The sequence below is a fragment of the Zosterops lateralis genome (assembly GCF_965231275.1).
Source record: "Zosterops lateralis genome assembly, chromosome: 4".
Classification (NCBI taxonomy): domain Eukaryota; kingdom Metazoa; phylum Chordata; class Aves; order Passeriformes; family Zosteropidae; genus Zosterops; species Zosterops lateralis.
In genome coordinates, this window is record NC_139765.1 from 29687477 (window position 1) to 29806445 (window position 118969).

At 40.7% G+C, this 118969-nt stretch overlaps 3 protein-coding genes and 1 long non-coding RNA gene across 11 annotated transcripts; 1 reads left to right on the plus strand and 3 right to left on the minus strand.

The window, feature by feature from the left end:
• Positions 1-362: 362 nt before the first annotated feature.
• Positions 363-79343, minus strand: CRADD (CARD and death domain containing adaptor protein). Of its 8 annotated transcripts, none has more exons than XM_083858888.1 (4): positions 79212-79316; positions 76529-76583; positions 75668-75973; positions 363-875 (listed from the first exon to the last, which is right to left on the minus strand). In XM_083858888.1, exons 3-4 carry the CDS (start codon positions 75963-75965, stop codon positions 580-582), a joined length of 594 nt encoding a protein of 197 aa, XP_083715014.1. In that variant the 5' UTR covers positions 75966-75973; positions 76529-76583; positions 79212-79316; the 3' UTR covers positions 363-579. The 8 variants fall into 8 exon arrangements, with proteins under 8 accessions (XP_083715014.1, XP_083715011.1, XP_083715013.1 ...); XM_083858885.1 differs by having other exon boundaries at positions 76520-76583; XM_083858887.1 differs by having other exon boundaries at positions 76520-76578; positions 79212-79292.
• A 10217-nt stretch (positions 79344-89560) lies between these two features.
• SOCS2 (suppressor of cytokine signaling 2) lies at positions 89561-92258 on the minus strand (the record flags this gene model as incomplete). Its single annotated transcript, XM_083860669.1, has 2 exons — positions 89561-91251; positions 92114-92258. 2 exons carry the CDS (start codon positions 92256-92258, stop codon positions 90803-90805), a joined length of 594 nt encoding a protein of 197 aa, XP_083716795.1. The 3' UTR covers positions 89561-90802.
• A 2073-nt stretch (positions 92259-94331) lies between these two features.
• LOC310908292 lies at positions 94332-106489 on the plus strand. The gene is made up of 4 exons (XR_014589828.1): positions 94332-94547; positions 97610-97728; positions 101933-102025; positions 103585-106489. It is a non-coding gene; the product is annotated as an uncharacterized lncRNA (long non-coding RNA).
• Positions 106490-110561: 4072 nt separating this feature from the next.
• On the minus strand, positions 110562-117983 carry MRPL42 (mitochondrial ribosomal protein L42). The gene is made up of 6 exons (XM_083859149.1): positions 117881-117983; positions 116554-116706; positions 114712-114775; positions 113397-113481; positions 111915-112078; positions 110562-110677 (listed from the first exon to the last, which is right to left on the minus strand). Exons 2-6 carry the CDS (start codon positions 116633-116635, stop codon positions 110632-110634), a joined length of 441 nt encoding a protein of 146 aa, XP_083715275.1. The 5' UTR covers positions 116636-116706; positions 117881-117983; the 3' UTR covers positions 110562-110631.
• Between the last annotated feature and the right edge of the window lie 986 nt (positions 117984-118969).

The window sequence follows — 118969 nt, forward strand, 5'->3', positions numbered from 1 at the left end:
ACTACATTCCTGCCACTTCCACTTAGGGCTTTTTTTAAAGGCAGACCAAAGTTGCAGCCATCTATTCTAGCAAAAAACTGTATGTGCTGAAACTTTTATAAATGTGAAATTAGCCACCTGCAATAACTGTTGTAAAATTGTTAAAATTAGTAATGGTGATTAGTCTCATTTCTGGCTGTAATATCAGGGAACTAGTATGAAACAGCAGTAAAAAGGCTTCTATATAGTCCAGAAAAAAAGTTAAACCAAGTCTTGCTCCCTCAGTGAAATCGAAAACCTTGCTGAACTTACTGCAGGCCCACCCGCTTGCAAGAACTTTGTCACCCTATATCCCCACTGAAATAACACAAAAGAGAACAGGAAAGAACAATAGATTTTTTAATGCCTGCTAAAAATTAATCAGGCATGAAAAGAATTACAAGTCACAAGATGCCACAGAAAACTGGAATGTTTAAGCTTAATCAAATCAGAGTTCCAATTCCTACTATTTTTACAGTTTGAGGTGTCTGATCTTCAACATACATTTCCATCCAGTTTACTTAATTTAATGAAGCATGTGGAAGCATAAATAGCATGGCTTCACTCAAGCATGTACTGTATCACAGAAGGATCCACTTCCTCTGCCATCAGACTGGCATGCAGACTTTGTATTGTTGCTTTTTTCCCCAAACGCTGTTTCCACAGGACAAACGCAGCTACGATCTGTGACTGCAGGTTGTGAGGGTGATTGACTTTACATCGATAGATGTCAGTATGGGACAAACCCAAGCACAGAACTACATGCTCCCATTCAGGTCCCAGACTCCTTGCCAGCTTGTTCAACTGCTGATCTGTTGGTGACATCTTCAAAATGCATGGTGCAACTTCAGCTAAGTCTGTAAAAGAAAAAAAAAAAAAAAAAAAAAAAGAGAGAAAGAAAAAACGTGTGTCACTAGGCACTGCTGCAAAAGTTAATGGGAGACCTTGACAAAGGAGGGAATCAGCATGAGCAAAACTGAGGTTTTTAAATTAATTTTAATTAATTTAAAGAATTAATTAATTAAAGAAACAGAATACATATTTACCTAGAAAAATTAATTACATAATCAACCAGAAGATTAATCAGATGAAAACTAATGCTCAGTGGACCATACTAGGGAGCCTTGTGGTTTTGGATGGCAGCAATCCAGACATCAGAACTGCACACCAAAGCAAAGACTCCCAAAAGTAATTACAGATTTCAGGGTAGTGAAACATATAAATGCCCCCCACCCACCTCCAGGGGCTTTAGCTTGCTCAGTTCTTAGGAGGCTTTGGAGGGAATTATACCAGGAACGAGATAAAAGATACCAGAAGAGGCCCTTCCCCCAGGACCTTTGTCCCAGGTGCTTATGCTTCGAAATTCCACGGGGAAAGAGAGAGAACAAGGAAGGGTGAGGCATTATATAGCCCCCTGCTCAGGAAAAAGATAGCTGGACCACAGTCAGTGAGGTCAGGGAAGGAAGGAAGGGTCACTCTATGTAGTAAGGGACTCCAGGGGGTCAGAAAGGAGAAACCATTCCCCCAGAGAATTACAACAGTGAAAAAGAAAGGTTTTCAGGGAACCTGTTTCCAGCAGCCATCATTCTCAATGCGCTTGCACCAGTATGATATAGTGACAAGTGAGAAACATGGGACAATAATACTTTACTACTCCTATTCTGTAACTCCATTTATACACTGCAGAAATAACTTTGATTCCTTACTTAATAGGTACTACTCTATTTTTTTTCTGAGGGCTGTTCACAGGAAATTTTGTCCTGAGACGCTACTTACCCTTTGTGCCCTGTCATATATGGCAAACTCATCTTGAGGAGACTAGCCTTGAGGGCTTTTCCTCTATTTGAATGACTCCATAAGCATGGCTCAGGTGAGCCCAAGCAAACAGGTAATCAACGCTGTTCACAAACACAAATTATGCTTCCTTATCCCTCAGCCCAGTTCTTGTAATATTCCTGAAAGCAGGTATATATGTGCCACAGCTCCATTAATCTGAGCTCCTTGAAGATGTTTTCAGGAGAATGCAAGGGGGTCCCATTTTTTCTCAGAGATTTTTGCCTGATGTTAAGTCCCTTAGGATTGTCCACATACCCAAGAGAATGCATTCTTCATCCAAAAAGATGTTTCACATTGAACTGGTACCTGAGGAGGACAGAATCAATACAACTACCAAAACAGCTTTCATAGGAAGCATTAAGATAGCGGAAATTATCAGCAGCAAAAATCTTGTAGGAACTGAACCAAGCATTTCTTACATACACAAGCAATCTCTTTATGTGTTCCCTAGGACAATCTGCTAATTAAAATAAAACCCCAGAAGTATTCATACAGTGTTAGTACCCAAGTGAGAATACACTGCTATTCAGAAATGCTGTGTGGGATCCAGCTCACCTAACTACAGATACCTCATGAACAAAATATGCTAGGATTAATTATTGCTGAGAAGAGAAATAGACTCTTCTAAAATACAAACCCTCTCACTGGAAAGAAGATGTCTAAAATAATCAGATTCATTAACTAAACTCCTCTAAATGTGCACATTTCTCTTCACTGATTTTTAAAGGAGCACTGGGTATAAGCTCAAATGTTGACATTGATGCTGTGTACAGCCACTGCCAGTGAAATGATTCTCTGTCTGTAAGTTCAAACCACATGTCAGCCTTTAAAAAGGTACATTTAGAAAGGCAGCATAAAATACCTGCAAATCATACTTGGTTTTCAGTAGCCTTTGTGATCAAATCTGAAATGAAGAGTCAATGCAGTCTACAATTGCTGCTCTACTTCTCTTGCTGAAGATACTGCCACAAAACACAGGCAAAATATCCCCTTGAAAAATTCTGATTATAGCCTGTTGGTCTGAAGCAGCTGACTCCCTACAGAAATGCCGCTTTGCAAAATCTAATTTGTAGCTCCAATATCATGCTCACAGTCTCCACTACAGCAGAACAGCAACACCAGAAAGCACCATTCCTTCATTTTATCAAAAGTAATTGTTTTTGCATAGAACACCCAGAGCCTGCAAATGTTTGTACAATTTCAGCCAAGCAATACACAAGAACTGTACAAAGCTGCTTTGAGTAAAGAGAAAATTGCTTTCTGAAGACTATTTAGATCTCTTTGATCTTTCTGTCTCCAGACTGCTAAAGGAATCTGGGGCAAGTGCTGGTTTGTGGATAGGGCAGAGGATGCACTTCTGAAGAAGGCTGATCAATACCAGGAGGGCTGCCCTATGCTGTCACATGTGGTATCAGTTCCACAGGTAAGTCAAGACAAGGCAGTGTCTTTCATGAACTCAAATAGTTGAGAATAAAATAAATATAGCTACGCTGTGCTGTCACCAACAATACTTTTTGATATTAAACCCTTTTCTTGGCTGATGGTCAGCTACTAAGTGTGTACCCACAGCAGTAATACCTGCCAGCCTGGGCTTTTTGCTCTCACACAGAAGTTTTTATATGTCATGTCCACTAGCTGAATGATTTTGTGATACTGAAATGTGATCAAGCAGGATGCCCCAACAATAATATATATCAGCTTGTCCCATCCAGCCTTTGATATTAGGCAGGCTTTTTTACTACTACAAGTATCTTGCCTTCAGTCTGTTATCAGCCATTTAATAAGGATCAGAATAAAACCCATGCAAGGAGATCTTTTCATCTTACGCTACCATCTGATTCTAATATGGATGTGGAAAATTCTGGGATGGAAGCCAAATGTTAAATTTAATACAAAGGACTGGTATTTCAGTCCCATTTTATTTTGTGTGATAGCTCATTTTCAGCTCTGATACAAAAGCACTGAGGAAAATCTGAGACAAATATTACATGACAGGCAACGTTATTTAGAGGTATAGAGAAATATTTAATGAGATCTTTCAATTGTGACAAATGCAAAATCACAAAAAGATGATCTGGGTATGTTCTAGGATTAATGCCACTCCTAATTTAATAAACATAATGGCATTTGAGGTGAAATAGAAATGAGTTCTCAGTGCTCATGCCCAAACTGCTTTGAATATATCGCAAAAGTATTAAAGATACCTTTTCTTTAGCTATGTTTACTACAAACTCTCATTTATAATCTCCACCTGTCAGGAACTGCCTGAGGGAGGTAATGAGATTAGAGAAAAAGTTTCAATTATGCAGATCCTGCAGTTGCATTTGAAAGGTATTTTTAGGATACTGAGACCTCATTTATGAAAAAAAAAGGTCAAGTTTTTCTTGCGCTAGGTGGGTCTGATGTGTAGGTGTACGTGCTTTTGTCAGGCATGTGTTTCCGCTTAGCAAAATGAGAACTGCACTGTTAAAATGGGAAGAAGTGGAGGAAGTAGGGCTTGGGGCACCACCAGAGGGTGTGGAGGGATGCTTTGGAGAAGGCAATTAGTGCTGCTGTCACCTCCAGCAAAAGCACCAAGTGAAACACTGTGTTCAGCTGTGGGCATGGTCTAGTCTGCAAGGTGCCAGGGCCACACACACTGCAGAGATTTAGAGGCTGAAGTCTTGCTGCTCATGCTGAAGCCTTCAGTAAGGTCCTGAAGAATGAGGAGCCAACAGCTCTGTGCTGGGGAGAGAGCCAGCCTGATGCAGAGTGTCTCTCCTGGGACCACCTGCCAGCTGGCTGGCATGGTTCTTGGGACCATGAATATCCCCTTCCATAGGGCTGGAGATGGGAAGGACAGTCTCCACTTTGGTTGTGAAGCTGAAACTGACCCAGAGAAAGACCTGTGCCTCCCTCTATTGAAAGCTGTAGCACGAGGAAATGTGCTTCTCCCCATCGCTGGTGAAGGAAGCTCATCCACACTAAACTTTATCCTAGTGGTTCCAGTTAAAAACCAGGAGATGTTGACAACTTCTGGCCTGTGTGTGTATATCTGTACTACTTCCAGACCACTGCACAAACCAGGAGTTACAATGGTGCTGGTGAGTGGGGACAGGAAACAAAGCTGGATATAAATAGTATCACAGATACAGACCAGACAAAACAGAGTCACCCAGATAACAAAGATACAAAAACCACATGGGGCAAAGGCAGACAGTCACTGCTTTTGCATTTCTTTTTCTTTGGAACCTCTGTAGCTTTAAGTAGGAGACTCCAAGATGATACTGGAAAAATCAGGGGGACAGAAAGCAATCTCACCTCAGCTGTGTCCCACTTGGCACAAATGGCAAGATGTAAGAAAGCCCACACAGGAGACAGCAGCAAAAAGGGCTGAGGCATTTCTGGGTGACCTGCAAAGCACCAGCTGATTGCTCAGAACTGCTAAGGCCCAAAGTGCTCTATGGTTTTGTCTAAAGGACCCTTCTCCATGTACATGGGACTTCTTTGTGCATGACCAGAAGCATTTGTTGGAGTTTCAGAGAGACTTCTCCCCTGTGAACTCAAAACATTTTAATACAAACCCAACTTTCTGGCTTTTGCTCCCTGTTGTGTAAAAGGGACTTGGATGGAAATTGCACCTGAATACAAAGTGCTGAAAAAGTCTTAATCAGTTGCTGCCTAACCCTACAAGAACAATGTCACAGGCAGTTCAGGAGACAGGGATATATTATGGCCCATCTTTCATCTAATAACTAATAAATGTCTGTTGGGAAAAGTGTTTCTGCAGACCGGTAGCTGCTTCCAGCACTGCCTCTGTATCTTATCCATTTAAAGGACCATGTACATACTTGTTGGGTAAGACAGAAGGAGCCCTGGAAGAAGAAATGGGAATCCAGCTATCTCTGAGCTGCACATTCTAATGCCGAGGTGCACAGACATACTCCATTTCTCCTGGTAAATCATTAGAGAAAAAATATAAATATTTCCCTGGGAAGGATCAAGAATGCTTCCTAGTCTCCAGAACAGCACCTGCTTAAGAAAAAACTGTCCTGAGAATCAAGCAGTATGCTGAAATCAAGCATGCAAGAGCCCTTGGCAGGAACAATGCTAGGAAAATGCTCTAATTTTTATATAATCACATCAGAAACATGTCGGCAAGTCTGGTCTTCAGACCCTGCATAACTGGAATGGGACCGTAAAGAGGAGTAACTGCTTGAGCATGCATCTGGCCTCTGCATCTCCTCCTGCTAGGTGTATGGAGTCCTTCGGCGATCTGGACTCAAGACACTAATATTGTTCACTTAACCCACATCATATCCTAGTCATGATTTCTGAAGAGTTCAAAGCAAACACTTCAGAGTCCTCTTTAATCATCTTCTCTGGCATCTGGAGAACAGTTCTTCTCTGAGAAGTGGTAAAGTTAGATTAAGAGGTTCTGCAAGCAGCAAACCAAAGAAGCCTCACTTCCCCCCCAGGATGTGAATCCTACAGCTGACTTCAGGTCTTCTCCAGCCGCTTACCTGTTCTCAAGACACTCATGAAACTGCTCCTTTCCTCAACAGCAAACAGACAGGCTTCTTGATGCTTGGCAAGAGGTTCAGAAGCTACTAGGGGTACATGCATACACACAACACCCCACAGCAGAGGAGTGCATGGCCTTGGTTCCTAGAGGAAATTAAACTAAAAGTGACTCTGAAGCTACTCAGAACCCTCATGGCTAACATGCCATCAGTGGCATGTGGGGCACTTCAGCTAAAGAAAAACATACATAATAATGAATCTAGTGCAAGGCTCTGCTTTCCTCCAGCCCATTCATTTAACTAGCCTGAGCCACAGACCCAACACTGGGTACAGAAGGGATACAACCATTCTATGCTGGGTACAACCCAGCACAGCATGGTTGCCAAGGCTGTGTGTTTTGGCATCTGTGCTATGTTACAGAAATTATCTACTGACTGAATGTCACAACAGTAAATAACTTGCACATGAACAGGTTTAGAGTAAAATCCCCTGGTGTGAGCACAATAGTGAGAGCGCGTCATGAAGAAAGACACTTGGCAGATCAGGTTGGGACAGGCTTTCATGAGCAGCGAGTAGGGCTTGCAGAACCTGAACTGAAGGGCACTATGTAACACTCCAACTAATGGAGAATTGGAGATTTCTAGGAGCTGAAAACCCCCTGAGCTGCCAGAGATACTGAATGAAAGGGATAGCAAAGAAGCATTTTGAGGGTTCCCAGTAAACGCTACGGATCATTGAAGTAAAACACAAGTTTACAGTGGAGATCCTGGTGAGAAGGATGGAAAAAAGAGAAGTTGTTGGGTAACTGCAGGGGATGGCTTGATTTGTTACAAAAGAAGATAAGAGGTTACAGCAAATCTCCATTTGTACAGCTGCTCTGCTGTTTTCTTGTTCAGCTGTTCTCTCCCAACACTATATTAGCAGGTGAAACTGCAGGAAAATTCCTGTCCTCTTCCTATATCACATTCAAATTCATAAGCCAACCTGCAGACATGAATGACTGGAGTGCCAGACAGGAAATTATCACACTGGATATACAGTACTCGGCAGGTCTTCATGGAGGTTCCAGCACTTAGTCCCTCCTATGCAAGTCAAATATTATCATGAGGCATTAGAAGGTTATTTCATTTCAGTGAACTTTAGGATCCAACTTGAATTTGATCCAAGAAACAAGTTCAAATTGCTAATCAGTGAAAAAGAGTAAAACAGATTTTCCAGAAACCAACTCCTACTACATAATTTGGGTGTTATTTTTTAATCTTGTTGTCATTGTTGCTAATTAAACACCAGAATGATTCAAAGGCTGAGAAGGGAACATTAGAACTTTGCAATAGTTCCAACTAATCATGTTCCAGAGAACATGGAAAAAAATGTTTCTCTTCTTGGTATCAACACATACATATCTTCTTTGCATCTGTAAACAGCATGGATCACTCAGCCCATCCAAAGTCTAGTCTGACCCACCAGGTCTGCCTCCTGGTTTCAGTGGGTTTTGAAGAATGTTTGACCAAGGAGTGAGAAAAATTGAACTGTACTGTTTGCAGACAGATACCAGATCCCATTAGAGATATCTTTCTATATATAAAGTTAATACACTCAGCTTGAATTCTCTTAGAGAAGAGTAAAATAACTTTGAGAAGTGGTATAGCCTTTTCCTGCTTTTAGCACGCGCATAACTGTTTGTGTCTCTCCTGCCAGACGTGAGCAGTGAGTTACATAGGCAGCTGTTCCACTTGTTTGTGCTGTTTGCCTCCTCGGAAGGCTCCTGCTGACTACCAAAGAGATGCTGACCTCCTTCATCCCATTTCAGGCTACTGGAAAACATCATCTGATGATGACTACCCAGCAAGAGCTGATCACTGTTCTCTGCTTGGGAAATCCAGATTCTTCCTCCCACAGAGTTGACTCAGCATGGGGAAATCCTGGTGATGGAAAACCTGCACCTCTGTAGAAACAATAGGTCCAATATATACAATCTTCCCTAATGCAATCCATTTAAATCTTGGGCAGTTAAATACCCAGAGCAACCTACAGAATGGAATCTGTACAGTAAACACATTGAAAGAAAAACACCCAAAATAAAGCTTTAAAAAGCCGTATTTTTTTTTCAGCTGCTGTTTTACATTACAGTAAAACAAATCTAATGGAAAATTTTGTTTGTTTGAGTAGTCACACTTCACAGTTTCTGTAACTTGCTAACTTCTGATCTGATGAATGCAAACATTATATACAGAACTTGCATGAATAAAACCTTCTGTCAATTAGTGATCATAAAACACTTACTTGCAAGCATACTTCCGTCACGGTAATTTACATTTCCAAGTATCTTAATTAAATTATGAAAGGCACTAACCAAAATGAAAGCAAATATGAAATACATTTTTAAGATTGGTTGCATTCTTCCTCATTGTGCTGGTTTTTATGACTTGCATTAGAAGATACTAAGTTCTCTATATTATTTTTAACAAATTGGAATCTATCATACATGTATATGACAGCCAATATGCAGAATAAATTGTGATCATGATCCTTTGGTAATCAAATCTATGGCATTACTCTGAAGTGAAGCACAATCCAACCAAGGTACCAAAGTCAGCTCCTTCCTGCTGAAAGCTTGCTGAGATTCTGCATTAGTGGTGTAATTAAGAAGTACATATATCTTCATTTGTTGGCAGCTCTTCTCCTCTGTGAGCTCTAAAACACCACACTTTGTGACATTAAGTACATTTTGGGTATTAGGGTAAGAAAAACAGCATAAAATTTTGTAAATCTACAGGCAATTCAAGAACAGAAATGTTTCTATTTTGGCTCAAACCAGCAGCTAATTCATATATTCTTTATCACTTGCTAAGGACTGCCTAGTAGTATCTGCTGCAGATATGGAAGCAGACTGCTAAAATCTGAAACATGAACATTCAGATTTCATGACAAAACTTTTCAGTTGCATTCCCACTATTCAGTTTCAGTTTTCCTGAACATTTTTTTATCTCTCCTACAGGTTTTGTACCCCTACAGATCTCTGCTATGCTCATGGTCTTCAGTACTAAACGATATTAAACTGTCAGAGAAGTCTATAAATGAATTAATTCTCTCTTCAGTTTCCATCCTTTTCAAGCCATAAAGAGAAATCCCTGTGTTTAAGGAACTGAATGAGATTAGGTTTTCACATCTTTGTTCACAGTGTACTGGAAAGAGCAAGGAGGAAGCTTCAGCAGTTAATAGCATGGATGTTATTTTGTCTTCCATGCAAAATTTTAATTACAAACCCACACAGTATTTCTCTGCTGCTACATACCATGAGATCAAACAATTAATTTCATAAATAAATGGCAGCTGCAGATGCATGCAACATACATTATAGTATGCTGTGTTCCTGTTTACTTTGCATAGGTTTACTTTGCACCTATGTAAAGTAAACAGAAACACAATATACTATAATGTCTACTGCCTTTCTAGGCAGGATGACTCTACCTACAGGCATGACTGGATTTAGTCATACTGTGGCTTTATACCTTGCATTTTGTGTTGCTTTAGACACTGAAGTAGAAGTAAAATTTGCCCGATATTTCCTATTTCTATATTGTTATACATAAGTGAGCAATATGCATGAGCACTGAAACCACAGCCAATGATGGCCTCCTCGCAGTGTACTTTTGATATAAATGCATGAACAGGTTCAGCATGCAGCAATACACTAAGGGGAAAAAGAAATATCTACTCAGTTGTTAGGTTCTGCCTTCAGGAACTACTAGACAGCACAAAGACACCTGCTAATCTGAAAGAGTAGAGATGAGGTTTTGTTTTACAGGCCAGCAGTCACACCAATAGTCAACCTTACAAATAACGCTGAAAAAAATCAAATTCTTAAGCATGTCACTGCATTTCTATATAGTTTTCAATGCTGTGCAGTTCCTGATGAATTAAATGGTGCTTGGTAATACAGAACTTTCAACCATTAATGATAGTTCTGAAGCCCACAGAGCCACAATTTCTCTTTTTCAAGTTTCTTCTCCACACTATCACAAATAAAAATAAATGTTCAGCAGGTGATTGTATGGAGTTGTGATGATCATAAAATACATTCATATTTGTTGTAGACTTCTCATGGTATCAAAGGAGGCAAATGTTTACCCATGTGGGTTGGGCAGCTCTGACAGATTAATTCACCCACTCTAAGTGAAAAACAAAGCTAACTGGAGCAATTAATGATTGTTTTGTCAGTGAGGTGACAAAATCATCACGCAACTTTTGTCAGGGGATTGGAAGCTAACTTCTTTTGACAGACATTACTTGAATGTTTATTTCAAAAAGCCTGAGCTGTCTTTCAAAGAGCTGAGGCAATTGTTAATCCTGCTGCTCCTTTCCATGCAAGAATCAAAGACGCCTTAGGCTTTTAATCTGCTGAGTACAGTAAGTGAGTAAACTTTTTTTACTAGTAACTTTCCTATCAAGAAATCTTTCTAAAGGCTACAGCATTTCAGCAATAAAATCATGTGCTTGAACTTTAGCTATCAATATTCTTTCCATGCAACAACAACAACAATGGCACTTGCCAGTAGAAAGGACTGTTTTCTTCTAAAACAAAACTAATCACACATGTTTCCCTTGCAGGATTTAAATGAAATGTGACAATAAACCATTATATTTAGCTTTGATAGAACTATTCATTCCTCCTCAAGACTTTTTTTTTCAAGTTGGCTCTTCTTTTCACATTGGCTTGAATCATTAGAAATATCAGAATCAAAGATCTGCACAACAGATGGAGCTCAGTTATGAAGAATGCCTTTGGCTGGTGAGGATCTTTGCCTGGCAGGTGTCAAACCAAAATTAATACTGCACATATTACAGCAAAGTGAGACTGCATTCCTTCCTGACCACAAACATATATTAATAGAACAAGCCACGCAGAACAAGCTAAAACAATACTATCGTTCTGCTGAATCCTCCACTGCTTGGCTTTTATTTAAGCACTTACATCCATGCAAAACAAGTAAACAAAGTGCAACAGGTTACTTTAGTGTCTCTTTAAAGACATTTTGCATAGGTGTAAAAGACTTCACAAAATACCATAAGCAACATGGATGTAGACCCCTCCTGGTTTCTTTTTTCTTCCATTTTTTATATCAGTGTTCTAAATGCTTATGAACTTTAGTAGACTTTTTGACATTTCAAAATCCACAGGAAAAAAAGGTAGTGGTACTAAAATACACTGCTCAGCTACCATCACTTGCTATGCCTCGCTTGCCAAATGTGATTCAACAGCCTGAGTCAGAAGACTCAGAGCTTTCCATAGGAGTCAGGAAGGAGAGCTCCAGGTGTCATCACCTGCTTCTCTCCATTTCCAGATGAATGGGAGGCTTAGCATCACAACCAGCCCTCTCAAGTGCCAAGTAGGGCAAAGATACGCAAGAAACCAATTTGGAATCTCATGGCCGGTTTCACAGATCTATACTGTCCAACACCAATTTTAGCTGTCCAATAGGGCTGCAGTTTTAGAAAGTCACAGTCACAAGACTGTAAAGAAAATGTGAGAATGTATTTGGGTGTATGCGCATGCATACACACACACATATATATATATATACACACATATACACAAACCCCCTAATTTTTCAAAATATTATTTAAAATTTATGAAAGTCTTTGACATATGCAAGTCAAATCAATTCCCTTTTAAAAATTTCATTTCCTCAAATTCAGGCTGATCCTGGTACGAAAAGGGTGAAAATGGGAGTGTGGGTGAAGTAATTTCCGAAAGTGAGGTCCTAACTCAGGGAGCACTTTACATCAGCAAGGATCGGGTGAGCACTCCTTTCCCCGGCTTGAGTCAGCACTGACATAACAGCCCGCAGCATGTGCTCGGCGGCGGGGCTCGTGGCTGCCCTGTGACATGGCTGGTGCCGGGTGACACAACACGCTGATCCTCTGCAGTCAGCAAGAGATCCCAAGACAGCACGGAAAGTAAGGAGATGACTCACAGCTGCAACCATGCGCTCATGCACTCGAGGGCTGAGGACCCAATTAGTGTTCTACTCATACAGAATAGCGTTTTGCCAAAGGAACTGAAGTCAGTTCAGAATGAAAAAAGGTATTAGCAAATATTTGCATTACTTCTGCTATTTGTAGAAGATTTGTGCTAGTATTAGTGGGATGATTCGTATGTAAAACCTAAACATCTGAAAAAATATTTTGCTTAAACAATTAATTTTCATGTCTCGTGCACAGAGAACATTTTCCCTCATAGTTTTTTATTCTACCAGTTGCCAGACTTTGATCCAGAATTGAATTTTCAATCATTTTTGGCTTTTGTAAATAAAAAATCAGAAATAAAAATGTTTTAACACCACAATGAAAAGGCTGGAAGATCAACAAACCATAAAAGATTTGTTTTACTTGGTTTGGGATTTTTGCACAGCAATGTCTAATCTAAGACTGAAACAAAACCAAAAGGCAAAACTAAAAACTAGACTAATCTCTTCTGTCCCACAGATGCAGAAATACAAGTGATGTTTGTGTTCCTGAAGGAACCAAACCTGAAATCCTGCTACAAACAAGAGCGAAGGCCTGCTATTTCCTTGACAACTGTTCCTGACATCTCAGGAACCTCTTAGAGGTAACAATGGAAATCGAATCTTAAAAAAGGATTTTTTTCTTTGCTTAAGCAAACATCTTTTAGGTTTTATAAACTCAGAAACAAAGAAACCAAGAGGCTTTTTTCATAATGCTGAATATTTTAGCACCAGAACTGTAAAACGGTAAACATCAACATCTTTTCCTTCCTTCCTTCCTTCCTTCCTTCCTTCCTTCCTTCCTTCCTTCCTTCCTTCCTTCCTTCCTTCCTTCCTTCCTTCCTTCCTTCCTTCCTTCCTTCCTTCCTTCCTTCCTTCCTTCCTTCCTTCCTTCCTTCCTTCCTTCCTTCCTTCCTTCCTTCCTTCCTTCCTTCCTTCCTTCCTTCCTTCCTTCCTTCCTTCCTTCCTTCCTTCCTTCCTTCCTTCCTTCCTTCCTTCCTTCCTTCCTTCCTTTCCCTTCCCTTCCCTTCCTTTCCCTTCCCTTCCCTTCCCTTCCCTCCCCTCCCCTCCCCTCCCCTCCCCTCCCCTCCCCTCCCCTCCCCTCCCCTCCCCTCCCCTCCCCTCCCCTCCCCTCCCCTCCCCTTCCCTTCCCTTCCCTTCCCTTCCCTTCCCTTCCCTTCCCTTCCCTTCCCTTCCCTTCCCTTCCCTTCCCTTCCCTTCCCTTCCCTTCCCTTCCCTTCCCTTCCCTTCCCTTCCCTTCCCTTCCCTTCCCTTCCCTTCCCTTCCCTTCCCTTCCCTTCCCTTCCCTTCCCTTCCCTTCCCTTCCCTTCCCTTCCCTTCCCTTCCCTTCCCTTCCCTTCCCTTCCTCAGATATACCTATTATGCATTCGTCTGACTTCATTAAAGAAATCAACCACACCTTGAAATGAGCCTTCTAATTGATTTGAGGGTTAGATAGAGTGAAGTGTTTTGACCTTCACATTCAACACCTAGCCTAATTTTGTGTGTGTGCCCCTCAGAGAAGAGGTGAATGACCTGGTGATGCGAGGTTAACACATTCTGCAGAAGCGGCCTCAGGTTCCCCTTTGCGGAAATGCACCACACCACATCAGCACATGAAAACCCAGCCATGCTGTGTACAAACCATACAGTGCCCACCCACATAACCAGGCCTTCCACTTGCACTTCAGTGTGGGGAAATATCCTAATGACAGAGGGTTCAAGTCTACAAGTACCAAGTGCAGAATACAGATGAAAATTTGGCTGCAATTCTTTCATGCTCTCTGATCTTGGGAGATTCGAGCTTTCTAAGTCTTACAGAGCCTCAGAGTTGTATGCCAAAGGCACAAGACTGATCCATTTAAATATCTTTATTCAGTTTTGTTGATTGAAAGTGGAGGCTTCTTATCTACTCAAGAGGTTGACAAGAACATGAAGTTACTGCTATAACTCAGGCTTTTCAAGACATGCTATTTACTAGGCATTACATAGTGATATTTATACTGTATTTGAGAACTTCAGGCACCCCTTGAAAAATCCTTGCTTGAGGCAGCTTGGCATTCATACATGTATAAAGGTTTTCATGTCCAAAATTGCCAAGTAAATGGGAATAGTCAAGCTGAAAACTGTCAAGAGCCTTACTGTTTTCAGGAAGCTCTGTGCAGGCAGATTGCGAGACTTGGGACAAGAATCCTTGGATCGCCTCAAGAAGTCACATCTCCTTTTTAAACCATTCAGGTCTAAAGCATTTGACAAAGAGACTCAACATACCCCCTCTGTAAACCAAGCAAGTAAAGTAGAAGACATTTTTAATACAGTTCTTTGTGTCATGCAAGTATTTCCACATGAAAGTAAAGAAACTCAGTCAACCAAAGATGCCTGTGTCTGTAAGTAAGGCAGAAGCACAGCTTTTATAGGGAACAAGTTTGTTTGGAACAGCTGAACAAAAGCTTGATGAAGGAATTTCAAACAACACAGAAAACTGTCTCAAATACACAACTGAAAAAAAATTGTAGCTCTGTAAATCTACAGAATGCTCTTTTAAAGATCCTAAGGCATATAGCTTGAGAATATCTATCAAATAATATCAGAGCTACATGCAGGGACAGCAGGAGGCAACTGAAGCAATCTGCAGCACAGCTCTAGTGCTCATCAGTCTCTGGCCCTGAGAGAAAAGATAATTACTGCACGAATGTGCACATTAGACCAAACCAGAAAGCGCAGGAAAATACATATGTCTGCTAGAAAGAGAAGGTGAGAACTCCTCAGGTTTTACACAGTGGTATACAGCTCTGTATGTCCCAATCCAACATACTTTCTTCAACTGACAACACAGCTGTGTCTTGAATTTTGAAGTTTTAATTTTTCTATGGGAATCATTAAATATAACATCTTTGTCCTGTTCAATAGAAAAACAAATCCATCTCTATTTTTTTATTCCGCTGCAGCTTCAATTTAATTGTGCAACATTTGCTTTAGAAACATATTTGAAGATGTTTTAGATATGACCTCATTTATACACCATCCCAGGCTTTCCAGGAACTCTGAACCATCAGCCTCCTAGCCTTTCTCATATCTGAACTACTGTATTTTATGGCTTCCATGCTACACTGTCCCATGTGACTGGGAGGGGAGATGTCTGCTGAATACAAACACTTAGGGAGGGGAGTTTGCAGTCTCAGCTGTGGGTTGGGAAAAAGCATTTGTATGTATTAGGCTATGTACAGAGTTTGCTATGATTATGTTCAAATAACTCCAAAGAGCTGGACTTACATAGGTGAAAAAGGAAGAGTACCAGAGGAGCCAACAGCCCAGAAGCTCTTTTATCCTGGATTTCCTATTCATGACCACAGCTGTGAAAGGTGCCCATCTTCAGATGCTGATGGAGCCCTGCTTTGCCTCTGCAGTTTTAATCAAATAAGCTAATTGATCAGGTTCCAGAAAGGTAAATAATACATTGTCCAAAATAATCTTGAGCATATTGGAATATGGAAAATCCACTAAGGTACTGATAACAAAAAGGAGCAGACAACCAAAGGGGTCAGTTGCTATTTGAGCTAGAAAGGCTGAAATGTTTTATGGAAACAAATAGGTACATAGCTGCACCTCACCTCTACTCTGCTGGCTGCTTCTCATGGAATTTTAAGGCATTGGGTTTAATATGGAAAAACATACCTTTGATTCAAATTCTGATGTCTGCATTTACACAAAGTAATAGTTTTTCCAGGACAGGTTACAATGTAGATTGCTTTTGGTCTCTTACTCTTAGCACTGACTTAGTTTATTCCCATCTTCTGCCACCTTCTCAATCTCTCTTCTCTTCCCTGCCTCATGTTGCAATTGCTGGAGGATTCTGGAGCTGGGACAATGTGCTACCACCATGTCTACCCACCACAGAAAGGCAGCTGGTCTGTTCCACAACCCATGCTGGGCAGGAATGCAGCCCTCCAACTTGTCTGTCAAAGGTATGTTGCAAGTTTTTCCGTGACAAAAAATCTCCTCCTACTTTTAAAAAACGCATTTGTTTTTTTCTTTTTCTCTTCCTTCTCTAACTTTTTCTCTTCTTACCGTGCTTTTTGAGCAGGAAGGAGAGTGACAGGGAGAATAATGATTTCCTCAGCTTCTGTTGGAAAAAACGCACAAAAATTTTCCACCAGGAGTGAATTTTTTCTGGTTTGGTTTGTTTTGGTTTTTTTGCCCAGTGAGGTTCAGAAGCCATATTTTAAATTCAAGATTTCCTAAATAAGGGTCCAGTTAATACTGTCATTTTTTGTGGAAGGCAGCAAAGACCTGATACCTCTTTCAGTTAGCACAGATTCCAGCTGTAAGTGTGGCAAGAGGTCAGCTTGAATTTTTCTCTTGAGCTCTATCTTTCCAAACCTCTTTTCAGGGTTTCAGTTGGATAAATCAAACCCCATATCCCAGTGTCGATGCACAGCTTGTCAGGGTTTCCTTCTGCCAGTTGGCTCTGCACTTCCCAGTATTAATTCCCACTGCCTCTACATGTTTGAGAAGGAGAGAGGAAAGCACTGGTGAGCAAGGAGAGGACCAGAGCAGCCAAAAGCTGCAGTGGTCTTCCCATGCATGTAGAGAGCATCACAGATGGGGGTAGCTGGTAAAGGAGAATAAAAGGGTGCTGAAGCCACTGATTTTCCAATGGCATTGATGGGCAGGGCTCTGAGCAGGTTTGGGGCCCTTCATTCACTGACAAGAACAGAGTGCATGTATGTACTGCACACTGTCTTGGTGTGAACTCAGGAGTCAGCCTTGTTCCATGTGCACTTTTTCTGAGCAGATGGCAAAGCATGATGGCTGCTGGGTTAAGATTTTGCTGCCAAACCAGCCCCCAGCTGTTTTCAGACTGCTGCTCTCTTTACCAATGCAAAAATAGCCATCTCCCTAATTCCCTCCTTAAAAGTATTATTTTTGGTATTACAGGAGAATATACCTAGCCAGACTATATAATTAACATTACACAATTTTTAATTATCTATGTACAACAATCTTCCTGCTCTAACTGGTGGTGGTGGTGTTGAAGGGTTGTTGTTTTACTGGGGTTTTTTAAATTCTACCATGAAAATTTGAATTCCCAGGTAGAAACTCACTCAGTACAGAGCCTACACTACCAGGTGTAAAAGGTGACCCATCACTCCAGCTGTACCACATCTCCTATGAAAACAAAAAGCTTGTGACACAGAAACAAGCCCAAACCTCATTTGCAATAGCAAGTACATAAGGCAGGACTGTTCCAGAAAAGACAGTCACAGAAACACATACTTATTTAGTTTATTCCTTCATCAGGTGTGGTTTCTTCATTCCTTTTTATCCAGGGATGTCCTATAAGGCTAGGCTGTTAACTGACTGGGACCCTTCTAGCAATCTCCAAGTTTGTGCTGCGACTAAAGAGCAGCTTCCTTTGGATATCCCTCCTCCTCACAGTGCAGCAGGGCTCACTAGCACAGCAAGATGTAGCTCCATGCCACCTTGACCCGGCAGCAGGGTGTTGGCCTCAACAACCATCTACAAAATGTGAAACCAGTGAAAATCCAACCTCATGAATTCGTTGGCCTGAGTAAGTTCCAGACAAACCAACACAAATACAGCTCTTGGAAACATGATGAGTTCTGGGGATAAACAACCATCATCCTCTTTCCTCCACACCTCTGAGTTTGCTTGCTCCTGGAAATAGTGGACGGAACACCCCAACAGCGTGTACACAGACGCACTTCTCAGCAGACTAACAGCAAATGCTGATCCAGCAACTGTAGCTGGAACACAGCAACCCTACACCAGCAATAAAGCACCACTGGGTCAGATGTTACGGTGTCAGCCCAAATTAAGCATCACGAAGCATGCATCAGCCAAGCCAGCAGTCCTCCTTAGCTTCAGTGAGCCTTGAGCTGTGCTATGTGGAACTGCTGCTTTCCACATGGAATATCTTGTTCAAAGCAGGGACTGTCACAGCAACTGCAACAGCACCACTGATTTTTGGTGTGATAAGCTCTATTTAGAGCAGGAAAGTATTGTTCTGTGAGCTGAAAAACAAACCAAACAATGAGCGATAAAGTCATGAGCTTCAGGTTTTAATATCTGGTGTCAGTACCATTTCCTAAAGCAAAGGGTAGTTTATGTACACTGTAGACATTTTCTCTCTGAAGCAATACTATCACATAATCCCTTTATTTATACAGCACATGAAGTGTCCTGCACCCCCACCCACACAATGGTCTGATTCTAGACCCACCCTACTGTTGTTTGTGGGTGGAAATCTAGGTGTGTTGCAGAACCAATGGGTCATGATATTCTGCAACATTAGACAACCTGAGTCTTTCCTCACAAGGCTCCAAGGTCCTCCTAGACCAAATTTTAAAAAGGAGAGGGCAGGGAGGGAATGGTAGACAGATCTGTGGTGGAACTAAAAACTCAGGATTTCTGGAATCTTTGTCATATGCTGTAATTGCAAAATCATGCCTCCTGTCTTCCACATATACAGCAAACCTTTTTTCTTAGGGTATGAGATGATTAGGAAATCCCCTAAGCTCACCTTACTTTGGTTTCTTCCCTCACTTGGAAATGTGATTTCAAAAAATGATCTGGCCGTTAAATGTAGTCTAGACTATTGTTTCCAAATACTTATTTCAGCATGGAAAGGACCAACCATGGAATAACCAAGCAAGTCATTCTATTATGCAACAGGCAAGAAAACTATTTGTGCTGCTACATTATGTTTTTAATTCCTCTGAAGGCTGCTTTCCCCCAGGGAATTCCAGTAATCTGACTGATTGAAGTATGTTTTGACAAGTTGTAACAGTCCAGAAAACCCACCTACGAAATTACATCCTGGTAGCATCTTCCAAAGTAAACTGAAATCTTGGTATCACAGCTCATTTTGGAAAGTACTGTGCCATAGCTTGCATTTGTTATGAGAACATAACTTGAGTTTTAGGTGTAGACAACAGGTGGTGTTACACCTATTCATGTACAGCAAGATGTAATCTTCCCCTGTACCAGGTTTTTGTACCAGCAGGGGCCCCATGGATCATCTCCTGAAACTGACCGGAATAAAACCATACAGTCTTAATATATTCTTATTTCATCTATTTTCTCTCACTTTAGGTGAACACACTGCAAAGTCATCAGCCCACCCTGAAGGCTGTTTGTCCATCCCCAACAAAGTATATCAGAACAAGCTGCCAGTATAGATGTCAGCCTGTTGGAAAGACAGGAATACTAGCAGAGTCTCAGGCAATGTTATGCTGAGAAAGTTTTTTTACTACTCCCACCAGCAGTGCCTGCAGGCCCTAGCCATGTGCCACATGCCAGGCACAGCACATGGTTCCCATCACACAGGTTTTCTCTGGTTACACCACTACTCCATAAGCCTACCAGTCTCACACTCTGCTTGCCACGGCCATGGAGAGAAAATATTTGTCTGGGTATGAAGCTCTTATATATAAAGAATTTAGGATTCAGGGGGCAGAAGTTTTAAAATGCTAGAAAGTGAAAACATGTTGGAAAGTGAGTCCCAGTAAATATGGACAGACCAACTCCATTCCATCTTTGGCTCAGCTCCAACCCAGATGAGTTAGAACATCCTGGACATATCTACTAGGAAGACAAAGGAGACATAGGCACTGAAAAGCTAGGAAGTCCTAGGCTAACATTTAATTTTTCCATATTTTTCTTCCTGAATAGCCCAAAACAGAAAGCAGACAGAGTTTTTGCAGAAGTTACTAGGATTTATTAAAGACAGGATATTGATATGAAACATTAATGACCCTCAACTTAGCAGTATTTCTCTTGGATGGGGTAATGAAGTAAATTTATTACACATCAGTGCCAAGAAGCTCATAATAAAAATACAGATTATAGTCCTCAGATTCATCAACTCAAACCAGATATTGTTAAAAAAACAGTCCAGCAGGGAGAATGTCTCATAAGATACTTGCACTACCAAAGCAACATATGAAATACATATTTTATCCAACAATAGGATACAAAGCAAACAATTTGATTTAAAGACCCTGACACAAAGGCAGCCTGTGAAGACATGAGAAGGAGACCCCCTGTCATGTTATCCCAGGTGTGGAGTGTGCAGAGGAAAATGATAGATATGTTAGACATGGGCAAAGCAAGGAGAGATTTTACAGCATCCTGAGTTGATGATTTTATGAGACATGAAATAAATTAATAAAGCATGGATAAAGCAAGATTGAGAAATACTGCAACTTCCTGGGAAGCCAGGCTTCAGCAAAGGTTCAGGCAGATCACAGCCACAGCAAATCTTCACATCAATTCTACCCATATCATTTAGTCCACTCTCCTCTTTCGTTCCTGACCTTCATTGCTTTCTTTACTGGAACATATCTAGTGAAGAATCAGTAACTGAGGACCAATTTACTAAATTCCTGATAGTGAAATCTAAATATTTCATTCTGCTTCTGCTGCACTCCCTACGAAAGTAAAGACATCTCTTCAAAATGGTCTCAGAGCTTGCCTGTGTTGCATCTGCATGGTCTGCATGGCTCCAGGAACACCTAACACATCAGCCTGCTGTGAAAGGACAAACTAATATATCCTTAGGTTTTGAAGGCATTGTCACTGCTGAGAGTTTCCATAAATCAGAGTATAACAAACCAATCCTTTAACAACTCATGTCTTCTCATTTCCAGACATACTACCAAGGGGAAAAATTTATTCTGCCAAGGATTTCCAGTGTTTCCAATTCCTCACTTCTTCCATCTCATCCTCAGGAAAAACAAAGCAAAGCCAAAAAAACACAATCCTCCCCCAAATTCCCAAAACAAAGAAAAATTGAATAAACAAAACAAGTAAGCACCACAGTGTTTCTAACTGCCTTCCAAAATACAACAAACAAAAAAGCATATAAAATTGCTTTAGTTTGGGAAAGTTACTAACCATGAGATCTCTAGTGCGTGTCTGTGTTTAATAGAGAATGTAATGGAAAAAAAAATTAGAACTTTAGTGAACATCCAAGAAAGATTTCATGAAAAACAGTGTGGAAAGGAGTTTGTTTGGATTTAATGTTTCCCCAGAAGCATCTCTAGTCCAAAGATTACACCAGGGGTCAAATGGAGGGGAGCCAGAAAGTGAAACCCTCTAAAAATAACCCCTAAAAAGGAAAGTGAAAGTGGCCAGTCTAATTAGAATCACAGAATGGTTTGAGTTGGAAGGGACCTTAAAGACTACATACTACTACTCCTTAAAGACTACTACTACCGTCCTGCTATGGATACCTTTGGGTACACCAGGTTGCTCAAAGCCTCATCCAATCTGGCCTTGAACACTTCCAGGAATGAGGAATCCACAACACCTCTGGGCAACCTGTTCCATTGCTTCATTTCTTTCACTAAGAATTTCTCCCTAATATTGAATCTAAACCTACTCTCTTTCAATTTGAAACCACTCTTCCATGTCCTGTCACAACATCTCCTAGTAAAAATTCTCTCTCCAAGTTCCACCTTTTGTGACCATGAAATCAAAATTCTGTGATAAAAACCAAATTTGAGCTTTGGTACCATCACCAAACATCAGCAAATACTGCGTCCTACACATGGGAAGTCCAACAGAAAAATGTATATTCAGCTTGTAAAATTCTTCCTGACTGGTACTGCTGTTTTTAAGTAAGCTTGCATTAAAGTACTTTGGTTTGGAACTGACAGTTTAAAATACTACAAACTGTCCTCAACCTTCTATTGTAGCCTTTTCAAGATGCCTCCTTGCAGACAGAGAAGCTCAACAAAGCTCTCACACAAGACCACCTGCCAGCACATCAGGAAAACTGTATGGTCAAGTGTCTTGGTAATGTTTTATAGCAATAAAGTTCTTCTTGCCAGTCTGTTTCACACATATTAATACTCACTTTACTTAAGATTTCCTTCCAAATGAAGGAAAGTAACTGGTTCAATGTCTGATGATGCTCAGACACCACATTGTGATGTTCCTGAAAGTTCACTTCTCCTTTATAGCATTTCCCTGGATCTCAAGGTTGAAGATGCGGAGGGAAGAGAGAAGGATGGTGTTGAGCACCATGGCAATGGAAAGCAGTTATATATTGTCCCAGTAGATTCTCACAGCCACCCCTTGCAATTCCCTTGATGCCTGCCAAATTGTCAAGATCACAAAATGCTTGTAAGGAATTTCTTCTCTCTTCTCCAGCTGCTCTTTGAGACAGAGATGTGCACCATTTAAGGGGGAAGCAGAGGATTCAGCATTAATTTGCCTGACAGAGCACTTGAGGCCCACGCAAACTAAATATCTTAATCAAAGAGAAGACAATTTCAAACATCTTGTCAAGCATGACTGAGAAAGAAGTGATCTTACTAGAGGAAGAAATGATGAGCAGCTTGAAGCACTCAAGCAAGAAATACAAGCTGCAGAGGAAAATTCTGATACAGCCTCAGAGGATGCTGAGAAGAGCTTTGAAAAGCTAATTTCTCCTGAGGCTCAGGAAGCTGAAGGGAAACCCCCAGAGAAGTCAGGGAAGCTGTCACCTATCTACTCTGATATGTCATCTTGAAGGAAGTGCTGTAACCTGACAAGGTAGCAAAGAAAAAAAAGAGAAAAGACAAGTTCTGTATCTTGGAATTGATGCAGAATGGGAGACTTGCTCCAGTACTGCAAGCTGAGCACTTCAGGCTTCAGAAGTGAGCAAGCAAGCAAGCAAGCTCTGGAAAGAAACAGGCAAAAGCAAATAAGACTCCAGAGGAAAGATGCTGGTAAAAGGTATTGTGCTGTGTTCTAAAAAAGAAAAAAAAAAAAAAAAGAACAGTGCTTCAAACAGCCAAAGGTTCCATAAGGTCTGAACAAGTGAAAAGTGGTAAGTACAACTCGGAAGACTTCAAAGACTGGATTTTTGTGGGACCTTCAGATGCTTTTGTGAAGGCTGAAGCTCCCTCTCTGCTGTGCACAGGGTGAATGAGACTTTAGCAGCTGGCAGACTGAGCAAGAAACAAAGCAATGAGAAATGCTGAGCCCCTCAGTAACATCAAAGCCTAACAGAGGGCCACAAGGAGGTATGGTTTGCAGCCTAGAATTCTCTTCCAGAGCTGGATAAATACTTCATTTCAAAAGCAAGCAATGTCATAGCCCTTGCAATGAGATATGACAACTAGTGCTGCCACTGACACCCTTCACACAACATCCCTACAGACAATTCATTTACAAGGAGGTTTAAAACCATAGCCCTCAGTTCTCAGAAGACTGCACTGACCTCTCTGTCCCTCCCACTGAAGTAGTTCCTCTGGCTGCTCTCAGAAACCAAAGGCACGTAGGGCTTTCTGGCCTCCTGCACCTGTTCACAGCCAGTGGTTGATCAAGGGTCTGCAAATGACTAGTGAAACTCTCAATGTGAGCTGCTAAAGGAGATGAGTCTTGAGCAGGCTGCAGCAGAACTTTCTGTCCCAGCAGGGCCAGTGGAAGCAAGGGAGGAAATGGGAAAATTGAGTCAATTGAGAAAACTGTCCTGGCCAGGAATGTCTTTGGTTTCTTAACTGCCTGATTTAAAAAGAAAAAGGAAAAAACCAAACAAACAAACAAGCAAAAAGAAGATGAAGATGGAAAAAAAAGGCCGTGGTAGAAAAGGCACAGTCAATCAATTAGTTAGTCATTTCCAGAAGTGCTTGGCAGTGTTTTCTATGTAAGGGATGTCTACTGCTGGTGAAAGATTTCTTAGATGTCAGAGAATTTCCCTTGATGACAAACTCTCCTCAGACGAGCTCCAGTCTGGGCAATTTCCCTTTGGAAGCTTTCACAACTTGTTTGTTCAAGTATTCTGAATCTTCTTAAAAGAAAAGCCAGTTGGCTATCAGTCACATTTCCAAACCTGACTCACTGAGAGAGGCAGTGCTGAAGTGTAGGAAAATTCCTAAATTTAAGACACAAGGAGCATACTACATACTTGACCTGAATACTTTACCTTTACAGAAAACATTTAACAAGTCCTTGGTGTTTCTCAAAAGCATGTACACACAAGATGTGTTTAAGAATCATCTGTTACTAAAATTCATTCTAATCTGGATTATAACTTGGCAACTGAAAACTGGGAATTCTTAAAAAGGGAAGTGTATAGGTGGTAAATAAAGAGAAATACTGCAATCTTATATGTTCTGATAAACTCCCCCTGAAGTTCTAAAATCTAAATAATTTTATACTGCCCATTGCTTTGAATTTAGACATCTTTTCTTACAGAAAATATTGTGGAGTTTTAGTCAGCCCCAGGAGCTGAAGGGGCTGGAGCTTACTAAGCTTCCCAGTCTCAGCAGATATTTACAAGATAGGGAATTCATGACCTGGCTCTGCAGGCAGGCAACAGTTTGTTCTACTTATTAAAACCATTAAAGCATATATGAACATCACAGCAGTTCTGTCCTCTTCTGTTCTGCTTTTGAATGGTTATGTCCTTGAGATCACCTTCTGGAGTTTGCATGTTAACCAAATTAGCCTTGCACGTTTGTTGGAAATCTAGAAGGCTTTGCCAAGAAGCTAGAAGCTGTTCTTCCCAGTGCACATCTCCCCTCTAAGACAGCTGTCTTACAAGTCGAGCAATGCACATATTAACACAACACACCTTAGTCCAAACTGAAGAGGAAAATACAGCCAAACTTTAATTATTTATCCAAGAGCAGAGCATACTCCCACTAAGGGACATACAGGCCAGCCAGCACACAAGTAGGATTGTGAACAGTAATGACAAAAAAGAAAATATTAATTATGGTACATGTCTCCATTACGAAAAAAGTCTAAAAATTACTGCTCATTTATTCCCAAACTTCAGAAACTGGTTACTATGCCAGTAACATAGGATCTTCAATCAGAGCATTTGGTGGCTTTGTCTTATTTTGCTTTGTTGCTTATGCCGGCAAATCACATACAAGGACAGCTAATAAATATTCCTCATACTGGAGAATGCTCTAATCCTTTTTGAAAAAAAATCTAAATTATGCAGTTTCTCTTTCTTTATGTGTGTCTGTGTGTGTGTGTGTGTGTGTGTTAAGGGTTTTTTAGCTTTGAAATGGGAAGTGCTCATCAGCTGCAAAGTGTTCCTTTAATATCAGCCATGCAACAATTACCTCTGCAATAACCATCATTATATTAAATTACATGCTACCCTTCCTCAGCTCAGTGTGAAGACTAGCTGTAGAATAAAACAAGGACAAAACCCCAAAGCACTGAAAAGCCATTGTAGAGTACTGCACCCACACCACCAAGGTAAGTATACTTCCTGCAGGGAAACTAAGTATCAGTTAAGAACTGCCTGTCTTTGTTGGATCTCCTAAGTGAAACCTAAGTGAAGGCCTCTCACCTGTTCCAATACTCATTTCCCTGTAATGACGCAGTGCTATTGCTGAAAAGGCATATATATTGCTGTGTAATTCAAGAGTACACAGCTATGAGGAGTCAAATAGTGAAGACAATTTTGCTTTCAGAATTTTCTTAATTTTTAATAATTTTCTTAGCAACTCAAACATTTTCATGACGTCTCTTTCAGTACAGAGCAGGAATTTATATATTCTGCTGCTTTTTCTGAATAACCAGAAGTAGTTTGGTTTTTCCCAGTTAAAGATATATTTGTACTTGCTGGCTTTTAACAAACATGTACCATTCTGAGGCTGAAAATTAAATTTGTTTTTAAAAGTGGCTTATTGAAACCACATTTAAATTTTGCATCTTTTATGTCTTAGTGACTTCTAGATAGAATTAATTCCACTTACAAGGTATAGGTTTGGGGGTATTTCTTCTTTTTTTGGTGGTGTCTTTTCTTAACTCTTAGCTGGATTGACTGCCCAGGAGCTGAAAAATGCACTCTGATTCAGTTATTAACCCTGGTAGTTACAACTATGCAGGACAAGACACGCATTCAAAGAGAACAGGGCAGTGTAAGTCAGGCTTAGTGTAGGTAACAACTCAGCAAAGAGTGACACTGAATAGAAAAAAGTTCATGGCTATGCATGAATTTCAGCATTCTGAAAAAAAACAGAAACAAAAAAACTCCAAAGAGTTTTTGGATTTTGTGGGCAAGGCATGCTCCTTGCTGATGGATAACTCTGTAGCAAGGCCATGAGCAACCACAGTATCATGAGCACAGGTATAGAGAGGGTGAGCAAAGGAGGTGGACAGTGATGGAACTGAAGGGAAAGATGAAGAGTCCTGCTCCAGGATTTGCAGTCTCAGACCACAGCTTGAATAGCAAATGGCAAATCTCCTCCATGTCCTCAGACAGAAGGTTGGATGGAGGACAGATACCTCCCTGTCCATAGCAGCATTCTGCCCAGCACTGGGCTATGTGTTGCAGGAATGTTTGGATCATCCATTAGATTATAACTTTGTGTAGTTCTGGCTAAGCTGGACCAGTAATAATGATCAATGACCAATGTTTCCTGTAAAGAATGTGGAACTACTTTTGCTGGTTGACATATAAATAGGAGGTGAAGCAAGCACCAGCTGCTGAAGTTTCAGTGGATAGAGGGTATTGCCAACTCTATCACAGCCAATTTGCATCTCTGAAAGCAGTCATGCCTTTCTCTTCAGCTTTAAGAAATCTTGTTGGAGATTTGCAAACTGGTTGAGAAAAGAGAGGACCACAAGCAACAAAACAATGATGAATGTCCCTGAACTCATTCCCCTGGAATTAAAATGCTGCTATTGTTGGCACCTTTGGCAGCAATGAGATGCATCACGGGAATCTCATTGATGTTTATTATCTCTCTATCAGTTTCTCCTGAATTTTCCTTGTACTCTGCAAGGTTACAAGTTTTTTAATTTCTGACAGTGAAGAGCTAACAGAGGTAGTCCATACTGAGAGCATAATTTTGGGGGTTTAAAAGTTCTTATGTTTCCAGAGAAACAACAAATAGGCATCTAATTGATTTTCATGTCAAGCATGACAGAGACAATGTCCATCAAGGTCTCTACTGTGCATTTTTTATAAAACTAAGAATACAGTACCATATTTATGGTTCAGAGTTCCAAAGTATATGGTTCCATCATTGAATAGGCTGAGATGTTTTCAAAATTCATGTCAGAAACTATGTGCTCTATTAAGTTTCCCAAATTATTCTGGAAATATCAATGATCAAATCCTTGACTGGGGAGCCAGTGAGCTAAGAAGGAAAACTTTCCCTGGGAGTTTAACTCATCTGTCAACTGACAGAACATGAACCAACATGAAACCTTTCCTATAAATCTGCTGTTAAAATAAGAAGCAGGTGCACTGAAGTCAGAGCTCTAAGGAATAAAGATAACATCTAGTGAACAGGAGCACATTCATGAAAGTCAAGGTATCTTACAGCACATCAAACCACATATAGATAATCCTTAACTGGACTTTATTTCAGGCCATGCAGCACAAATGGGCACAATCCTTAACAAAAACACTTTTTAATCATCATGTTTATCATAGCTCCTGGACAATTCATCATCATTGGTTGCATCAGAGATGACATTACTGCATATTTTGAGGACAGAGCACAAACCTCAAGAAGATAACATAGGCTATTTCCCTTTTCTTTCTCTTGGGCAGAACTTCCAACTCCTACACTGCAAGACAGTAGGAATTTAATCATATTACATTTCAAACCATGTGGAGGAATCATACACAAAATTTGATTAGTAGTAGAAGTTGATTAGTACTTTCATTTATTTATTTTGCAACATCCAAAAATAAGATGAAAGGAGAAAAGAAGATAATCTTTATTCACAAATGAATCTAGAAAAGGTAAAGTTGAAGTCTAATAAAAATATATGGTTGGATACATAATTGGGTTCATCTCACCACCACAGAAAGAAAAAGGGAGTTGCAGTAGGACCACATTTGCTTTATTCTGTCATATACTCATTGGAAGGACTCACAGGAAGCAGATATAAAGAACATGGAATGATATGGACAAACAATACCATTAAACAAACTTTTCTCAAGCTGCTGCACACCTACTGCAGGATGGGACAGTAACACATAAGTAAATAAAAAACAATCTGACCTCTGCCCTCCAAAGGAGCACACACGAGGAATTGACCTGTCTGTAGTACACATCAAGTTTGCGATTGCCTGGCATATACAAGTGCACCCTGAGTGAAATCTTGGCGTAATCGAAGGATCCTATGATCTCTGAATAATTTAGGCTGGAAGGGACCTCAGAAAATCTCCAGTCCAACCTTCTGCTCAGAATAGAATTGGCTGTCAGGTCAGATCAGGTGAATCTTGAAAACCCTCAAGAACAAAGTCTGCATTGCCTCTCTGGGCAATCACTGCTTAATCATCCTGGTGGAGAAAACATTTCTCTTGGAGTCCCCATTTCAACATATGTCTGTTAACTCTTACCTTACACCACTCTGAACAGCCTGGTTCCGTCTCCTCAATTACTCCAACATAAGCAGTGAGGGGGAGATGTCAGGTCCCCCCAAAGCAATCTTTTCTGAGATGAGACAGGCCTTGTCCCTCAGCCTCTCTCCACATGGCAGGTGCACCATCATGATAGTTCTTCGCTGAACTCATTCCAGTTTATTAAGGTCTTTCCCATGCTCAAGAGACCAAAACAAGCCACAGTATTTAAATATGTCCTCATGAGTGTTGAGGGAGAAAATCTCTTCTCTTGATTTACTAACTCTGCTAATCTTAAAAGAGCCCAGGGTGCTGTCAGCCATCTTTGCTACCAGAACACTGTTGGCTCCTATTTGCCTGCTATTTATAACACATTCATATTCCCTTTTGACACAGTTGCTCCCCACAATCAGTCACCTGTTTTGCTTCTTTTCCAGATGCAGGACTTCACATTTGGTCCTGTCCTAGTTTCAGCCAGGACAGAGTTAATTTTTTTACATTAACCAGGAAAGGCATGTGGCCAGACCCTGCTGTTACTCAATACCATGTCATGTCATTTGCAATGGGCAGGACTAAGGGACTCCTTCTCATTTCAGGACAGGGAAGAGTGTGGTGTGGTGAGGAGGAACAAGTTGGTATTTTGTTGTAGCTTTTCCCTGCAAGTAGTTTCTTTGTCTTATACCTTTTGTTCTTAATATTGTTGCTGTTACTGTTCATTATCTTATCTCATGGCTGTTTCCAGTAAATTGTTCTTATCTCAACCTGTTATTTTCATCTTTTTGTGCCTCCACTTCACAACTCTGTCCTGGCATCAGGAAAGAAGAGGGGAAGTGGGAGGCAGGGGAGAGAGCAAGCAGCATCTGGTTTGGGAGAGTCTTGGTTGGCTGAGGGCACTGAATTGGGAAGTGCCATTCTTTAAACAAAGACAAGACAGGCCCTAATGGCTTTCCTGTTGGCTCAGTCTACCCAGGTCTCTCCAAATGGCAACTCTGTGCATCAGTATACTGACTGGTTCCCCCAGTTCGATGTCATCTGTAAACCAGATGAATGTGCACCTGGTCTCCTTGCCCACGTCTCTGATGTAAAACAGGGCATGTCCCAACATAGACCCTGTGCTTGTCACAGGCCTCCAGGCTGAACATGACCCATTAACCACTAAAACAGTCCAATCCAACTTCACAGCACCATGGAACAGGATATTGCATTGCTTATACAAAACCAAGTGGGTTTACAACAGTAATATCTCAAACTGCTTTGTGGGCTACAGTAACTTTCAAAAGGTAATTTAAAAAAGTATGTTCTTATCTTATTTTAAACTGGGTCTGTGAACATTAAGAGCCACCCTCTGTGCAGATAATATATAGTCTTCTTTAAATTATTATTTGTCCTTATACATCTCTCTAGGTAATATTTTCTTTTTTTATATTTAGGACATATCACCATGTCAGCAACACTCACTACAAAGAAAGGAACAGAGAGTCAGATGCAAACCACCCTTGAGCACAGGTGCTTACCATACATACCTTAGCAGCCTGCTTATAAAGAAAACACAGTAAGGAAAGAATCACATTAATTCCACATTCTACGATTTTTAAAACTCATAGACACAGGAAGTTCTAGAAGTTAAGTAAAACTGGGCTCAGAACAGATTAGATCTATTCACAGGATAAACTAGTGACTACAAAACAGTGATCCAACTGCAGCCTTTGGACATATTGAAGACCTGTATGTCTCCATCAATACCTCTTACCAGCCTATTTCAGAGAAATAAAACTGCACTAGGGTCTTTTTCCAAGCTACTCCTCAAGTCTCTCTAACAAAGAAGAAATGTTTAAAATAGGGCCTCCCATTAAAAACTACAAAAAACAAACAAAGCAAAAAACAACTTCCCATCAACTACCTCATAGTTTGATCTTAAGCTCTGACAGAAATATCCTACCATTTTGTCTCAGCTCCCACAGTACTCCAGGCTTGTGTTAAATACCAGGCTATGTTGCAGTATTATGCACTGTGACATAAGAAACAAATCAATTCAGAGATCTAAGTCTGGATCTGAATACTTGGACTAATTAAAAGAAACTTTTCTGGAACTTCTAGAAAAGACTATAAGTACTGTACTTTCCAGAAGCCCTGTACTTCTAGAAATCAGTCTCTCTATTAACAGGCTAAGTCAGCATCTTCTATGAGAAGATTAATTCCTCAAGGAGCTGGCTAAGACGGAGAAAATAGCTGTTATTTGCTTCAGATAATCATTTTCCAACTCCTTCTACAAAATTCTCCCTCACTATGCTGCCTACAAAACTTAGCAATATTTAGAGGACAGAGGTGCTGAATTCAGGGCTTACCATCATGAACACAAATGCACCACTTGTAATGCACTGTGGAGCATGGTGATTGGTTGGTTTGTTTGCTAAATAATTGAAGTGGAGTAAATAAGGGTTGAGATTTCTGAGAGGCACAGCAGATTTTCTGCTGTGTTAGATGGCCTAAAAGAGAAATATTTTATTTTTTTCATAACTCAGGAGACAGAATTGTTTCCTGCTAATTAGGTATGAGGCAATGAAGTGTTATATATGCAGCTAGGCAGCTTAAATTGTAATGAGAAGGAGGGGAAGGTAATGTAATATGGGATGATGAAAGTATTTGGATATGATATTATGAGATAAAAAGTTTGGATATTTGTAGGGTTATTGTTACACTAATTATATCCAAAATCCAAAAGCATGGTACATGTAATAAAAGCAGCATTCATATAATAAAAATCAAATCCAGTGGTTTGATTTACATGGCTTATAAAAGCCCATGTATGTGGAACTTCCTCCAAAATGGTGACTCTATCTTATTATCTCAACAGAACAAGATGATCCAAAAAGTAAGTATAAAAGGGATCTCAAAACACTGGTGGAGTTATGCATTTAAAAAATCTCCTCTTTGATTTTAGTAACAAAGGAACTTTCTGCTTACATAAATGAGTAACTTGCTTTTACATATCAAACTATTTCTTCTTTGATATGACAGTTTATGCCAAGTACAACTTGGAAGACAAACCATCTGCAAAATAAAGATGATGCTTTGTATTTGCATAATGATCCCTGGTTAGTCCCTAAGCCCATAATAAAATGCATATAACAACAGTAACAACAGAACCACAAAACTTACAGCTATGTGTCACAGTCAAAAACTAAATCTCACAACAAATATCACTTTCCCAGCAATGTCTTAATTCCTATTATCTTCCCAGCTCTGTGCAGAAGAATCAAAGCTGTTCCTGTGCCCTGAACAAGTGTTTCTAGGAAATATAATTGACTAATTTCTGAAATGCATTATTAATGCCATTTTTATGTTTACACAGGCATTTGAATAAACAACTTTTCTCATAGTTAGAGTTTCTGTAGGTGGGTCAGATAACAGCAGGTTATCTGGAGTTCAGTGGGAGCTGAACCCTGATGCATAGGCATGCTTTATGAAGTCTCAGATTTCGTTCACAAGTCTGTTATTTCTGATTCATGGGACTATAGACACATTTCAGTATGACATCAAACACTGTCACTGCTACAGTGATTTCAGTGGGAGGATCATAAGCAGTGACAGAACTATGACCTGGCTACAGGAGCCTAGATGTATTTTCTGCTGTCATAAGAAAATAATTTCACTAAATTATATGGGTTTCTTAATTGCTCCACACATTATTAATTCACAGCTGACTCACCTTCAAGCCTTACCCACACCCAGGATCACAAGAAATAAACAATATGTACCTGTGCCTTCTATCTAGGGATCAGAAAGTACCACATCCACACTGGCATGCCTTTATTAATTAGCCAAATGTTTTCTGCATTTTATAAACTGACATGTAGAGCTACAGTACTTTTGTTTGTTGCCCATCCTTTTCTTGCATCTGTTTTTCTAGAAAAGTGTGACTGAGTTTAACAGAAGTGATGAGGTTCACAGAAGAATTACTGCGTAGAATACAGAACCATCATGTGGGAGGACAGGTTAAACAGTACCTTCAAACTCCCTATTTCTCCTGTCAACCCCAGCCAGCCTTAAAACTGCATTGATGAGATGTTTAACTTCTACATTTTCTGCCTTGGTCTTATCACTGGACCATTTTCTGTCTCTTACGGGTAAATGTACGGGGTTCCTCAGCTCCATTCCTCTATGGCTACACTATGCCAGTGACAGCAACTTTGCTAGGGCAGTTGCTATGAGTTTCTTCCCAGATTTTCCAGTCTTCAAATTTTCTCTGTGGGTAGATCCCTTTGTATTTCTAAATCATTGTATCCAGGTCTGCCCTATTTAACATTTTCTCATACCTAATCTCAGACTACAAATAGACAAGTGTGACACTCGTTGAACTTCAAGCACCAGTGCTGGCGTGTTTTGGCAGTGGTACAGCTGCCCTTCCACAGACCTCAGAGAGAGGGGCCTGGGGACAGGTTACCAGCACCAAAGGGTCTCTGACCAAACCTCAGGAGCAGATATGATGTGGTCTACAGGGCTGGACAACTGTTTCTTACCTGAAGTATCAGTCCCAGCCTTCCCAGAGGCATGCTGCTTCTCACCCCATCCCACAATGGATGAGTGCTACAGCAAGAGGGTGGCAGGCTGGATAAGGGGCCACATGTGATCCAGAGTTAGATGCTGAACGCCCCTGCTGCTCTCTCTAACATTTTGCATTATCACATGTCCTTTTATTACAGATTGTTGCCCTTGCACTAGCTTCAGCTGTGTTGGAATACAGGACAGATTTATGTCTGGCTACAGTACATCTACCAGGAAATTTTTCAGTCTTTACTAAACAGAAATATTTAATTTGTTAACCAGCAGTTTCCTCTAAAGGTTAATGACCTCTCTCATTAAAAATATGAACCGTACATCTAATTTGAAATTTTCTGGCCCCAGATTCTAGACACTGACTCCTGTTACGCCTTCTGTTCCTGTAAAAGTGACCTTTTAGTAACCCCTGCTTTTAGCATCATGTGTTTTCTCCTCAGGAAAGCACTTAAACATTACAAATGACCAACACTCTAGTTTCATTTTAAGAAGAGAACTCAAATGTTAAGTTTAGCATTCTCCTTAAGTAATTGGAGGTCATGTAAAAATATCTTGTTGTCCCTCATTTCTACATGCTCTTAATTAGAGACAAATGTTAGAAATATCCTTAGAAAGACATAGGCAAGTAATCCCTGCTTGGCTTGGTTACACAGTGACTCAACAGTGGCCACAGATTTGCAACACATTCAAACTTTTTTAAAACGGGGGAAAAAGAGCACTACTTATGCAGGCAGTGAGACAAAGTTATTCCCTGTAAATCTAGCATAGCACCAAACACTTACAAATTATTACCTAGCATGGAAGCTTAAAAATTTCATTATAATAAAAGGAAACAAAAAACTCTCCAACCCTAATCAGAATAGCAAAACTATACAAAATTATAAACTACAGATTTTACTCTGATTTAACTTACAGTAAGAAAAAAAATCACATTTGAAGAGCCATAATATTCCAGTGTTATCCGAAAGGAAGGCCTTCTTCCTCTACTGCCTAAATGTTTCATAAGTTATTATTGCTAACCTGCTTCATTCAAAGTTCCAGAATAATTTTTACACTGGTTTAACATCCTTTTTTTGTTGTTTTGTTTTGTTTTTGTTTTTTGCAACTAAAACTTAAAAAGGACAGCTTGAGAAGTTTTACTAATTATTTGTTAAATTAACTTAAAATACATTTTTTCATCTTAAAAGTAGCCAGATTCAGGCTTAATATTGCAACTGAGATTCATAGCTTTGAGCGATTTGATATTTGAGCAGCTAATTAGCAAATTCACTGGCTGAGACAGTAATGCAACAGTGCATTAGCTGTTCTTATATCCTCAGCAGTTTCCTGATAACCTGGTAACTCAACCTGACAGCCTTCTCAAATGACATGACTGCTGGGTGGCGAGGGGAGAAGAGTGGATGTTGTTTATCTCAGCTTCAGTATTGCCTTTGACACTATCTCTCACGACAACCTAGCAGACCAGTGATGTGGTTTGGTCCAGATAAGTGGACAGGGAGGTAAACTGACTACAAAACAATCTGTTGAGCTTTAAGGGTTGCAGTTAGCAGCACCAAGTCCAGCAAAACACAGCTGGAGCATCCCAGCAGAAGAAGCTGAGGCCAAGACAATTCAGCCTCTTCATCAGTGATGTGGCTACTGGCACAGTGGATACCCTCAGCAAGTCTACAAAACTGGCAGTAGTGTCTGATGCACTAGAGCACCTTGCTGCCGTCCAGAAGGACCTAGACAGGCTGAAGAAATTGGCCAACAGAAATCTTGTGCAGCACAACAAAATTAAATGCCATATCCTGGGTAGGAATAATTCCAAACACCACTAGAGGCTGGGAAGCAGCTCCCTAAAGGAGGACCTGGACATCTGGATGAACAAGCTATGAGCCAACAATGCAACCCTGCAGCAAAGCAGGCCAGCAGTGTCCAGCACTGCATTAAGCAGAGCATTACCAGGAGGTCAAGGGAGGTGATCCCTTCCCCTCTCCTCAGTCCTGGTGAGACACAGCTGGAGGGCTGGGTCCAGTGCTGAGATCATCCCAAAAAATGAGATATAGGCATGGTGTACTCAGTCAGCCAAAGGACTAGGAAGATTGAGAGGACTTGGAGCATCGGACAAAGGAAGAGAGGCTCAGAGAACAGGCCATGTTCAGCCTGAAGAAACTCAAGGGCATCCTATTCACCCTATTCATTCCTGTTGGGGGCAAGCAAAAAAGATGGAGCCAGGCTCTTTTCAGTGATGTCCTCCAGTGACAGGATGACAAGCAACGGGCAGAAATACAAATAAAGGAAACTCACATTAAACACAAGAAAACTTCTCACTGACAGAGTGATTGAACACTGGATCAGGCTGCTCAGAGAGGTTGTGGAGTCTTCACCCTCGGAGATACTCAGAATCTGATGGTTTACTGTACTGAGCAACATGTTCTGTCTGACTGTGATCTCAGCAGGAGACACTGGATTAGATTATGCCCAAGGGTCATTGCCACCCTCAACCATTCTGTGATGTTGTGGCTATGCATGTGAAAATAGAAATTCTTTTCATTAGAGATATAATTTTGCCACTCTGAGCAATCACTTGCCTCTCACTGCAAACTGTTTTTTGAAACTTTTGTGATCTGTAGAATTGTCCTCTTGGCCATTTTGATAAACATTTCTTTTTCCATAACTCATCCACTCTGTTAAGAGGAATTAAATCCTTCCAGTCTGAAAGAGCATAATGTGTTTTCAGGGTAAAAAAGCAGAAAGAGGAAAATAAGACAGGATGAACTTCTTATGCTAGGAGAAAATACAACTGGCTATAATTAGAAAAGACAGCAAATGGACTCTTGGAAATGGCTTTGTCAACACCTGCGATAAGTGGAACTGTCCATATGCTTGTGATTAAGAATATTGAACAAGGGTCAGAGTATCATACAAGGAAGCCCCTTGAATTCTGTTCAGCAGATGGACAAAGTCTAAAGCAACAAAATCAGCCAAACAAGCCAGACTAACATAAATAAGACTAACATAAAGCCATATCCCCACCTGCCTTTTCACCGGTCATCTCTACTAATAAAGATATACCCACTAGCCCTTAAAGTTACATCTTATTTACTTACAGAGTTTTTATGCCACAGATCCCAATTCACGATCAGTTTGGTCTACACTCATAAAGCTCTTAGGAAATTATTTTCATTTCAAACTCCTAAACATGGACATTAAAAAAAGACACTAAGGTTCCTAGACATGTCCAAATAGAGCCCGAAAGCTTTGCTACCAGGAAACTGAGGTCACTCTCAAACACACATATATGTGCTTTACAATGCACATCATCCAGAGATATCCACTGATGTACACCACAGTCAAATGACAGATAGAACAGGCTGGACATGTATGACATACACAACACACCATAACAGAAGTACAAGTTTTCTTCATTACAGGAACATCCTAGCAGAAAGATGGGCACCAGGGTACCACAAATATAAGATACTCTAACCTCCATTATGCTTTAGGGTCAAGAGGACTGCGGGAAGGACAGGAGAGATCTAACCAGTTTCACCGTTGCTCACTAATAAAATAGCTTGGCAACCTGAGCTCATTTGCATTTAGATATTTTGGAGGGAAAATAAAATTGTAATTTGGGGCTAGAAAATTTTAGAATAAGTAGTGTTGCAAGGGATTCCCACCCTGGACAGAGTGTAATTTGAAGAATTGGATGTTTTGGGTTTATTGAGTTGTTTTGGGTGTGTAAGTTGATTTTCTCATAACTCTGACAGAAGTACCTGGGAGCTGTGTGTTTTTATGTTGCTCAGAAAATATCACGTCCTAGCAGGCTGGTTGTTTTTTTTTACTATTGTAAAATAGTTGTTTTTTACTATTATCTTGAACACTTGGAGAACTCTTTTCTATTATTATATTGAATAAAAGAAACACGGGAGGAAACAGTTCCTCCCTTGCTTGTTTTCTCTCCTTCACACAAAAAAATAAAGCAGCCTCAAGATTATTTTAATGTTTAACACAAAAATTAAAAAATGCAGCTCACATTCCTTATCAAATACCAGTAAATTTTCTAAATAAAGAACTGATCAGCCTTCCTCATCTTCCATAAACAACAAAGGGCCACAAGAGGCCTCCAGTTCCCCTTATTTTTTGGTAAAAGCAAACTACAGTTCAGAAAAAAAAAGAAATCCAGTATTTTGGCCTTGATAAACAGTTTCTATTGAAATGAGCAAATGAATCTGAGGAAAGGAGAGATGCTCTGAACATTTAAGCTGCCTGCTTTAGTCTCTTGAGCCTCATAAACTGCACCTAAGTTTCAAGGATTTTTTTACTAATACTGGATTTAGGAAGCTCTAATTTACTACAGAAAAAATTACTTCAAGCCACTTTAAAATCCTAACATGCTGTATAATAAAAATAAAAAAGCAAAGCAGTAAATATAGCTGGTAGCACCTGGTTTCTGTGAGCTCCTCTGCTATTTGTATCACTCCACCATGCAAAGCTGAGTCCAAATGGATGTTCTGGCAGAGGTCCCAGACACACATGCCACCGAGTTACAAGCAGCTCACTATCACACCACTCTCAATAATGAGAGCTATAGCAGCAGTTCTTCAACATCTTTTCCTCTATGCAATCCTGGGATACATTCCTTCCATCCTCTCCTGCCTTCCCCAACCAGATGGAGAACTGCTGACTCCAGGAGAAACAAGGAAGGGAGAGATGGGGAACTGCAGGCTGCCCCATGAGGAAGAGGTTGCTCTTGCAAGGAAAACCATGGGGAGGGCAGCTAGCAGTGACTGGGCAGGGGTAGCAGGAGCAGGTACCCAGATCTGACCACAGGTAGAGGAGGGTAGGCTGGCAGCCCCCACAGCTGAAGACTGGTACTGACTGGCCACTATTCCCACCATGCTCCTTGCCCTGTCTGCCCTCCTCCTTCATCTTCCCCAAACAACTGAAGATTCGCCAGATCCCCCAGCCCTGCCCTAGCACCTCTTCCCAGGTGCTCCTTTTGCTCTGCTCTCTGAAGCACACAAGGCACAACCCTCCCCAACCCCACCCTAGTATATTCCACATTCCCCAACAGACAGAGGTGTGTCCCGGCTTGGCAAGCCACTGAGCTGCATCACTGGGAAAGGAAAACAGCAAAACATTATATGGTGTGAAAAGCTGCTTGGATGAGAGGGTAGGCAGCTGGTATGTGAGAGGAGGAAGATTCAGAGGGAAAAGCTGCAAAGCAAAGTTGAGCCCAGGTGAGACACTGAGCGGTAGGCACAGCAACAGCAGGACAGAGAAAAAAGTAGACAAAGACCTTCCTTCAAAAGAGCTGGAAAGGATTATGTAGGATTGTGACCACATTTTTCCTCAACCATCCAGGCCTGCCTTCCATCTAAGCAAAAAACAGGAAAGCTCATTTTTTATTGTGCACAAGGAAGCGCTGGGAAGCTTTTTTTGAGAAGAGTGGCTATTCCTCATTCAGAGAACAAGAAACAGATTTTTCTTTTGCATATTGCTTCAAGCACTGAGATAATCCAGGTGCTAGTTTCCTCCTGAAGCCTGGGAACAGCCCTAAGTATATACAAAATACTGACGAGCAGAACGGTTAGCTCATTCCAGAAAGCAATAGAAAGGAACAGCAAAAAGATCCACCAGAAAGTCATGCTGGAAAGTGAAATGGATGATTTTGGGAGCAGACAGAAAGGATGATAGGTGAGGACAGTGGCCTTAGCCACACTCAGGTCTAATAGAAGGGACTGAGGGTTTGGAAACCAGAGAGTGGAAGCAGTAGCTTGAGGTTTTAATGAGGGAAATCACAAAGAACGTGATGATGGGGGGGAAATGGGCTGAGTTCTCTAAGGAAGGCACTGAAACATATGCATATACATTACATCACTGTCTTGCTCTCTAGGCCAACAATGTAACATATACATATGTCCTCTATGCTCCATGCTGGGTGCCTGGGTGGGTTTGGGGGTACACTGTGTCACCGAGCAGGAGACCCTGCTGATCAGGATCTAGCATAGGTGTTACCAGTAGAAACCACCACATTCCTGAAATCAGATTTACCATTCTACTAAATTAATGAATTTGCACTATATACAAAGCAAAGGAAAGGAAAAGGAAGGCAGTTTCTCATTGCTTTTTTTTTTTTTTTTTTTGACGCAACATGAACTTCATTTTACAGCCTTAAATCAGCCTCTCATGTGCAGGAAAGAGGTCCCTCTTCCCTACAGGCCCACTAGCTGAAATGACTGACAGATGAACTTGTTGGCACATTCTGGGGTGCTGGTGACCATTTAGAGGACAGGTAGCATGAAAATCACCAGGCATCTCTGGGTAACGAGATTTTGGATGGTTTATCTTACCCACCTCTGTGGTCAGCATAGCTGAACAGGAGAAAAAGCTGTGGTTTGTTCCAAGAAAAAGGAGGCTTCAGAGGGAGAAGAGGATGACAAGCATGAGGCAGTCTAGAATGTGCCAATAAAAGCAGAGGCATCAAAAGAGTGGCAATTTGCTGCCTTTTCCTGATGCATGTGTGAGTCCAGCAGGGCTGTGGTAACCACAGCCAGCACCGAGTCCTGTGTGAGGCACTTTTGGAATGCTACAGCTTCAAGGATTTGGCATGCCCCTCCTTTCAAGAGATATGTTGCACAGATCACATGACATTTAAAACACATTTCACCATCAGGGCATATACTCTTCTTTCATAACTTCAATTATCTACCAATAAATCATTCAGATGAAAAATTGCTTTCCAAGACAGCACAGGCATTTACCACACCTGGCTGACTTCAGCAGCACAAGCAGAGAATTTCTCTAGAGGGATCTTGGGTTTTGGTGTTTTTTTTTTCTTTCTATTTTTACACATTTCAGCCAGCCAGAGACCTCTGCCCAACAGAATCATGGTACATGAGAAAACTCTTAAAGGTTTAAATAATTAAAGTCAAATATTAGAAGTCTAGTTTTCAAAGGGAACATGAAGAGAACAGCTGGTTCACAAATGATATCTCTATTATAAGTAAGGCTGCAGTAAAAGTCCAACTCAGTTGTTCCCCAATGGGGAGAAAATTGCAGGTTTGTAAGAAAAAAACGCCTTGCAAATACAGGGCTTCACTCAAATTATGTTACAATGAATGAGGAATGGGATATTACTCCTGTCACCTGTAACTACTACAGGGTGGACCCAAGTCAGTCTCTACACACAACTACAAGTGCCACCATGACAAGCAAAGGCATGCATATTGTCAGCGATGTAGTTTTCTCAGCATTGAGACTATAATTTAATTTACTGTGGCTGACATAAAGTAAACACCAGCTATTGAAAAGGATGTTCTCTGTATCATTAGAATCCACTGAAGAAACACTACTGGAGAAAACGAACAGCTTTGACCCAAGAAAATCCAAGTGAGGGAACAGAAAAGCAAGGTACCAGAATGATCAATTTTCTGGCCCATCAGTCTAAAAGAACAAGCAGTAAATCATCAAATGGGTTGTAGTTCATGTGTCTGGTTCCAAAGATATTCTTCAGAAATGTAGGCATTATGTACTGCTTACTTACAATTTGTTTGGCTGAAAGCACACAGCTAGTATATCCTATAATATTGGGCCTTGAATAGAAGAAGCGTGAAATGTGTCCAGGATACATGCTGGAAAAAGGAGTAGGAAGGTATTGCTTCGGGAAGCAGAAAGTCTTAGCTTTTTGAAGGCTGTTTCAGGGAGGCAAGATACAGGCTCAAAGCAGTTGCCTGTGCATGCTGGATAAGCTGCCAAGAGCCAGGTCTGGTGCAGAGGGAGACAATCAGTCTTCTGCAGAGCTATGGAAGAGCCGATTTCATTATTGTGAAGTCTGCTGTCTGGTTTGGACCTGCTTTCCCCTTAGATACTGTTCGAAAAGACCCTCTTTGCACACATCAATAACTCTTACTCATAAAATAAACCTGGGCTATAATAAATGAAGTACTTGCTGCTGTGCACTGGCTGACTACTGGGAGTCCACTTGTACTCTTGATTGACCACTCAATTAAGCTGAGCTCAGAGGCTTCCACCAAAAACATTATTCACTTCTCTCAGATGGCAGAAAGTACTGTAATCCCAAGAAGGATTAGCAGAGCTGTATCATTTTATATCACGTGGGAACCAGACTATTTACCTTAAACTGCATTTAATTTCATTGCTACTTATTTCAGCTTTTCCTAGGAGTTATTATTGTGATCCTGAAAAGAGGAGAGCTACACTGGGTATTAAGACTCAACAAAAGTTTAGCAACTGGGAGACACACTTTGAGATAACAGAGCAAGTGAAATTCAGTTCCTAAAAACAACCTTGAATTCTGCTGTTGTGATATTTTCTTGTGTTTCACATTTACTAGTTGTGTTTCCTTCCCTCTTCTCCCTTTTTTTTTTTTCATTTAAAATAATTTGTAAAATAGTAGGCAATAATAATATATATCTACTTGAAGTCTCCAGTGACTGACAGAGGGATTGACTTCCTCAAAGAACAGGATAGGGAAGTGCAACCTTAAGGAAAATATTGCCATGGTTTCCTCCGAATACTGAGCGTCACTGGGCTTAGGCCCTGAGAAAAAAAGAATGAGGGTGGAGAGGATATGAAAAATGCAGAAAAGGACTAAAGATAGAATACTTCTAAGGAAACATCTGGAAAAGTGAAAGTATAAAATGAGAGAAAGATTGGCTTGTTTAATGCAGTAAGTAATTAGAAAAATTATAGGAAAGAAGGAACCTCCTACTTTCACAGAAGCCAGTGAGAATAAAAAGCCAGTGTGTTTAACAGAAGAACAGTGAACGACAACCTATTACATAATTTCTGTATCTTTAAAAAATCAATTTTAATTATTTACTTTTCTCTTCCTTTTTTTGTTGTTTTGTTAGTAAAATCACTCTCTTTCAGAGGGAAGTGTTTGTTTGTTTAATGTAGTAAGAACATATTTGCAATTACTGTTTGAGTTCATAAAATCCATGAAGTACAATTAAACAGTTTAAACGATAACACATAGAATAAAAAACTAGAAATTTCTGTTTCCCTGCTTTCCATGCTTAAAAATAAACTCAATGAATTGATGGCTTTATGTTTTCAAATTCTAAGTAGAACATTTCTTAGTTCTAGAATTCCTGGAAAACAGTAAGAGTAACTAAGAAAAAAAACTTAGGAACAGCAAAAGCTCAACAAATAGCAACTGTAACTTAATAAAAATTTACTTAATTTCATACTCAGCTGCAGGAAACACCTGCAATTGTAACAGAGATTCTGGTCTCTTATTCAGCTATCAGAGTGAAATAGTTCATCAATATTCTATATTTTAATATGTTTTTAATGTGGGTTTTGCTGGGAAGGGAGGATCATCCACTAATTATTCAAAAGCTTTAAAATTTCTTGTTCTGTAGAAAAAAAATTCCTCAGTCTTGAGAAAGAAATAAAATTTAAAGCTCTGACCATGACTCCATCAACAAACAGCCTTCAATAATTTCCCACTTACAGTAAAATATTTGCATGGATGTTAAGAAATAATATATGCTCGCATCTATTACTTAGACTTTTGGAAAGCTTCAGCCAGTAAAAGTCAATTGACAGAGGTATCTTCATTTTTCCGGAAAGTATTCTTAGAAATCGCATCTTGTTAATACATGCAGTCAAATATTAAAATGCTTTCCAGTGCCGCTATGGTGGGGGTTTTTGGTATGCATTGTAGTCAGACATTCCTTTAATACAATAGCAGTATTAAATTTATCAACTTTTACTATGCTGTGTGCAACTCCCCAGTGTTAAACCTTTCTATTAAGCAATTAATCAACTGGCTGGCAGAGAAGAAGACTGGCCTGGCTGAATAGAGTTTTGGCTGGAACTCAGGAAAAAAAAAAGAGAGTTTATGACCTTTGGAAGAAGGGGTAAGCAACTAAGGAGGATTACAAGGATGCTGTGAGTTTATGCAGGGAGAAAATTAGAAGTTCAAAAGCCCACCTAGAACTTAATCTGGACAGTGCATCCCTGGTAAGTTTGCAAACACCACCAGGACAGGAGCATTGATCTGCTGGAGGGTAGGAAGGCTCTGCAGAGGGATCTGGACAGGCTGGATCAATAGGCCAAGGCTGCACTTGGATCACAACAACCCCATACAGAGCTACAGGCTGGGGGAAGAGTTGATGGGAAGTTGCTCAGAAGGGAAGGACCTGGGTGTGCTGGTCAACAGCAGCTGAACACAAGCCAGCTGTGCTCAGGTGCCAAGGTGGCCGATGGCATCCTGGCCTGTGTCAGCAACAGTGTGGCCAGCAGGAGCAGGGCAGTGACCATCGCCCCGTACTCAGCACTTGTGAGGCCACATCTCAAATATTGTGTCCGGTTCTGAACCCCTCACTATAGGACAGACATTGAGGTGCTGGAGTGTCCAGAGAAAGGCAATGAAAGTTAAAAGTCACAAGTCTTATGAGGAGCAGCTAAGGGAACTGGAATTGTTTAGCCCAAAGTAAAAGAGGCTTAGAAGGGAACTTATCACTCTCTAAAACTGCCTGAAAAGAGGTTGTAGACAGGTGCAGGTCAGTCTCTTCTTCCAAGTAACAAGAACAAGACAAAACAGCCTCATGATGCACCAGCAGAGGTTTAGATTGGATATTGGGAAAAATTTCTTCACTGAAAGAAAGGGCAAGCATCAGAACAGGCTACCCAGGAAAATGGTGGAAACAGCATCCCAGGAAGTACTCAAAAAACATGTAGATGTGCTGTTTAGGGACATGGTTTAGTGGTGAACATGATGGTATACTGGGTTAACGGTTGGACTTGGGTCTCAAGGGTCTTTTCTAACCTAAATGATTCCATGATTATATGAAAAATCTCCTAAATGATGGTGATCATGTAGGCAAAGAATGAGCAGTGGAGGAAAAGGGAATTTGAGGAAAATGGTAAAGGGAAAAAAGAGAGAACATGAGCAAGCAGGATGTTCCACTGTCTCCACTGATTAAAAAAGATGAAAGACAAAGGAGTCAGATTTGTACCTAAGGAAGGAGGTACACATGATGGGAGGCTGTCCTTAACACTTGAAAGCCTGTCATCTAACTAGATCGACAAATAAGAATGGCATATTAAATGGATATGGAATTTGGAGCTAGGTTTTTGAACAATATTGCACTTAGAGATATGGCAGTGGGCAAAAGAATGTCAGTGAGTAAAAAAAAAAGGAGAAAGAAAACAGATTCAATACTATAGAGTGCAGTAATTGAGAGGAAACACAGGATTATGCCTAATCCGGTACGGGAAATGGATGTGGTCACTGAGAAACAAGTGAAATGATTGTGTACCAATACTTAGGTCATATACCAGGGAAGAAAAAATGGAATTTCAATTGCTGATGCTAAATGTGAAGCCATATATTACAGGAATAACAGAAAATGCAATCAGGATTGGAGCACAACTATATTTGGCAAAGGTGAAAAAAAAGAAGTAAAAATGGTGGACAAGAACTGAACATGAATAATGGAAATGGGATGAGAAGGAATAACATGAATAATACAAAATCCTTTTAGGAGAAAGACACTGTGTAGTAGATTCTCAGTTCCTTTGAAGGAGATCTCTTCCTCTTTTCCCCCAAAGAAAATTTTACCTGACACTCAAAAGACACAATTCATAGTAGAAAACAAGATTTTAAATTATGAGTTAGAAATAACAAAACAAATGGATCTAGTAGCAGCAGGGCCTGAGCTATTTCTGGATGTGAGATCCTATGTTCTTTACTAAAATCAGTTAAACAAGGAGGATGGTGGATATTCTTAGGGTTGATTTTGGGACTAGCTAAGTTTTCTGTAAAACAATTGGATTAAGAAAATAATGAGTTGTGAGACCATTATTTGGTTTTGTTTACATTAAACAGAAAGAGAATCAAAATGCTTGTAATAAAAGTTCAGGACTTCAAAGGGGCAAGTTTGATAAACTAAAAGAAAATAGCTTATTAAATATTCACCTGGCCTGAGGTGGTATCAGATAGGAAGAACTATCTGAGCTCTTGAAACATTGCTACAGACCTACAACTGAAAAAGCAAGACCACAAATAGAAGGACCGAAAGCCAAATTTATGCTATAAACTAGAAACTCATAAGCTGGAAATATCAAAGAGAAACTCATAAAATCACACAGATAAATCATATGTATTTTATATATCATTATATCACCCTGATATAATAAAAAAAAGACAAAGACACTGCTGAAGTGTATCAGATGTGCTTCTGCTTGACAAAGGTCACTGCAATGCTCTGGCTGTACAAGTCAAGAGCTTGAGCACTGAGCAAAGGTTTTCATCACCATACTAAAGGAAACTGGCCTGAAACTGGTGCACAGCAAGTTTACAGGTGGTCAAAAGAACAGATAAGCTTGGCCTAGACAAGAAGAAGACCCTTGGTTAACCTTGGAAGAGGTTGACTTCGAAGAGAGCTACAAGGTTTCTTTCCATAAATATTTTGCAGAGGCAGTAAAAGAGCTGTTAACTTTAGAACAAGTGGATATAAACAGGCCACAAGGAAATTCAGTCTGAAGTCAGAAGATACTTCTAGTTTGACTGCACAGAGGTTTTGGAACATAATTTTAATGACAGCAATGAAGACAAAGAACTGAACAGGATTTTGATCACTTTGCAAATGGCATAGCAGGAGGAGGCTGCCTGGCATAGTAAGAGAAGAAATGCTAGGATCAGGAAATCTTTTCCATTCCTAATTTAAATAAAAAAATGTTCACTTAAACTTGGCAGAAGCTATTCAATGCTGTGTTTAAATGGCTGTCTTTGTTATTTTATGAAATGTACTTTAAAGGATTGTTAAAAGAAAAGCCTTTCTGTTGAAAGACAGCATGGTGTTTTTATGAAGTACAAACAATAAGTATCCTGCAATCCCAGCCAGCGCACTGAAAGCCCATTAAAATAACTTGCAGAAAATTCATTAGGAACAGAGATAACTATAAAAATGAGGCATTATTGCAACAGTCTAAAATTCATGTATTTTGGAGTTATGTATTTTGGTAAAATTGATGATAAGAAAAATCATCTGTGGTTAGGACAGTGGACTGGGAGTTAACAGTTCAGTTCCTGAACCTGGCATAAACTTTAGGGAAGCCATTCATTCTGCTGCTTAATTTGCTAGCTGTAAAACTAAAATAATCATCTTCTTTTCCCTTGCCCAACATATATCAGGGTCTCCACACCTGGAGATGGTGACTGTTGAAAACACCAGGACTGGTTCTCATATTACATTTCTCATGTTACTGTGATCACCAAATCGATCACGCAGGATGACTTCGGCTCTGCTGGTTTATTCCTACTGTGCTGGCTTCTAGCAACAGACTGAGCAGTGCTTTTACAAGTAAAATCACATAGCAACTTGGAATTCAACCACAACAGAAGTCAACCTTTCTATATCAGCCTGAATATCAAAGCTCTGGCTTGTAAATGAATTATATGCAAATGGAATACAATGCAACTATAACCACTCCTCACGTGAACAGTCACAAAACTATCATAATTAACAATTGCCAGTTTTCAAGTTCAAAGGTCCAACTCAGTCACACTCTTAAGATTTAAGTAGAAATAAAATGTACATTAACTTCAACTTTAATATCTTTTCATAGAAGATACTCGGTGTTTTAAGATATCTTTTTGAATGCTTTTTTTATACAACTTCAGTACCTCCCACCAACATAACAAGAGGAAATGGGATAAACACCAATGATTTCAGTGTAAGCAGAAAACCTTGCTGCATATCTGAAGAAGCTTTTGTGAAAAACAAGGATTACCACATTTGCATAAGGGTTGACTTGTTTTAGTCCATATTTTGCAATAGAAGGCTTTTCATAATTCTCTTGCTTATTATTATTTCTAAAACCTATAAGGCAACATGGAAACCCATTTTACCTCCTATGAATTGAACATCTACAAACTTTCACCTTCATTTTATAAACCCCAGCAGCTATGAATTAATAAGGTCTACTTAACATGATGCAAGACACATTCTACCTATCTGGCATGCAGAGTGTAGAGTTTTATTATCCTCCTTCTGCCAAAAAATCCAGTGAAGAGATGAAGCAGCTCTTTCGATAGATCTGGAAGACTGCTCATGTTACGCAACAGTCACATCATGGCACACATTATTTTGGATTACTGCTGAATGGCTACGTGAATGGTCCAGATTAATCCCATACAGAAAAGAAACAAACAATGCTTACAGTTGTGCCAGCCAGAAAGCAGCCACTCACAGTAACACTGCTGGGGAATATTTTATACAAGGGAGACAGACTGACAGACATCACCTTTTTGCATATGAAGGTGGTTTGTCATGATTGCACACAGGCCAAAGGAAATGCTCCAGGTCTTTGTGCAATGCTTTATGTAAATAACACCAAACTGACACCCTCAGGTAGTCATGAGGGTAACTCATGCATAAAAGCAAAAAAAAAAGCTCATTTAGGTCTCCTGAGCCTAGGAAAAACCCTGGTGAATGAAGAGGAGATGAAGACTAAAGAGAAAGGGTCTTCCTGCATGCAGCTCTTTGTACAACTGGAATTTGCCTTTGGAGGCTGATGTTTTTATTATGTGGCCATCATAGGCTGCATCCTTGGTGACAGTGTACTGATCTCTCTCCTTTAAATCAACCATGTTTGGGGAACAGAAGTGTATCAAATGCAACTCAGCGGGAAAGCAGGTCAGAAGTTAAATCTATCACAATCTCCAGGCACCAGATTCCAACAAGCATGTGCTCAAATTAAGGGAGAGAAAAAATCATGAAAGGCCACGCAACACCAAGACACAAACTGCAGCTCGTGAAGCTTCCAAGTTCCAGCCTCCAGGAAAAGCATGGCAGATGCCTACTGCTATGGACAGGTCTTCTTGCAGCTCTCCCTCAGCCATCGGGCTACGATCCTAATTGGAAACAAGTTGCTGAGACAGATGGACCTTGGTCTGCCTTCATGTGACCATTCTTAGAACTCCTGGAATGAGTCCACAGAAGGGCCATGAAGATCATCACAGGGTTGGAATTGTATGAAGACAGGGTGGGAGAGTTGGGACTGTTCAGTCTGCACAAGAGAAGGCCTGCTGGAGACCTTATAGCACCTTCCAGTATCTAAAGGGGGCTACAAGAAAGCTGGAGAGGAACTTTTGACTAGGGGAAGCAGTGAGAGAACAAAGGGAAATGGCTTTACACTGAAAGAGGTCAGAGTTATATTCAAGAAGACGTTTAGATGCAAACACACTCTTCCTAACATTTATTTGTTAGGAAGAAATTCTTCACTCAGAGGGCAGTGAGGCTCTGGAACCAGTTGCCCAGAGAAGTTGTGAATGCCCTATCTCTGGAAGTGTTCAAGGCCAGATTGTATGGGGCTCTGAACAACTTGGTCTAGTGAAAGGTATCCCATGAGCTCTTGTTGCATACAGATAGAGACATTATAAAAGAAAGGCCTTATATAATACACTTTAGGCCCTCCTACTCTAGCTAAACTACCAGCTAGCTTCTAAGTTCCCATCAGAGGAAAAAAATCAGAGGAATGAGAATCAGCTTGCATAACAATCTATTCTTGTAGAGAAAAATAGGTTGCACCTGTAATAACAAAAGATCTGTCCCATGAGAATCCACAAAGAAAAAAATGTAAACATCTGTGGAAAGAGAGAGTCTTAGCATGTACACACAGAAGCACCTTCTAACCAATGGACTGAGTGGCAAAAAAGTTACTAAAGAATCAGAATCAAACACCATGTCATTGAAAACTGTATAAATATGAGCTTTATGAATAAAGAATGGGCTTTTTCTGCATGAAGAAACTGAGTCCCATCTGCTTTACTGCAGCAAGCTCCCATGGCAGAGGGGTTGGAATGAGATGATCTTTAAGGTCCCTTCCAACCCAGCAGGTATTCTATGATTCTGTGATTTTTATGTTTGTATTTTCTCAAAGTCTGTTCACACATACACAAAAAAATAAACATATAATATGGTTTTTCAAAGAGTCGACACATGGTTTAGTAGAAATCAGTGATACTTCGTAACACACTGCCAACCCTGACGGGTTTACACAACAAAATGACAAAACAAAATAAAAATCTGGAAATGGCAGAGGCAGAAGAGGAAGTTTATTTTACAAATTTTTGACTAGCTAATTTGTTTTTCAATTTTTTTTTCCATAATTGGTAGGGGTGACATTTTTACATTATTAAGAATTCTTTGCAGGATTCAAGTTATTTTGCCATAGGAAAATTTAAGCTCTAAAACTGCTACAAATTGCATCAGAACAGTATTCAGCATGTTATATCATCTAAGACTAGAATTTCCTTGGGGTTTTTTTCTCTTCTGGTGCTCCTCAATATTAGCTCACATAATGAACATTGCAAGCATAAACCAAACCTGCTGATGAAATGGATGCAGAGCTCTCCCTCCTACATCAAAACTCAGGAAAGGTTTAGGAAGAAAATCAGGGCAGTGTTTTACCTACCACAGCATTGAGACTTCTCTCCCCCTGCTTACATGAGAGTAACCTGAAGAAGATTCTCAAAATATTTCCTTGATTTTGGGAAATCTCTGGAGTGCCACAACATCCCACTTTGCTGCTAATCCCATGAACTACCAATTAATTTTGCAGCCATAAGCCTAAACTAAGAACATGACTTCAGGGGAGCTGCACCTGCTCTGGCTTGCAACAGGATTCTTGATGGCACACCTACAATTGCTTGCTAAACTTTCTTTCCTAAGCTGTATGGCACCAGCAATGGAACTGGGACCAAGAACCTATGATAAAGGGCAATGTTCTTCCCCTGTTGCCAAATGTCTGCTCCCACCACGTGAATCTGAGATCCTTTTGTCCTCCTCTAGGCCTGGGAGAGGACACAGCTCAGCCTTGAATATTCTCCCTGCCTCCACATAGTAATGACAAAATCAATGACCATAGGAGAAGTATTAGTCTATCAGGGTGTTCTGTACCATAAGAACAAAATTCCTGAGAATCTCATGCCAGGCAAACTACAGGCAAAAAGAAGAAGAGCCTGCTGGTTATAAAGCATGCTGTTAGTCTCTGCTTTTCTCTTCCTCTCACAAGCAAAACAGTCCTAACTCTAGGAATTTTACATAATTCACTTTACTGCCAATTAACACAAAGTTCTAATTACTATTCAGATATTGGTAGGGGTAGGGGGGAGGAGGGCATTAACTTCTCCCCCTTCCTAGCCTCAATTTCCCTTGTTTTCCATCACCTCAGTCTGCTGGAGGGCAGGCAGTACAGGCAGCTGTTCCTTCCTGCTGTACCTCTCTTATTCCTTCTCCCCTTCTCTTGTTCTTCCTGCCCTTCCAAGGACCAGGAGTGGTCCCACAGATGTGTCCCTGATGATGGTCCCTTTCCACATGTCTCCTCCTACTTGCTTGTGGCGGCTGCTCTTCCCCCAAGCCTTACTGATACCCTCCATGGGGCACCCCACAGCCTCACGCAAACCCCCTAACTTACACCCCAACCCCTCACTGACAACAAAACCCCAGAAGCCAGGGCTGTTGTAATTTCAGAAGCCACATTGCGAGCCCCTCTTTTGAACCAGCAAAATAAGGAAAAGAAACGGCGAGAGGCCAAAACATGCATTGCCCAGGCATCTCGGAAAGCTGCAGCAGCTGGGCTGCTAACGCACACGGCTGACATCAGCCAGGCTGTGTTTTTGCAAGCAACTCATTCTGTTTTTTCCAGACAAAATCAGTTTTAGCTGCAGAATCCAGTTATCCAGGTGGGTATCTCTGGTTTGGGGAAAGAGAGGGGGTGTTTAAAGCATGGGGAAAACGCACTCTTAGGGTGTGGGAAGGGGCCAATGTTGCATCTGCTGGGGTTGCAGTTGGCAGAGTCACACCAGCAGGACTGTGAATTTTGTGCCTGTAAAACTTTCAGCGTAATGCTCCAAAAGTAATAGCTGTAAATATTTATCTTTTATGCTTAAAAAGCCTGACTGCACAAGAACTGCTAGATGCTGGTGCATGCACTGGAGGGATAGGAGAAGGGGAAAAATGTCAAGGCCAAGGAAGCTGTCTGCTAAGGCCCTTCTAAGGTAAATTTTCTGTAGCCTGTTAGCAAGAAATCGTCCGTTTTAGAGAGAAGCACGCATTGGAGTATTTTGTTTTCTCAGAGAAGTGTGGAATTTGAAGCCAGGTCCTTTGGCTTATCTGTTGTAAACCATGACTGTTTCTCAGCACCACACCACTCAGTATTTCCTAGAGAAGGGATTCTGAGAAAAAAGAAAGAGCCCCAGTTCCCTAGAAGCATTAAATTAACACAAGGGATCTGTAAACGAAACAGCAGAGGTTTGAAAGCCTTACCCTTTACTGTTTCCTGCTTTCTTGGAAAAATCTCAGTATTAAAACAGATTGGATTACATTACAGGACTAGTTGCTGCTGAAGAAATTTTATTTTGGGTTATAAAACACAATGTTTGCTGTTTTTCTAATTCAATTTGCTTTTACCTTCCTTATGTCACACTGTCAGTAAGGCTCCTGTGAGAAAATGCAGGTTGTTATTGCCTGCAAACTACCCCAATTATCATCTGCTCTCACTTTGTAAAGTAATGTGGGTAGAAACTGTGTAGTAAGTATAATGCTGATCTAAAGAAGTATGTTACGATTTTAAATCCATTTACAACTTTTGCTTTGGGCATATAAAAAAATGACATTAAGAACTTGTTTCCCAAAAAAATCCCCAACCTTAAAAGGTTAACACATCTCTAAATTAAAACAAACAGTAATCCTAACACTACCAACCAGTTTACATCTCTGAATTATAAAATGTAAACAAGTGATATTGCAAATTTTATTTTCAAGGGTTTGTGTCTTTGTAGTGAAGTTTTCAGCTAGAATAACAACATCAGCAGCCTCGTGTAGACTCGGAAGAATTTTACCACAAACGGCAGACTATAACTGCAGCCCTATGCCTGCAGTCCTGACAAGGAAGACTTACATTTAATACAGCGGGAATTTTTGCCAGGTGATAGCTACAGGATCAGGCTTCCTGGATAGGATAGAAATCTAAAGCAAATTTTTATTTCACGTTTGAAAGCTTTAAGTAGGTGAAGTGAAAATCCTTGGCTCTCCCAAATGACATCAAAGTTTGACGGAGGAAAAAACCAGGAGATTCTTGGTAGCAATATATTTAGCACCTTTCTTGGAATGTAATTGTTACTGGAAACTTTGGGGGTGTATCCATATGCATTAACCACTCTTACACAGTAAAGTCTGGTTTCTGAACTCATGAAAGTATTACACAATATTCTAACTACCTCAAGAGGCCTGATAATAAAATCATAGCATTTCACAATAATTCTAAAGATAAAGAGAATAATCAATTTAAGCTGGAAAAAAAATTCTACTGCATATGTTACTGCAATTACAATTTCTCTGCATACTGCAGTGACGCTTCCCACATGGCAAGTATGATCAGAGTTAAAAAATATAAAAGTGCCAGGCCTAGGCAAGTAATTGACTCTGCTGAATTTATGTATGTGTGTAAAAATTTGATTTAATTATGTCTTTTTATAAGTATTCATGGGCTCCGTGAAAAATGGGGGACAAAGGGAAGTTACAGTGAAAACAAGTGATGCAGGTCAGGATCAGATTATTTTTCCTGTTGTCTCCTAATAATATGCATCTGTTTGATTTCATCTTCCTGATGCCACCTGTATGCTAAAACAGTGAACTTTTAATGAAGAGCATTAAATGATAACATAATGCCCATAAACAATAGTCCTTCTTGAGATGGCACAGGACAGCACAGCACTATCAGATCTGAAAAAGAGGGAGCTCTGTTACTGAAAATCTATAGCCATTGCCCAGTCTGTTCTGGAGTGTTTATAAGCAGTTTTGTTTAAAGGTAAGAGAACAGCAGGACTGTCTACCAAAAGCCTATACATTCCTCTTGATAAATATTTTACCACCACCACCACCTTTTTTAAAAAAAGACATGTATCAATCTAAAATCAAACTGCTGACTCATTTTTAAGCTAGACAGGAAGAAAATATAAATGACATGGACTAACTAGTGAAAATGATGCGACAACTCTACAGATTTTAAAATTATTTATTCTGGCTCTTCTTACATACTAATGTAGTTTCTAATATCACGAGCAGAAAATACAGACAACTAAACATACAGTTATTACAATGTTAAGCAAATACTTCAAGTGTAACAGTTTCTGCATTTCCAACTGAAATACTGAGATCTTTTTCAAAAAATTAAATGCAAAAATTATGGCTCAGACTTGCCTGCAATTTGCAGGTGACTTAAAATGACCTGAAAAATAAATTAGGATACTATTCACTAGAATGAATTCCTAGCTGAGTATTCAGATCAAACAGCAACAAGGACAATAGCTCATATTATCTTTTCAATGTAATTTTAAAACTCAGGCACAGAATTATAGCAATTTTGAGAGCAGAAGGAATAATTATGGTTCATACAGAAGTCTCTCTGTCTCCCAACTGCACATGTATGTATTAAGTTATAATAAAGAAACTAAGAACTTGCTGAAGGAGGAAAAAATATTAATTTTTACAGTATGCCTATTCAGCTCTTAACACTTTCAGACTTATTTTCTTTTCCCTCATCTCCTTCAGAATACATTTACCACTGACCATCAGATATTTCTAAGTGCTGCCACTGTCTGCCTTGGGACATAAGGAGTGCTCCTTATTATAACAACTAAGTCCCAACTGCACTAGAAAAAGTCATTAATGGACTAAAAATATTCCAGGTTGTCACAAACAATAAATATCCATGTCTGAATGTTTTTTAAGGAAGTTAATATTAAATCAAGGTACTCTATTTGAGTCGCAATTCAAATAGAAAGGAAACTGTCTGAATGCCTCTCTCTCTTCTAGAATGCAATCCCTATAAACTTCTGGGAACTTTGGATTTCAGGAAAATTAGACCAATACTACAGAAGAATATTGAACTTTATGGAAACAAAGTATTTTAAACTCTCTGTAACATTCTACACCCACTTCTTCTTTATATAGGTATGTATGTAGGTAGGTGTGTATACACATCTATTTTAGACATCTGCATACGTCTGACTTCTTAAAAAACTTAAATATTGATCAGATATTGTGTGATTAAACCTAAGTGCCACGCTACCCACAACCAACAACAATAAAACTATTTTCAGAAAGGATTTTTCTTAGGCTTCTGTAATATTTGCAGAAACAGTTCCATATTTTTCATATTTATAGTTAAAAAATTATTCCTCTGACAGATTTATGTAAAAAACACAGACATACTAAATATTTGGTAAAAGTCTTCAAAATAAATATGATTAATGAATATGGCAAAGTATCAGCTATTTTATATAAACATTCAGCTTTTTACACTATTATGCTTTTCTTTTTATAAAGAGGCTGTGCTGACAAATAGGTTTTAAGAATTTACCAAATATACAAAAATATATTTATTTTGAAAATAATGTGCTTAGAGGAATATACTCCTGATTTAAATGTTGATGATGTGACAAAATATTTGCTTTGAGGACAGGGAGTGACAGAATTAGAGAAGCAGATTCATTCCATCTGAAATATTTAAGCAATTTAGTGGCTTCCTACTCTAAATCCTACTCATGGTATAGAATATGAAAACAAGTCAATAAGGCTTGACAATAAAGCCAGAGATGGTGCTGTAACTCATAGCCTTGGGTGCAAAGGAAAAAATGGTTCAAATGCAGAATGTGGACGGATTCTCAGTTGATGGCCCAGTTGTTTAGCTGCTTTCAGTGGGATTATGACAATTTAAACCAGGTGAAGTCCTACCCCACCATTTTCCTATTCAAATAATTCAATATGATCTCTGCTTCAGGGAGAAAGGAGGACAAGATTTCTAATAAAAGGAATATCACCACCTGATTTTGTGTTTTATTTTTAAAATAGTCAGAGCTCTAAAAGTCAATAATAATATCCTATTGTAGATGTGAGACTGAAATCAATAAAACACAGTAAATTCAGTTATGGGAAACAGCTTTGAATGGTTTTAATTATATTTTCCTAGAAAGGCTTATAGAATGTTATTGATATTTGACCTGGAAAATTCTGTTTTCTATTACAAAGTACATAATATCAATACAGCACCATATATGTCTGCATTCAAAGTCCTTAACCCTTTCCAGGCCCCAAATGAAAGGAGAAGCAGGTGGATTTTCTTTTTTTTTTTTTTAATCTGAGGAAAACAGATGTCATCAAACCTGTCATTTGTCATAAAGCATTAATCCTCTGTTGAAGTAAAAAAGTAATGAGGTCTGAAACACCATCACATTTCAGCATGATGAAGAAAGAGAGCAGACTATTAATTTTGTCTATGATGGTAGCTGTATGCTAACTGCTAAGATATCTTTTATTTTACAGCTGCTTCATTCTTTTGCTCTCCTAAAGCCAGCTCATCTGCCTGGCACCCCTGGAAGCCTCTGCCTTCTGTAACGTTTCTAAGTGCACATACCAGCTGATTGAATCCTTTATTAAATTAGATGCTGAATTTAAAAAAAAAGAAAAAAGCGCACTATACAGTATGAGCAAAGGAATCCAGTTTCTCAGAACTATAAATTTCAAATCCATCTGGTCTGGGAAGGGGACAATAAAAATATATGGAAAGTGATTAAGAAGTACTTCACGATACCCACTCTAGCCAGCTGCCACAGGTCCTGTGGGTCCATCCACCCTGTGCATTCATACCACAGCTAAGCAGCTCCAGGAGATGCATAAATGAATATCATTGCCTCAAGTGAATGTAAGAGAAAGCAGACCAGCAGTCACTTGCCCAAGGTGATGCTTTAAATCAGTGTTAGAACTGGGAATAAAATTCCCAAATAAATCTGCTTTCCTGGTTCAGACACCATTCACTGCATGGCAGCACAAAAGACCAAAAAACCAAAACCAAAACCAAAACCAAACCAAACCAAACCAAACCAACAACAACAACAACAACAACAACAACAACAAAAAACAAACACACACACAAAAAAAACCAGCACAGAGACAAAATTAACAGTTTGGTCTAAAGAGAAAATTATTTCAAGACAGAAGCATTGTGACCAGGCTAACAACAGCCAAATAAATGCATTCAGGCTCAATCAGAGCACTCACCTAAAATAGGACTGCTGATAATCCTCAAAGAAAAGTGGGTAATTTAAAAGTCCTGGGTATTATGAGCACACCAGTTCAAGAAAAATGCAGGCACACTGTGGCCAACAGTACTCACTTCATTACTTAGAGTACATATATACTCTCTACATAGATATGTTTGTGTGTGTGTGTGTATATATGTATGTATATATATTTATATATACACTCACACAGACATAGAATGCAGCTCTCCCCATGATAATTCAGTAAGGTTAGAAGTGAAAAGGAGCTGCACAGCACTTGAAAGGATGACAGAAATTAATGGAGACAGCAGGGCTCAGATGCATGCCCCAGTCAGACATCGACAGGATACAGAAAATCAGAGCTATAAATATAGGTTAGAAGTACACAGGAGGCCCTGGTGCAATAGGCCGAGGGAGTTGTTTCAACACCTTGGCAAGCTATGCAAAATGATTCTTAAAATCCATTAAAAAGGGAACATATAGTGAGAGGGAAAAGGCAGCAAATGTAAACAAATAAAGGAAACAACCTCCCACCCAGTTAATGCTCTGCTGGGTTATGTCCTGCACCAACACAGTTTCAAACTGATACCAAGGGGGCACTAACACACAAAGCAATTTTTTATTCTCTTTTTTGTTTTAAATACCAAAACACGGTTTCTTAAGAGCCACAATTAAAATGCAACTGTTAACCCTAAGAAGGCAGGGAAGGAATTTTTTATGAGTGAAGTTTTATTCATAATTCAGTAACACAGGCATCCTTTCATGTTTCCCAAGAAGCTTCAAACTAACCAGCTCGATATTTGGATGGATGACACATCTGAGAGCGGCTTGAAAATGCCATTTGCTGAAAATGTAAGCAAAAGGCTCTTAGGGTAGTTTTTTGATGGTTGAGGAGAAAGTCTTTGGAGAGACCATATACAGTGATTATAAGAGCAGGGACTAAATTCATCAGTCTTAAAGGGGAACGGAGTTTACTGCCCTCAGACTGTGACAGAATCAGTCTTTGGAAGTGTGAGATGTATGGCATCTGGGTAAATGCATTGGATCAAGCCAAAACATAACCCAAAATGTAGATGAGACCACCACACGGAGAGTTCAGAGACAACTCAACAACAGCATGTCAGGGGATGGCTTATGACCTGCAAGACAGGATGTAAAAAGGCACAGTTAAGCCAGAGCATCCTTTAAGGAATACAAATCCTGCTCATTTACCAGAAGCAAATGGAGATCTGCATGCCAAGGAAGGGATGAATGGAAAAGCCAATTGGGGGAGCAAGACTGCAGTGTGAAGAGGGGACCTAACAGGCTCCAGAATGTGTTGTCCACATCCCACCCTCACATTTGCTACTGACCCAGCACCAACAGCTGTTTCTCCACAGGAACAACACTTTTATTTGTTATGCCTAAATGCGCAGGTCTCAGCATCATTTTGCCAAACACACTGCCCTTGGTTTTCATGAAGAAAAAGCCCTGCATTCTCCACAAAGAGGAAAGGCAGAGAAGACCCTCAGGAGTTAGAAACGAAAACCATGCATTGCTCCTGTGCCATGCCTGCAGCTGTGGTTGGCATGCTCCAAATACCCCTCCAGGACATGCCAGGTGGAAAGGAAACTGGTCTTATGCACAGCCTCAGGAGAGAGCAGATTTTTGGGATCCTGGTTTGGCACCCAGACAAAACTTAGTCACGGCCCACATCAAGATCAGAGTTCCCCACTTAAATCTCTCTTCTGCAGGCACAACTGTCATGTAAACAATCATTTAAACCCCATTTTCTTTGGTAACATTTTTAGAAGGAGAACAATAAGATGGCATGTGTGACTGCAATCCATCTCAGCCACCCGTGGGAACAGAACAAACAACTAACTTTTTTTACATCATTGTTTGCTGTGGACTTAAAAGCAGGGATTCCTTTTTCAAACAATTTTTATGGGTCATCAGTGTGTCCTGGACAAAGATTAAGATCCACATAAACTACAGATTAGTTTGGAAAGTTCAAGTGTCATAAATCAGATGGATCAGAAATTTTGAAAAAATAGCATAAAGCAGCAATGAGGCTTACTGACAGCAAACTGAAACCCTTTTAAAAAGCAACTATTCCTGAAAAGTCAATTATGCACTGTAATTTTTAGTAGCCAATTCAAGACAGAACATGAAAACACACCAGATGTTACCAGCTGCAAATCTTATCTCAGTCCCAGGAGAAGGGAGAAAGACAAAAACTTTAGATAATGTGCAATATCATACAGACAAATCAAAACAGGTTGAGTAAAGGAAGTGGAGGTTTAAGCAGCTACTGAAACCATGAGCTCAGCTGAATGACAACATGTATGTTACACTAGTTTCCTCTTCTCTTCCAAATGCAATACAAGGTGTTGATCACAATCTTATGAAAGCTTTAATAATCTCTGCTGTAGTTAACCAAGATTCCATGGTAAGTTATGAGTACCTGGGTTCACCCTGGTACTGAAACTCCTCTCCAGCAGCAGGAGGTGCTTTGCAAGAAAAATTCAAATCTTTGGAAAGTGCATCCTCTGAAACATCATGCTCCAGGGCCCCTGGGTCCTAATGATCTTCAGTATTATAGCAGTCAGTTGTATTTTCATTTTTGAGTTTTAAACACTAACTACTGTAAAAGCTTCAAAGCCTAACAGTAAAGTGCTTACACAAGATCAAAGATTTCAAGTTTTTTATTTATACACTTGTTAAAAAAATACATCATTGCTAGCCTTTAAGATGCCTGAGAGCTATGTTCCTCTCAACAAGAGTTCATTCTCTAGTCCCAATGCCTGATGTGAATGTAAGATATCTCTGCTCTGAGATGTTACCTAACACTAACTGATCTAAAGTTCAGATTTCTCCTACATATCCCTTAGGACAGGCCACAGAGTAGACCTGAAAACTAGCACCTCCATCTTAAGATATATCAATAATAAATGCCAGCAGGTGCTGCAGTGACTTCTACACCATAGGCAAGATTCTTCACAACAATTTAAATAAATTATTAGCAAATTAAAAGATTTTTCATGTCACCATCCAAAGGTCCTTCACTATTTTCCTTTACAGATTACAATTTACCTTTTCCACCACAGTAAGAACAAAGCAGAAAAACATATAGTGTAAAAACAAAGGAGCAACAAAAAGACAACCTTGTCTAATGCACAAAAATGTGTTTATTTACCAAAAAACTTTGATTAAAAGGTATTTTCTACCTGTGGTTCATATTTCTCATGGTCCAAAATAAGAACTCCTAAGAAACATGATGAGAAAACACAGAATGGACAGGATTTTGTATATCAAGAGCACCTTTTCCTTAATCTTCCTTTGAAATGGTTCATTTGTGCTCAGAAAAAAACCAAACAATACAAACAACCCAAAACTTTAATCTTCAACTTGCAGAAGAGTTATGACTGGTTTTATCTTCAAACAAGAAAGATCCTTTAAAGTTCCATTTCAAGACTTTGTAATGAAACTATACCAATTATTGAGCTTTGAAGATTAATTGAAACTGTACAAAACAGCTGCAGACAACAGGCAAACTTCAGCTTTTCCTCTGGATTTAGTAATGAAGAAAACTACCCTGAAATTAAATTCTGGTGCATTGGACAGTATAAATGTAACAGACACACACTTTCTGTACTGGGAAAAAGCTCCAGCTGCTATGTACTGCTTGTTCAGGTGCAAGACACTTTTCTGAGAAGACTATGTTCACCAGGGTGCTGCCTAAAGCAAAACGCCCAACTTGTACAGAGTGGAAAAAGTAAGTGATGTAAAACAATTCTAAAGACAAGCCATTTAACTTTCTTCAGTACTGAATAGCATTCACCTAATGCAGAATTCCCCATTAGAAACACCAGGAATAGCAACAGATTCAGCTGTTTTTCTTCCCATGGTCAAAGGTTCACGAGGCAGCCTCAGTACACCACAAGGTAAGAGGATCATGGCCTGCCAGAAGCATCAATTTTCTTGAACAACCTAATTTCAATTACTAAAATATATTCCTTTTCCGTTGGAAATAAACTACTTAGGTATGTATATACATTCTGAATTCAAGCTACCAAAACAGGGTGACCCACTCAAGGCTAAGCACATCTTTCATCACTTCCTCAATAACCTACAGGCAAAACCAAATGTAGAATTGGTTGTAGTTCTGTCAAATTGCTACAAGCTCTCTGGCATTTGTCTGCAGATGCTAATATTTATTTTATAAATCTGAAATGGTTGGGAAAAACTTTGTAATAGCACATTTCCCATATCTTAACCCTGAATCATATGTTGTTTTGAGTGATTATCCTCTGTCTTTACATCTGAGGTAATTAATTTTGGTGTTTCAGATGTGGCATATGCACTTTGTTCACATATGTGTTGTATTATCACTTTGCATGAAAATAGTTATGACTGTGATGTTAAAAGACAGAATTTTTATTGGCTACCTCCAGACAAATGAAAAAATCAAACCGAGTAGTAAAACCTATACCTAAAAAGGCAGTCGCTGAAAATACTGGGATTAAATGCTCACTCTCAGCTTATTCTTTCCTAGACCACAGTCCTGACTGAATTTCCTACCTAGGACAGGCACCAGAGGGCTACATGTGGGGAAACCAAGAAAACTACTGCATATGACTATCAAAGTAAAAGACAGGCGTGAGGGTCAAGGTGTTCAAAAATATAAGAACAGAGGGCCAAAGGGGAGCTTCATACAAAGCATCTCTGATGCCATTTTTCTCTGTCTGGATACAGGACAGTGAAATGGAGTGGAAAGAGGTCCTGTCACACTGTTAGGATTCCCCCAGTCAAGCTTTGTTTTCATGGCACTGTGCGTATTCAGCTTGACAGAGCCTAGCAAAGGTTAACAATAGGTTCCTCGACACCATGGGTGTATTCAGCAAGACAGACCTGGCATGGATGTCCTTTCATTGTGTCTCATCCCAGTGGTTTTACTACAGAAATACTGAACAAAACCTCAGGCATCTCCCTTTTTACAGCTAAGACCTGAGGGGTTAAGAAAGTTTTCTGAGCAACTTCAAGTCTGCTATAGGGGAAAGAATATTACAAATAACATAATAGATTGTACAGGTGTGAAAAAACATCATCAAAGCCTTATATATCCCTACAACTCCAAGGCACGGCAAAAAACACTGGTAAATTTCTAATGCAGCTTATACAAGGATAGGATAGGATAGGATAGGATAGGATAGGATAGGATAGGATAGGATAGGATAGGATAGGATAGGATAGGATAGGATTAGGATTCCATCTTGAGAAAACCCTTCCTTTCAAACCAAGATGAGGAAAATCTATGAAGCATAGTATGAGGAGTAAGCCCATCAGCTGTGGTCAGGAATCAGTGGGTACCACTACACAGCTGCAACAATGTAAGGAAAAAGCAGCAACTGTAACTGTACATAAGAATTTGTATCTGATATATAACATCCTGGAGAGGATAATAGATCATCTCAGCAAGCTTGAATGTCACTTCTGCAAAAGAAAGAGGAACACTTTTGAAGAAGGTTACTTCAGGGTCATTTTGGAATTGACAATTTTTCACTCAAGGAAGAAATTATGTCCAAAAACATATTTCAAAAACATAATTCATAATTCCAAACAATATCCCATTTCAATGTCATTTCCTAATAACTATGCAAATAATTCACAGCAGTACCCTATGGTGAGGCAAAGCAGACAGCTCTTCATACTTTATATATTCTATGTGCCAATGACATTTTTAACATTGTGATACCATTGGACTCAGAAGGTGGTAAGAAAGCACATGTAGTAATAATATACTCACTCCAAATATCCTTAAGAAAGCAGAACATGTAATCCCAGAGAAAGATCCAGTTAATAACTTTGCTTTTAGATCTTTAAAGATGCAATACAATAATACTCATTTTATTCACAGAAATTACATTAAGCTTTTCTCTGGTATGTATGACCAATGTGCTTTGCATGCCAGAATTAAATCAACTACATGTTATAATGTTGACTGATATATAAAATGGTTATGAACATGAAAATAGTAAACCGAGAATGAAAAATCTATCTAGAATGGGGAAAAGGCTCAAAAGTTGTGGTACAGGCATGACTGGAGTCAGATAAGGAGAAAGGAGGCTCTTGAGAATTCATATAAGGGGTATGGGATTTTATACCCTGCTCCTGTATTAGTTTACTTAATAAAGCACAGGACTTAACTACTTAGAGACTAGCTCTTCATTTCTAACATAATATATGTTAAAAATACACGCTTTTCTTGATGCACAAGATTAAATTAGAAGTCTGAATAACTAAATAGCGATAGCTCTATGGTTTTGGCAACAGCTTGTAGAATCAACAGGAACTGAGCAAAAATAAAAGCAAAAAGCTACACTTACAGCACAGAACTGGAGAAAAAGATTTTGTTTATTGGTGCACATCTGAGAGGTGTACAAATGTTAGCTGGTGCCAAATCAGAAGGGTAATTAATGCCTGGGAGTATATAATCTCTTACTACCTCCCTCTTCCCACCAAGAACAGGCATGCTTTGGGACTCTGTGCCCACTTTGATACTCCAGGATTAATTAATTAATTAAAGTTATTAGATCCCCAGTTCCAGGGTTTCTGGTATTTTCCAACCATATGTGGAAAGAGTTCATAATTAACCCACAAGCAGCAATGCAAGACAGTGATGAAGTCTGAAGAGGCTTGTCTGGATATATGTAACCCAGATGATGTTGCTGACATGATGACAACTGTCCCAGAATGAACCTACGATTTAAGGACAACACATAAAAAATAATGTTTGTCTGTATGTACAAAAACAGGAGGGTTTGCTGTTTTAAATAGACAGCATATTATTTAGTACAAGAAGCACTAGTAATGCTGATTGTACAAATAATTCATAACCCTACCAGCAGGAATGAGTTGGCATGAAAGCAGTACCAAGAAAGGGACATTCTATATATTTCTTCAACTTAGAGCTGTGAAGCTTTGCAGACGAAAGTTACCCTATATCTGGTCTTTTTTAACAAAAGAATGCTGAAGTTGAAAAACCAAAATGTAGTATACTTTGTCTTGGGGGGCATTATTATGAGGGCTGGACACTAATGAATATGCACAATCTGAGACCAATGTAAAAGGCTTATACACAAAAGCAAAAAGGTAGTTCTGCCTTTCCTAACATTTACAGCTAATTTAAACACAGCAGACTTACAGCGAAAGTGATAGGATTACTGTTGCTATAGTTATAAGATTATTTTTCTTAAAATCTCTAAGTAATTTTAGGACTTGTCAAAGAACTTTTGAATTGGAAGAAACAATATAATTGTGCATACAGAACAAGAGAATGAAACCCCAGCACAATGCCTTTCAAATCAGACGACAAACATACTGTGATACAGGAGGAATTTTACCAAGTGCATGAGCTACTGAGAAGTGAAAGCAAAAGCTGTTAAATCAAAAATTCAAGGCAGTAAATCAAGTTCCCTTCATATGTGGCTTTGTGGGAAAAAACAAAACAAAACAAAAACCAAACAAAAAAACAGGGAGAAATTTTCTAAACCAGAGCCTGGTATGCCAAGAATTTTGTAAAAGGGTGCACACATCAACGGCAAAATGAACACTGCAGTGGACATTTACTCACACTAAGAATGTCTCTGATCAGCATCAGCCAGCAAAACACCTTGTCATGCAGCAGGCTAGAACACGACACTTAAGTGAACAGCAGAGTTTTCACTCCAATTCTTCATTATATTAGTCTGAATAGAAAGGCAACACACTTTTTCTCTAAATGACTTGATATTTATTCTTTACACTACAGTAGGTGGAAAATTGCAAAACAAAAGAGAAATGCTAACAGAATGCAAACAAAAGACATATAACCCTGTAATATTCCCCTGGACTCCCTGCGCGTCCGTCAGCGGAAACACAGCTCACTCCTACAGACTCTGTTTATATACACATTATAGCCCAATCCTTTGGATAATTAAAGTAAACTTGGAGCAAGTAATTCGACTGAGGCCAATGAGCATGCTAACAAGCATACAGTCACTCAAACAAATGTTTGCAGGTTGACTTTCACAATAAAAATGTATTAACTCAGATCTCTTGAATTAGTTATTTCAATTGAATTTTAGTACTAAGTCCATTAATTAGAATATGGACAGCATGCAAGATGACAATTGCCTTCTGGAGACTGAGGAGCTCCTTTCAGGACTTTGTCCTGTGGAAGGTATCAGATCAATGTGGTGCCATGCCAGGAGCTGGACAACTTTATCTTTTCACAAGGGAAGCATGGTAACAGCCTTTTATTAAACAATAGACATTGGTACTAAACAGGTATTACTCATTTTTTCTGCTGTATTTTACCCCTTTGTCATACTAGAAGCTGAACAACCCCTAACATAAGTAACAACTTTAAAGAGACAAGAGAATTGTATGAATCTATTCTCTACATAGGAAAAGGAGTGTTGCACTCAGTTGAACAACTTAAAGGTCCATTTAATATTGCTATGTATGAGAACTAGGATGAATGAAACATAAACAGTGATAAATGCAAACAAGACTCTCAGTTACAGGGTCAATTCTACTCCATCGAGGTGCAAGGCAGAGACACAGGTTTATCATCAATCCCCTTATCCCAGAACAGGTCCGAATTATTTTGCTGAAATCCATGCACAATTTCTGAGGAAACTTAGTGACATTAAGGAGGGGATTCACAAAGGCCAGCACACCAACTCAGAAGCTGCCACAATTAGCCCGGGTGAAACAAAGAGAGGAACACAAGCCCTATCTCTTTCTAGGACATAGAAAAAGTTTTTTCAGCTACTGGAAAGGATTTTATTCCACTCAGACTTCAATATATGAGCTCTCTCTTGGAGCTATGCCTCCACAAAATATTTACAAACACAGCTGAGGGGGCACTGCTTATATAAACCATAGATGAGCTTATTAGGGAAGTATCTAAAACATTAAGCCACAAGGAGGTATCCTACCTGTTACACTAAGGGGTGATACCAACATGACACTATTCCAGTGAAGAGCTGCACCTTGCTGCCAGCAGCTGGCAGGGATGCAGCCCTGTCTGACAGGGGTGTACTGCAAACACTCACATCAGGCGCCGTGGGTGAAATGGCTGGAGAAAGGCCGTGCATCCCAACAGCAGCGGTGGGCGAGGCACTGCACTGCCTGGCACGGCTGACAGCCAGCCTGGGACCTGCCCAGAGCAGCCTTTGCAGTGTCCGGGCTGCTCCGATAGCAAGAGCTGTAGTGCCTGGGCACCTGGCTGAAAGCACAACCAGCAGCTTGCTGGGAAACGATTTAAGGCTTCCCATTTAGAATCCAGGTGCCATTAAGAGGAATGCACTGAGAATCCTTTCATTTCTACTGCAAACAGATGGATAGCATTTCTAGCTATAACCTGAAGTTGCTTTTAAAACAAACACTTTGCAGATGTACTCATCAGATCTGCCATGAGTACATTAACCAAGGGGATGACAAGAGTATTTTGACACCCTGACTGCAGTAATCACTGGTCAAGAATATGAATATTAAACTAATCTTATGTGGGATGTAGCAGAACTGGATCACAGGGAAATAAATGACTTTTAATTAAATGGAAGAGGAGTATGAATAAAGAACATGTCACTTTCAAAAGCTGAGCAAACAAAGTCATTGCCTACAGTGAATAAAATAATAGTTAAATAAATATTTTCTTCACATAGAAATACTAAAAATTACCGGCTTTCCTTTTCATTCCAGCTTTTCTTTCTCAGTGCTTACTTTGCTACAGATTCCTATGCCCCTGCTTAAAGGCAGCAGCACCTGCCTATCTGCCTATCTGCCACCAGAGCCAGCCAGAGATCCCTGAGGCTGGCAAGGGGCTTAGTCAGTCCTTTACCTGTCAAAGTCCTTTTACTCATTCCTATCCCATATTTTATAAGAAAAATCAAAATTTGAAACAGGCTGTTCATTAAAAAACCTACAAATGAAAGCTAAGACTTTTCAAAGCATATGCCCAGGACTAAAATCTCCTTTAAAGCCAAGGGCAGCTTACCCTTGAGCTTGAAGGAGAAGGGCTGAGTGAGCTTGGGTTAACAATGAGCACTTTTGAAAATCTGAGGCAATCTGATTAAACAGTAAGATTATGAAGGCTGACAGAAGAAGTGGTGCACTGATATTGATTTATTTATATTGATTGTGCATTAATGCTTATTTCCTGCACATACAAACCCTATAGCATAAATCAAATTGGCTCATTCTCCACATGTAAATTGGAAGGAACACCAAAGCTTCACTTCAGTTTGCAGCAGCGGAGATCACCAAAACACATGTGCAACTCCTTGCCAATACATCAATATATGAGGTTTTCTCATTTGCAACTTTTCTCAGTTACTCTGGAGCATGCATTAGTGTGTATCTGAGAAGTACAAGGGACATTAATTAGCGTCAACAAATTTATTCACAGAAAAAACAAGAGCAGGAAAAAAAAAGAAACTCTGACAGTATACTGGAATACTAGCCTAATGGGAAAAAGAAGCAACAACATTGGTTTTCTGTTTACACAATCGCCAAGTAGATAAAAGTTGGCTTTAAAAGTCTTGTATACAGAACAATAAATCTTCTAACAAGATAAACTGTATCTCTTGGAGGTAACGAGTGATACTTGGGTGCTCTAGTTCTCCTTCACATAAACAAATATATGACCGTAAACAGATCTGGAATGAAAACTTAGTTGCATATGGCAGTGCAGGGAAGGCTTCAAGATGCACTAACCACGTGTAATTAACTGCATCCTAGAGGAACCGCCTGACCTTTGCCATACAAGAGATATTTCCTGGTGAGAATTAAGTCACACCACTGCTGATATTTTCAGTTGACAAGCAAAATAAGTGTAGAGTCTAAAATAGTAATAGCTTTCCAGCTGTGGAAGTTAATTTTCTTTGAAGGTCAAGTCATGCTGCCATGTCAGTGCAGGGAAGACAGTATTGCACCCATTCTTTCACCAGAGAGAACATTTTAGTCATCAGTGGCAAGGCCTTTGCCCTGCTCTGGTCAACAGGAGTCTGGCCTCTGACTTCACTGAAGTCAAGATTTTTACTGAGAGACACTACTTAGCATTTTTACTGACTTTGGGAGGTTATGCAGCCTCCACAATCCAGATAAGTTAAGGTGAATGTGTTGTCTGCTTGGTTGATTTTTAAATAGTATGCACAGACTTAGTTTCTGAAAGATAATAGATTTTCCCATGCAATAAAAATACAAAAATTAAACAAACATTTTCAGATGATGCTACAAGGCAACTGCGAAGGTGCTAAAAGAGGAGCTGGTCAGCTCTGAAGGAGAATATTAATGAAGAAAAATATTCATAAAAAATAAGCCTAGAGAATCTTAAGTAGAAAGTTTTCTCAGTTACTCTGGAACATATATTAGCATGTATCTGTGGGCCACAAGAGCCATTAATTAGTATTGACAGAATGCCTATATTGATGACATAATGCAAAAATAACTACTGCTGCGGTGGTGGTTGTTTTTTTTTTTTTTTTTTTTTTTTTTTTTTGGTTGGTTTTTTTTTTTTTGTTTTTTTTGGGTTTTTTTGGGTTTTTTTGGGTTTTTTTGTTTTGTTTTGTTTTGCTTACAAGTGGCTTTATCAAGCTGCAGGATCAAGTCCTTACCAGAAAGTTTCCAGTCTGCTCCAGAAAACAATTAGCACTGTCCGTGCAAAGCTTCTTCAATGGTTGCAAACAAGACCAACTGTGGGGTGTTGGCAACAACTAACAAAAGATCTCAAGGATCACAGAGGATTATATCTATGCATGTTTTTGGAGATATGAAACATGGGCACGATTTTATCATATTGTGATGGAAGTTGAGGAGAAATATTGACAGAGAATTAAAGCATTTTGTCTAATGGAAAACTACAGGTAGTGAACTCTGTAAGCCATTTGGAATGGACATACTCCAAGATGAGAAACAGTACTATAAACTCTGGAAAACAGAGATACTTTAAAAACCAGAGGAAAAAAAAAGTATTTATTTGCATGCAGCAGCATCCCTGATATGATGCCCCTCTACATCTATATGGACGTATGAATATAGAATTCTGGGAAGAAAGGATTCCAAGATGGCAGGATCCATTAATGGACAAATCACGTCATTCCCTGGCCAGAGAAGGCTACATCTGTATCAGCAATCAGTACAGAGCAATAGGAGAGTAGATATACACTGATACAGATTATGCTGAGGATCTGGTGTTCAGACTACACACAGCTGGAAGGTTTCATGTCTAACTGGTTCTAGTCTGGTCCTATGGACCCAGAGACCATTTTCCAGTTTAGATTCACCTGAATGAAATCTAATTCAAACACTCCCATTCACTTAAAAAACACATTCCTAATCTGAAGCCACACATACACATCCCTGTGCCAGCAGCAGTTGTATTTGGAATAAAAACCTATATATTGAGCTCAGAGAGTTTGACACCAAAGTTACAGAATTACAGAAAAAATTAGGCTGGGAGGGACTTTTGGAGGTCATCTAGTCCAACCTCAAAGTAAGGCCAGTTTCAAAGTCTGATCAGATTGCTCAAGGTCTTGTACCGTTGAGTGTTAGGTGTCTCTGAGGATGCAGATTCCAATTCTTCTTTGGGCAATCCTACTTGCTCTGCAAACTCTCGTGGTCAGTGCTTAACCATCACGAGAATTTTTATAATTTGATTCAATCACACTTTCCCTCACTACAACCTGTGGTTGCCACTTCTTTTCCTTCCAAAACACACCCACAGGAAGTGTCTGCCTCCATGTTTTCTGAGTCCACTTGGTCTTCTCAGAGAACAAACTCAGTTGTTTCAGCCTTTCCCTGTAGCTTACATTGAACTAACCATTTTAGTGGTGCTCCACAGTACTCCAGTTTATCCATCTTTCCCTTGTACTGGTGGCACAAAGCTAGACAGAGTATTTTAAATACAATCTTCTAATACCAAGTATAGGGAAATAATCACTTTCCTCAGCCTGGTTGCTAACTTTTGCTGACAGAGTCTTGTGTGTGGTTAGTCTTCATCATCATACTTGCTGACTATCAAGACAACCACCTTTTTTAATCCAGATTTGCAACTGGCCAGTCAGTGCCCATCTTGTGTTATTTTGTGGGAATTTTGTATCCCAGGTGCAGGACTTTAAACCTCCTTCTCCTGAACATCATAAGGTTCTTGCTGGCCCGTTCATCCAGCTTGCTAGGGTCCCTCTGAGAGGCAGTCCCACTCTCCTGTGTCAAATTATCCCCAAGGTCTGGAGTGATCCTGTTTTCCAGCTTCAGGCACCATTCAGAAGACTAAGCAACAAGTGAGCAAACAAAGTTAATTCACCTACAAACTTCCTGAAAATACAGTCACTCACATCACCCAGATCTCTGACAAAAAACTGGCCCCACTGTCAGCCCTGAGAAACGTAATTCCTGATTAGCCACCAGACAGATGGACATTGAAGCTGCAAACACAATCCTCTTACACTGGTGGTCTGACCTCTCTTTCAACCACTGTGCAGGTCATCCATTCAGTCCCTACCTTCCCAGCTAGCCACAAGAATGCTACGAGACTGCGCTGAAAGCCTTGCTGAAGTCAATTAAATGAAACCTGCTGTTGTCATTCATAGAGGCAGCTGTTTTATTATAGAAGGCAAGAATCAAGTTGGTTAAGCTTGATTTACCTGTGGTATGCCCAAAGTGCCTGTTCCCTTTTACTTTACTGCATTTTGTGCATTTGGCTTACCATGGCCTACCAAACATGACTGAAAACAGCCTCTCAAATACATAGTCTGGCTCTCTCAGCTCTCTCAGATACATTTCATCCAGCTCCATGGATTTGTAGTGAACACTACTTGGAATCAATCCCTTCATATGGGATCACCAAGCTCTACAGTCATCCTTAATCTGCTGAAGTACTATTATAACCGTTTGAGAGAGTAGCAAAGTCTGATGATTGGCCAGGACTTGGCAGCCTACGTGATCCAGTCATTGGGGAAGACAAGCAAACTTTGGAAGGCATCAAGTCTGATCAGTGTATGGATGTCTCCACTTCCTGTACCTGGGAGTCTTCAATTCCAGTTACCCATTGCTTCCTCTTAATGGCACCGGTTAAGAGTAATTGATTGGGTGCAGCTGGTCCAAACACCTCTCTTGCCAAAACTCCTCCTTTCTTGTTTCCAGGTCTGTATGTTTTATTAAATCTATATTATTATTATTAGCCTCGCATATTTGTGCCACTGAGTACAACACCAAGTATAGGTATATCTTTCCATTGACTTACCTGAAAGAAACTGCTTGAGGATGGAAACACTACTTCCTAACACTGATGCCTGAGATTCAGGCTTCTCAAAGTGAAAACATAAGATGTAAACAGCATAAAGCCAGCTACTTATGAACAGAGCAAAATAAGAAAGCAAGCAGATACTCCTTAAATTTAAAGAAAGAAAAAAAATCCATGCACATTAAACTAAAATACATACATGGAATGTTCCATAGTACCAGAGAAGTCAATGACTTGCCCATGTTGTGATGCACATGGTTAATACTGAGCGTGTGCACAAACCTTTAATGCCAGACTTCACAGATCTCGCTGCGGTCAGGAACACAGCCAAAGCCATAAATGTAACACCCGATTTTCAACGGAGATGGGAATGTGGAAAAGAGTTTGGGAAATTTTCCTATGAGGATGCCTTTGAATTGCTCCAGATAACCAGAGAACATTTCCTGTAGCCTCCAGGCATTAGGATGTGGCACAAGGGCATTTCTTCATCTCCAGGTCAACCAAGTGAGGCCAAGGCTGCTAAGCCCATCCCTTTTCTTCAGACATACATGGGAGGAAACTCCCCCTTCTGCCACTGGACTATACAAGAGAGAAGAGGAAAAGAGAAGAAAGAAGAAAACTGCCATCTTCTGTCCACCATTTTAAAGAGAGAAAAGGGATTCCTCAGCCACTATTCCTACCTGACATCTAAATGGAAAAGGCAAGAGATCAGGCTGTTTCCTCACTGCATCAGATGGGAGAGGAAGCATGACAGGAAGAGGGCAGGAGGCAGCCAACAAAAGGTAAGAAGGTATACTAAAACTCCCCATGTTTGAATGCTTTTGCATTCAAATCCAAATTCTTAGAAATCCACAACCCAGCTGAGAAAAAAGGACTTTGGGAAAGCTTGGAGGGGATGGAAGGATGTCTGTCTGGCTTTCTCAGAATAAGTACATGTTTTGCTTTGTTTTGTATTTGCATGCTTCATCCAAAGTGTTACACAACATGAAGCTTTATATAGCTATACAACAACACACACTTCCCACACATCCAGGGAAAAACCTCAACCACACTAAAATTTGTTCAAATGAACACCCAAGTCTAGCAGGACACTAATCTTGACTAAGTACCACAACAAAATTATTCATTAGAAAATGTTCTCTTCCTAGTTGTGAGAGTACAGCTTTCCCATGGCAATTCTGATGCCCTAAATTCACTAACATTTGCCAAATAGCAGCAGCTGTTCCAGGATTCCTTTGGAAAAAGCCGTATCTCACTTTTTTGTTCTCAGTATGCTGCAATTTCCTGTGGAATGAAGAAATCATCTACACTACAAAGAGGTGCCATACTAACACTTTTAGAAGTAAATTATTTTACAGCACATGTATTATGGAGAGAAATATAATACTTGGGGAGAGAAATTCCCAAGTGAAGAGAGATTAGGAAAACAGTCTGATAAACAAACACCATCAAAACTTGTATTTTTTTTATTCAGTGCAAAAAATATCGGGTAATTGTTGCTGTTCACTGTTCCTAGAAAGAAGGGAATTCTGTTGCCAACAGCTGTAGTTTTTCATAGGAATTATAAGACTATATTGAAGATTTATGTTCCTGACAAAGGCATAAAGTTATCCAAACTAGGGCAGAAAATCCAGAACAGTCTTTTCCCAATCAAACAGACACACATTACTTTTGTTAACTCTTATTATGGCAGAAGTTTTGATCTTCAAAACCAGAAACTCATGCTGTAGTCGATGTTTATAATGATTAAGTCTTGCAATGCCACTCTGCACAGGGTGAACTGGCTTTTCACAGGTTGTTACACAAGCCAGAAAAGTACCCTATCACCTTTAAATCAATTAAAGTCATAAATACTTACCTTTAAACTTCCTTCTTGAGATTTTGGGGTTTCACAACTATGCTTTCCCTAGCTTATGAAAAGGTTTCCTCAAAGCTGTGGCCATCTGATAGATCCATAGAAGAGAGGAGAAAGGGGACCCTAGGCCAAAGGCTGTCCTTGCATAAAGTAAACAAGCAAGGGGAAGAAATCTTCGGTCTCTTTGCTTCAGGTACACTGACGCAAGTGGCCCTGCCTGCCTGCACATCACCCTCCTGATTCTCATGGAAAAACTATTCCTCCTGCACTGCAGGAATGTCTTCTGTGTTCAATGGAACTACCTCAGATAACAATATATAGAACTATCATTTTTAAGTCAAGTGACATTCAGCAATAAAACTCAAGATGGATATCAGAGGTTTTAAAGTTCATTTATTTGCAAGCAGCCAAACAGCATAGTGTGAGTTGAATCCTGGGCAAATTTACAGTTCCACTCTATGCTGTTCCATGAACATTACACTGAGTTACACAAATTGGGAATCAATAAATCCATTGCCTTAAAAGAATTTGCTCAAAGACTCACAATGAGTCACTGGCAGCATCTCGTCTTGGAAGCAAATTTGGCTACCATTTTACAGTTGCTTGGTCCACCAGATCACATTTATACAACACCAACAAAAATATTTTTATTTCTGACTTTCTGAAATTGCTGTTTGTTGATTTGTTGGTTTGGGCTTGTTTTTTACTAGGAAAAGAAAATAGACTAAAAATTTCAAAATAATTACAGTTGTGATTTTTTTTAACCAACTATACTTCTCAGCTGAAGGAAGGATAGAACACCTGATCTCTTTGAACAAAATACAGAATAATTCAAAGGCCTACGCAAAAAATCACTGTGTACATGGCAGGTTTCAGGTTCAGATAGACATGATCTAATAGTCTATTTAATTACTGACTTTAAAAAACCTACGTGTAATCACTGAGAGGCAAGACTAAAATAAAAGCTTCCATCAAGGATCAATTTGCTACCACTCCCTACTCCTGCAAAAGGGTCTGTAAAAACTGAGGATATTTTCCTTAACAAATTTTAATTGGGCATAAGCAAATGAACAGAAAGCATTCCATTTCCACAGTATTTATGAAAAGAAAAAAAGTCTTTGGGTCTAAAAGAAGGGTAGTATATATGGCAAGCTTTTGCACCACAAATGGATTCTTTAAAACAAATTACCATTGACAAATAATCAGTCATAAGAATAGTTTCCAATAAGGCAGAAGTTAACTTATCGAGCATGGCACTAGAGAACACAATTTTAAATGTGCTTATAGTTTTATTAGAGCCAATGGCTTTTTCCATGCTTAAGGCTAAGCATATGTTCATGTACTCCGCCAAGACAAAAGCTTCCAAGTCTGTTGTTAGAATGCAAAGCAAAGCTTTTTATCCCAAACCACATTTTCTTGCATGTAATCAGGGTTGATGCTGCCACCATAGTTTCCAATTCATTCCAGGACACACTCAGCATTTATGAGGGCACAGATGGTGCTCTCTTTGGTTTCTAAAGAACATGCCTCAATATTAAAACAAACTTGGCTTTCTGTCTCCTATCCTGTTCTTACTCTCTGTATTGCCACCATAAAAGTAACAGTAACCTTTGATCTAACCTGGTAGCCTTTTCTAATTTACACACAAACTTTGGCAATAGGACTGTCAAGTACAGTCAGCCCACTCAAAACCAGATACTCAGAAATCCAGCACATTAGTCACAAGCGATCAAGAGCAGGAACAAGCAATCCAGAAAACAATCAAAAGGACAAAAATTGGTAACAATTTTTCTCAGTAACAAACCACATGATCCCGACTGTATTTAATGGCTCTGTGTGTCTGGAACTGTAAGGTTAACCACCAGCTTAAGCAGCAATTATCAAACGAAGAGGCTAATTTGTGAAGCAAATAAAGAGCACTTAGCATGACAGTATTTAAGTGAGCAAGGCCTTTTCCAACACACTCAATGCCATCGTTTGCATTATGCTGAGAACTTGTAGGCAGCATAGGACATTTATTCCCAAATTTTGAAAATTATTTACTCGTTTCCAAGCACGCACACATCAATGTACACAGAGGCCAACAGAAAGACCAACGGTCACAATATTCCATAAAAAATGTCCTAAAGTAAGATAATCTCAGATTTGTCCAGCAGATCTTGACAAAATGCTCTTGAACATGCAGCTAACTGAGATGCAGGTGCATATGATGGTCAACGGGTCTTAGGCACCCTTCTTCACAGGCTTTCAGTCTCACGCAAAGCACACTGACACTGAAAAAATCACATGTCATGTGCATCAAAATATGTATGACCAAACTCAAATGGGGTACAGCAAGAGGGAAGAGCTTGGAGAAAGATTAATCAGACTGCTTGGAAAAGATGTTCCCAAGTGAGGACTATTTCACTACCTTGCTGGTAACATGATGTTAGCAACCAGTGCATGCAACCAGAATCTGGGACAAGAAATATGCACTTAAACCAGGTGTCTTGACTTCAAAACAGCTCAGCAATTGCATGCATCGACAGGTAAGGAAAACACATCTGAACAAATATCAAGTCTAGAAAACTAGAAGTACATTCAAATGCCAAAAAAGCCAGAGATTATACTAAATAATCAGTTAGCTCCTACATTTGTTTTAAAAATAAGCAATGGCTAGTAATTTTGCAAGTAATGATCCTAGATATTTGCAGTCCACTAAATATAATAAACTAGATAAATCTAAACTAGCATATACTACTAAATCAAAATTACATTAAAATAATAATAAAAGTAAACAAATAAAAACTCCGTAAATATAAATTATTCAGGAACAAACCACTGTGAAACATACATAAAACAATATCAGATATGAATGGCAAAGACACTGTTCTGCAGCTAGTCAGAACTGCTTTTAATAGTCCATTCCCTTTGAGGCAATGGATTATGGGTCCTCCTATACCCCAGCCTCTCCCAAGGTAGCCCCTCCTGCTGTTTTCCTTGTCTTCTGAAACTCAGCCCTGCTCTTGTCCCGAACTTCGCAATATTTCCTGGTGTTTGAGTGGCTTCCAGGAAATTCAGACTGTTCCCTTTTCTTGGTATCATGAGTTTACATGACGCATAACTTGAAGTTACTGGTACATTAAATACTTTTGAAATTATGGCTTGAGAACAAGCTTCAAAACAGCAACAACAGCAACCCTGGCCTTACCTGAAGGATCTTCTATTGTCATTTCCTTACGCTTCAGCATCAGCTTATCCTTAACCCATGGGAACTCCTGTAAGGAATCCAAGAATGCATCAAAAGCTTTGGGTCCTCTGGTGGGGAGAATATCAAGGAGCATCATGGTTTTCCTCTGAGTAGTGGTTTGGGCTTTGATTTCTTGAACGTGACTGTCCGTGAGAATCCCTTCTTGGTAGAGATACTGAATAACGAGTCCATCCACCAGCACTTCTGTACAAAGCTCCAGGCGCAGGGAGCGTAAAAGCTGCTTGTCTCTGGCATCCATCTGGCAACCTAGAGTGTGCAAAAAGGAGCAAGGAACTGTGTGAAGATTAAAATATTTCAACCTTTAACATCCAGAAGTGATATCTGAACATCCAAAAGTGATGTCTGACAACTGTCAACCCTTAGAGAAAACTCCAAACTCAGAATCAGCAACCTGGCAAAACTACTAATGATCCCCATCATCTTCTTTCTACTCAGATTTCACTGTCTCCCGAGGTAAAATGATGTAATTTCTGGGAAATACTAGACAGGAATAGAACATTTGGGGTCGCAAAGACCAGTCCTTTGCTGGAGTGAAACCCATGCCAAATAATCCTGCTATTAACTGGTTAAGGTCCGTACTAAAGGCAGCTAGAGTACGTGCCAGTCCTTAAGAGACACTAACCTCCCAAAATTAAAGAGGTGTCATACCTGACCACTGATACAATTACACAAGCAGCAGCATGACTGATAGATGCATCTCAGCCAGGCAGAAGCAGCAGCAGCTGGGACAGAATCAGCAGGTAGCTTTGACCTTCACAATGCATTTCAAGCTTAGGAGGGGTAGAAACGTACCTTACCTACCAGGTTGTTCTCACCCTTGAATCATCCTGGAAGACTGCTCTGGAACTCAGCTGTTCTGATGAGAAGAAACTTTTTTTGAATTTCCATCTCAAATTTATCCCCTTCTATTTATAGGCATTTGTTCTGCCAAAACTGTTCCTTAGCTTAAGTAGTTCTTTTCCCTCTCTTCTAATGTGTTCACAGGAAGTGATCAGATGCCCTCTGCCAGCTTCCATTTCACTTGACTAATACTCTGACTAGACAAAAGCTGAAAAAGATGCATTTTACAGCCACTCTACTAAAGAATCAGGGTCCAAAGAGACCAAGCAGCTCATCCAAGATCAAGTCAGCAGTCCATGTCAGACCTTCGAACCAAATCAAAGTGTCTAGTCTAGTCCTTAATGATAAACATATCCCTGGGTCCATTAATGGCACTTGAAAAGGAAAATGACAGGGTAATACAATTAAATACTTTCTCATTGCTAAATAATGAAGTCAAAAAACAGCAGCAGGTGTTGAGTGTGATTACCAAGAGGGTTTCTCATTATTAAACTAGACACTGTTGTTTGAACCACTAGACCTTGCAGAAACTCTACTTCATTCAGCTTGAGGCTACAAAGAGAGACAGAATTTTCAAAGCTTTTGCAAAAACCTGATGAGGTTTTTTTACCATCAGAGATGCCTAGTGACTCCCAGGGCCCCATCAAAGATTGCTTGGTTGGCCTGGTTGTTAAAATCCAGGAGGGTGACCAAGAGAACATACTGGCATGTAAATGGCACCATGGACAGAATGCAAGTGCACAGTGCCGTGAGAGAGAGATGGGAAAACCCTGTCTGTGACAGCCTTCGACAAAGCTACTTTCCAAAAATGCTTCCATCAAGTGTCAGGAGCGCTGCTGGAAAGTATCTTCTTGGAGAACACCATCTTTACCAGGTTACCCAGTGCATTTCTCATCCACTGAAGTAAATTTCAAGGTGCTTACCTCCTGTTTAGGGATCATGTGGGAATCAAACACTGCTATGCCAGCCCATGTCCCTAAGAAATGCTAGTTTGCCAAGCAGAGTTCAAACACCAAACTCCATCATGGACTGAGACAGTACAGCAAGCAAGAAGACAGGAAAAGAGCAGGCAAGAAAGAGAACTGGATTTTCCCACTTGATGTTAGGATGCTAATTTTGGACAGGTGAAGCTGAAAATTCTGGTCTCCAACAAATTGTACCTTTACACTACAGGAAGCAATCTCTGGACTACAGCAAAATTCAGACAGGAAATCCTACCACTTCTTCCTTCTAGGAGAACATCCCTGAGCTCATGAAGCACTTGCAGAGTACAAGAAAGGTATCCAGCAGCACCTCTGAGAGTGTTGAAACACAAAATTTTTGTGTTTCACATTCTGAATGGGCCCCAAGAGGCCCCATTTGGAGCCTCCTCACATGATGAATGAGGACTGTACAGTCCTTGACAAGTTCCTCTTCTTCACCACCAAAACAGCCAACACTTTTCAAAAATAAAGCTCTTACAAACCAAAGGTTTGCACCTTTGGGCACTGAGAAATGCCTATCAAGCCAGGAATCTGAAGGGGGAATTTCTGCTGAAGAAGGCCTTTGCCTTGCTGACTGCAGAGTGTGCACAAATGAGGGTTTAAAGTCCTGGCATTGGCTTGGTAAACTTCCAGGATGGGTCATACTCCTTTCTAAGGTTTTTTTAAAGATAAAGTATTTCTTTGTATGTGTTTACTGTGAGAAGCAAATGTCTGAGTTAGAAACTAAGCAGCTAGATATGGAAATATCAGGATTTTGATGTGTTGGGACAGAGTTTAGTACAACACAGAATTAACAAATTCATTTTAATCACAGTCTGTATCTAGGGATTCAAAGTAAGCTCTGAATTAAATTTAGTCTAGTAATTTTTGCAGAAGATGAGAAATATGAGATGTCCATTTACCCAAAAGACAGCATGGTTCAAACGTTCCCCAGATACTTCTGAAAATGGATCTTTTCCATTATAAAGCCAGATCTTAAGAAATATTCCCCAGGACCTGCTGAATGAGCACAGTCTTTGACTCATCACCACACCAACACCAGCAGGTTTGCATTTTTCTGGATCTGACAGAGTAAGCGTCCATAAATGGGGGTAAAACTTTTGATAAGAAACCCTTCTGATGCTAGAAAGGTACATTCGCTTTTTTTTTTTTTTTTTTTTTTGCAAGAGACATTTCACCGTTTTCTGGAACACCAACCGCACTCACCTGCCTAACCCATGAATGACTCTAGCAACTCACAGCAAGCCTGCGGGTTAAAAAATCCTACACTACCCCCTCCAATGGGAAAAAAATTAAAAAATAAAAAAAAATAAAATAAAAAAATCAAGTTTTGCTTTCAACATCCTCCCTGCCGAGGTCCAGCAGCTGCTGCTCCTGTAACAGCCAGGGGTGAGCAGCCCGGCCCCAGCCCCGGCCCCCGGCCCTCCTCCCCCGGGCCTCTCCCCGCGCAGGGCAGCGGCGGTGGAGGCGGCCCCGCCGCCCCGGCCCGGCCCCCCCGCGGAAGCCCGGCCCCCGCCCCGGCCCCGCAGCTCGGGGGGTCCGCGGCACGGCTCTCCCGCTGCCCCCTCGGCGGCGCCCGGGCCGGGCTGGGCCGAGCGGGGCCGTCGGCAGCGCCGGGCGAGCGAGCGGCGTGCGGGGAGCGCCCCCCGGCCCGTACTTACAGCAGGGGAGCGGGAGGCTACCCAGGAAGCGCCGGCGCCCGCGGAGCTTGCGCGGGGAGCACCATCTTTGTTGAAGGCAAGGGAGCTGTGCCGGAAGCCGCCCTGCTGCGGGCCGGGCGAGGAGGGGCGGCCGCTGGGGCCGGGAGGGGCCCGGGCGCCATGTCAGCTGCGGGCAGCCGGGCCCGGGCCGCCGCCGCCGCTCGGGGCCGGGACGGGCCGGGACTGTCTCCGCCGAGGAGGCGCCGCTCCAGCAGTTCGAGGACCTGCTGCGCTCTCAGGAGCCGGGGCGGTGCGGGTGTTTAGTGAGGGGTTGTATCTAAAATTAAATTAGAAATTACGAAATGGCAGTTTTAATGACACTGGACACAGCCGGTCTCGCTGCTCTCCAGGCAGGCCGGTTCCTGTTTGTGAGGGAGCGCTGAGCCGAGCTCCAGCCTTGTGCTGGTATCGTCACATCAAACACAGGGCAGTATTGTATCGAATACTGTACGCGTTTAGCTTCGTTACTTTCACCTGAACGGCCTAAAAATGAAGAAACTTTAATAGATGAAAAGCATTTAGTAAAGTCAGAGCTGGGCTGTGTCTCCCACAGTGCTGGGCGCATTCCTGGTGTTTTATTCCTCTCTTGCTGAATGCTGTACTATTCACTTCATTTCATACGGACACCTGAAACCGAAATACGGTAGAGAAGAGAAGACTGTGATTCACAGAGCTGTACAAACGAGGCGGTGCCACTTTGGCTCATCCATCACGGAATACCTTTCCCCAGCTTTGCACAGGTGTCACACGGGGCCGAGTGGTGTCAGCCCTTGGCCTTTCATCTCCGGACCGCAACAGCGATGAAAGGGGAACGAAAAAAGTATATCTTCCCGTGCTGGAACGTCCTGGGTTTGAAGGTGCAGCAGGCACAGCAGGCTGGCTGTGAGTGCACAGCGTGCTCATGGCCCGCCCTCTGCGAAAGCGGGAAAGGTGCCTGCTGCAGCTGCTGCTGCTTAGAGACCCTGTTACCTTGTGAACTTGTACGCTCTGTTTAGACTAATCGCGCAAATTTAGGGGTATTTGAAATTTTTAAGGATATTTGGAAGCTAGTTGTGGAAATCTTTACATGCCTTTCCTAGATACTGTAGCTAGGAAACACTTGCTGTGGGAGATTATAACCAAAAGGATTATTGGTAGACTTCACATACTGCCTGTGCTTAACATGATGTTTATCTACAAGATTTTGCATTAAGGTAGGCAGTCACATTCAGGGATCTTAAATCCTTTTCCTTTGAATTTTCTGTGGCTGACAGTTGAGAATTTATGTGGACACAGAAATTAAAGCCATAGTTTGTATGCTGGTTTTAAGAAATGTTTTTTTAAAATAGATACATTTATCATGCAGTCAGCTTCTGCAGAGGTGCTACTTATTTGACAGCTTCAAAGCAGTGTTTTGTTTTGATGACCTAACGCTTTTATCTATAATTATTTACAGGTAATAAATTTGATGCAGGGGGTTAAATTGCTTGTGAACAATTGATAAATAATATATTATTACAGTACATCTGATAAACCAAGCTAAGTATTTTTTTTTTTTGTCTCAGGAACATGTTAGTTTTCTAGGAACGCAGATATAAAAAAAAAAAAAATTCTAAATACTCTTTTGGGTTGTTTCTGAGCAATGCATTAACATATTTGACAGTGCTGGAAGCCACACTAGTAAGTCATCATCAGTAGCTCCAAGACAAGAATTATGCTACCGTTGTAGACAAAGTACAACTGAGGTGGTTTTAAATTTTATTGCCATGATGTTTGCAATATTAGTTGTGAGAAGATACGTTTGTAAACAGCACAGAGCAGCACCAGGGAGCAGAGACACCACAAACTCTCTGTAGGATCATTCCTCAGTGCAGCACTTCACGGCTACTGAAAGCTTCCCAGCTTGTTGTGTTTCTGATTGTCAGTAATACCTTTGTTTTTTTTTTCTTTTTTTTTTTTTTTTTTTTTTCAGTCGTGATCTAAGGAACTGTATTAAATCTGGAAATGGAGTGACCAAACTTGGAGACTTCAGAGAATCTCGTCATTGCAATCCTGACAGCTGCTTTTAACTGCAGATAATGTGGCTGCATTTTAAAATAGAAAATTTGGACAGGCAGTTAACATCACTTCCATTTCCTATATATTTTTTTGCCAGATGAGGCAAAAAGTTTAGTATAAAATTAAAAGTTGGGGTTTTTTTTTAATTTTATACTATCCAAGAATGTCTTAGAAAGTTAGCAAAACATATGGATATGCATAGAGCTGCTCCAGATTCCACCCAAAGAAATTTTAGCAGTTATACAGTCAGCATTTAGTCACGTATTTGCTTGCAGTCTGAACAGAGCTAGAAAGAAGGAAAGCAGTGAAAGGAAACAGATAAGCCTAGAAAGGAAGAGGACAGCACCAGAGGTCCAAATCTCATTAAGGGAAAATCTGGTGTTTCCTTTTCCTTCCACTAGTTAATAACTAGTGCTGCAAATTTATTTGGTGGAAACTGTAAATATGCTACTGGTGTTTTGGGCTCATCTTTAGCCAGTGCAGCCTGGGTTTTGATTATATAGTACAGGTACAGGAAAAGGATGCACCGAGTTAATACTTTAAGTCCAAGGAGAGAAGTCCTTAAATTCTTTGTTTTGGTCCCATTTGGGTTCAGCCCTCACTAAAGGTCGTCCAGTTCTGTTCTGGTCCAAGTTCAATAAACCTTCAGAGAGATGGTTTGGTTCTATTTCGGTTTTAAGGACAAATACATACATATATTTTATATATATTTGAGCCTGTTTGGTGTCAACTCGAAGCCCCAATATCTGCTCAAATCTCAAAGCTAACCGTGTAGATTAAAAAAGTATTTCCTAGACTTTGCAGATCAATGGACCATAGTCAATCCTGCACATCAGTATCCTCAGACTTTTAGTCTTAAAAGCTTGTTCTGTCTGGTTCTGCAGATTTAGGGACCATCCGTGGTCATCAGAACACACTTTTATGGACTGCTGAATTCAGAGTCACAAGTCCGAATCTGTGGGAACCAAGCTAGGCAGTATCTCTTCTGACAAAGCTATTCACTTTACATGTGGGTTATTCTAAGTCATAATCCCAGATCTTTTATTATACACTTTTTAAAAGCTCACTTAAAAGTCACAAACGTTTTTAGAAACTGTACCAGAACAATGAAATTTAAAAAAAATGCTTTAGAGAGGATCCTTTATGCTAATTAGAGTCAAGCGGTATCCAAGTATGTATGTATTTTGTTTCCTACAGACAGTTTTGGTTTTTTTTTTTTGCTGATAACGAGGTCAAATATGTTCTTAAAACTGGCACAAGCAGATTTAATCTATTAGGATTATGCTGTTTTTTCAGTTGTCTGCAGGACAGCATTCCAGCTTTAGGGACAAAAGAAAAAAATAGGAGCCTCTAGATTTGTTTATTAAAAACACATCTAATTGGTTAAATCTCTCACAAAACCTCAGAAATTAAGAAAGGAAAAGAGAAACATACCTTGATGCTTGCCTGTCAATTTTAGAAAGAAGCAGAAAAAACATTTCTGTAAGTGATGTGTCTCAACAATAGTGTTAAAATGTAAGTCATGGTGAGCCAAATTAGATGGCCTGAAGGCCAGATGAAGGTGTTGCAAACCATTGCTGTCCACTGCTGTCCCCTTCCCTTCCTCCTCACCCTGGTCCCCGCTGGCTCCCCTTTGCAGCCGTGGGCCTCTGTAACGCCAACATCCAAATCCCCTGTGCCAGTCACTAAAAAACTGGCTGATGCCAAGGAAGGGAAGGGTTTAGCATAGAAAGTTTGCCCAAATTGTAGACCAAAACTTAGGCATGTTCTGCTGGATGCTGGCAGGATTTGAGGGCACTAGGCTGTCAGGTGGGAAGGGGTGTCGCTCTTCAGGCAGCATTTGCTACTAAAAAAATGATTCCTTGTCCCTCCTAAAAAAAAAGGATGATGGGCAGGACTGAAGCACATCACTGAATGGGATCAGCCCTTGGGCTGCTGGGTAATTGTTCTGATACTTTGTAATTTCCATTAATTTAAATAATAAAGACTTTAAATGCAGATCAAAGAGAGGAGTTAATATAAAATATTGGTGACACGTCCTGAACTTCCTTAAAAGTAGTATTTTATTAAAAGGCATGTCCAGCATGTAGGTAAAATACAGCACAGAAGGTTTTAAAGCATCTTAAAACATGGAGCTTAAAGTGACTTTGTAGTGTCTATAGATCTACATTTGTCTCCTAATAAAAATAAGTGTTTATTAGCAGTGCTGCAATTTATTCTTAGTGCTGTTTACTATGATACAAATAATCCCTAGCAAAAAATTATGAAAAGGAGAAATAGTTATAAAAAGGATGCAGGTATCAAATGTAAAACTTTTGTATACATTTCATTTAAAAAATCCAGCAAATTGTAAAAAAAAACACCATGCAATTAATAGTTGCAAAACATGACTCCGTATTTCTCGGAATTTGTAGTCCTTTAAATATATGAATTAATATAGTTCTCTATTTTTAAATTTAATTTGAAGATTCTTTGAGGAGACAGATGAAATACTGAAAGCCTCTTATTATTTATTATTTATCCCTGACTTATGAAATTATTTTTCAAAAGTAAAAGCACCACTTTATGAATATGAGAAGAAACAAAATTCACTAATTAACCTGAAAATCATTGGCAAATAATTAAAATTAATTAAAGATTGAAGTCTGAAATATTTTCACAAAACCAACTTACTTTACTTGCAAATTACAGCATATGAAATGGTTTTCTAATATTTTAGATAAAAGACTGGAAGGTTGCTTTCATTAGGGGGAGAAAACTATTGCTTTTTGTAATCTTCTGTTGCTTCCCAAGGATTTGAACTGGACAAACTCATATACAATACAAATTTTGGAAGGTTCTTACTTAAAGGTTAGACTTCAGGAGCTAGTAATGATTCATGAATTTTTTTACAGATAGCCCTAGCAAGACAGTTGCCACTGGTTATACCTTTCCCATACATTCTGTTTTCAAACAAAAAATACTCTTTGATTAAAAATTCACTTGATCTATTTTGTTCCCTTTCAAGAAGAAACCTGCCTGCCTGCAGGCTAATGAAGCATCCTGCAGTAGGCACTGCATCCTCCATCAGGGGAGTTAAAAGAAACAGAGGAATTTCCAGAAAGCTTCTCACAAGCAGTTTCCCTCGCAGAGAACACTCGTTTGAAGCACTTCAGCTCAGGAAGGAGCTGTACCACATCCACTGCAATCTAGTTAGACAAGGATCTCACTTTCCTAACTTACTTCCTTCTCTCTTTTTAGCAGTGCAGCCAAAGATACTGCCTTCATTGCAGCTTAAGTTCCTATCAATGGTATTTGAAATATAAGCCACTTTTCACCCCATGCTGAGAAATTACAGAAAGTTGACTTCACCACCCACTTTACAGATGGATAAATTGAGGCTCAGTATTAGTGCTTTCCTACAGAAAAATGAACCAACTCAAAATCGCTTGAACAGTAAGAGTTGATCCATGACTTATTCTGCCCTCTAGATGTATCAAACAGGGTAAGAAAAAAGCAAATGTATGTAATAAGGTGTCCAGAGTCATCCCTCAAATTTGGAGATTCCCTCTGAGGCAGAGTGTGCATACAGTGACTCGGCTGAACAGATAGTATTTCAGGGCTGCAACCTAAAGAGATACAGCTAAATTGTAACAAAGCATTTTGAAAGGCGATTTTTTGCTCTTTCAGCTACCAGATTTACAACTATTTTTCATAAAACTGTTAGCAAGCCTCATCCAAATAACTTCAAAAGAAGATTTTGCACCGGGCTTTGAATCTTTCTCCATGTCTTAACATACCTCTGCATTTACTATTTGTTGACTAACAGCACAACAAGTTGCAAACCTCAGCTATGAAACATCAATTATAGAACAGTTTGACTGGAATCAAAAGGATTTACTTACATAAACCCTGCCCCCCAGTGAAAGAAAAATCAAGACAGAAGCATTGAATTTGTTTGCTTGGGTTTTTTTAGAGTATTTTTTTCTTCGTGGTACTCACCTCTAAACTTTTCCTGGATATTATCTGTTTGAAATTTTTCCTACTAAATGCAGCTCATTCTTTATGCTAATATAAATAGCTTTTGCTCCAGCATTATATTCCTCTTTATTACCATAGAAAGGAGTGGTATTATGTTGGTATTTCAGTTCCTGGAAAAATAATGGCTCTAATTCTGGAAGAAAACTAAATGAAACACAGGTGCAATTCCTTTTTAAAAATAGAATCTAAGTAGAATAAAATACACAATTTGTCAGGCAGATAATCAGCATAATTATGGTGATATATTTTTGTATTTCTATAGACTTTCTCAGAGGCACTGGCTACTTCAAAACCCTGTAGATAACCTGATTAATAAACACAGTTAATCCCTCTCCTGCTTGGTAACCCTGGCACCAGGACAGACTGAGTTTGCTAAAAGCTTATTTTCTTTTTCCTTGAAATTGAGCTATCTGGCCAGACTTGGTCTATGTGTGGATTCAAACTGTACTGATACTTGCTATTCCCCTAGACCTTAAATCTCTACTAATACACCTTTCAGCATTGTACTCATCCAGGTTGTTAGTTATTTGATACACCTTGTGAGAAGTGCCACCTCTCACAGGAGCTCCTGACTTTTCCACGTCCTTTGCTTTTAGTCTCTTCTCAGACATGAAAGCCAGACAAGTAATTCCCTCCTTAGAAAGCAGAATATTTTCTCATCTTCTTCCCGGCAGCTGTGTTTCACTTAGCTTGTAATGTGCTCTCTGTCTAAGACAGTGGATAGGGACCAGTGATGGTCAGCCCCTGACCCAACTCTGCCTCCCCGTTCCTTTGACGTATTCAGCCTATTGTAGAAACTACCCAGTTTTAGCCGTACTGTGGCGAATCGCCATGTTGTTGTAAAGTGAGCTCAGACCACGGGGACTGAGGTTATGTGTCAGTGGAATGTTGTTTCCAGGCATTTTCAGTCGTGCTAATGGCTTAGCAAAATACTGAGACCTGCTGAATCTAATGCTAATAGAGAAGTGGTTTTCAGGAGCTAGGCTGAGATACCAAAGCAGCTTGTCATCCCCACTTCCTTTGTGTGGGGTTTACAGAACTAACCAGCTCAGACCTTTCAACTAACTTCTACTTATTCTATTTGGATTTTTTTTTGGTTTAAATAGTAAAATTTTCATTAATTTCTGTGTTTCTAAAATAAAATTTCTCCTTTCAATGAAGATTTTTTATTGTTATTGAGAATTAGCAATACAGTTTTTAAAATCTCTCAAGCCATTTTTTCCTCTAGCAGTAAGTATGATACTTAGATTTATTTTAATGACTGTAAAGTTGGCAGAAATTTTGTTTTACTTTTTTTTAAATGACTCTTAGACATGATACCCATGTCTAAAGATATCTCTTCCCACTTCCATTATGTGTTTTGGCTTAAGGAGAGCAAAGCCCTGATATCACTTGACTCACTTTCCACTAGAGTCTAAGATTATAGCCAAAGGAAAAATCAATAGGATTGTTATCAGAAATACAAGAAAAAGGTCTTGAATAGAGCATGTAAGCAAATAAAGTTTTTTAAACAGTTTTAACAAGGTAATTTACCTGCAGGAAAATTTTGCTAAAACATGAGAGTTGGCTGAGGTACAGAAATTCACACAACTACAGAACTCTGTCCTCCCTGTTGTACGTAGATTCTGTTTTCTCAAGGTGATGAGACTTAGTCTCATTATAGGAGTAAATTCCTCATTGCTGTAAGATATAAAAAGAACCTGCTGCCCCCATATTCTAGTTCTAGAGAACAATTTTTCCTTCTCGCTAATCATTTTATATTGCTTATCTAGAATGTGGTTACATAAAATATAATTAGAACAATACTGACAAGATCAGATTAAAATAAAATTACTTCTGATGCGCTGGGTGCAGCTCCTTGGTTACCTTCCCACTCTGCCCATTCATCTTGTGCTCAAACAATTTTCTGTCTCCAGTGATAATACTACCAGCAGGAAGATACCCATACAACTAATAATGCTGCCCTAGTTTACACTTCTGCAAGGTTTAGTGCTAAACTAAATACTATCACCAATTCCATTTTCATCGTTCATCTTACAATTATGTTTATTTTAGTTGGGTTTTAAGCATCACCTTTTAGGATTGTAGGATTCTCAGTTTTCCTTTAAGTAAAGTGAAGAGATTTTCTAACATTCCAGATACAAACTGGAAAATCTGAAACTCCAAGACTCAAAAAAGAAAAACCAAGCCGACACATGGGGTGAAAAAAAGGCTTAGGATTAAAGTCCTTATCATGATTTTTGGTTGACTCATGGGCATTGAACCTGTGAAACCGGCTTTGCTGCACACTCTTTACTAGCAATTCAAGATTATATATATCAGTTAGAAGTAATTTTTATAATCTGAAGGGCCCACAATTTAAAAGCTAGTGCTGCAAACAAGCTACAACATCCATAAGGTAAAGGGAAAAAAAGGCACTGAATTTTTTAAAAAATGTTTTAACAACGTATCTGAAAATTTTCATGTCTGAAAATTCAAAGTCTACATGCAAGATCTTTGTACTGCTGAAATCTAATCGTGTTCTATCATCAGATTTTTTGTACCAGAACAAGTCATTCCTCTGTGCTGCATTAGAAAGAAGCCAAGCTTTCTGCAAGCTATACTGTGGTTTAGTTTTACTAGTGCAATGCATCAATCCTAGGACTGGCATCCTAATGAGGACAAGAACTGTGCCTTCATACAAAGAGGACTAGTTCCCCCTCCAGTCTGTTTAAAATATTGTTCACAGCTTCAACCACACTATTAGTTACAGAGCCTGCTTTTCCTCACAGGAACTAATACAAATGATATGAAATCTAGGTCAATATACCCAATGTTTGCTGACTTGATTCCACATCACAGTAACTAATCTTGATTAGTTACAAGAATCACCACCTTTCACTTTGCCAGCACTCCTTGTCCTCAGCCTGCCATTTGCCCTTGTTCTTTGGAGAAGTGTTATTAGAAAAAACAGCAAGCTTCCCTGCATCTGCCCCTTGTTCCTCAGAGCTTGGCTCTGCTGTGGGGTACACTTGGCTGGCCTATGACTGCTTATATAGTCTGCCAGCAGCAAGTCATAAATAATTTCTTATATTTGCAATATAGTGGTCTCATTGCACCCCAAAGCTCCCGTCTTCTCAGTCTGCTTGCTCTGGCACTGGTATTCATGATTTTAAACCCCTAGGGATTTATTTTGAAGGTCTTTAGTATAATGTGTTTACCACTGAGACCCCAAGCATATCATACTGACTGAAAGGGCACAGTAGTAGACTGTGAACACAGCAGCAGATTCGAGTGCTTGTGAGTGTGATGGAAGTTATTCCATATAGCCGTTGTCTCACCACAGGGTAGAGCTAGACAAGAACTATAAGAAAAGATTCATCAGAATGAAAAGTGTTCCCAGGAACAGATTTTTGACAGGCTCTGCTCACAAGAAAAGCTCTTCAGCCTGAGGGTGGCAGATCTTAGCAAAACTTATGACAAGAACCATGTGATTATGACACATAACTAGAATACAAGAGCTCTTTGGGCATGGGAACCAAAGGGTGGGCACCATATAATGTGAAAAACTTCCAAATACATTTTGGCAAGACATGGGGGAAACTTTACATCACAAAATATTTTGGTTTGCTTTTCAGAAGAAAACTCCTCCCATTTCTATACTAAATCTTGAGTTGAAAATGGGGACAGAAAATTTAAGCCATGGAGGAGGAGGAGAAATCCACCTTTTCCATGGCAAGAACAAGAAGATATCAAGTATATGTCATACCAAGGAACCATCCACTCTGCCTCAGGTTCTTGGTGCCTTCTTTTTCTCCATGGCTGTGTTACTCATTTCTGCCAGCATGTTACAGACAAAAGTGAGTGTATAACACCGGGAGTTTAGATGCAAGAAATAAGGTGGTCAGTGCCCCAGAGTTTATGAGAAAGGACAGAACATCTTGACAGTACAACAGAGCAGTTAAGTCACAAAGAAAACAAGATTATTTTATGTTGTTTCTGTTTCAGCCTGGGCAAAGCTAGATTACAGCAAGTCTTGACAACCCTCCTTGTTCAAGCACAGGTCTTTTCTTTAATTAACAAATAAGCTAGGGAAAGAATTAAAACTACTAATTTGTTGACTAAGGATGAGTCTGTGTCCTTGTTTCCCACTTTACTGCTCTCCTATTATTCTCATCCTGTGTATTTCTTCTATTAAATACTTTACATTTGGGCTGAAGAATGGGTACTGAGGGTCTTAGTTCCCTCTTCCTGTTTGGAAGACTACTGTAACAGAAAAAGCAATGTCCTTTGTTAAACCAAACTACAGGAATTCAGCAGGCAGCCTCTAAGCCACTAATCTGAATGTAATCCAGCTATACTTTTGAGCAGCACCACAAAGGCGAAGCAGGGGTATTCATCCTCACTGATACACGTGCATTTATCTGAGTATTAGCTGGGAAATTTATGTAAGAGCACTCTTTCCTGAACAGTAGCAAATCCATACATACAAAGATTGGGAGATTGTTGTGCACTTTGATTTACTTTATTGAGTAATCATCTGATAGCTACAATGGTGAATTGGAAGTTAAAAAATAAAATGAAAGAAAGAAAAAGAAAATAAAGAAGAAAAAGGAAAACCAACCCCCTTAAAAAAATCCACATCGTATTTCCCCATATTTTGGGAAACAGGCTGAAGAAAACATTCTACACTGTAGAAGACACATGTAACTGCTGATATCCATGTTTTGACATTGAAATTATCTGAAATAAGTCTGAAGCATATAGTTCTAGAGCCTCAACCAAAAGAGGTTTATAATGATAGCATGGATACATCACCACTGTGAAGATGTTAACATGTTAAGGATTCTGGGATACCAATCTGGTATAATCAGCAATATACTGGGTTCCTGTGAAAGATGTGACATTTCTTCTTAAGGTCAGCTTTCAGAGAACTTTGAAAAACAACATTTTAGACTGATTACTTACAGTACTCCTTTGCTTGCAGAAAAACAGGAGAGTAGTTCAATAAAAACTGAATACATGATCATTTTTCTGACTGGATTTGATTAGTTGCATAACTTCAGCGAGATTATCACAGTGTGATCTAGTTAAGCTTTTAGGATTATATGAACACCAGCACCAAATTAATCTTTGAATCAGACAACTGAGATACTTGTAAACTCTCATACATTTCTGACCACTTATGAAGTCTCTCCTAGTCCCACTGCTTCAGTAAGCATTTGATAGTGCAGCATTTTATTGACAAAGCAACACAGTCTGGACAGATTCCTGGCTTCTCTCTCCTTGCAAGAATAGCATGCCACCTTGTCGAACTCCCAAGGATGCAAACTGGGATTATTTTACAAAAAGTCTCCCTTTGTATCATCTGAAATAAAAAACCTTTCCCCCAGAACTGCCACTGTTTTGATAGTGAATTCCATGCTGAGTTGTACAACTGGTTACTCAGTTCTTTGGCTGATTTTGAGAGTTGCATTCAAAAGTTACTCTGTGTTAGAGGCATTTAGAAAATATATTTATACCTGGTATTGATACTCTTTCAAGTACTCTTTTAGTCTTGTTGGTAATGGCAGCTCCCAGATCTGATTTGTGCTCTTGTTTATAGTTATTCTGCAGCGGTGTTGCAGAGATGGAGCAGATGTGTAGAGGGGTTTGTTCAAGTAAAGATGAACCGTTCCATTTGAAGGTGTTTCAGTTCTATCCTTGCACATAAGAACATAGTACTCAATCAAATGCACAACACTGTTGAACTGTTTAAGTCTAGATCTGACACAAGTGATAGAGTCCAGTCTGAACTTGCCATCTTGATATTCTATACGTAGGTTGGTCGGTCCCGCTGATGTTTTTACCGATATAGTCAGTAGATATTCTGAATGCGAACTGTCCCTAACCAAAAAGGTCCCTTCGGGGGCATCTTGTAACCTTTCTTTAGCTTCAGCAACAGTCATGTTGCCCCAGTACCATCCTGTTAAAAGATGAGAGAAAGGGATTTGTTTATTCCTGTTTATTTTAAAACTTGCTCTGGCTGATATATTTCTAGTCACCCATTTCTTTAGTTGTTTGAAAGCTAAAGTCCTGCAGGCACAGTAAGTTTTTATTTGCTATTTAAATTCACTTGTTTTACAACGCGTCTCGTTCTGACAGAGCCATCCAACTCACTTTTAATTTTCCTATCTATTCATCCACACGCACAAACTTTCCTGCGGGGCGGACGCGGCGGGCGGCCCTGCAGTGACACCCTGCAGTGACACCCTGCAGGGAGAGGGACGCGTCCCGCCGCTCTCGCTCCCGCCGCCAGGCACAGGCTGGCAGCCCGCAGAACGCCCGCTTCGGGTAACTCCGAGCCGGCTGCTGCTGAAATGAGCTTTGCCTAGCGATCGAAAGCAAAGGCATAAGAAAGCGACTTCGGCGAGGTAGCCGCGGTCCTGGCGCGGCTGCGATGAAGACAAAAATCCCTTCCCTCCGCCCGCGACCAGCCCCCGGTCCTGCGGGGCCGGGCGAGCCGCCCCAGCCGGCGCGGGGAGCGCAGGTACGGGGCCGAGGGGATGCGGCCGCCCCGGCCCTGGCCCGGCCGGGGATCCCGGGCTGCCGCCGGGGCGCGGCGCTGCCGGCGAGGCGCTTTCGCTTCGGCCGCCGCGCTCCGCGGAAGGTCGGACTCGTCGCCGCCGCGGGAACGCGACCTCGCAGCGCCGGGTGCCGATGCCGGGTGTCGCCCCGCCGCCCCGCTCCCCTCTGGGCCCGGCGGAGATCCCGGCGCGCCGCTCCGCCTCCCCCCGGACAGCGCCGCCGCCCCGGGCGCTCTCCCCTTCCCGGGCGCACGGGCTTACCTGCCCGCCGCAGCTCCTCCATGGCCGCGGCCAGCTGCTCCGCCTCACGGCGCTCCTCGGCAGCGGGCGCCGCCGTCCCGGGCTGCCCCCAGCGCTCCCGGGCGCTCTCCGCGCTCTCCAGGGACTCGGCGGAGCGCAGGGTCATGGGCGGCGGCGGGCGCGGCCCCGCTCGCCCGCGGGTCGGGGGCTGCCGGCAGGAGCGGGCTCCGGTTCGCCGCCGCGGGGCTCAGCGCATGGTCCCGGCCCCCGGCCCGGGCGCCGCCTGCGAGCCGAGAGGAGAGGAGAGAGCGCGGTTAGCGGCGAGACCCGCCAGAGGCGCTCCCGACCCGCAGCGCGGTTCTGGCGATCCCGCTTCGGAACTTCCCAGCATCCAGAGGAAGGACCCGCGGCGAGAGATCACCTCCCGGCGGAGCGGGGGAGGGACATCTCCTCCCCCCGCCGCCCAGCCCGGCCCCGGCTCCTCTCCGCCGAGGGCTCGGCAGCCCCAGAAGGTGAGAAGGTGGTCTCCCCCTATCGCAAAGGCCAACCCGCCGATGCCCCGCTCCCTCGCCCGGGGCGGGCGGGCCCGGCTGGCGGCTCCCGGGCTTTTAGGGAGGGAGGAGAGTGGGGGAGAGCCGTGCCCGGAAAGGTGCGGGGAGAGGAGGGGGAGGCGACCAGCGGAGCGGGGCAGAGGTCCCGGCCCGGGGCTGCCCGGGTTCACGCTGCCGGGCGAGCGGACGGCGGGCACGGGCGCCTTCCAGTAAGGTCATCCCGCCAAGGCGCGGGGCAGTCGAGGAACGGGAGCCCGGCGGGGGCCGCGCTCCGGGGCCGGGAGAGCTCCCCGCGGGCAGCGGCGGGTCGGGCTGCGGGCCGGGAGGGAACAGAAGGGGCGAGCACGGTGGAGGACGCGCTGTAATTAGCGCGGGGCAGGAAATACGCTTTGTCCCGCTCCATTAAGTGCTGATAGTAGGGGTGAAAAAAAAAGAAAATCTTTCCTCTTGGTTGAAGCGAACAGAAGGGACAAAAAGGGCCTCTTCTCCTCGGGGGGCACCGCCGCATCAGCAGCGACACAAAGGCGGGCAGAAGCAGCGGGGGAGCCCGGCCGGCCCGGCCGAGGCGGAGGGACGGGGCTCACGGGGAGGAGCGGGAGCGCCCCCGGTGCCTGCGAGCCGGGCACTCTCCGCCAGGTGAGGGCTGTGCTCAGGGAGTTCCCCCCTAACAAGTTCCGCCGCGGAGATCAGAAACTTCTCCAAATTAAACTGTAGTGCCAACAGAGAGGGTATCCCGACGGCTTTCTACCCCGACATACGCAGACACACAGGCGGGAGCCCCTGGACAAAGCCATCCCCTCCTTTCCCGGCGGCTCGGGGCCGGGGCAGGTGCCTGTCCCCGGGGAGGCTCCGGGCGCGGGGCCGGCGGGCGCAGGTGGGAGCAGCTCTCCCTCCCTCCCTCCCTCCCTCCCTCCCTCCCCGCCGTGTCCGGGCGCGACCCCTTGTGAAAGAGGCTCTGGGAGCCGCGAAGCGCCGCCGCCGCGGGAGTTCTGTGGGGACGGAGGGCAGGCGAGGCGGTGGCGGCCACAGCCGGGCGTCCCCCGGGCCGGGCGAGCAGCGCCGGAGCAGCCGCCGCCGGCTGCGGGGAGCCCCCATCCCGGCGGAGCCCCCATCCCTGCGGAGCCCCCATCCCGGCGGAGCCCCATCCCTGCGGAGCCCCATCCCGGCGGAGCCCCCATCCCTGCGGAGCCCCCATCCCGGCGGAGCCCCCATCCCGGCGGAGCCCCCATCCCTGCGGAGCCCCCATCCCGGCGGAGCCCCCATCCCGGTGGAGCCCCCATCCCTGCGGAGCCCCATCCCTGCGGAGCCCCCATCCCGGCGGCCGGCAGCGCCGCACCGGGAGCGGGGTGGGAAGGCCGCCTCCTCTCGGCTGGGAGCGCGGCGGGCACCGGGCGGAGGGGGCAGCGACAAGGGGAGACTCACCCGGGCTCGGCGGGACGGGGCCGGGGCCGCCGCCTGGAGGTGGGGCGGTCAGGTCGTCCCGGCTCCCGGCGGCGTCGGGGGGCCGGGGGGACGCGGCAGCCGCCGCCGGGGAGAAGCGTCGAGGCTGCGCTGGGGCGGACAGAGGCTGCCGGAGGAAGATGGTGCTCCCGGGGAAACAACACCCTCCGCTCCCCCCGCTCTCCCCGGCGCGGGCGGTCTGCTCGCCTTTGATTGCGAGGCGAGGGCATCCTGCCCCCGCCGCTCCCCCCTCCCGGGATGGTTACATACAAAGGCTGCTTTCCAGGAACTTTCCAGGAACCGCATCATGTGACAGGACCCGCTCCGGCGCCTCCGCCGCGGTCGCGGCCAGCCGGGGCCGCCGCACCGAGCCGCCGCCCCTGTCACGCCGGGGCAGCGCTGGCCGAGCCTGCCCCCCGCCGCCTCCTCCTCCTCCTCCTCCTCCGCCCGAGGGGGACGCGCAGGTCAGTGCCCGGGGCCGCGGGGGGGGCCGAGCGGGGCACGGCGGGACCCCCGAGGGGAGCGGGCGGGAGCGGGAGCGGAGCCGCCCGTCCCGGGGCCGGGGGCAGGAGGGGAGCCCGGCCCGCCCGGCGCCGGCACCTGAGCCCGGCGGGGCCCGCCCGCGGGCCGGGAGCGCGGCGGGGCCGGGGCCAGCAGCGCCCTCCCTGCCAGAGCCTGGCGGCGGCCGCAGCTCCCGGGACACCCCACCCTGGTCCCCACCCCCCCTGCCCTCCGGCGCTGAATACCTCGGTGCTGCACACTGCCAGGGCCGCCGATGCGCGCGCCGACTTCCTCCCCCTCCCCCCCGCTTTAAAAATTATTATTATTATTTTTTTAAATAACCACGAAGCTGTTTTTCAGCGTAAAGATGGTTGATTGCGCCGTGGGCGCTGCTCGGTGAGCAGCCACTTTTCCCCGCTGCCCCGGCGGCCCCGAGAGACTTTAGAAAGAGACACACACAGAGGGGAGAAAAAAAAAGAAAAAAAAAAAAAAAAGAAAAAAAAAAAGGAAAGAAAAGAGGGGAAACAAAGCAAAAGTAGCTGTAATAGTCTCACCCCAGCACTTGGCTGCGGGTCAGGGCTCCCTGAAAATTGCACGGGGTTATCTGGGAGGAAGAACTGACGAGAGAAGGATTAAGGGGTGTCTTTTTAAAGATTGCAAGAAAGAAACCCAAGCCTATAAAATAATAGACGATAATATCTTTAAAAATCGGGGCGGGAGGGGGGAGGGAGCCTTTGTTATCAAAGCAGTAAATGAATATGTATTAGGCTGGACTGTCTGGCTGGGGGAGCGGAGCAGCCCCTGCACAAAGCTCCCAACTGAGACACTGCCTTGGGTCTCACTCCCCACAAACATCTGAAATGCAACGTTTCTTAAAAAAAAAAAAAAAAAAAAAAAGAAAAAAAAAAGGAAAAATAAGGGCTGAGGAAGGATTACAAATCCTGAAGGTTTTTGTAACAGTCACTGCTTATAATTTTTAAGCATCAGGGGATAAGATAATTAATAGTTATCTTAAAAAATAAGTTCTGTATTTAGTAATTAGGTAAATTCATCTGAGAAAAAAAATCTACTTTGTTAAGTGAAATATTGGTCAGTATGATTTCATCTGTTTGTAATGCCTGGGTGCTTTTGAATTTAATTTATTCAGTTTATGAAAAAAAGGTGGTTTTAATCACTGGCAGCAGCACAGATTTAAAATGAGGTCTGAGGAACAAACGGGCTTTCTTAAGCATTCTCAGAAATGGTTTAAAACAATTTAGATCTTGAAGGTCATTCTCGTTCCTCTTTTTGTCTGTGAAGTTCAGACAGCCCCACATCCAGCCTCCAGTGACAGTGGTGGAATCCCCACTAAGTTTTTTCGTTGGATTGATGTGAAGAGGGGAGAGAATAGGTTTGTGCCCCTTGAAATTTAGTTGACAGTTCAGCTACCTATGATGTGAGATCTTGCAAAAAACCTCCATTACTTTTTCAAAATGACACTGACTTCACTGTGTTCAGAAGAACAATAATAAATTAATACAGATCTATTTTTATTACTAAAATAATTCTGTATATGTAGGCACAGAGCTTTTGCTCAAAAGATATGTTCTTCTGATATCACAATATTAAAATTAAGGCTATTTCTTTGAAGTTCATTAATGCATCTTGGAGAAAATGAATACATCTTGTCTAGATGCAAAGCTGCTTTTTTTACAGCTTTGCTGTAGTTCTCTTTTCCTATGTTACTTTATTAATGGGATTTTTATGTGGCTAGTATCTCAAGACTTCCTTTGCTTCTGCTGTTTATTCGTCACTTGAAGTCATAATAATTTGTTTCTAAAACCACAGCTGGCTGCCATAAAGGCAGAGGGGGGAAGACCACGATTTATGTGGTGAATGAGAAACAAGAGCAGAAGAATGTAATAAATGTTTGTTACTTAAAACTTCAGATATTGTTATGAAAAAGGTAGCATAAAAATTAAATAGGCAGTATATCAGCAGGATCTTTCCTAAACAGAGGTCTGTTGATTTTTTTTTTCATGAGAACTTAGTCTCTTAAAAATAGCACTAAATATCTGATAAACTTACAAGAGTAATGAAATTCAAACTTTAAAAACTGCAAATCGATCTTTAAATGACAATAGTGGCACCTCATAAGAGTGCTCTGCTTCACAGTTACCTTTATTCTCTGGCTTGAGACATCTGAAAGTGCTATAGGCTCCGTGGAGTATGTTTATATTTCACTGTTCCTTTCAACAATGTTAGTTGCTCTTTTTCTCCTCTGTCTGCACAAGTCTTCCCTAAGAGTCACAAGAGAGAAAAGAATAGTTGTAAGGGTAAGAAAAGGTGACTAAATTAAATTACTTTTGGGACTATGGGCCGTATGTAGTGCATGAAACTACTTAAAGCTACTTTTAAGCTTCTTTGGCACTGGGATATTTAATAGAGGTTTGATCTGCCTGAGGAGTTTTACTTTATAAAAATCAGAATTGAGTGGGAGAAAGATGTGAAATGGTAAAAGGGAAAAGAAGGAGCAGACTCAGAAAACTTAGTTTTCCATCATATAAACAAAATAGTTTTTTTAATCTGCCATGTAACAAACAGTAATTCTTCTAAACAGTCACTAATACAAAAACTATAAAGTGGGGCTTTAAAATTTTTATGTACATTTGAAACCACATGCTTTATTTATTTTTAATCTCTGTGTTTTGGGGTAGCAATTCTAGAATAATTATTGCTGTACATATACAAATACGAATGCTTCTGAGACAGTTCTAGAGGCATATCATCCCACTAGAGATGAAAGGCACAAACTTAAGCAATCCCTATTTTTTTTCCTGATATCTTTTGCTATTCATGAATGTTGCTTCTGACTGTATATCATCATATAATAGATACTTTTGATCATGTTTTATATTAGTAGTGAAAATATGGACATTAAGAGTTCTTGAAAATCACAAGCAGAATATATTGTTTCTGATGAGTTCAAATGCATATGCTCAAAATGGGGATTGATGAGTGAATTTATTTTTTATTTTTCCTTCAGGCAAAAATCCCTTTCAGGACCGAGGAAGGATCATGCAACCATGTTTTTGCAGTCCTGCGAAGCGTCTGTTGCTAGAAATTATTTTCACTTTGTTCCTGGAAAGTATGCCAAGTTTACTGGTGAGCTAGTATGCTGATTTATTTATGTAATATGATGTGAGCAGAGGGGGGGTAATGTGTTTTTGACTCAGCTGATTTTGCTAAATTTGCTCTGATTGACTGAAAAGATTTACTGAATTATTAAGATAGATTTACCTAGCTATGTGGAAGAATACAAGGGGCCTTTCCTTGCTGTCTTCATCCTTAACTCCCCAAAGATGCAGCACAGAATATCCATTATCCATGGTATACCATTTGGTCAGTTAAAATCCCCTTCAGTTAAAAGAACAGCTATTACTTATCACGTACATCTACTTATTGATCATATTTTGACAGCTGTTTACCTGAACTAGTCTAAATAACAGTGTACAGCTGCCAGGCTTTCTCCCTGCTCTGGGATTACAGTCTGGTTCTTGAGCAGAGAAATATGAATATTGAGCCTTTAGCTCCAGCAAGTTGGAATGAGTTAATTGTAACTCCACAGCACAAACAAGGTCTGCAGTATGAATTCTTAGAGGATTTCTCTCTTAGCAGTGAGGAGAAAGGTTTGCTTATTTCACAAAGAGTTCCTAAAACATAATAAATAAAACATAGAGAAAACAAATATTTTAGTGTATGGGATCACCCTGCTCTTTCCAGCTGCCTGAGGAACAGAATGTTTTGATGAAATAGATTAAGATTTATACCAAACAGTTTTACTCTTTACCGGCTGCCACCTTATTTCCTGCCATTATTATCTATTCACATGTGAATGCCTTGCCTTTCTTGATAATATACATTTGATAAAGGAGAATAACAAAAGAATTCAGGGAATAATTTCTATGAATCAGGGGTGCTCTAAAAGGAAACCAGCACTTGTATTTTAAAAGCAAACCTCAAAAGATGGCACCAAGACAGTAAATACTTTGAAATAACATCCAGATTCTTTTCTTTCGGAGACAGTTGATAGAAAGAAGGATCATTCCCTTTGATTCAGTGGACAGATAATCACTGACAAGCAGGGAACTGACTATAAAAAGGTGGCATTAAAGTCCATCTCTCATCTCATCCTGTGCTATCTACTATCTAAAAGTAAAGGCCTAAACTGCATTGAGTAAGAGGTTACCTAGACACTTGGGATCTTCAATGAAAATAAATGTAGTGCTTGCTTAGTTTCTCCAATTTACTATTTACAGTTTAAGGTAAAACCAAAATAACATAAAAATACTTTGGATGGGCATGTAAAGGAAAAGTAGAACATGGTGATGCAGTAAGTATAAAAAAAATATAAAGTAAGTTAAAAAGTATACAAAAAAAAAGATAATTTACACAGCAGTTTTTACTTTATGCTATGTTAGGCTTCTTTATAAACAGCAGAATTCTGGTCTGTCACTATGTTATTTTGTGAATTACCGAGTTTCACTCTGACTAAAACTAGCTAAATATTGCTGCAAGTTACTGGAGAATGAGTTGTAAATATACACGGTTTGATAGCATTTTCTTCCCATTCATGCTTCCTTCTCATGAACATGGTAGAAAGAAGGACAGCTGGAAAGGACCATTTTTGATACAGTCTTTTCAAACAACTACTAGCAGAATATTTGGTATGGATTTTAATATTCAGATTATAGCATAAAATGCTATGACTGTAATATTTATTTACTTTGGTTTATTGGCTGAGAAAGAGCATATAGGTGTATATATCCACTATGCCTATACACACACGTGTTCAGAACCATGCTCCTTGAAGTTTTGGATTTTTCAGAGAAACATACACACTTGGGTGGGGTTTTTTTTGTTTTGTTTTGTTTTGTTTTTTTTTTTTAAATCCTAGAGATAGCACAGCTGAAAGCACAGTGAAATCTTGCACTCTCCTCCTAGATGCTGCCAGAAAAAACAAGCCTTTTATGCTTGAGGAGGCTTGAGATGTTTTTCTGCCAGTTGTGAGTCCTACGGCTCAAAGTGAAAGACAGCAAGTAATGTCTGTGAAAAAAGTTTTCCTGACAGACAGCATGAAGGCAGCTCTCCTATATTTTGCCAATCCATAAGTAATAAAGTTTCTTTGTTGGCAGAGAGTCAGTTTTGAAACTAAGAAGGAAAACTAAAACAGGTGATGCAGTGGCTATCTCTAAAGGGGAGATTTTTGAGTGAAAAGTAAAGTGAAGTAGAAACTGGGTTATGTGTCTCTGAATAAATGGCCTCCCATCAGAAAAAGATTAAATTTAAATCACTGTTCTAGTTCTTACATTAAGGATAGTTTAATTCACCCAGAGCTATTTGGCCTTGAGGATGAATTCCTACAATTAAGTGTTTATGATTGAAAGTGCTGCCATGGAGAGCAGACAGATGAATATCATTTTAGGAGTACTGTGAATCATTAAAAGAGTTGTAAAACCTTTTTCTGAGCATGAGCCACTTTTAAATTTCAGGCTAAGGCTACAATAGACTTCAGCATAAGGCCTGACGTGTTGCTGTACTTAAAGAGTTTGAATAACAGGATAATCAACATTTACTAATGTATTTATATAACTTTAAACTTCTTACAGTTAATTGAAAATATGTTGCCTGTTGTATGTGAATATGCTGCTGGGCTCAATTGCATTTTTCAGATTAGTGCATTAGTGCAGTTAGTGTCAGGTAATGAACTTAACCTGCCTCTGACGTGTTGGCTTCTTTTGGCTCAAGATAGGCATGGCTGCTTTCCCTGCTTCAGTGTAAAGAGAGGCTGGATGTGGAATGTCATACAAACCTGGACAGGTGACAAGAAAACAGAGTTAGCTGCCAACTACCTTCTCTCTGTTTGTCAGGATTAGTGCTTGCTCTTTGTCAGGATGGCTGAATGCATCGTCCTGAATCTGACTGGCATATTGGGAGGACATAAACTGAAATAGTGTCCAGACAGGCTGGCAGTTTTTAGGCTCAGGAGATTAAACAGACATAGAGCTACTCTTCCTGGTTAAGGAAAGAGCATTGGTCCAAAGCTCGCCTTTTCTTGGCATAGCCTGTCCATTCCCAGAATCACTTGCTTCTCCTGTAAGCAGTTTTTCCAGGTATGTGGAAATTAAAGCTCAAACAGTAGTAGATAAAATTGGACAGGCTGCTTGAAGCAGTATCTCCCCCTGTACTGTGCCCAAAACCATCCCGTGGCTCTGACAGGGCTCTGCCTGCAGCAGGGAAGAGAAATTAACTCGTGCATCTCCTTAACAACTTCAGCTTTCAGACTGGTGTTTTAAGAACAACCCCAGTTTCAGTGGGGCTCAAAACTGCCATCAGTCAGGAGGAGCCTCATAGGCTGTTTGGTCATGAGGTGGCAATTCTGTCCTGAGGTGGGGTGAACAGCTTGGGGGAGAGTAATAACTCCTTTAGCCATCTGATTTTAATCCCTTACCATATGTGACTTGAAGTCCTTAGATGCCCTCTACTGCCATATACCAGAATTAACAGATGGCTCTGTGTAACCAAATTCAGATTTGCTTAAGTTTGTTATTATCTCTGTCTTTATATATGAACGAAGGAGGGGAAAAAATATCCATAATTATTACAAAATATGCAAAGTGTTTTATAAAGTGTGAGTTTGGGCTAGACATATTTTCTGACTTTCAATGCCATTGCCCTATATTTCAAAATCTAACACTAATTTTAGTAGTCTCTTTGGAGCTCATTTCTCTGATAAATTATTCCTCTGTGAATAAATGTGATCTGGAAAGATGCCTGAGGCACAGCAGAATTTTTCCCCAGCATTTCATGCCACATGATGCTAGACAGAAGGAAGGTGCAAAACCTGCTCCTGTCGATCAGGCTTTGTTCCGCTGAGGAAGGAAAGGATGCATTTAGTTGTCAGACATATGTTTTGTGTAAGACAGAACAGCAGGTAAGACTGTACCTAAAATGGAAGAAGAATGGAATTTCTGTCCCACCTTTGCCTGTGTTATGACAGGTTTTGTGTGCTGCCAGGCACAAAGCAATCCTAAGTCAAACAGAACTAATCTTGGAGGAGATCACTCGTCAGGCTCTTAAGAATCAAGTGGCTCTGTGGTGCTTGAGCTTTAGCTGTGTTGGGTGTGTCCACTCCTTTTCCTTCTATAAGGAAAAGCCAACAAAACAATCCCACCTTTAATTCCCTGGCCCGTGTTCCTGTCGCTGATTTGACTGAGCGGGTTTGGTCCAAATTAGCAGCCACATTTTGTGCACATTTTTAAACACGCCTTACCTTTCCTGAGGAGAGTATTATGTCTTTCTACTCCAGGTGTTTGTTGCTAATGTTACAAATAGAAGCAGGTGCGGCAGGAGGGAGTGTGAGCCTTCCAGTGGAACATGTGACAGCAGGGACCTGCTCCAGGTAAACGGAGGACATGCTAGAGGGCATCTTCCAGCCTGGTAAAAGGCTTGAGTTCATGAAGGGTGCAACTCTCACACTGTGCTTTCTTTTCCCTCCAGCACAGTCCTCTACTTTCAGATAGAGAAAGTAGATCTAGAATATGCTGCTTACATTTTTCAGGAGCTTTTATAATTTTTGCAGAACATAATCTCAAACTAACATAAGTCCATAACAAAATCTTCTTGTGAATGGGGGCTTTGTTCTGGGAGACTATTTTTGAAAATGCCAGGTTATCAGTTAGCCATTGCATAAAAAGCCGAAACATTAATTTGTTCATGTGCCTTTGTTTCAGCATATTCATTCCTTCAACAACTCCCCCAGCTTTTTCCAAGAAATGCATAGACCTCTTCAAGTCCTCCTGGCAGGTGGGCCGTATAATGTTATGGTGGCAAACCTGGAAAGCTTTACCAGTTTATACCACCCAACAATGTGGTTCAATGCATGTATTTTTATTAGATCCCCATTTCCCCAATTTCTTTAAGGGCATTTCAATCTTTCAGTGGCTTTTTTTCTTCCCCTGTCCATTAGGGAGTGAAATCATGTGTCCACAGAATGTAAATAACAGCTGTTTCTACTCAATTTTCATTTATATGCTTAGCACTTAAAAATAGCTTATTTCTAGAGGCTTTCACAATCTATTCAAAATTTCTCCTTAGTCAGAGGTACTAGTGAAATGTTAATGAAATCTCTTTGGTCTGGCTGATCAAAAAGGTGCAGCAACAGCAATGAAAGTCCTCAAATGACTGATCAGTTATGCTTCTGAGTTACACTTCAGCAAGCAGCTGAAATTATCTTTTAATATCCTCGGGCGTTTTAAGATCAGTTCCTTAGGCTGCTCTAACTGCTCTAAGGAGGCAAAATATGCCAGGTAAGGAGATTAATGGTTAAAAAAAAAAAATCTGTGCTGAACTGGTAGTGTATTTCTAGCAAAATTAATTTGTCATACCAGTACAGCCAAACAGGAAAAAAAAAAAACCAAACCCCCAAACAACACCTGGCAAGGTATTTTCAAGGGAACAGCTTATTTGCCAGTGTCACAGATCTTTGAATAAACAAACCCCTTATGCCCTGAGAATAACTGAAAAACAGCTCTTTGTTTTTTATACTACTATTTTCTCTTGTTGACATTTCATGACCCCTAGAGAGGGTACACATTTTTATTTATTGATGCTTAAATGAAGATTTTAAGAATTATGTTCCATTACTGTGGGGTTTTTTCCTCCAGAAAATTTTGGAAGACTTTCACCTCATTATTTTGCCAAGTGTGTCAACGTGAACCATTTCTTCAGATTTCTTTGATCCTCTGAAGACTGAAAATTACAGAACAAAGACATTTAGTGACCTTTGGTATGGTTCATTAACTCCAACGTTGACTGTAAAATGTGTACGGTTCATTTACTCCAACACTGATGTGTAAGAGATGCTTGCTCCTAAATCCAGATTTTGTATGGTGTTACAGAAGTGCACTTTCTTCTCTGCATATCTGTTTATTCAGAAGAAAAATACTTTTATTTTTACAGGAATCTCAAGTGGGGCATCTCTGAACTGGAGGCTCTGGACTGGTGGCTGAAATTGTTTAGAAAAGACTAATTATGTGTGTGAGTTGCTGTATGTATGAGCCTGTGCCAGACTCATTCAGACTCGGTACTCTGAACAGACAAAGGTAATCTAAGATCAGGTCATCTCTAAAAATGCTGGGGGTTCATACTACGTGTTTTCAGAGGGCAAGCTTGTATTTCTAAATTAAAAAGAAGTCCTGATGCCAAGGACTTATACTGGGAATGTAAGAGGAATGTATAGCTTATATTTACACTAGATGGGCTAGTGCCCTCTAGAGCAGACTCCCATGTTCACATCCCACAGTTCTCCTTGGACTCTTTCTGGGACCCCTCTAGACTCAACATGCAATTCTGATTTTTCTGTGTTATCTTTCAGCTTGAGGTTTGTGAAAGGATGTGAAACTGTCCTGCAGCCTGTTAGAAGTGTGCTTTCCTAGCATCAGGGGGAGCGTGTGTGTTGTGTGTTCTGGGATGCAGTAAGGTTGGAGGGCACAGCCAGCTGGGGGAGTTGAGCAGAGCAGGTCTTGTGAAGTCAAGCAAGATGTGACCTTAGGAGTGGTGCTTGCTGCTGTCCCAGCAGTGGGAAGCCACGGCTTTCAGGAGGGTTTGTGGAACGGGGGGAGGCGATGAGGAGGTGTGGGAGCAGCAGCAGGGGACTGAGCTTGCTCCCAGACTGCCACAGTAATGATGTGCCCAGAGGGATCCTGAACCTCTCCCTGCTGCCGGCACCACCTCGGGTGTGGTAAAGCCCAGGGTCCCGCTTTCCCCTGCCAGAGTTACACAGGTGTTTTCACTGCAGAATAAATGCAGCACTGTTGAAGAAATACAAGGCTTTTCCTGCATAGTTTGCACGAAGTCATGAGTTAAAATCTTGGTCATACTGAAACAAAACACTCACCCAGTTCTAATGATTCAAGCTTTTGTCCCTGGACTGGACAAGACCTGGCTAAGCACTGTGAAGGTACTAACCACTGCTGCTTGTCTCTCCACAGGCCACTGTGTCACCTTTCAGCCTTACCAGTTGCCTCTTTGGGCTCACTTCAAATCTTTCTCTAATGACCACGGCCATATAAAGTCAGTGAATTGTAACCCCACACAGCCAACACACAGCACACTTCTTTCAGTATTTTAATACAAATATATGCTCTAGAAAGGGAATTTCTGTCATTTTTCTTACGTCTGCTTATGATGAATTTCCCATTAATTTTATTTGCTCCGTACTTCTACTCTGGATAGGAAATCCTTTTTTCTTAATCTAGTTCTAAATTTTGTGGAACTTGCCACCACTCTGTTATTCCATCACTAACGCCAGGATTTTAACTGTAGGAAAAATGGCATGGGGGAAAGGGAATTCTGTAAACACCTATTCTTGGAAAATAACAAATGAACCCATACTGAAACCAGTCAGTATTAAAAATTACAAAATAAAATTTTAAAAGGATATGAAGCCTTATGTTACTTATACCAACCAAATGTTAACTAATTAAGGGTCAAGGAAATCTTTTTCCTAGCATTTGTTTATTATTCAATAGAAATTATCAGTTTGTCTTAACTAAAGCAAAGGTGAAGACCACTCCTGCAGCACAGCTCTGATGCAGTGTAACTCCTACAGATGCTGACTTCAGAAAAACAGTACTTAGCATATTATTTGTTTAAACAAATCAAACACATTTGAATGAAAGGTGAGAAACTAACAGTGTTCAAGACAAGTAACTTCAGCAGTGTTTAAAAAACTTGGTGCTAATGACTCGGAGTGTTTAAGAAACATTAATCTTTGCATAAAACTATTAAGCCCTGTTTTGTTACCATTAGTGAGTAGGAAATACATGTCTGTACAGGAAGGTCATGCTTCAATAGTTTAATCTCTTACTTAGGTTAATTTTTATTCAACATGGTAATGGCTTAGTGCAATAACTTTTCACTGTTTATTTAATTTTTCTCTGTAACTTTCATGGTCTACGTTTTGTTAGTTTTAGCAGAAGAGATGATAAAAAAAGTTCTTGCAGATTTTTTTTTTTAATCATCTCACATTTTGCTGATAGGGAGATCCTTTTGGTGAGGAATTAAACTTTGGTAGCAGTCAAAACTGGTTGTATCTGAAAAGGCAAACTGCCTTTGACCTGATATTGTTTTTCATCTTGACAAACAGTAAAGCTGAATAGAAGCACAACTTTTTCCTGTGATTCTGTTTCATAAAGACCAGTTGGCAAAGCTTCTTTAGTTCTAGTGGCTGTGCCAACATCTTGTGTTGTCTCTACATAACAAAAAACTTTGTGATACATTGATTATCACTTCTCATCTGCATCATGACCCTTAATAAAGTGACATGCCAGGCCATAAACTTCTACTTCTCCATGAGTCACGAGAAACAAAATTGCTGACCAAACACGCTGTTTAGTTAATGCAGTTTCCACATATCTCCCACTGTCTGATCTGCAGTGTTCCAACAGCTGTAGTTGCACACAGTGGAACTAACATTCTGTGTCACTTGTATTTAAAGTTGCAGATAATTCTGTGCAAATTGCCCAGTAAATTATAATTTATCATGTTTGTTTTTGTAGAAGTACCTAAAGATAACAGGTGAAATCACAGGCTCATTTTATAAGAGGTGCCAGAAAGATACATAATTAAGTAACTATCTTATTTCTCCAAACAGCTTATTATTTTTAGCATTAGAGGGTTGATTAAATACAAGAAGGTGAGATTAAAATCCCATACACAATGTACATTTATAAATTAAATGTGTGAATTACTCTATATAGAAAACCAAGAGCTCCTATATACAGACTACTTGAAGGCTAGCAGAAACACCAAAAATGGTTTTATCTGAATTTTAAGATGCGCTCCTAAATTAAAAAAAGAGAAAGGCCCAAATATAGATATCTGAATCTCATCTTCATCCTCCCTTCACAGAAAAGGAAAATGCATCTCCAGAGAACAACTATGTGACGTATTCTAGACAATAAAACATTAAAATGTTCAACTGCCTTGTACATGTACTTTTTCTGTGCCAACTGACCATAAGGGGAGCCTGTGAAGATTAACTCAGGTTTAGATGTCTAATTAATATCTCAGTCTTGGAGATAACCCAAACTTTTATGTATTGGAGGTACACAATTTGTTCCTTTATACTGGTGAGCAGTGGGTTTGCTCTAGGTCAGTTTTGTTATATTGTAGCATTAAAATAAAACATACAGATGAAGAACGCAGTCCACATCTATTTGATCTCTCCATTTTATAACTTTGTATTGGCTTTGAGGATGGAATGAGCATGTGAGAAATTACAGCAGAGAAGCTTCTAAAATTCATAAAGACTGGAGTAACTGAAATGCAGTGCTGGCTTTAACAAGCAGCCGGTACTTTGACTTCTAATGCCACAATGATTTATTGTGGTACAGCAGAATTTGGACATGACAGATGAAGTTCAGACCTATTACAACAGCAGCAAGAGAGAAATTTCTTATAGAATTTAATAGCGGGAAGGGTGGGGAGGGAGGGAAGGATGGGTGGGTGGGGGGGCAGGTGGGTAACTGCTGCCTCCACTGTAGTCATGGGGAAGTGAAACAAAGTCATGACACTGGTCACATGGCTCCCATTACTGCCCCAACTGTCAACACATTTTTTCCTCAGACTGGGATGATGGAGACACTCTACATCAGCTAAAGCAAACGGGAAAAAACACCTTTGACCCTTTAAACCCAAGGCCTTTGGGAGGTGCCAGGGAGCTCCTTTCCCCGCAGCACTGGGGGTGTCACTAAGGGAGCAGCCAGGCCGCCTCCCGGGGCTGACGCTGCCCGCAGAGCCGCCCGCGCTCCGGCGCTGTGCGGTCGGTGCTGCCTCCCGGTGGTGCGGACACAGCTGCACAGCAGCGCACGCCGGAGAGAAAACCCGCCTTACAGGCGTCCGTTTTGTTGCAGCCTGGGATAGTTAGAGGAGGGAAAAGAATTCTTTTCGCTGAGGCACTAAGATTAATTGAACTGCGATTTAAATGGTCCGAATTCCTGTTCGGGAGCACTGGAACAGGCTGCCCAAGGAGGTTGTGGAGTGTTCTCCTCTGCAGACATTCCAAATGCACCTGGCTGCGTTCCTGTCACCTGCTGCAGGTGACCCTGCCTTAGCAAAAAGTTTGGACAATATGATCTCCAGAGAGTCCTTCCAGACCTAACACATCTGTGGTTCTGTGACTTAAGGGCAAAATTTTTGATACGTGACTGAAACAGAGTTTTCAAATGGCATGCAGAACAAGCAAGGCCTGAGGAGACTTTTAGTGAGACATTTAAAAAACAAAAATCCCTCAGTAAGATACACCCAACTTACTGTGCAACGAGCCTAAGACGCTCTGGAACACTAAATAGCTACTAGACACAAAGCAAATGACTAAGTGCCAAACTTGGATACAAAGTGCCAGAACAGACTTAACATTGCGACTTTTATGCAACTTAAGTTTTAAATTACAAAGAGCAATGGCAACAGAAAACAAATCCCAAACTAACTTTAAAATTTTTTTTTTTTCGCATAGAAGCAGAACAATAACCAAGTGGATGAATTCTGAATTCCAAGTTTTCAAGTGAAGAGAAACAAAGACAGTTGTTTGAGACCTAGAAAACCAAGAAGAGAGCTTCAGATTACTGTGAGAGTTATATTTTAATTGTGTCATGCCTCGGGTAACCCAGGAAAAGGATTTAGTAAAAGAAAACACAGTAACAATGCAGGGAAAGATTTTAAAATGTCAGTGTCACGAATTAATAACAGAAGGGCACAGGGTACATGTAATGAACATGTGTTTTAGACAGTCTCCAGCCACTGGTCAGAAGAGGAAGTACTTTAAAGATAGCAGGCAAGCACATCATAGATTTTTAGCTCTTAAAATGCCTGAAAAGCATCCAAAAGTGTTTGGGAAACATAGTGAAATCCAGTATTTCTACAGTGATTATGGATGTTTGATCACAAACAGGGTTCAACAGGCACAAACAGACAAATGTCCTAACAGGTTTCTCTGTAAAGCAAAATTTCTTAGCAGCATTAGGCAGCAATAAGCAAGAATAGGGGGAAAAGAATGGGGGAAAATAATTGTAAGCTTAAATTAGTCTAAAGATAGCTCTTCTTACACTGGAGTGAAGTCAAATGGTGACAAATTATGTCTCAGCTTTCCAAAAATAAAGGGGAATCAATTTTATGCATTGGAACATAACAGAACTCTACACAAGATGTAAGCTCACTTATTCACTGGAGTTCTTACCAGGCACCACAAACTGATGAAAACACCAAAATTTGTTGTACTACAAATTACTACAATCTATTTTAAAAAGTTATATTCCAGGCAGAAAAAGCCACGATTATGTTCATGTGATTGAACTTACAGAGTTAAGCAACCATCCTTCACAGGGCCCTCACAGACATCACTCCACAGCAGCAGGGTTATGTGAGCAACACACCATTAATAGGGAGCTAAAGTGACTTGGCTGATGTCAGCTTGAGCATGGACTCTGGTATTTTTTAAGCACACCAGAGTGAAGGAGCAAAATGATTTCATGCCCTGCCATGATAAAGCATTATCAGCTACCCAGCATACAGAGTTAAAAATGCACTGGCACTAGTTTTCCATAAAAATTTCCACAAGTATTTAACAGCAGTCTTTTTACAGACATCCAACATTGTTGTTTTCATAAATGAAGGATGTTCAAGGGAAAAAAGGTTATTCAGTAGTCTCTTTAGAAACTAACAGTTTCTCAACTGAGAAGATGAGTGGTACTCAACTTCTAGCAAAACCTGTAGAAAACGCACACTGGCAAAATGACACTAGACTAACAGAAGAAACAAACCCCTTCCTAGGTTATCCAAAGTGCTTTGGAAGGGAAATGCAATGAAAATATATGATGTATATGAGATAATTATTTCCTGATTATTTAGAAGGATCTACTAAGAAGGCTTTATGAAGTCACTGGGATCTATCTCTGCAGCAGCGCAATGTTCCAAGCTAGCCCTTTCTATCTGAGGGCTGATGCCTAAAACTGTAGGCTGGAGCAAAGGTTTTTTTTTTCCTTTTCATGAAAGAAGAAAAATGCTACGTGACATAGAATATTACAAGAGGAAGAACATTTAAGCACTACAAAATGCTAAAGCAATGAAGTAGAATCAGACAGTTTTTTTAATTTAAAGCATTTTATGTAATAAAGGGTCAATCTTTCCTCCTTGGTACACTACAAAGTGCAGTGATTACCTTACTGGTATAAACAACTTCTAGTGTGCTACAGCTATTTCCAACTTATTTATGAACACAGCTTCCTCACTAAATGGTAGCTAGGGTAGGATTAAACAAACAAAAAATCCCCCATGAACCACAAATGCACACAAACTTCTCAGATATTTGAGAAGGCTGGATGATTTAGAAGGGCAAGTTACTTGTCTTGGATGCTAAAAATTAACCAAGTTGGCCAGTTTTCCCTACACAACAATAGGTTTAAACACAATCACTTGGCTGATGTAGAATTAAGCATGGAACCAGGAATCTTGCAAGTGTAATAGAAGAAGGAAAACTATTTAATTGTTTTCACAAATATCTCATATAATATTTTTCATAAATACTATTTCATTAATACTTCAGTATTCAAGCTCACCTACAGTTACTAGACTCCTAAAGAAAAAAAAAAAAATCTATCCCACTCAAAACCACCAAACCCGAACACATCCATTTCTAGACTTCCCATTTTGACACAAGACTTGTATGGATTCACTTGACCAATGGTGAGCCTCTGACGTCTTGAATTTAATCAGAGCACTCCATCCCTGTTACATCCTGTTCTAAGACTAGTCCATTTGCTGACCAGGAATGCCCAACTGCCTCCACCGACTCCTTGTTTTGTCAATGCCATTTCATTGTTTTTAGTAGCAAATAACAGTCAAATCAAGTTAATCATGTTCTGTTACAGCCAAACATGTCACTTTCTGTAACTTTTATTTCCAATCAAAATTAACAGCAAAGTCCTGATGAACAAGAAGTTATCTTCCTTATCGGTCTTTAGGAGGATTAGGATTCTTGCGTCTTCTATGATACCTAAAAGAAAAAAAAAAAGGTTGCAGTGAGTGCAACCCGTGGGCAGCCTTTATTTTCATGGTATTTCTGCCCCCAGTGAGTGATCTGAGGTTACACAAGGAAATACAAGATACACGAGCACAATCCATCACCATTCATTAGATGTCATCTCTGTTGTTTGTGGAGTTACATAATGTTACTCATTTCTATTGCTACAGCTGCTACAAGCACGCAATAATCCAATCAGTTCTACAGCTGAATAGGCACAAAGGCTGCTGTTTAGTCTTAATCCTTTGTGTGAAGTTAATTTTATTACATGGTCAGCCTTCCCTTTGGCTAAAATGATTACTATAGAACAAAGATGTTCCAAGGAGCTGTGCCAGACTGTATGTTAAATAGTGCAATATTTTGCAGAAAAACTAAAAAACAAATTCTTCAGAACAAAAAATGACCCATACTTTCCTCTTAATTATGCATGCTAAACAAGCCAGATCCTGTCTGATCTTCATTAAAAGGGACAGCTACCCCTTGGTCATAAAAGTCCCACCATTCCATTCCTTATATCTATTCCCAAAATATTAATTAAAAGGTTTTGTGTGGACAGCAACAACAACAAAAAAGCCTTTATTATGTCTCCATAGCTATACAATTAGCAGCTATAGAAAGACGGCATAACGTGGAGTGGAAGGGAGTAACACACCCCAGAATGCTGCTTGTTTACATTAGTATACCTGAATGTCCAGAGTTCCTCTTTAAGCTCAGTCATGTATACAGGCACCTCTTTCTGACTACAACACACACCAAACAGCACTTTTCACCATTCCAAATGAAAGACCTGTACTACTCTTAAGTATGAGAATCATCCCATTGAAGTTGCTAAGGGGTAGGCAATGCATGTTTCCAAACTGTATTTGGTTATGTCCATTGAGGGTATTTTACATACTGTGTTCTTTTTTGGAACTTCAGTAAAGGACTCGAAGCAGTAGCTAACTGGATGTATGAGAAATTTCTACACTGTCACATATTTTACAAAAAAAAGTGGCAAAATCTATCAAAGGAGGAGTGTTAACAAAACCTCATTAAAAACAGTCTTCCATTTACCCAACGCTGCATTGAAAATTTTATGCAGTAGCCCAAATACTAGAGGTATCTTGTCTGACATGACTTACCCTAGGTTGAATCTGGTCATTAAATTATTTCTGTATTTCCCTTTACAGAAGTAAAAAGGGAACAAACAAATTGAAAAGAAAATACTTACTGTCCCACAGGATACCAGCGATGTTTTGTTGTGTAAAACATTTTGCTGAGCTCTTCAATTGTAGGACCTCTACTGTTCTTTAGCTCTTTTTCATTCAATCTGGATTTTAAAACTTGATCAAGGTTTTCTTCTTTATTATTCACTGGATCTGGCCGTGGTATCGGCTGGGAAAACAGTAATGTATATATATGTCCTGTTTATCCTTGTTTTATTCAATTGAGAAAGTCAAAAAGCCAAGCTACGTAAGAGTAATCTGTAATGCTCTCTAACAGCTGAAAAAAAAAAAAAAAAAAAAAAAAAAAAAAAAAAAAAAAAAAAAAAAGCAGAAAAATACCTGCAATTGCGCTGGCTGTTTATTGTCCCCACCTTCCCACTCTGAAAGAAATCACATCACCATGGAGCAGGTGTCTAGACACACCTATTTACCCTAGGTGCTACAGCTGATAACCCTACTCCTAAAACCAGCATTCTTGTAGTCATTATTGCAGATCTCAATCTTACAATTCACTAGCTGAATCATCAGCTTCAGTTCTACTAATACAAAAGTATCCACACTATTCCCAGTCAAAATTTTTCTTCAGAGCAAGCATCATTATTGCTAAAAAATTTTTAGAGGACACGTACCTTTGAGAAAAATGTCACTTCCTAATTTTTAATGCAACAGGTAAGACCAAGTTGTTTGCTTTCAATTTGAAATGTAACTACTACCACTATTACAAATATTTTTCCTTGTTTTAACCTTTTACACCTGTTTTTCTTGAGGCATGTGCAACTCACAGATTTAAAAATACTGCTACATAATTTGCAGGCAAAAAGTGCAGAAATGGTTTATGTTTCAATGGAGAATTTTTACATTGGGTACTTCAGCAACACAGCTGCCAGCTAGTATTTTACTAGCACGTGAGAACTGGAAATTCTAACAAAAAGTGTACACCAGAAAAGTTTTTCTAGGTGTTCAACCACAAACACTAGATTTACTTTTGTCAATGTAAAAAACACATTGAAGGTACTGCTTACAAATAAAAATCAATATTTCAAGTTCTTTGTGGCTTTTATGAACTTAATGCTGAATGGAATTTGAAGTTCAACTTGAAATAGTGGAAGCAGTATTTCTTTTATTCTCTTGCCCAGTAGGATATGTGAGCCATAACCTGCATTCCCATCCCCCTGAGTAGTACCCGTGTAGACAGATGCTATTTTCTCTGTAGTGCATGTCTTTTAGTGTCTTGTTTAATTCTACTAGAGGTACTGTACGCTGTGATATCTGAGCTTTTCTCAGTCTGCAACCTTCCCTCAATTCAACTAAGAGTAAATTCCTCCTTGAGGCAGCAGCTATATTTATCAGTCATTTACTTCAAAGATGTGCTGATCACATACTAAAAAGTATTTCAAACTAAAAAAGGTGCTCTAAAGACTCAAACCTATGAGCTACTAAATGCATTTCCAAGGGTAAGAAATATAAATGTGCACACTTGGACGTACTTTTGTATGCTCGTATGGAATCTCAAGGGAAGGGTGGTAGCAGACAATTGTCTTCAAATCGGATGTCACTGCAAGTTCCACTTTGCTATAAAAAATAAAACAACTCGTAACTTTCAGAAATACTGAAAAACTGAGCAGCCCAAGTATCAAAGAAAACTATATTTCACCCTGCATTTATGATTCCTCAATAATCGTCTATAAAGTAAGGGGGATAAATATTTGATCCAAACCTCCAATTTTTTGTTTCCTCAATTATCTTCCTTTTTCCATGGAGAGGAAAAAAGGACTAAAATAAATCATTAAAATAGCTGGAAATATGAGCTGAAAAAAAAATCTTAAATACCTAAAGAATTGCATATAAAACTCTAAACAGATAGGGATAATGATCTCTAGGACAACATGCATTTACAAGATGTATGGCATCTGTAACGAAGTAGCAGGAAACAAAGCTCTGTTTGGGGTTCCAACTTTTCTATTACGTAAAAAATGCTGAACAAGAAGTCCTACTGAGAGTGTCATTGTAAGAATTTTCTCACCTTCTTTCCCCTTCCCTGTCACAGTTAGGGACATGAAAAGAACCACACTCACCCGTCAGGTAGAAGCAGGGGAAAGAAAGCAGCTTATTATGATTTAGGGTTTATATAGTATTTGGGATTTGGTCAAGGATTGGTCAACGAGAGGAACACCTCTCTGACCCCAGTGGTGAATCTAGAAGTCTATCACTGAGAGGAATGAAAACAATATACATTGTTTTGAGAGACTCCAAAGGAAAATATATAAGCAATCATCAGAAGGCTTAATATTATGGCAATACTTCCCCATGACACATTAAGCTTCATAAAACTGTGGATGACACAAAATCAGTGTTTCTCACTATATTTGTATCATCTTTTCCCATTTCTACACAGGTTTCCCATGCAGCAGCACAAAAATACCCAGACTTTGTCCTAACAACAAGCATCAATGGAAATGACTACTCTAAGCTAATTTTGCTCTTCCACAAAGAAAACTGCAGGGGTACTGGGGGTCATCAACATGCTTAGAATGAGTCCTGCTTGACTTCATTACATTGAAGTGTTAACTTCACAATCATTAGTATTGGACACAGTACTTTAGCTAAAATTATTACATATATCCAATATTGGCAGTAGGTGTATTTGATACCATTATATGATGACTTCACAACAGGGGGGAGAGGGAGAGGGGGAGAGAGGGAGAGGGAGAGAGAGAGAGAGAGAGAGAGAGAGAGAGAGAGAGAGGCGCCCTGGAATAAACTTTACACGAAAAGGCCACACACCTAAGCACATTTACATACCAGTTGTAGTCTTCAGGGAGAACTGAGTATGTAGATTTATGGCAAGCATGATACACAGCTCCACCTGCAATAAAAACCCAAGTAAAGAACTCTGATGTAGAAACAAGCAGAGCTGTGGCCAATTTAAAATGCTTACATTTTCATTCTGTTTCAAGTCTTAATCAGGGATAATAATCATATTCAGTTTTAGATTATCAAACCCCAAATACTGTGTAAATAGAAGTTCATTTTAGTACTCAGCTTTCTGGCAGTGCAATCAAAAAAACACAGTATGCAGGCAGCTGTGACCTATACTTACCTTTCTAATTGTATTGTTTTCCTGAGTAAAATCACTATATGAACAAAATACCTGTAGAATTCACTATTAGGAAACATCCTTTATATATGTAAAGAACATTACCTAACGACCTAGAGGGAAGGGTCATAATTTCATTCATAGCAATATTTATTATAAAAATCAAAAGAAGGGGCTCTGATTGGATATGTAGAGAAATGTTTTCCTTGTGAGGGCAGCCAACCAGTGAGATTGAGACCCAGGCAGGATTGTGAGCTCTCTGTCCTTGGAGATTTCAAAGACTCAGCAAGCCCTGAGTAAGGCAATGTGACTGCAGAGCTGACTCTGCTTTGAGCAGGAGCTTGGATCACAGACCACTCCAAGTCCCTTCCCCACGGTTTGATTCCCATTTTTTTTAAATGAAATAATTTAGATTGGAAAAGACTTTTAAGATCACAGAGTCCAAACACAAGCCTAATATAAGATGTTCAACAGCCCCGCACACAGGGATCACCCTATAGGCATTGTCTTCCACAACAATGCAGGTACACGCGCCTCAGGCCTGGGATGTGCCCGGAGTTGACTTCCACTGGGAACCCCCTTCCTTTGCTGCCGGAACCTGACACAAATCCACGTGGAAGTTTCTGTCCCAGTGAAGCTATTTCAACAACTATGCTTTTAGAACAGAATTATGATCACAAGAAACAAGTCTTCACATGTTCTGAAGTTTTTCTTAAGTCATAGAAAGGTTTTGGCTTTATCTGACATCATTTTATTTAGACTATCTTTTAACACAAATAGGATTCTTCATGGCTGCTCTCAGCAGAGTGAGAGAGCATGCATTGTGACAAGACTGCAAAGGCTGAAAAAGCCAAGAAGAAACTTTTGAGTAGCTATTTTCCACTCAGAAATATTTTAGATGCACATTCTTAAATTCAGAATTACTGTTAGTACTTCCACTCTCCAGTTCTTTTAATTAAACTATTCTTAGTTATTAAGCAGTTGAGTTCTGGTAAACTGCAACTAGTTTATATTTCTTCCTAAAATTTCTTTCCCTTCCTTGCCCACTTACCTCTAAAATGTAAGATGTCTGTTCTATTTTCTCCATTACTGTCTTTTCTACCATCTTTACTATCTTCCCAATGTCTTTCTATTGATGTCTAAAACATGGACAAAAATCTAAGAAATAGTACTGCCTGTTTCTACTTGGTCTCTGTTTATGTTAAGTAATGAGATTTTTCTGTAGTCTTTTCTCACCACTTTTCTAAGTCTGAAAAAATAAATTTAAACCTTCAATGATAATCAGTGGTAAGAGGCATAATATTTACAAGCCAATCAATAAATTTAGGGAGCATTCTATTTGGACCATGAAGGTTTTAAAAGCACAAAAAAAGAAAAACCAAATAAATCCTTTAGATTACTATTAGAACAGAGCACAGACTAACAGACTTGATTCTGTTCAAACAGAAAAATCACTTCCATGCTTCCATTACTTTAAACAGTACAGGAAAGAGACTCTCAAGGAACAAATTTTAACATAGCACTTCCACAATTTCATCACTACTTACTCTGCAGTGGGAGCTGCTTAGAGGTTGCTACTGAACGCATCCAAAGGAGGCTGGACCGTGCAGTTCTAAGGGACACTGCCATGCTGACAGCAGAGAGGAAACCAGCCCCGGACACGATGGGAATCAAAGAACCTCTTCTCTGGAGAACACTCTCTGAAAGAAACCAGTTTTGTAACTATTCAGGATACGAAAGACTAACAATCAAATTTCTTTTGTATCTTAAGGCAAAATAACACTTGTGTAACATAATTCTTCATTGCCAATTGTTTAGAAGTCTTTATCACTTCAGATAATGGCACCTGTCTCCTTAACAGTCAAAAGTAGCATAAGACTTTATTGACTGAGAGGGTGTCTTTGAAGATTCAACTTTAAAAAAGCTTCCACACCTGTGCCTTCTCAGGGGGTACTAGTGCTCACCCACCTAAACTCTGAATTCTTTCTTCTGCACACTCCATAACATTATTTGTGAAATATGCTTTTCTTGTTCACAATGTAAATATCATCACCCAGTACAAAACCAGAACTACTTATAAACAACACTTGCTGTAGTTAAAAAACTCGTTAAATGCAGTTAATTGGTTTCACCCATCTCAAAAGCATTACACCTAAAAACTCAGAAACATCGTTTAGAATACCTTAAATGTTACCCAAAATTTCACAGAAGCAGAAAGACATCTTATGTTTTGTCTACTTAAAAAGAAAAATTGCTTTAAATAGAGACTTATAACGAACCCCAGAAAAACGTAACTGGAAACAGTTTAAGGACATACACAAAAAAAAAAAAAAAAAAAAAACCCACAAAAAAAAACCTAACAAAAAACAAATAACAAAAATAAATAAAAAAAACCCCACCCAAACCAACAAAAAAACCCAAAAAACAACCCCCCCCAAAAAAAAACAAACACCAAAAAACCACAAAAACCAAGAACCCTTTAAAAATACATGATATTTCGTGCTTCAGAGGATCACCAGTAATGTGCATTTGCCAATTTCGACATATAATTATTCAGCATTCTTTTTCTCTATGCCAATGTTGCAGAAGTTAGGGGAACACCTACAGAGCTGCTCATAAGTTGCCGTCAGCAGTTCATTAACAAAAAGGGTGCGAGGAAGGCGGCGGATCTCGGTCCAGGGACAGGGGTCGGGCCCCGGCCCGTTCCCGGCCCCAGTGCGAGGACCACTCCGGTTTGAATGGGAACAGCCCCATCCCGGACTCCAACGCGTGTACCAGCAACGCGCGGGGAACACCAGACCTGAGGCTTAGAATTAAAGAAGATAATTAGCATTTTAAAAAGTTACTAATCTTTCAAAGCAAGCAAAGGAGTACCCGTTATAACAGTCCTGGGCTCAGCCCCTCGGAACACACGCAGAGTCTCTCCCGGGCCTTGCCCTGGCCCGGCCCCTCCGGCGGAAGCGGCACTGCCCGCCCGTTCCGGTTCCGGCGGCGGCTCGGCGCGCGGCACGCCGGGACTTGTAGTGCGGGCGGCGGGGGGCGGGGGGCTCCGGCACCGCCCGTCTCCCCTTCAGCGCTGCTCCGGCACGGCGACAAGTCCTGAGGCACTTCACGGTAATATGGTGACCCCTGACCGGGCCGGGGCAGGGGGCAAGCGAACACACAAACACAGATTCACGGAATCGATTAGGCTGGAAAAGACTTCTGAGATCATCCAGTCCAATATTGGACCCCCTGACACCTGGGCCATGGCAGTAGGTGCCGTGTCCGGTCATGTGTTGAACAGCTCCAGTTACGGTCACTCCGCCATGTCCCTGGGGAACCTGTTCCAATGTTTAACAGTTGTTCCTGCGGAGGAATCCTTCACGATGTCCAGCCTGAGCCTTCCCTGGCTTGAGGCCACTTCCAATTGTGCCGTTGTCCACAAAAATCTAGATTCATTACCTCGTGTGCAACAAGCCAGTCATTAGCCACTGTGGACAACGCTGTCACAGGTTGTTGAGCTCCCACCTTATTTACAACCTCTTTTCAGGTAGTTGTAGAGAACTGATGAGCTCCTCCTGAGCCTGCTCCAGGCTAAACCCCCCCGGGTCCCTCAGCTGCTCCTGACAGGAGCCTCAGTCAGACCCTCACTGCTCGCTTTGGTGCTCCCGTGCTGGGAGGGTTTGGGAGCTCAAACCCACAGGGGAGGCCCTGAGGCAACCTCGGCGTTGGCAGCGGCTGCTCAGCTGAGGGAGAGGCACAATGCCCCAGCGACAGGCAGCAGTGCACCTGCCAGTCCTGGAAATATGCCCACGTGCCATAGTCTCATATTAGCTGCAAAATAACCCTCTCTAATCCCGTAATTTGAAGGGACATCTCTAACATTATTGGTTTTGTCACAAGCTTTCAAGCCTGCTTGCTTTCCAGGTTAAATTACACAGCGGCTGCAGCAGCTTCCTCTGTTCAGCCAGACAGATCTTC

Excerpts from the sequence above, each read along its gene's own strand:
- CRADD (XM_083858884.1), bottom strand. The coding sequence starts at position 75,965 with ATGGATGCCAGAGACAAGCAGCTTTTACGCTCCCTGCGCCTGGAGCTT. Across the intron at positions 876-75,667 it reads GACAATAGAAGATCCTTCAG|ACTTAGCTGAAGTTGCACCA; the intron begins GTAAGGCCAGGG and ends TTTCTTTTACAG.
- MRPL42 (XM_083859149.1), bottom strand. The coding sequence starts at position 116,635 with ATGGCAGTGTCCCTTAGAACTGCACGGTCCAGCCTCCTTTGGATGCGT. Across the intron at positions 114,776-116,553 it reads TAAGCAGCTCCCACTGCAGA|GTGGAGCTGTGTATCATGCT; the intron begins GTAAGTAGTGAT and ends TTTTTATTGCAG. Across the intron at positions 112,079-113,396 it reads TTCCATACGAGCATACAAAA|CCGATACCACGGCCAGATCC; the intron begins GTACGTCCAAGT and ends CTGTTTTCCCAG.